The sequence below is a fragment of the Mesoplodon densirostris genome, chromosome 7 (assembly GCF_025265405.1).
Source record: "Mesoplodon densirostris isolate mMesDen1 chromosome 7, mMesDen1 primary haplotype, whole genome shotgun sequence".
Taxonomy (NCBI): domain Eukaryota; kingdom Metazoa; phylum Chordata; class Mammalia; order Artiodactyla; family Ziphiidae; genus Mesoplodon; species Mesoplodon densirostris.
In genome coordinates, this window is record NC_082667.1 from 87,057,239 (window position 1) to 87,186,806 (window position 129,568).

The 129,568-nt window shown below is 43.4% G+C and overlaps 3 protein-coding genes across 3 annotated transcripts; 1 reads left to right on the top strand and 2 right to left on the bottom strand.

Moving 5' to 3' along the window:
* Positions 1 to 33,292: 33,292 nt before the first annotated feature.
* Positions 33,293 to 38,580, bottom strand: LOC132494213 (speedy protein E4A-like). Its single transcript, XM_060105224.1, has 6 exons — positions 38,511 to 38,580; positions 37,818 to 37,876; positions 37,248 to 37,333; positions 35,558 to 35,726; positions 35,293 to 35,397; positions 33,293 to 33,472 (listed from the first exon to the last, which is right to left on the bottom strand). Exons 1-6 carry the CDS (start codon positions 38,578 to 38,580, stop codon positions 33,293 to 33,295), a joined length of 669 nt encoding a protein of 222 aa, XP_059961207.1.
* Positions 38,581 to 51,262: 12,682 nt separating this feature from the next.
* On the top strand, positions 51,263 to 115,532 carry LOC132494214 (uncharacterized). The gene is made up of 5 exons (XM_060105225.1): positions 51,263 to 51,286; positions 52,419 to 52,906; positions 53,926 to 53,990; positions 114,988 to 115,113; positions 115,376 to 115,532. Exons 1-4 carry the CDS (start codon positions 51,263 to 51,265, stop codon positions 115,074 to 115,076), a joined length of 666 nt encoding a protein of 221 aa, XP_059961208.1. The 3' UTR covers positions 115,077 to 115,113; positions 115,376 to 115,532.
* A 155-nt stretch (positions 115,533 to 115,687) lies between these two features.
* On the bottom strand, positions 115,688 to 121,245 carry LOC132494215 (NUT family member 2G-like). Its single transcript, XM_060105226.1, has 8 exons — positions 120,560 to 121,245; positions 119,472 to 119,600; positions 118,259 to 118,431; positions 117,516 to 117,811; positions 116,999 to 117,115; positions 116,333 to 116,479; positions 116,021 to 116,176; positions 115,688 to 115,921 (listed from the first exon to the last, which is right to left on the bottom strand). Exons 1-8 carry the CDS (start codon positions 121,243 to 121,245, stop codon positions 115,688 to 115,690), a joined length of 1,938 nt encoding a protein of 645 aa, XP_059961209.1.
* Positions 121,246 to 129,568: the final 8,323 nt, after the last annotated feature.

Below are 129,568 nucleotides of genomic sequence, written 5' to 3' on the forward strand. Positions count from 1 at the left end.
CCCACACTGTACAATAAGGGCCCTTCCTCAAATGAATCTTCTATATGCACGGTGTCCCTCGTGCAGCGAACTGCCTCAACCAAGGCAGGCTCTAGTAAGTACTGTAAGCATTTCTTTGCCCAAAACACGCAGTTTTACCAGAAGAACTCTGCTTTAGTTGCAGGTGGAACACAAGCAGCATTTCTCCCACTGTGTACTCTTTGGTCTCTTCCACGAATGAACATCTATATGCAGTGATTCCCACGTGGAGTGAACTGCCTCAACCACGGCAGGCTGTAGCGAGGACTGTAAGCATTTCCTCTTCCAAATCACGGCAGTTTTACCCGAAGAACTCTGCTGTAGTAGCAGGTGGAACACAAGCAGCATTTCTCCCACTGTGTACTCTGTGGGCTCTTCCACGAATGAACTTCTATATGCAGGGTTTCCCATGTGGAGTGAACTGCCTCAACCACGGCAGGCTGTAGCGAGGACTGTAAGCATTTCCTCTACAAAACACGGCAGATTACCCAAAGAACTTTGCTTTTGTTGCAGGTGGAACACAAGCAGCATTTCTCCCACTGTGTACTCTCTGGGCGCTTCCAGGAATGAATTCCTATATGCAGGGTTTCCCACGTGGAGCGAACTGCCACAACCACGGCAGGCTGTAGCGAGGACTGTAAGCATTTCCTCTCGCAAAACACGCAGTTTTAACGGAAGAACCCTGCTGTAGTTGCAGGTGGAACACAAGCATCTTTTCTCCCACAGTTTACTCAATGGGCACTTCCACTAAAGAACTTCTTCTGTAAGATTGCTTTCCCGCGTGGAGCGAACTGCCTCAACCATGGCAGGCTCTACTGTGGTCTCTAAGGATTTCCTCTCGGAAAACACGGCACTTTTACCCGAAGAATTCTGCTTTAGTTGCAGGTGGAACAAAAGCTGCATTTCACCCAAACTGTACACCAAGGGCCCTTCCACAAATGAACCTTCTATATGCAGGGTGTCCTGCATGCAGCGAACTGCCACACAAAGGCAGGCACTAGTAAGGACTGTAAGCATTTCCTCTCCCAATACACGCAGTTTTACCCGAAGAACACTGCTTTAGTTGCAGGTGGAACACAAGCTTCATTTCACCCACACTGTACACAAAGGGGCTTTCCCCAAATGAATCGTGTATATGCAGGGTGTCCCGCCTGCAGCGAACTGCCACAACCAAGGCAGGCACTAGTAAGGACTGTAAGCATTTCCTCTCCCAAAACACGCAGTTTTACCTGAAGAACTCTGCTTTAGTTTCAGGTGGAACACAAGCAGCATTTCTCCCACTGTGTACACTCTGAGCTCCTCCACGAATGAGCTCCTATATGCAGGGTTTCCCACGTGGAGCGAACTGCCTCAAACAAGGCAGGCTGTAGCGAGGACAGTAAGCATTTCCTCTCCCTAAACACGCAGTTTTAACGGAAGAACTCTGCTTTAGTTTCAGGTGGAACACAAGCATCTTTTCTCCCACAGTGTACACAATGGGCACTTCCCCTAATGAACCTGTTCTATACGAATGGTTTCCCACGTGGAGCGAACTGCCTGAACCATGGCAGGCTCTACTGTGGTCTCTAAGGATTTCCTCTCTGAAAATACGGCACTTTTACCCAAAGAACTCTGTTTTAGTTGCAGGTGGAACACAAGCTGCATTTCACCCACACTGTACACTAAGGGCCCTTCCTCAAATGAATCTTCTATATGCAGGGTGTCCCTCGTGCAGCGAACTGCCTAAACCAAGGCAGGCTCTAGTAAGTACTGTAAGCATTTCTTCGCCCAAAACACGCAGTTTTACCCGAACAACTCTGCTTTAGTTGCAGGTGGAACACAAGCAGCATTTCTCCCACTGTGTACTCTTTGGTCTCTTCCACGAATGAACATCTATATGCAGTGAACTGCCTCAACCACGGCAGGCTGTAGCGAGGAATGTAAGCATTTCCTTTTCCATAACACGGCAGTTTTACCCGAAGAACTCTGCTGTAGTAGCAGGTGGAACACAAGCAGCATTTCTCCCACTGTGTACTCTGTGGGCTCTTCCACGAATGAACTTCTATATGCAGGGTTTCCCATGTGGAGCGAACTGCCTCAACCACGGCAGGCTGTAGCGAGGACTGTAAGCATTTCCTCTTCAAAACACGGCAGATTACCCAAAGAACTTTGCTTTTGTTGCAGGTGGAACACAAGCAGCCTTTCTCCCACTGTGTACTCTCTGGGCGCTTCCACCAATGAATTCCTATATGCAGGGTTTCCCACGTGGAGCGAACTGCCACAACCATGGCAGGCTGTAGCGAGGACTGTAAGAATTTCCTCTCGCAAAACACGCAGTTTTAACGGAAGAACCCTGCTGTAGTTGCAGGTGGAACACAAGCATCTTTTCTCCCACAGTTTACTCAATGGGCACTTCCACTAATGAACTCCTTCTATAAGAATGCTTTCCCGCATGGAGCAAACTGCCTCAACCATGGCAGGCTCTACTGTGGTCTCTAAGGATTTCCTCTCGGAAAACACGGCACTTTTACCCGAAGAATTCTGCTTTAGTTGCAGGTGGAACACAAGCTGCATTTCACCCACTCTGTACACTAAGGTTCCTTACCCAAATGAATCTTCTATATGCAGAGTGTCCGGCCTGCAGCGAACTGCCACAACCAAGGCAGGCACTAGTAAGGACTGTAAGCATTTCCTCTCCCAAAACACGCAGTTTTACCCGAAGAACTCTGCTTTAGTAGCAAGTGGAACACAAGCAGCATTTCTCCCACTGTGTACTCTTTGGTCTCTTCCACGAATGAACTTCTATATGCAGGGCTTCCCACGTGGTGCGAAATGCTTCAAACAAAGCAGGCTGTAGAGAGGACTGTAAGCATTTCCTCTTCCAAACCACGGCAGTTTCACCCAAAGAACTCTGCTGTAATAGCAGGTGGAACACAAGCAGCATTTCTCTCACTGTGTACTCTCTGAGCTCCTCCACGAATGAACTCCTATATGCAGGGTTTCCCACGTGGAGCGAACTGCCTCAAACAAGGCAGGCTTTTGCGAGGACTGTTAGCATTTCCTCTCCCTAAACACGCAGTTTTAATGGAAGAACTCTGCTTTAGTTGCATGTGGAACACAAGCATCTATTCTCCCACAGTGTACACAAAGGGCACGTCCCCTAATGAACTTGTTCTATAAGAATGGTTTCCCGCGTGGAGCGAACTGCCTCAACCATGGCAGGCTCTACTGTGGTCTCTAAGGATTTCCTCTGTGAAAACACGACACTTTTACCAGAAGAACACTGCTTTATTTAGAGGTGGAACACAAGCTGCATTTCACACACACTGTACATCATGGGTCTTTCCCCAAATGAATCTTCTATATGCAGGGTGTCCCGCCTGCAGCGAAGTGCCACACAAAGGCAGGCACTAGTAAGGACTGTAAGCATTTCTTCTCCCTAAACACGCAGTTTTACCCGAAGAACTCTGCTTTAGTTACAGGTAGAACACAAGCTGCATTTCACCCACACTGTACACAAAGTGCCCATCCCCAAATGATTCATCTGTATGCAGTGTGTCCTGCCTGCAGCAAAATGCCACAACCAAGGCATGCACTAGTAAGGACTTTAAGCATTTCCTCTTCCAAAACACGGCCGTTTTACCTGAAGAACTCTGCTTTAGTTGCAGGTGGAACACAAGCAGCATTTCTCCCACTGTGTACACTCTGAGCTCCTCCACGAATGAGCTCCTATATGCAGGGTTTCCCACGTGGAGCGAACTGCCTCAAACAAGGCAGGCTGTAGCGAGGACTGTAAGCATTTCCTCTCCCTAAACACGCAGTTTTAACGGAAGAACCCTGCTGTAGTTGCAGGTGGAACAAAAGCATCTTTTCTCCCACAGTGAACACAATGGGCACTTCCCCTAATGAACTTGTTCTATAAGAATGGTTTCCCACGTGGAGCGAACTGCCTCAACCATGGCAGGCTCTACTGTGGTCTCTAAGGATTTCCTCTCTGAAAACACGGCACTTTTACCCAAAGAACTCTGTTTTATTTGCAGGTGGAACACAAGCTGCATTTCACCCACACTGTACAATAAGGGCCCTTCCTCAAATGAATCTTCTATATGCACGGTGTCCCTCGTGCAGCGAACTGCCTCAACCAAGGCAGGCTCTAGTAAGTACTGTAAGCATTTCTTTGCCCAAAACACGCAGTTTTACCAGAAGAACTCTGCTTTAGTTGCAGGTGGAACACAAGCAGCATTTCTCCCACTGTGTACTCTTTGGTCTCTTCCACGAATGAACATCTATATGCAGGGTTTCCCACGTGGAGTGAACTGCCTCAACCACGGCAGGCTGTAGCGAGGACTGTAAGCATTTCCTCTTCCAAATCACGGCAGTTTTACCCGAAGAACTCTGCTGTAGTAGCAGGTGGAACACAAGCAACATTTCTCCCACTGTGTACTCTCTGGGCGCTTCCACGAATGAATTCCTATATGCAGGGTTTCCTACGTGGAGCGAACTGCCACAACCACGGCAGGCTGTAGCGAGGACTGTAAGCATTTCCTCTCGCAAAACACGCAGTTTTAACGGAAGAACCCTGCTGTAGTTGCAGGTGGAACACAAGCATCTTTTCTCCCACAGTTTACTCAATGGGCACTTCCACTAAAGAACTTCTTCCGTAAGAATGCTTTCCCACGTGGAGCGAACTGCCTCAACCATGGCAGGCTCTACTGTGGTCTCTAAGGATTTCCTCTCGGAAAACACGGCACTTTTACCTGAAGAACGCTGCTTTAGTTGCAGGTGGAACACAAGCTGCATTTCACCCAAACTGTACACCAATGTCCCTTCCCCAAATGAACCTTCTATATGCAGGGTGTCCTGCATGCAGCGAACTGCCACACAAAGGCAGGCACTAGTAAGGACTGTAAGCATTTCCTCTCCCAATACACGCAGTTTTACCCGAAGAACACTGCTTTAGTTGCAGGTGGAACACAAGCTTCATTTCACCCACACTGTACACAAAGGGGCTTTCCCCAAATGAATCGTGTATATGCAGGGTGTCCCGCCTGCAGCGAACTGCCACAACCAAGGCAGGCACTAGTAAGGACTGTAAGCATTTCCTCTCCCAAAACACGCAGTTTTACCTGAAGAACTCTGCTTTAGTTTCAGGTGGAACACAAGCAGCATTTCTCCCACTGTGTACACTCTGAGCTCCTCCACGAATGAGCTCCTATATGCAGGGTTTCCCACGTGGAGCGAACTGCCTCAAACAAGGCAGGCTGTAGCGAGGACAGTAAGCATTTCCTCTCCCTAAACACGCAGTTTTAACGGAAGAACTCTGCTTTAGTTTCAGGTGGAACACAAGCATCTTTTCTCCCACAGTGTACACAATGGGCACTTCCCCTAATGGACCTGTTCTATACGAATGGTTTCCCACGTGGAGCGAACTGCCTGAACCATGGCAGGCTCTACTGTGGTCTCTAAGGATTTCCTCTCTGAAAATACGGCACTTTTACCCAAAGAACTCTGTTTTAGTTGCAGGTGGAACACAAGCTGCATTTCACCCACACTGTACACTAAGGGCCCTTCCTCAAATGAATCTTCTATATGCAGGGTGTCCCTCGTGCAACGAACTGCCTAAACCAAGGCAGGCTCTAGTAAGTACTGTAAGCATTTCTTCGCCCAAAACACGCAGTTTTACCCGAAGAACTCTGCTTTAGTTGCAGGTGGAACACAAGCAGCATTTCTCCCACTGTGTACTCTTTGGTCTCTTCCACGAATGAACATCTAGATGCAGTGAACTGCCTCAACCGCAGCAGGCTGTAGCGAGGAATGTAAGCATTTCCTTTTCCAAAACACGGCAGTTTTACCCGAAGAACTCTGCTGTAGTAGCTGGTGGAACACAAGCAGCATTTCTCCCACTGTGTACTCTGTGGGCTCTTCCACGAATGAACTTCTATATGCAGGGTTTCCCATGTGGAGCGAACTGCCTCAACCACGGCAGGCTGTAGCGAGGACTGTAAGCATTTCCTCTTCAAAACACGGCAGATTACCCAAAGAACTTTGCTTTTGTTGCAGGTGGAACACAAGCAGCCTTTCTCCCACTGTGTACTCTCTGGGCGCTTCCACGAATGAATTCCTATATGCAGGGTTTCCCACGTGGAGCGAACTGCCACAACCATGGCAGGCTGTAGCGAGGACTGTAAGCATTTCCTCTCGCAAAACACGCAGTTTTAACGGAAGAACCCTGCTGTAGTTGCAGGTGGAACACAAGCATCTTTTCTCCCACAGTTTACTCAATGGGCACTTCCACTAATGAACTCCTTCTATAAGAATGCTTTCCCGCGTGGAGCGAACTGCCTCAACCATGGCAGGCTCTACTGTGGTCTCTAAGGATTTCCTCTCTGAAAACACGGCACTTTTACCCGAAGAATTCTGCTTTAGTTGCAGGTGGAACACAAGGTGCATTTCACCCACTCTGTACACTAAGGGTCCTTACCCAAATGAATCTTCTATATGCAGGGTGTCCGGCCTGCAGCGAACTGCCACAACCAAGGCAGGCACTAGTAAGGACTGTAAGCATTTCCTCTCCCAAAACACGCAGTTTTACCCGAAGAACTCTGCTTTAGTAGCAAGTGGAACACAAGCAGCATTTCTCCCACTGTGTACTCTTTGGTCTCTTCCACGAAAGAAATTCTATATGCAGGGTTTTCCACCTGGTGCGAAATGCTTCAACCAAAGCAGGCTGTAGAGAGGACTGTAAGCATTTCCTCTTCCAAACCACGGCAGTTTCACCCAAAGAACTCTGCTGTAATAGCAAGTGGAACACAAGCAGCATTTCTCCCACTGTGTACTCTCTGAGCTCCTCCACGAATGAACTCCTATAAGCAGTTTTTCCCACGTGGAGCGAACTGCCTCAAACAAGGCAGGCTTTTGCGAGGACTGTTAGCATTTCCTCTCCCTAAACACGCAGTTTTAATGGAAGAAATCTGCTTTAGTTGCAGGTGGAACACAAGCAGCATTTCTCCCACTGTGTACACAAAGGGCACGTCCCCTAAAGAACTTGTTCTATAAGAATGCTTTCCCCCGTGGAACGAACTGCCAAAACCATGGCAGGCTCTACTGTGGTCTCTAAGGATTTCCTCTCTTAAAACACGGCACTTTTACCCGAAGAACTCTGCTTTAGTTGCAGGTGGAACACAAGCTGCATTTCACCCTCATTGTACACCAAGGGCCCTTCCCCAAATGAATCTTCTATATGCAGGGTGTCCCGCCTGCAGCGAAGTGCCACACAAAGGCAGGCACTAGTAACGACTGTAAGCATTTCCTCTCCCAATACACGCAGTTTTACCCGAAGAATTCTGCTTTAGTTGCAGGTGGAACACAAGCTTCATTTCACCCACACTGTACACAAAGGGGCTTTGCCCAAATGAATCGTCTATATGCAGGGTGTCCCACCTGCAGCGAACTGCCACCACCAAGGCAGGCACTAGTAAGGACTGTAAGCATTTCCTCTCCCAAAACACGCAGTTTTACCTGAAGAACTCTGCTTTAGTTTCAGGTGGAACACAAGCAGCATTTCTCCCACTGTGTACACTCTGAGCTCCTCCACGAATGAGCTCCTATATGCAGGGTTTCCCACGTGGAGCGAACTGCCTCAAACAAGGCAGGCTGTAGCGCGGACAGTAAGCATTTCCTCTCCCTAAACACGCAGTTTTAACGGAAGAACTCTGCTTTAGTTTCAGGTGGAACACAAGCATCTTTTCTCCCACAGTGTACACAATGGGCACTTCCCCTAATGGACCTGTTCTATACGAATGGTTTCCCACGTGGAGCGAACTGCCTGAACCATGGCAGGCTCTACTGTGGTCTCTAAGGATTTCCTCTCTGAAAATACGGCACTTTTACCCAAAGAACTCTGTTTTAGTTGCAGGTGGAACACAAGCTGCATTTCACCCACACTGTACACTAAGGGCCCTTCCTCAAATGAATCTTCTATATGCAGGGTGTCCCTCGTGCAACGAACTGCCTAAACCAAGGCAGGCTCTAGTAAGTACTGTAAGCATTTCTTCGCCCAAAACACGCAGTTTTACCCGAAGAACTCTGCTTTAGTTGCAGGTGGAACACAAGCAGCATTTCTCCCACTGTGTACTCTTTGGTCCCTTCCACGAATGAACATCTAGATGCAGTGAACTGCCTCAACCGCGGCAGGCTGTAGCGAGGAATGTAAGCATTTCCTTTTCCAAAACACGGCAGTTTTACCCGAAGAACTCTGCTATAGTAGCAGGTGGAACACAAGCAGCATTTCTCCCACTGTGTACTCTGTGGGCTCTTCCACGAATGAACTTCTATATGCAGGGTTTCCCATGTGGAGCGAACTGCCTCAACCACGGCAGGCTGTAGCGAGGACTGTAAGCATTTCCTCTTCAAAACACGGCAGATTACCCAAAGAACTTTGCTTTTGTTGCAGGTGGAACACAAGCAGCCTTTCTCCCACTGTGTACTCTCTGGGCGCTTCCACCAATGAATTCCTATATGCAGGGTTTCCCACGTGGAGCGAACTGCCACAACCATGGCAGGCTGTAGCGAGGACTGTAAGCATTTCCTCTCGCAAAACACGCAGTTTTAACGGAAGAACCCTGCTGTAGTTGCAGGTGGAACACAAGCATCTTTTCTCCCACAGTTTACTCAATGGGCACTTCCACTAATGAACTCCTTCTATAAGAATGCTTTCCCGCGTGGAGCGAACTGCCTCAACCATGGCAGGCTCTACTGTGGTCTCTAAGGATTTCCTCTCTGAAAACACGGCACTTTTACCCAAAGAATTCTGCTTTAGTTGCAGGTGGAACACAAGGTGCATTTCACCCACTCTGTACACTAAGGGTCCTTACCCAAATGAATCTTCTATATGCAGGGTGTCCGGCCTGCAGCGAACTGCCACAACCAAGGCAGGCACTAGTAAGGACTGTAAGCATTTCCTCTCCCAAAACACGCAGTTTTACCCGAAGAACTCTGCTTTAATAGCAAGTGGAACACAAGCAGCATTTCTCCCACTGTGTACTCTTTGGTCTCTTCCACGAATGAAATTCTATATGCAGGGTTTCCCACCTGGTGCGAAATGCTTCAACCAAAGCAGGCTGTAGAGAGGACTGTAAGCATTTCCTCTTCCAAACCACGGCAGTTTCACCCAAAGAACTCTGCTGTAATAGCAAGTGGAACACAAGCAGCATTTTTCCCACTGTGTACTCTCTGAGCTCCTCCACGAATGAACTCCTATATGCAGTTTTTCCCACGTGGAGCGAACTGCCTCAAACAAGGCAGGCTTTTGCGAGGACTGTTAGCATTTCCTCTCCCTAAACACGCAGTTTTAATGGAAGAAATCTGCTTTAGTTGCAGGTGGAACACAAGCAGCATTTCTCCCACTGTTTACACAAAGGGCACGTCCCCTAAAGAACTTGTTCTATAAGAATGCTTTCCCCCGTGGAGCGAACTGCCAAAACCATGGCAGGCTCTACTGTGGTCTCTTAGGATTTCCTCTCTTAAAACACGGCACTTTTACCCGAAGAACTCTGCTTTAGTTGCAGGTGGAACACAAGCTGCATTTCACCCACATTGTACACCAAGGGCCCTTCCCCAAATGAATCTTCTATATGCAGGGTGTCCCTCCTGCAGCGAAGTGCCACACAAAGGCAGGCACTAGTAACGACTGTAAGCATTTCCTCTCCCAATACACGCAGTTTTACCCGAAGAATTCTGCTTTAGTTGCAGGTGGAACACAAGCTTCATTTCACCCACACTGTACACAAAGGGGCTTTGCCCAAATGAATCGTCTATATGCAGGGTGTCCCACCTGCAGCGAACTGCCACCACCAAGGCAGGCACTAGTAAGGACTGTAAGCATTTCCTCTCCCAAAACACGCAGTTTTACCTGAAGAACTCTGCTTTAGTTTCAGGTGGAACACAAGCAGCATTTCTCCCACTGTGTACACTCTGAGCTCCTCCACGAATGAGCTCCTATATGCAGGGTTTCCCACGTGGAGCGAACTGCCTCAAACAAGGCAGGCTGTAGCGAGGACAGTAAGCATTTCCTCTCCCTAAACACGCAGTTTTAACGGAAGAACTCTGCTTTAGTTTCAGGTGGAACACAAGCATCTTTTCTCCCACAGTGTACACAATGGGCACTTCCCCTAATGGACCTGTTCTATACGAATGGTTTCCCACGTGGAGCGAACTGCCTGAACCATGGCAGGCTCTACTGTGGTCTCTAAGGATTTCCTCTCTGAAAATACGGCACTTTTACCCAAAGAACTCTGTTTTATTTGCAGGTGGAACACAAGCTGCATTTCACCCACACTGTACACTAAGGGCCCTTCCTCAAATGAATCTTCTATATGCAGGGTGTCCCTCGTGCAACGAACTGCCTAAACCAAGGCAGGCTCTAGTAAGTACTGTAAGCATTTCCTTTTCCAAAACACGGCAGTTTTACCCGAAGAACTCTGCTATAGTAGCAGGTGGAACACAAGCAGCATTTCTCCCACTGTGTACTCTGTGGGCTCTTCCACGAATGAACTTCTATATGCAGGGTTTCCCATGTGGAGCGAACTGCCTCAACCACGGCAGGCTGTAGCGAGGACTGTAAGCATTTCCTCTTCAAAACACGGCAGATTACCCAAAGAACTTTGCTTTTGTTGCAGGTGGAACACAAGCAGCCTTTCTCCCACTGTGTACTCTCTGGGCGCTTCCACGAATGAATTCCTATATGCAGGGTTTCCCACGTGGAGCGAACTGCCACAACCATGGCAGGCTGTAGCGAGGACTGTAAGCATTTCCTCTCGCAAAACACGCAGTTTTAACGGAAGAACCCTGCTGTAGTTGCAGGTGGAACACAAGCATCTTTTCTCCCACAGTTTACTCAGTGGGCACTTCCACTAATGAACTCCTTCTATAAGAATGCTTTCCCACGTGGAGCGAACTGCCTCAACCATGGCAGGCTCTACTGTGGTCTCTAAGGATTTCCTCTCTGAAAACACGGCACTTTTACCCGAAGAATTCTGCTTTAGTTGCAGGTGGAACACAAGGTGCATTTCACCCACTCTGTACACTAAGGGTCCTTACCCAAATGAATCTTCTATATGCAGGGTGTCCGGCCTGCAGCGAACTGCCACAACCAAGGCAGGCACTAGTAAGGACTGTAAGCATTTCCTCTCCCAAAACACGCAGTTTTACCCGAAGAACTCTGCTTTAATAGCAAGTGGAACACAAGCAGCATTTCTCCCACTGTGTACTCTTTGGTCTCTTCCACGAATGAAATTCTATATGCAGGGTTTCCCACCTGGTGCGAAATGCTTCAATCAAAGCAGGCTGTAGAGAGGACTGTAAGCATTTCCTCTTCCAAACCACGGCAGTTTCACCCAAAGAACTCTGCTGTAATAGCAAGTGGAACACAAGCAGCATTTCTCCCACTGTGTACTCTCTGAGCTCCTCCACGAATGAACTCCTATATGCAGTTTTTCCCACGTGGAGCGAACTGCCTCAAACAAGGCAGGCTTTTGCGAGGACTGTTAGCATTTCCTCTCCCTAAACACGCAGTTTTAATGGAAGAAATCTGCTTTAGTTGCAGGTGGAACACAAGCAGCATTTCTCCCACTGTGTACACAAAGGGCACGTCCCCTAAAGAACTTGTTCTATAAGAATGCTTTCCCCCGTGGAGCGAACTGCCAAAACCATGGCAGGCTCTACTGTGGTCTCTAAGGATTTCCTCTCTTAAAACACGGCACTTTTACCCGAAGAACTATGCTTTAGTTGCAGGTGGAACACAAGCTGCATTTCACCCACATTGTACACCAAGGGCCCTTCCCCAAATGAATCTTCTATATGCAGGGTGTCCCGCCTGCAGCGAAGTGCCACACAAAGGCAGGCACTAGTAACGACTGTAAGCATTTCCTCTCCCAATACACGCAGTTTTACCCGAAGAATTCTGCTTTAGTTGCAGGTGGAACACAAGCTTCATTTCACCCACACTGTACACAAAGGGGCTTTGCCCAAATGAATCGTCTATATGCAGGGTGTCCCACCTGCAGCGAACTGCCACCACCAAGGCAGGCACTAGTAAGGACTGTAAGCATTTCCTCTCCCAAAACACGCAGTTTTACCTGAAGAACTCTGCTTTAGTTTCAGGTGGAACACAAGCAGCATTTCTCCCACTGTGTACACTCTGAGCTCCTCCACGAATGAGCTCCTATATGCAGGGTTTCCCACGTGGAGCGAACTGCCTCAAACAAGGCAGGCTGTAGCGAGGACAGTAAGCATTTCCTCTCCCTAAACACGCAGTTTTAACGGAAGAACTCTGCTTTAGTTTCAGGTGGAACACAAGCATCTTTTCTCCCACAGTGTACACAATGGGCACTTCCCCTAATGGACCTGTTCTATACGAATGGTTTCCCACGTGGAGCGAACTGCCTGAACCATGGCAGGCTCTACTGTGGTCTCTAAGGATTTCCTCTCTGAAAATACGGCACTTTTACCCAAAGAACTCTGTTTTAGTTGCAGGTGGAACACAAGCTGCATTTCACCCACACTGTACACTAAGGGCCCTTCCTCAAATGAATCTTCTATATGCAGGGTGTCCCTCGTGCAACGAACTGCCTAAACCAAGGCAGGCTCTAGTAAGTACTGTAAGCATTTCTTCGCCCAAAACACGCAGTTTTACCCGAAGAACTCTGCTTTAGTTGCAGGTGGAACACAAGCAGCATTTCTCCCACTGTGTACTCTTTGGTCTCTTCCACGAATGAACATCTATATGCAGTGAACTGCCTCAACCGCGGCAGGCTGTAGCGAGGAATGTAAGCATTTCCTTTTCCAAAACACGGCAGTTTTACCCGAAGAACTCTGCTATAGTAGCAGGTGGAACACAAGCAGCATTTCTCCCACTGTGTACTCTGTGGGCTCTTCCACGAATGAACTTCTATATGCAGGGTTTCCCATGTGGAGCGAACTGCCTCAACCACGGCAGGCTGTAGCGAGGACTGTAAGCATTTCCTCTTCAAAACACGGCAGATTACCCAAAGAACTTTGCTTTTGTTGCAGGTGGAACACAAGCAGCCTTTCTCCCACTGTGTACTCTCTGGGCGCTTCCACGAACGAATTCCTATATGCAGGGTTTCCCACGTGGAGCGAACTGCCACAACCATGGCAGGCTGTAGCGAGGACTGTAAGCATTTCCTCTCGCAAAACACGCAGTTTTAACGGAAGAAATCTGCTTTAGTTGCAGGTGGAACACAAGCTGCATTTCACCCAAACTGTACACCAAGGGCCCTTACACAAATGAATCTTCTATATGCAGGGTGTTCCGCCTGCAGCGAACTGCCTCACAAAGGCAGGCACTCTTAAGGACTGTAAGCATTTCCTCTCCCAAAACACGAAGTTTTACCGGAAGAACTGTGCTTTAGTTGCAGGTGGAACACAAGCTGCATTTCACCCACACTGTACACAAAGGGCCCTTCCCCAAATGAATCTTCTATATGCAGGGTGTCCCGCCTGCAGCGAACTGCCACACCCAAGGCAGGCACTAGTAAGGACTGTAAGCATTTCATCTCCCAAAACACGCAGTTTTACCCGAAGAACTCTGCTTTAGTTGCAGGTGGAACACAAGCAGCATTTCTCTAACTGTGTACTCTTTGGTCTCTTCCACGAATGAAATTCTATATGCAGGGTTTCCCACGTGGTGTGAAATGCTTCAACCAAAGCAGGCTGTAGAGAGGACTGTAAGCATTTCCTCTTCCAATCCACGGCAGTTTAACCAAAGAACTCTGCTGTAGTTGCAGTGGGAACACAAGCAGCATTTCTCCCACTGTGTACACTCTGAGCTCCTCCACGAATGAGCTCTATATGCAGGATTTCCCACGTGGAGCGAACTGCCTCAAACAAGGCAGGCTTTTGCGAGGACTGTTAGCATTTCCTCTCCCTAAACACGCAGTTTTAATGGAAGAAATCTGCTTTAGTTGCAGGTGGAACACAAGCAGCATTTCTCCCACTGTGTACTCTCTGAGCTCCTCCACGAATGAACTACTATATGCAGGGTTACTCACGTGGAGCGAACTGCCTCAAACAAGGTAGGCTTTTGCGAGGACTTTTAGCATTTTCTCTCCGTAAACACGCAGTTTTAATGGAAGAACTCTGCTTTAGTTGCAGGTGGAACACAAGCATCTATTCTCTCACAGTGTACACAAAGTGCCTGTCCCCTAATGAACTTGTTCTATAAAAATGGTTTCCCGCGTGGATCGAACTGTCTCAACCATGGCAGGCTCTACTGTGGTCTCTAAGGTTTTCCTCTGTGAAAACACGGCACTTTTACCCGAAAAACTCTGCTTTAATGGCAGGTGGAACACAAGCTGCATTTCACCCACACTGTAAACAAAGGGCCCTTCCCCAAATGAATCTTCTTTATGCAAGGTGTCCTGCCTGCAGCAAACTGCCACAACCAAGGCAGGCACTAGTAAGGACTGTAAGCATTTCCTCTCCCAACACACGCAGTTTTACCCGAAGAACTCTGCTGTAGTAGCAGGTGGAACCGAAGCAGCATTTCTCCCACTGTGTACTCTGAGGTCTCTTCCACGAATGAAATTCTATATGCAGGGTTTCCAATGTGGAGCGAACTGCCTCAACCACGGCAGGCTGTAGCGAGGACTGTAAGCATTTCGTCTTCAAAACACGGCAGATTACCCAAAGAACTTTGCTTTTGTTGCAGGTGGAACACAAGCAGCATTTCTCCCACTGTGTACTCTCTGGGCGCTTCCACGAATGAATTCCTATATGCAGGGTTTCCCACGTGGAGCGAACTGCCACAACCACGGCAGGCTGTAGCGAGGACTGTAAGCATTTCCCCTCACAAAACACGCAGTTTTAACGGAAGAACCCTGCTGTAGTTGCAGGTGGAACACAAGCATCTTTTCTCCCACAGTTTACTCAATGGGCACTTCCACTAAAGAACTTCTTCTATAAGAATGCTTTCCCGCGTGGAGCGAACTGCCTTAACCATGGCAGGCTCTACTGTGGTCTCTAAGGATTTCCTCTCGGAAAACACGGCACTTTTACCCGAAGAATTCTGCTTTAGTTGCAGGTGGAACACAAGCTGCATTTCACCCACACTGTACACCAAGGGCCCTTCCCCAAATGAAAGTTCTATATGCAGGGTGTCCCGCCTGCAGCGAACTGTCACACAAAGGCAGGCACTAGTAACGACTGTAAGCATTTCCTCTCCCAATACACGCAGTTTTACCCGAAGAACTCTGCTTTAGTTGCAGGTGGAACACAAGCAGAATTTCTCCCACTGTGTACTCTTTGGGCTCTTCCACGAATGAACTTCTATATGCAATGTTGTACATGTGGTTCGAACTGCCTCAACCACGGCAGGCTAGACCGAGGACTGTAAGCATTTCCTCTTCCAATACACGGCAGATGACCCAAAGAACTCTGCTTTAGTTGCAAGTGGAACAGAAGCAGCATTTCTCCCACTGTGTACTCTCTGGGCTCTTCCACGAATGAACTCCTATATGCAGGGTTTCAAATGTGGAGCGAACTGTCTCGACAACGGCAGGCTGTCACAAGGACTGTAAGCATTTCCTCTTCCAAAACACGGCAGTTTTACCCAAAGAACTCAGCTTTAGTTGCAGGTGGAAAACAAGCAGCATTTCTCCCACTGTGTACACTCTGAGCTCCTCCACGAATGAACTCCTATATGCAAGGTTTCCCACGTGGAGGGAACTGCCACAACCACGGCAGGCTGTAGCGAGGACTGTAAGCATTTCCTCTCGCAAAACACGCAATTTTAACAGAAGAACCCTGCTGTAGTTGCAGGTGGAACACAAGCATCTTTTCACCCACCGTTTACTCAATGGGCAATTCCACTAATGAACTTCTTCTATAAGAATGCTTTCCCGCGTGGAGCGAACTGCCTCAACCATGGCAGGCTCTACGGTGGTCTCTAAGGATTTCCTCTCTTAAAACACGACACTTTTTCCCGAAGAACTCTGCTTTAGTTGCACGTGGAACACAAGCTGCATTTCACCACAGTATACACCAAGGATCCTTCCCCAAAGGAATCTTCTATATGCAGTGTGTCCCGCCTGCAGCGAACTGCCACACAAAGGCAGGCACTAGTAAGGACTGTAAGCATTTTCTCTCCCAAAACACGCAGTTTTACCCGAAGAACTCTGCTTTAGTTGCATGTGGAACACAAGGTTCATTTCACCCACACTGTATACAAAGGGGCTTTCCCCAAATGAAACTTCTATATGCAGGGTGTCCCGCCTGCAGCGCACTGCCACAACCAAGGCAGGCACTAGTAAGGACTCTAAGCATTTCCTCTCCCAAAACACGCAGTTTTACCCGAAGAACTCTGCTTTAGTGGAAGGTGGAACACAAGAAGCATTTCTCCCACTGTGTACTCTTTGGTCTCTTCCACGAATGAAATTCTATATGCAGGGTTTCCCACGTGGTGCGAAATGCTTCAACCAAAGCAGGCTGTAGAGAGGACTGTAAGCATTTCCTCTTCCAATCCAGGGCCGTTTTACCCAAAGAACTCTGCTGTAGTAGCAGGGGGAACACAAGCAGCATTTCTCCCACTGTGTACTCTCTGAGCTCCTCCACGAATGAACTCCTATATGCAGGGTTTCCCACGTGGAGCGAACTGCCTCAAACAAGGCAGGCTTTTGCGAGAACTGTTAGCATTTCCTCTCCCTAAACACGCAGTTTTAATGGAAGAACTCTTCTTTAGTTGCAGGTGGAACACAAGCATCTATTCTCCCACAGTGTACACAAAGGGCACGTCCGCTAATGAACTTGTTCTATAAGAATTGTTTCCCGCGTGGAGCGAACTGCCTCAACCATGGCAGGCTCTTCTGTGGTCTCTAAGGATTTCCTCTATGAAAACACGACACTTTTACCAGAAGAACTCTGCTTTATTTAGAGGTGGAACACAAGCTGCATTCCACCCACACTGTACACCAAGGGTCTTTCCCCAAATGAATCTTCTATATGCAGGGTGTCCCGCCTGCAACGAACTGCCACACAAAGGCAGGCACTAGTATGGACTGTAAGCATGTCTTCTCCCAAAACATGCAGTTTTACCCGAAGAACTCTGCTTTAGTTGCAGGTGGAACACAAGCTGCATTTCACCCACACTGTACACAAAAGGCCCTACCCTAAATGAATCCTCTATATGCAGAGTGTCGCGCCTGCAGCGAACTGCCAAAACGAAGGCAGGCACTAGTAAGGACTTTAGCATTTCCTCTCACAAAACACGCAGTTTTACCCAAAGAACTCTGATTTAGTTGCAGGTGGAACACAAGCAGCATTTCTCCCATTGTGTACTCTTTGGTCTCTTCCACGAATGAACTTCTATATGCAGTGTTTACCACGTGGTGCGAACTGCTTCAATCACAGCAGGCTGTAGAGAGGACAGTAAGCATTTCCTCTTCCAAAACACTGCAGATTTACCCAAAAAACTCTGCTTTAGTTGCAGGTTCAACACAAGCTGGATTTCTCCCACTGTGGACATTCTGAGCTCCTCCACGAATGAACTCCGATATGCAGGGTTTCCCTCGTGGAGCTACTTGCCTCAAACAAGGCAGGCTCTAGCGAGGACTGTAAGCATTTCCTCTCCCTAAACACGCAGTTTTAACGGAAGAACCCTGCTGTAGTTGCAGGTGGAACACAAGCATCTTTTCTCCCACAGTGAACACAATGGGCACTTCCCCTAATGAACCTGTTCTATAAGAATGTTTTCCCATGTGGAGCGAACTGCCTGAACCATGGCAGGCTCTACTGTGGTCTCTAAGGATTTCCTCTCTGAAAATACGGCACTTTTACCCAAAGAACTCTGTTTTAGTTGCAGGTGGATCACAAGCTGCATTTCACCCACACTGTACACTAAGTGCCCTTCCTCAAATGAATCTTCTATATGCAGGGTGTCCCTCGTGCAGCGAACTGCCTAAACAAAGGCAGGCACTAGTAACGATTGTAAGCATTTCCTCTCCCAATACACGCAGTTTTACCTGAAGACCTCTGCTTTAGTTGCAGGTGGAACACAAGCAGCATTTCTCCCACTGTGTACACTCTGAGCTCCTCCACGGATGAACTCCTATATGCAGGGTTTCCCACGTGGAGCGAACTGCCTCAAACAAGGCAGGCTGCAGCGAGGACTGTAAGCTTTTCCTCTCCCTAAACATGCAGTTTTAACGGAAGAACTCTGCTTTAGTTTCAGGTCGAACACAAGCATCTTTTCTCCCACAGTGAACACAATGGGCACTTCCCCTAATGAACCTGTTCTATAAGAATGTTTTCCCATGTGGAGCAAACTGCCTCAACCATGGAAGGCTCTACTGTGGTCTCTAAGGATTTCCTCTCTGAAAATATGGCACTTTTACCCAAAGAACTCTGCTTTAGTTGCAGGTGGAACACAAGCTGCATTTCACCCACACTGTACACTAAGGGCCCTTCCTCAAATGAATCTTCTATATGCAGGTTGTCCCTCGTGCAGCGAACTGCCTCAACCAAGGCAGGCTCTAGTAAGTACTGTAAGCATTTCTTCGCCCAAAACACGCCGTTTTACCCGAAGAACTCTGCTTTAGTTGCAGGTGGAACACTAGCAGCATTTCTCCCACTGTGTACTCTTTGGTCTCTTCCACGAATGAACATCTAGATGCAGTGTTTCCCACGTGGAGTGAACTGCCTCAACCACGGCTGGCTGTAGCGAGGACTGTAAGCATTTTCTCTTCCAAAACACGGCACTTTTACCCGAAGAACTCTGCTGTAGTAGCAGGTGGAACACAAGCAGCATTTCTCCCACTGTGTACTCTGTGGGCTCTTCCACGAATGAACTTCTATATGCAGGGTTTCCCATGTGGAGCGAACTGCCTCAACCACGGCAGGCTGTAGCGAGGACTGTAAGCATTTCCTCTTCAAAACACGGCAGATTACCCAAAGAACTTTGCTTTTGTTGCAGGTGGAACACAAGCAGCATTTCTCCCACTGTGTACTCTCTGGGCGCTTCCACGAATGAATTCCTATATGCAGGGTTTCCCACGTGGAGCGAACTGCCACAACCATGGCAGGCTGTAGCGAGGACTGTAAGCATTTCCTCTCGCAAAACACGCATTTTTAATGGAGGAACACTGCTGTAGTTGCAGGTGGAACACAAGCATCTTTTCTCTCACTGTTTACTCAATGGGCACTTCCATTAATGAACTTCTTCTATAAGAATGCTTTCCCGCGTGGACCGAACTGACTCAACGATGGCAGGCTGTACTGTGGTCTCTAAGGATTTCCTCTCGGAAAACACGGCACTTATACCCCAAGCATTCTGCTTCAGTTGGAGGTGGAACACAAGCTGCATTTCAACCACACTGTACACAAAGGGCCCTTCCCTAAATGAATCCTCTATATGCAGAGTGTCACGCCTGCAGCGAACTGCCACAACGAAGGCAGGCACTAGTAAGGACTGTAGCATTTCCTCTCACAAAACACGCAGTTTTACCCAAAGAACTCTGATTTAGTTGCAGGTGGAACACAAGCAGCATTTCTCCCATTGTGTACTCTTTGGTCTCTTCCACGAATGAACGTCTATATGCAGTGTTTACCACGTGGTGCGAACTGCTTCAATCACAGCAGGCTGTAGAGAGGACAGTAAGCATTTCCTCTTCCAAAACACTGCAGATTTACCCAAAAAACTCTGCTTTAGTTGCAGGTTCAACACAAGCTGGATTTCTCCCACTGTGGACATTCTGAGCTCCTCCACGAATGAACTCCTATATGCAGGGTTTCCCTCGTGGAGCTACTTGCCTCAAACAAGGCAGGCTCTAGCGAGGACTGTAAGCATTTCCTCTCCCTAAACACGCAGTTTTAACGGAAGAACCCTGCTATAGTTGCAGGTGGAACACAAGCATCTTTTCTCCCACAGTGAACACAATGGGCACTTCCCCTAATGAACCTGTTCTATAAGAATGTTTTCCCATGTGGAGCGAACTGCCTGAACCATGGCAGGCTCTACTGTGGTCTCTAAGGATTTCCTCTCTGAAAACACGGCACTTTTACCCAAAGAACTCTGTTTTATTTGCAGGTGGAACACAAGCTGCATTTCACCCACACTGTACAATAAGGGCCCTTCCTCAAATGAATCTTCTATATGCACGATGTCCCTCGTGCAGCGAACTGCCTCAACCATGGCAGGCTCTAGTAAGTACTGTAAGCATTTCTTTGCCCAAAACACGCAGTTTTACCAGAAGAACTCTGCTTTAGTTGCAGGTGGAACACAAGCAGCATTTCTCCCACTGTGTACTCTGTGGGCTCTTCCACGAATGAACTTCTATATGCAGGGTTTCCCATGTGGAGCGAACTGCCTCAACCACGGCAGGCTGTAGCGAGGACTGTAAGCATTTCCTCTACAAAACACGGCAGATTACCCAAAGAACTTTGCTTTTGTTGCAGGTGGAACACAAGCAGCATTTCTCCCACTGTGTACTCTCTGGGCGCTTCCAGGAATGAATTCCTATATGCAGGGTTTCCCACGTGGAGCGAACTGCCAGAACCACGGCAGGCTGTAGCGGGGACTGTAAGCATTTCCTATCTCAAAACACGCAGTTTTAACGGAAGAACCCTGCTGTAGTTGCAGGTGGAACACAAGCATCTTTTCTCCCACAGTTTACTCAATGGGCACTTCCACTAAAGAACTTCTTCTATAAGAATGCTTTCCCGCGTGGAGCGAACTGCCTCAACCATGGCAGGCTCTACTGTGGACTCTAAGGATTTCCTCTCGGAAAACATGGCACTTTTACCCGCAGAACTCTGCTTTAGTTGCAGGTGGAACACAAGCTACATTTCACCCAAACTGTACACCAAGGGCCATTCCCCAAATGAACCTTCTATATGCAGGGTGTCCTGCATGCAGCGAATTGCCACACAAAGGCAGGCACTAGTAAGGACTGTAAGCATTTCCTCTCCCAATACACGCAGTTTTACCCGAAGAACTCTGCTTTAGTTGCAGGTGGAACACAAGCTTCATTTCACCCACACTGTACACAAAGGGGCTTTCCCCAAATGAATCTTCTATATGCAGGGTTTCCCACGTGGAGCGAACTGCCTCAAACAAGGCAGGCTGTAGCGAGGACTGTAAGCATTTCCTCTCCCTAAACACGCAGTTTTAACGGAAGAACTGTGCTTTCGTTTCAGGTGGAACACAAGCATCTTTTCTCCCACAGTGAACACAATGGGCACTTCCCCTAATGAACCTGTTCTATACGAATGGTTTCCCACGTGGAGCGAACTGCCTGAACCATGGCAGGCTCTACTGTGGTCTCTAAGGATTTCCTCTCTGAAAATACGGCACTTTTACCCAAAGAACTCTGTTTAAGTTGCAGGTGGAACACAAGCTGCATTTCACCCACACTGTACACTAAGGGCCCTTCCTCAAATGAATCTTCTATATGCAGGGTGTCCCTCGTGCAGCGAACTGCCTAAACCAAGGCAGGCTCTAGTAAGTACTGTAAGCATTTCTTCGCCCAAAACACGCAGTTTTACCCGAAGAACTCTGCTTTAGTTGCAGGTGGAACACAAGCAGCATTTCTCCCACTGTGTACTCTTTGGTCTCTTCCACGAATGAACATCTATATGCAGTGATTCCCACGTGGAGTGAACTGCCTCAACCACGGCAGGCTGTAGCGAGGAATGTAAGCATTTCCTTTTCCAAAACACGGCAGTTTTACCCGAAGAACTCTGCTGTAGTAGCAGGTGGAACACAAGCAGCATTTCTCCCACTGTGTACTCTGTGGGCTCTTCCACGAATGAACTTCTATATGCAGGGTTTCCCATGTGGAGCGAACTGCCTCAACCACGGCAGGCTGTAGCAAGGACTGTAAGCATTTCCTCTTCAAAACACGGCAGATTACCCAAAGAACTTTGCTTTTGTTGCAGGTGGAACACAAGCAGCATTTCTCCCACTGTGTACTCTCTGGGCGCTTCCACGAATAAATTCCTATATGCAGGGTTTCCCACGTGGAGCGAACTGCCACAACCATGGCAGGCTGTAGCGAGGACTGTAAGCATTTCCTCTCGCAAAACACGCAGTTTTAAAGGAAGAACCCTGCTGTAGTTGCAGGTGGAACACAAGCATCTTTTCTCCCACAGTTTACTCAATGGGCAATTCCACTAATGAACTTCTTCTATAAGAATGCTTTACCGCATGGAATGAACTGCCTCAACCATGGCAGGCTCTACTGTGGTCTCTAAGGATTTCCTCTTGGAAAACACGGCACTTTTACCCGAAGAACTCTGCTTTAGTTGCAGGTGGAACACAAGCTGCATTTCACCCAAACTGTACACCAAGGGCCCTTACACAAATGAATCTTCTATATGCAGGGTGTTCCGCCTGCAGCGAACTGCCTCACAAAGGCAGGCACTCTTAAGGACTGTAAGCATTTCCTCTCCCAAAACACGAAGTTTTACCGGAAGAACTGTGCTTTAGTTGCAGGTGGAACACAAGCTGCATTTCACCCACACTGTACAAAAAGGGCCCTTCCCCAAATGAATCTTCTATATGCAGGGTGTCCCGCCTGCAGCGAATTGCCACAATCAAGGCAGGCACTAGTAAGGACTGTAAGCGTTTCCTCTCCCAAAACATGCAGTTTTACCCGAAGAACTCTGCATTAGTTGCAGGTGGAACACAAGCAGCATTTCTCCCACTGTGTACTCTCTGAGCTCCTCCACGAATGAACTACTATATGCAGGGTTACTCACGTGGAGCGAACTGCCTCAAACAAGGCAGGCTTTTGCGAGGACTGTTAGCATTTTCTCTCCCTAAACACGCAGTTTTAATGGAAGAACTCTGCTTTAGTTGCAGGTGGAACACAAGCATCTATTCTCTCACAGTGTACACAAAGTGCCTGTCCCCTAATGAACTTGTTCTATAAAAATGGTTTCCCGCGTGGATCGAACTGTCTCAACCATGGCAGGCTCTACTGTGGTCTCTAAGGATTTCCTCTGTGAAAACACGGCACTTTTACCCGAAAAACTCTGCTTTAATGGCAGGTGGAACACAAGCTGCATTTCACCCACACTGTAAACAAAGGGCCCTTCCCCAAATGAATCTTCTTTATGCAAGGTGTCCTGCCTGCAGCAAACTGCCACAACCAAGGCAAGCACTGGTAAGGACTGTAAGCATTTCCTCTCCCAACACACGCAGTTTTACCCGAAGAACTCTGATTTAGTTACAGGTGGAACACAAGCAGCATTTCTCCCACTGTGTACTCTTTGGTCTCTTCCACGAATGAACATGTATATGCAGGGTTTCCCACGTGGAGTGAACTGCCTCAACCACGGCAGGCTGTAGCGAGGACTGTAAGCATTTCCTCTTCCAAAACACGGCCGTTTTACCAAAACAACTCTGCTTTAGTTGCAGGTGGAACACAAGCAGCATTTCTCCCACTGTAAACTCTTTGGGCCCTTCCACGAATGAACTTCTATATGCAGGGTTTCCTATGTGGAGTGAACTGCCTCAATCAAGGCAGGTTGTAGCGAGGAGTGTGAGCATTTCCTCTCGCAAAAAACGCAGTTTTTTTTTTTTTTGATGAAATCAATCAATATTCTTGATCCTTTTCTTTTTTTTTTGTTTTAGATCTTTTCTTTTCTTTTTTTTTATTTTACAAATGTAATCAGTTATACATATACATATGTTCCCATATCCCCTCCCTTTTGCGTCTCCCTCCCACCCTCCCTATCCCACCCCTCCAGGCGGTCACAAAGAACCGAGCTGATCTCCCTGTGCTATGCGGCTGCTTCCCACTAGCCATCTACTTTACGTTTGGTAGTGTATATATGTCCATGCCGCTCTTTCACTTTGTCACAGCTTACCCTTCCCCCTCCCCACATCCTCAAGTCCATGCTTTAGTAGGTCTGTGTCTTTATTCCTGTCTTACCCCTATGTTCTTCATGACATTTTTTTCTTAAATTCCATATATATGTGTCAGCATACAGTATTTGTCTTTCTCTTTCTGACTTACTTCACTCTGTATGACAGACTCTAGGTCCATCCACCTCATTACAAATAGCTCAATTTCATTTCTTTTTATGGCTGAGTAATATTCCATTGTATATATGTGCCACATCTTCTTTATCCATTCATCCGATGATGGACACTTAGGTTGTTTCCATCTCCGGGCTATTGTAAATAGGGCTGATATGAACATTTTGGTACATGTCTCTTTTTGAATTATGGTTTTCTCAGGGTATATGCCCAGTAGTGGGATTGCTGGGTCATATGGTAGTTCTATTTGTAGTTTTTTAAGGAACCTCCATACCATTCTCCATAGTGGCTGTACCAATTCACATTCCCACCAGCAGTGCAAGAGTGTTCCCTTTTTTCCACACCCTCTCCAGCATTTATTGTTTCTAGATTTTTTGATGATGTCCATTCTGACTGGTGTGAGATGATATCTCATTGTAGTTTTGATTTGCATTTCTCTAATGAGTAAAGATGTTGAGCATCCTTTCATGTGTTTGTTGGCTGTCTGTATATCTTCTGTGGAGAAATGTCTATTTAGGTCTTCTGCCCATTTTTGGATTGGGTTGTTTGTTTTTTTGCTATTGAGCTGCATGAGCTGCTTATAAATTTTGGAGATTAATCCTTTGTCAGTTGCTTCATTTGCAAATATTTTCTCCCATTCTGAGGGTTGTCTTTTGGTCTTGTTTATGGTTTCCTTTGCTGTGCAAAAGCTTTGAAGTTTCATTAGGTCCCATGTGTTTATTTTTGTCTTTATTTCCATTTCTCTAGGAGGTGGGTCCAAAAGGATCTTGCTGTGATTTATGTCATAGAGTGTTCTGCCTATGTTTTCCTCTAGGAGTTTGATAGTGTCTGGCCTTACATTTAGGTCTTTAATCCATTTTGAGCTAATTTTTGTGTATGGTGTTAGGGAGTGATCTAATCTCATACTTTTACATGTCCCTGTCCAGTTTTCCCAGCACCACTTATTGAAGAGACTGTCCTTTCTCCACTGTACATTCCTGCCTCCTTTATCAAATATAAGGTGACCATATGTCCGTGGGTTTATCTCTGGGCTTTCTATCCTGTTCCATTGATCTATCTTGCTGTTTTGGTGCCAGTACCATACTGTCTTGATTACTGTAGCTTTGTAGTATACTCTGAAGTCAGGGAGCCTGATTCCTCCAGCTCCGTTTTTCGTTCTCAAGATTGCTTTGGCTATTCGGGGTCTTTTGTGTTTCCATACAAATTGTGAAATTTTTTGTTCTAGTTCTGTGAAAAATGCCATTGGTAGTTTGATAGGTATTGCATTGAATCTGTAGATTGCTTTGGGTAGTAGAGTCATTTTCACAATGTTGATTCTTCCAATCCAAGAACATGGTACATCTCTCCATCTATTTGTATCATCTGTAATTTCTTTCATCAGTGTCTTATAATTTTCTGCATACAGGTCTTTTGTCTCCTTAGGTAGGTTTATTCCTAGATATTTTATTCTTTTTGTTGCAATGGTAAATGGGAGTGTTTCCTTGATTTCACTTTCAGATTTTTCATCATTAGTATATAGGAATGCCAGAGATTTCTGTGCATTAATTTTGTATCCTGCACCTCTACCAAATTCATTGATTAGCTCTAGTAGTTTTCTGGTAGCATCTTTAGGATTCTCTATGTATAGTATCATGTCATCTGCAAACAGTGACAGCTTTACTTCTTCTTTTCCCATTTGGATTCCTTTTATTTCCTTTTCTTCTCTGATTGCTGTGGCTAAAACTTCCAAAACTATGTTGAATAAGAGTGATGAGAGTGGGCAACCTTGTCTTGTTCCTGATCTTAGTGGAAATGGTTTCAGTTTTTCACCATTGAGGACGATGCTGGCTGTGGGTTTGTCATATATGGCCTTTATTATGTTGAGGAAAGTTCCCTCTATGCCTACTTTCTGCAGGGTTTTTATCATAAATGGGTGTTGAATTTTGTCAAAAGCTTTCTCTGCATCTATTGAGATGATCATATGGTTTTTCTCCTTCAGTTTGTTAATATGGTGTATCACATTGATTGATTTGCGTATATTGAAGAATCCTTGCATTCCTGGAATAAACCCCACTTGATCATGGTGTATGATCCTTTTAATGTGCTGTTGGATTCTGTTTGCTAGTATTTTGTTGAGGATTTTTGCATCTATGTTCATCAGTGATATTGGCCTGTAGTTTTCTTTCTTTGTGACATCCTTGCCTGGTTTTGGTATCAAGGTGATGGTGGCCTCGTAGAATGAGTTTGGGAGTGTTCCTCCCTCTGCTATATTTTGGAAGAGTTTGAGAAGGATAGGTGTTAGCTCTTCTCTAAATGCTTGATAGAATTCGCCTGTGAAGCCATCTGGTCCTGGGCTTTTGTTTGTTGGAAGATTTTTAATCACAGTTTCAATTTCAGTGCTTGTGATTGGTCTGTTCATATTTTCTATTTCTTCCTGATTCAGTCTTGGCAGGTTGTGCATTTCTAAGAATTTGTCCATTTCTTCCAGGTTGTCCATTTTATTGGCATAGAGTTGCTTATAGTAATCTCTCATGATCTTTTGTATTTCTGCAGTGTCAGTTGTTACCTCTCCTTTTTCATTTCTAATTCTATTGATTTGAGTCTTCTCCCTTTTTTTCTTGATGAGTCTGGCTACTGGTTTATCAATTTTGTTTATCTTCTCAAAGAACCAGCTTTTGGTTTTATTGATCTTTGCTATCGTTTCCTTCATTTCTTTTTCATTTATTTCTGATCTGATTTTTATGATTTCTTTCCTTCTGCTAACTTTGGGATGTTTTTGTTCTTCTTTCTCTAATTGCTTTAGGTGCAAGGTTAGGTTGTTTATTCGAGATATTTCCTGTTTCTTAAGGTGGGATTGTATTGCCATAAACTTCCCTCTTAGAACTGCTTTTGCTGCATCCCATAGGTTTTGGGTCGTCGTGTCTCCATTGTCATTTGTTTCTAGGTATTTTTTAATTTCCTCTTTGATTTCTTCAGTGATCACTTCGTTATTAAGTAGTGTATTGTTTAGCCTCCATGTGTTTGTATGTTTTACAGCTCTTTTCCTGTAATTGATATCTAGTCTCATAGCATTGTGGTCGGAAAAGATACTTGATACAATTTCAATTTTCTTAAATTTACCAAGGCTTGATTTGTGACCCAAGATATGATCTATCCTGGAGAATGTTCCATGAGCACTTGAGAAAAATGTGTATTCTGTTGTTTTTGGATGGAATGTCCTATAAATATCAATTAAGTCCATCTTGTTTAATGTATCATTTAAAGCTTGTGTTTCCTTATTTATTTTCATTTTGGATGAACTGTCCATTGGTGAAAGTGGGGTGTTAAAGTCCCCTACTATGATTGTGTTACTGTAGATTTCTCCTTTTATGGCTGTTAATATTTCCCTTATGTATTGAGGTGCTCCTATGTTTGGTGCATAAATATTTACAATTGTTATATCTTCTTTTTGGATTGATCCCTTGATCATTATGTAGTGTCCTTCTTTGTCTCTTCTAGTAGTCTTTATTTTAAAGTCTATTTTGTCTGATATGAGAATTGCTACTCCAGCTTTCTTTTGGTTTCCATTTGCATGGAATATCTTTTTCCATCCCCTTACTTTCAGTCTGTATGTGTCTCTAGGTCTGAAGTGGGTCTCTTGTAGACAGCATATATATGGGTCTTGTTTTTGTATCCATTCAGCCAGTCTGTGTCTTTTGGTGGGAGCATTTAGTCCATTTACATTTAAGGTAATTATTGATATGTATGTTCCTATTCCCATTTTCTTAATTGTTTTGGGTTCGTTATTGTAGTTCTTTTCCTTCTGTTGTGTTTCTTGCCTAGAGAAGTTCCTTTAGCATTTGTTGTAAAGCTGGTTTGGTGGTGCTGAACTCTCTCAGCTTTTGCTTGTCTGTAAAGGTTTTAATTTCTCCATCAAATCTGAATGAGATCCTTGCTGGGTAGAGTAATCTTGGTTGCAGGTTTTTCTCCTTCATCACTTTAAGTATGTCCTGCCACTCCCTTATGGCTTGTAGAGTTTCTGCTGAGAGATCAGCTGTTATCCTGATGGGGATTCCCTTGTGTGTTATTTGTTGTTTTTGCCTTGCTGCTTTTAATATGATTTCTTTGTGTTTAATTTTTGACAGTTTGATTAATATGTGTCTTGGTGTATTTCTCCTTGGATTTATTCTGTATGGGACTCTCTGTGCCTCCTGGACTTGATGAACTATTTCCTTTCCCATATTAGGGAAGTTTTCAACTATAATCTCTTCAAATATTTTCTCAGTCCCTTTCTTTTTCTCTTCTTCTTCTGGAACCCCTATAATTCGAATGTTGGTGCGTTTAATGTTGTCCCAGAGGTCTCTGAGACTGTCCTCTGTTCTTTTCATTCTTTTTTCTTTATTTTGCTGTGCAGCAGTTATTTCCACTATTTTATCTTCCACCTCACTTATCCGTTCTTCTGCCTCAGTTATTCTGCTATTGATCCCATCTAGAGTATTTTTTATTTCATTTATTGTGTTTTTAATCGATGCTTGATTCGTCTTTAGTTCTTCTAGGTCCTTGTTAACTGTTTCTTGCATTTTGTCTATTCTATTTCCAAGATTTTGGATCATCTTTACCATCATTATTCTGAATTCTTTTTCAGATAGACTGCCTATTACCTCTTCATTTGTTAGGTCTGGTGGGTTTTTATCTTGCTCCTTCTCCTGCTGTGTGTTTTTCTGTCTTCTCATTTTGCTTATGTTACTGTGTTTGGGGTCTCCTTTTTGCAGGCTGCAGGTTCGTAGTTCCCGTTGTTTTTGGTGTCTGTCCCCAGTGGCTAAGGTTGGTTTACTGGGTTGTGTAGGCTTCTTGGTGGAGGGGACTACTGCCTGTGTTCTGGTGGATGAGGCTGGATCTTGTCTTTCTGGTGGGCAGGTCCACGTCTGGTGGTGTGTTTTGGGGTGTTTGCGGACTTTTTATGATTTGAGGCAGCCTCTCTGCTAATGGGTGGCGTTGTGTTCCTGTCTTGCTAGTTGTTTGGCATAGGGTGTCCAGCACTGTAGCTTGCTGGTCGTTGAGTGAAGCTGGGTGCTGTTGTTGAGATGGAGATCTCTGGAAGATTTTCGCCGTTTGATATTATGTGGAGCTGGGAGGTCTCTTGTGGACCAGTGTCCTGAAGTTCGCTCTCCCACCTCAGAGGCACAGCACTGACTCCTGGCTCCTCAATTTGGGATGATTTGTTGTCTATTCATGTATTCCACAGATGCAGGGTACATGAAGTTGATTGTGGAGCTTTAATCCGCTGCTTCTGAGGCTGCTGGGAGAGGTTTCCTTTTCTCTTCTTTGTTCTCACAGCTCCTGGGTCTCAGCTTTGGATTTGGCCCCGCCTCTGCGTGTAGGTCACCGGAGGGCGTCTGTTCTTCACTCAGACAGGACAGGGTTAAAGGAGCAGCCTCTTCGGGGACTAATATTTTTGGTTTAATAAAAAGTTATTCGTATCTTATTTATCAGTATTAGGCATACATTTAAAACAATTCTACTTGGGTGTGTTCTTCCTAAATTTATATATGTGTGCCCATCAACTAAGCTCATATTACTTCTACTTAATGTTTAAGGTTATGAAAAATGTAAGTTTGTGTTTAACCACATTTAGTTTTTATTCTGACAAACTTTCTTTCAACAGTAACTATGTTTTCTACTGTGTTAGCTTGTCGATAAATTCCCAGATCTTCAGTTTACGTAAACCCTTGAACTGATACTAAATTGTGTTACTTACTGGATAATCATTGGATACCGAGGTCATTTCTAAGCAAGACAGAAACCTGAGGCATTGATTACTAAGCATAATCTCAAGTTATATGCTCTTGCTGCATATGTTTACTTCTTACCTAGAGGCTCTGTCTGTGGGTGTGTTAATAAATGTGTTTGTCTCTGCCACTTGAATAAGTTGTGTAAGGGATGTTTGTGACTGTGTAAAGTTGTGTTATGTGTGTTCATGGGCTCTGCTAGCCTGAAATGCTGATGTGTGATGGGCAGTTGTCAATCATTCACTCCTAGTTTTCTTTGTGAAATGGAAGTAACTTTGGTTCAAAGTTAGTATTAATATACTATGAATGAGACTTGACCCATAGTGATGTTATCGGCTGCAACAGAACTCAGGTTCAGCTGCTCATCGCTCAGAAGTCAGTGTTCCAGAGACAAGGGTTGGTGGAAGAAGAAAGATGCTTTATTCAGGAAGCTGGCAACCTGGGAAGATGGTGGGCTAGTGTCCCCAGTACCATCTCCCAGTTGCCAATGAGAGTGAAAAGGGGTTGATAGGGAAAAGATGGGAAGTCTCTGGGCTGTGCCGGTGGGGGCTCCATGCAGAGTAGCACAGTCAGCTCTGACCATCCTCTTGAAATTGGTCATGCAGCGGTGTGGTCAGTGTCATGTTGATTGTTTCAGGCACAGTTAATCTTCAATTCCAGTGTTGGTTTGTTCCCATTTCCTTGAGGCCAGTTCCTGGAATTGTGTAAGCCATTGGTTCAGGTCTGCTCAAGATGGAGCAGCTTGTGTCATAGCTCCAGTCTGGTCATCATACAGTTAGCTTTCTCCTCTTGTAGTGGTTTTAGTATCTGCAAAACAAGTTAGGAGTGTGTGTCTGACACTGTTACTTATGTCCTTCGGGAGGAACTAAAGATTCTGTGACTGCTGTTGTCCTAATCAGTAACTGCTTGAACCTGTTCTTTGGTGACTCAGGGGAGGCCTGGGAGACTGCAGCTATTTTACAAACAAGAGGCAGGGGACATGGAAGGGCCCTGCATGGTCCTGCTTGGTTCCAGCAACCGAGAGGTACAACTTTGTATGCAAGATAATGCGATGTCGTTTTGTTTATTAGCAGGAACAAAAATAGTTTGGTCCTAAAGTAAAATGACTGATTGTTCCAGCACCAGAAAGAGGATAGTGAAGGACACAACCTGAATGAGTATAGAAAGTTGTAGGAGACGGGTAGAAAGGGAATTTTATTTGTCTGAGCCGAAGGCAGCTCAGTTTTGATGTTTATTCCAGAGATTTTCAAAAAAGAGCTTATGGTTCTCTTAGTAGCAAATATTATATTGATGCAAAGCTGGAGTTTGGTTTTCTCTCTGTACAAACGATAAATTTTTTTCATGGAGTATTGGTCTCTTTAATAAGTGGTTGGAAAAGTTGTTCTCTAAATCTGCCTAAACAGCAGAGATTCTGTATCTCACTGGAAGAGGTTTCTGCACCTAGTTCTGAATTCATCCGGCCTTATTATTTTTTTGAAAATAAATGCACAGGGACTTCCCTGGTGGCTCCTTGGTTAAGAATCCGCCCGCCAGTGCAGGGCACACTGGTTCAAGCCCTGGTCTGGGAAGATCCCACGTGCTTTTAGAAACTAGAGCACGGAAAGACTAAGGTCATGTGAAATTTGAAACGCTAAATATTGTCATAGTGTTAAGCAGTTTGAAGATTGTTGGAAGAAATTATTTGTCATTCATTCAAGCAATAAACATTTGATGAATACTTGCAAAACATAAAAAACCTCTAGAGCCCGTGAGCCACAACTACTGGAATCGACGTGCCTAGATCCCATGCTCCGGAACAAGAGAAGCCACCGCATGGAGACACCGACACACTGCAATGAAGAGTCGCCCCCGCTCCACTGCAACTAGAGAAAGCCCACGTGCAACAACGAAGACCCAACGCAGACAAAAATAAATAAATATATAAATAAATGTATTGGGGGGAAAAAAGAAAGAAAATAAATGCACAACAAAATTTCTGCATTTCTGAGAAAGTTAAGCTTCCTTAAAACTGTGTTCCTTTTGGTCTGGTTTTTTTTTTTTTAAAGTCTACTGTCAGGAACTCCCTGGCACTTCAGCGGTTAGGATTCTGCGCTTCCACTGCTAGAGGCCTGTTTTCGATCCTTGATCAGGGAACTAAGATCCTGCAAGCTGCGTGGTGAGGCCGAAAAAACAGCCAAGACAAAATAATCATCTCTTGGCTGTTAAACAAAGTCAAGGACCTTTAGTTCCTCCTCAAGGGCTATTGGGTAATATTCTGAGCCATGTCCTTGGAGCTGTTTGGCAGAGGCTGAAACTCCCAGAAGGTGGAAGAAGTTAATGCATGTTGCCCACAAGCATGTAGACCCCAGACCAGTTGGAACCAGAAGGCTGATGATGTTGAGTCCCCGTTACCTCACCACTGACCAATCAGAAGAATGACCGTGAGCTGATGACGCACCCTGTAACCCTCTCTTCAACATGTAGCCCCTTTCTCTTTTCCCTGTATAGTCCTCAAGCAAAACTTCAGGAGGGGAGAGTTGGTTCTTCGGGACACGAGTCCACCTCTCTTCTGGACTGCCGGCTTCCTCAATAAAGCTATCTTTCCTTTTACCCCAGAGTTGTCTCTCAGTATTGGAGTCCTGAATGATGCAAGACCTGCCTCATCTTCTGTAGTTTTCTCTACATGAAAAATAATTGAGGACTATTTTTCAGAGTTAAGAAATGTGGTTGGATAATCACAACGCCATTAAGCAACACCTCGTTGGACAGCAAAGAGGCGAAGCCGACTGGTAATGACCACACACATCCTGACTGTGAGAAGACTTTCATCTTTATTGTAGTTCCCCAAAAGCTGCATCGCACGGTACTCTTGAACAATCTAAAATAACATACAAACATGCTGAGGCAAGTTAAAAAATTAGGACTGAATTCCCACAATTCAATAATGAGAACTAAAAAAATACAAATTTATGCTTACAAGAATTGGGAGGAAATACCCACTATGCTATAAGTAGAATGGAAATATTATGTAATAGATAAAATCAACAATCTCTCTTGAAAATGTGAGTAAAATTGTATATATGTGTAAATATACAACAGCTACAGTTCTCATCACAAAAGTTTGTAGTAATAAGATGTTTCAAAATGAAGACTATTTCAAAACTATTTAAAATAAATATATAAATATAAAATATAAAAATACAATAATTTTATAGGTGACATTTTCAAAATAAGCCAGTGAAACTTAAGTCATGAGTCATGACCCTGTGGCTGTAATTATATATATATATATTTTTTCTAATTATATATTTTCATGTTATTCCCTCCTATTCTGAGCCACTACACTCCACCTTCAAATGCTTCTAGACTGGGGCAAACAAGTGTATAAAAAATGGGACCTCCAATGTTCGTCTCAGGGGAGATGGAAATGAAATTATCTGAAAATTGAGGTGGTGCCTTCCAAAAGGGTGGAATCTGAATAAACCCTGTTTTCTTATTGTCCTGCCACAGACTCCTAGAAGCACACCCCGCTCCTAGGAGTATAACACGAAAACTGGCCTCCGCTCATTCTAGAAGATGCTGGCTTCTTCTCGATGATCTGCACAAGAGGCTTCTCCCTTCCTTCTTCACGGCTGTCGTCAGTGTCTGGATTGACCTCTTGTTGAACATCCTCATCTCTCCTGGGCTCTGTGATCTGGAAGTAAGAGAAGGAGCAAGGATGTCAGATTTCAAAGTGGCAACTGTCCAGATATAAAGGTTTTCACATTCTTAGTCAATTCTAACCAGAATTGAGACTCATTTATGATTGGAGTTTTATCTCAAATTCTCCATTCTGAACCCCAGTCCTGAACCATTCATTGTTTTCAAGTGCGATTCTTGGACTTTGGTGACCCTGACTCCAAAAACTACTGAATACACCCAAGGTCAGGCCCAGTAATCTGCTTTATAGCCCAGACTCCAGGTGATTCTGCTCAGGGAGCTGGCATTTGGAGAATGCTGCTTTAGTCTTAACTCACCTTGGTCCTTTGGCACCACTTAAATTCTGAACTTGGAAGCACACTACAGACATCACTGACAAGTCAACATCGTGGACCAGGAGACCTGAGGCCGGATCCCTAACCCTAACCCTGCATCCTAATGTCTATGTTATTATTAATTTTTCATTTATTTACTTATTTTCTTTCTTTTATTTTTGGCTGCATTGGGTCTCTGTTGCTGTGTGTGGGCTTTCTCTAGTTGTGGTGAGCGAGGACTACTCTCCGTTGCTTCTCCTGACGGCTTCTCTCGTTGCGGAGCACGGGCTCTAGGCGCACAGGCTAAGTAGTTGCGACTTGCGGGCTCTAGAACGCAGGCTCAGTAGTTGTGGCTCGTGGGCTCTAGAGCGCAGGCGCAGTAGTTGTGGCGCACGGGCTTAGTTGCTCCGTGGCATGTGGGGTCTTCCCGGACCAGTGCTCAAACCTGTGTGCCCTGCATTGGCAGGCGGTTTCTTAACCACTGTGCCAACAGGGAAGTCCCTGGGTCCTAATGTTTAAATAATACTCAGCCCTAAACTTGGTTAGTGTTATGTGCTGAATGTTTGTGTCCCCCAAAATTCTTATGTTGAAATCTTAAAATCTTAACCCCTAAGGTGCTGGTATTAGGAGGTGGGGTCTTTGGGAGGTTATTAGGTCATGGGGTAAAGCCCTCATGAATGAGATTATTGCCCTTGTAAAAGAGACCGTGCTGTGTTGTTTCTAAGCAACGCAGTCTGTAGTAGGGCAGGTTGAATGGATGAAGACAGCTAGTTTGCAAGATTTAAACCAAATGTTTGCTCAATCCTCTGCCCACATGTAGAACTCTAATGTGTCAATTGTAATAAGCCATGCTGAAGATGGCATTCGTTAACCTTCAGTCGTTGTGATAAACCCCCTTGACCATAAACGTGAGGGGGAAAAGGTGAATTGTACTAGAGGAATCATTGGTCCAGAAGTGGTGAGTCAGGGGGAATAAAGAGTCACAGGTGATCTGGCCATAGGCAATTTGAAAGTAAATTTGGATGAATATAAAGCTAGTCATAATTCATCTTTTCTTATTGAACGTGTGGGCTGTTCTATCTAATATCCTGTTTGTAGACATTTACTTTGTTGTAGATAAATGCTAGAACCCATAACCCTGAGGGATGTAAGGCCAAAAATGAATGAAAAAGAGAAACTGGAAACACAGTATATGGAAAAGAATCACCATCTCGTCAAAGCTGTTATTTGGACCCAATTGCATTGGGTGAAATAACTTCAGTGAGACCCATGCATCTGGGACAAACTGGTTTCCCCGAGGTCTGGTGCCCACGGGCCTCGCGGTGCTGGTGTCTGTGTGTGGCTGTCAGTCCGTGGCTGGCGCAGAGTCGGCACGTGGCTGTGTGCCTGGCTGGCCCCCTTCACAGCGTGAGAGGTGATGTGGGTCCAGCAGTGGGATTCCTCCGATTTCCTCAGTAGACAACACGTCATTCCACCCGCACCTTTGCGCACCCAGACCTACCTTTGCGCAGGCCGATGACCTCAGGCCTGCGTGGTCCTGGGGCCTCTGGGGCAAGAGGGCGCGATCTCTTCCCCACACCCAGAGCTCTGGATCAAAAGCCTGGATCTGGAAAGACAAACAGCCCCTGGCAATGAGGATGCCGCTGCCTCCCATTGCCAAGCCTCCGGTTCTTTCTCGTCTGTCCCCAAGTCCCAAACCGAGTCCCCCATGATCCCCACCTCCTCCCTGTCCCTCCCCCTCCCCAAGACCGCCACAGCCCACCCACCTGCTCGCACTCTTCCCGAGTGACCCATGTCTTCCAGCCCATGGAACGGATGAACTGGGAACGCAGTTTGTGGAACAAGGCATGCTGCGAGCTGTTCTTTCCATAGAGGAACGAAACGATGGCCTGCTTGGGGGCCTGGTTGTTCTCTTCCATGTCGCTGGCCACATAGCTGGGGAAAGACATCAGGTCGCTGTCATCAGGACAGGAAGGGCCTCCACTTGAGATCAGCTTCCCAGAAAAGAGGCAGGCTGAGCATCCTCACACGACCCACCCAGCCCTGCCCAGCGTCACCGGGAGCCGCCCAGTCATCAAGGAGCCACTGCCAGGCAGGACCTTCAGAAGGGTGCCTCTCACACCTTGATGCTGAGGACACGATCCAAACCCCCCGTTCCCTTCAACTTGTTTTATGTGCACACACCTCTCTTCCTATGTTGTAGGTACATGTACAGTTCCTGAGGGCAGGAGCTGATCTGATCTGTTTCTGCATTCATCTCTCTCCTAGCAAATGACACATTTAGGGCTTGGTTCATATTGATGCATGGATTCAACAGCCTTTTGTGAATCTCTGTTCCCACCACCTCATATTCCCCAGCATGTAGGGTGTACTTTATAAGGTTTGTTAGATGAATGAATGAATGAATGAATGAATGAACATTTTATCTCATGGCCAAATGCAATACTGATTACCTACAAGTCTCACAATAACAAACATTTGCCCAATGAAAGGAATTGTGCTGAGTGTTTTGGGAATGCATTGACATTTTGACGAGACCTGCCTTCCACATGGTGTGTAGTCTAGTGGGACCGGGGAAGGGGAAGGGGGGAGATAAGAAATGACTATAATGCAAAGCATCACATTATAATACAATTTGAACTAAAGTGCCTCTGGGATGCAGAAGTTAGGGAGATGGGGCATCGTGAAGGTTTTGGTGTTTGAACCCACTTTAAGGATAAGGTCGTTTTCTTCAGATAAATGTATGGCAAAGATACCTGGATAGAAAGCTCAATAGAAACTTAGAGGGCAGGGTATTTGGAAGGAGCAGTGAAACACAGGAATAAAGTATCAGGACGGTGTGCTGGAGATTGCAGAGAGAGTTAAATCCCAACGCAGAACTCTGGCCTTGATTTGGCATGTCATTAGCCAATGAAATTGTGTGAAGCGGTCAGACCTGTGTTTTGGAAGGATGTTCAGGCAAATAGAGCCAACTGGCTTGGGAGACTTGGAAGAAACATCAGTGGGGAGCATTTGACACCAAATCCGCGCTATGTGATACGGGCCCCGATTGTGGCATTTGTCGTGGGAATGCAGAAACGGAAGATAATCACACTTGGTGCTGATGTCGGAAGACCTGAGACCGGAGAATTCGAACCGGAAACGTCTCAAGTCTGTTACTCGGGGGCAGGATGGTGTCAGTTCTTTCTTCCTCTCCTCTTAGGAAAGTTTTGCGTTTTGCTTTGTTTCTTTCAGTGTTTTAATTGACATTAGGGTAGTTTGTTTTGACCATGAATGCTATAAAAAACAGAACATGGTTTGAAAAAGAAACCACGGTACCGTAATCCTGTCATTTTCACACCTAGAGTCAGTACAAAGGGGTTTAAAAAAATAGATGAAAGGTCAGAGCCCCACGTCTCTCCCTCTGCCCTCCCAGGGTGTTGAATATTGATGGCGGGGATGGAGCAAGGTACTCACAGAGCTATGAAGAAATGGATTCTCTGGAATTGCCAGGAGAGGAGCCCGGCCCGGCTGACATACGCTATCACCATCAACAGGAGATACTGATGGAAAGAGGGGGAAAAACGTAGGAGAGAGGTCACATCCTGGAAGAGGAGAAAGAGTGGGAGGGAGAAGGGAGCAGGGGACGAGGAATGGGTGGTGCCACTTGGAGGAGAGACCCCCGTGTGGGGTGAGCCTGATTATTTGGGGAAGGGGAGAGGACAGAAGGTCAGAGTTGGCGGCGCTCCAAGGATGGGAGGCTGTGGGATTGAGGGCGTGGACTTAGGGCCGCGGGCACAGGACGGTGTTCGATGAACCGGAGCCAAGGCGAGTCCCCAGGAGCTGAGAGGAGAGGGGACTTAGGCAGCAACCACCAAAGGGGCACTCCTGGGGCTCAGATCCCAGAGGGGACCTCGAGGCCCCTGGAGGGAAGTGTTGACAAGGCATGAGGTTAGGAGGGGAGTGGAAACGTGGGTGTAGAAAGCACCCAGCGCGCCCACCTAGAACAGGCGCTGGAGCAGGAATCCATCTCAGTGGGTGACTGACCTTGTCAGATACTTCCAGGTTTTTGTCCCAGGCGAGGAATTTCTTAACGACGGGATCCTCTGTGAAAAGAGGGCAGATGTTGCCAGTGGGAACAGGGCTGTCGTGGGAGCATTCCAGAGCCAAGAGGGTGAACAGCGCCCCCCTGGGGAAATGCCAAGATGTGGCCCAGGGTGAAGCTGACGGAAAGAGGGGAGGGAAGACCGTTCACTGTGGGAGGAAAGGGGGTGACTCCCCTTCTTGGGGGGCCGAGTGACAGGGAGTGATGCCCCTTCATCATGCATTCACGTACCTGCAGAGGGCATCAAGATACTCTCAGCCAATGTCTCAATTGACAGTCATGTCATGGGGTGAAGATGGCTTGTCAGCCCCTCCTCCCCCCACCCCGAACATGCCAGTAAGATTCAAAAGGCCAGTAAGAGCTAGAGTCTCGGGTACAGTTGAAACCAAGCGAACCTAATCCTGTATCATTTCTAAATCTAACCTAGTCTTGTATCATTTCTAAGTCTAACCTCATCCTGTATCTTTTATGTGTCCCCCGTATCCTTTATCCGTAGACAGTCCGCCAGGGACGGAGAGCACACCAAGTAGCAGGGAATTCTTTTCCACTGGGAAAGTGTAGTCATGGGAAGTTTTGGTTTGTTTGTTTTTCAAGTATAGGATTGGAGGTTGCTGGGCAGGGCGGTGGGTCCTTACCAAGCATCCACTTGAAGACCTTGTGGTGCTCAGGCAGCACTGAAGACACCCGCTGTCGCTTCAGCTTCATCTTGAGCTCACTGAACGACTCCACGACCCAGGTGTCGGCCTCGTGGTGCTCAGGCAGCACTGAAGACACCCGCTGTCGCTTCAGCTTCATCTTGAGCCCACTGAACGACTCCACGACCCAGGTGTCGGCCTCGTGGTGCTCAGGCAGCACTGAAGACACCCGCTGTCGCTTCAGCTTCATCTTGAGCTCACTGAACGACTCCACGACCCAGGTGTCGGCCTCGTGGTGCTCAGGCAGCACTGAAGACACCCGCTGTCGCTTCAGCTTCATCTTGAGCCCACTCAGCGACTCCACGACCCAGGTGTCCTGGGCCTCAGCGGCCGTGTTGCCCTCCACCTCCGCTCTGAACGCCACTGAGCTCCCCCTCTTACAGCCGGGGCGCTGAGGCGGGGGGCTGCAACCAGCCCAGGGAGCTGACGAAGAAGAGACTACAGTATGATGCTCTCGTCTTGGGAATTCAGCCACTGGTGACCACCCAACCCCACCCCGACTCCGCCTCCCCCCCCGAAGCACCCCCGTGCTTTCCAGTCTCACAGACCGCTGACCTTGCCCCAAGTCATCTTTCCATCTTTCTCTGTCCATATCTACCTATCCCTCCCCTGACTCTTTTTGTCATTTGTCCAGCTTCCCGTTCTCGAAACTTTCTCATGGTAGATAATTTCTCCCACCAGGAATTAAAAAAAAAAAGAACCCTCCCCTTGTTTCCTCTCTCCTCTTCTCTCATCCTTGGATCTCATCTCCTAACCCTGTTTCTTGCTCCCCAGGTGTTCCGTGTCCCCAGCTCCTGTGCTCTCCTCCCTCAATCCCTGGCTTTCTGAATGTCTCCTTTCTTTCATAGGCACCTTATGCAGGTGCTCCTTCCCGACCTCTGTACCCTTTCCTCCTTACTGGTCAAATCTCTGAAATTCCTTCTCATGCCAGCCCCCTCACCTGACGGTCCTGGGCTTTCTTCATAGACAGTCAACTCCAGGGGGTACCCTGAAGAGCTGGACTGGGAGTTCAGCTCCTCAGCCTGGGAAGTTGGGTGACGATTGTCCATGATGTCTCCCAGACTCTTCCCTTCCTCGAAGCCTAGACTCTGCTTTGTCCCAACTCTTCTTCTGGACTTGGGCTAAACACAAGTGGTCGTCCCTTCTGCAAGCTGCGGGGCAACTGTCAGTGGAGAGAAGCTCTGGCGAGATTCTGTTGTCTACTACTGCTGCCAAGCACCAAGGAGTCTGGTCCATCCAATCGGGAAGGTCGGAAGCCTCTAATGTCATCATCGGAGTTTGAAGGAAACCAGTTTGAAGGAAAACACAACTGTCAGACCTATGCGTGCACTTGTCCCAGAGATCAGGGGTAAATGGTATCTCCTGCCACTGACCCAACCTCTGCCCGTCCTCCAAAATCCCCCTCAAGGTATCCAGACCCCTCTCTTTTTTTTGTCATAAATGGCAAAATTTTATTCTTTTTTTTCTTCATCTTTATTTTTAATTTCTTTTTGCTTTATAACAAATTTAATCAGTTATACATATACATATGTTCCCATATCCCCTCCCTTTTGCGTCTCCCTCCCACCCTCCCTATCCCACCCCTCCAGGCGGACACAAAGCACCGAGCTGATCTCCCTGTGCTATGCGGCTGCTTCCCACTAGCTATCTACCTTACGTTTGGTAGTGTATATATGTCCATGCTGCTCTTTCACTTTGTCACAGCTTACCCTTCCCCCTCCCCACATCCTCAAGTCCATTCTCTAGTAGGTTTGTGTCTTTATTCCTGTCTTACCCCTATGTTCTTCATGACATTTTTTTTTCTTAAATTCCATATATATGTGTCAGCATACAGTATTTGTCTTTCTCTTTCTGACTTACTTCACTCTGTATGACAGACTCTAGGTCCATCCACCTCATTACAAATAGCTCAATTTCGTTTCTTTTTATGGCTGAGTAATATTCCATTGTATATATGTGCCACATCTTCTTTACCCATTCATCCGATGATGGACACTTAGGTTGTTTCCATCTCTGGGCTATTGTAAATAGGGCTGCTATGAACATTTTGGTACATGTCTCTTTTTGAATTATGGTTTTCTCAGGGTATATGCCCAGTAGTGGGATTGCTGGGTCATATGGTAGTTCTATTTGTAGTTTTATAAGGAACCTCCATACCGTTCTCCATAGTGGCTGTACCAATTCACATTCCCACCAGCAGTGCAAGAGTGTTCCCTTTTCTCCACACCCTCTCCAGCATTTATTGTTTCTAGATTTTTTGATGATGTCCATTCTGACTGGTGTGAGATGATATCTCATTGTAGTTTTGATTTGCATTTCTCTAATGAGTAAAGATGTTGAGCATCCTTTCATGTGTTTGTTGGCAGTCTGTATATCTTCTGTGGAGAAATGTCTATTTAGGTCTTCTGCCCATTTTTGGATTGGTTTGTTTGTTTTTTTTGTTATTGAGCTGCATGAGCTGCTTATAAATTTTGGAGATTAAGCCTTTGTCAGTTGCTTCATTTGCAAATATTTTCTCCCATTCTGAGGGTTGTCTTTTGGTCTTGTTTATGGTTTCCTTTGCTGTGCAAAAGCTTTGAAGTTTCATTAGGTCCCATGTGTTTATTTTTGTCTTTATTTCCATTTCTCTAGGAGGTGGGTCCAAAAGGATCTTGCTGTGATTTATGTCATAGAGTGTTCTGCCTATGTTTTCCTCTAAGAGTTTGATAGTGTCTGGCCTTACATTTAGGTCTTTAATCCATTTTGAGCTAATTTTTGTGTATGGTGTTAGGGAGTGATCTAATCTCATACTTTTACATGTCCCTATCCAGTTTTCCCAGCACCACTTATTGAAGAGACTGTCCTTTCTCCACTGTACATTCCTGCCTCCTTTATCAAAGATAAGGTGACCATATGTCCGTGGGTTTATCTCTGGGCTTTCTATCCTGTTCCATTGATCTATCTTTCTGTTTTGGTGCCAGTACCATACTGTCTTGATTACTGTAGCTTTGCAGTATAGTCTGAAGTCAGGGAGCCTGATTCCTCCAGCTCCATTTTTCGTTCTCAAGATTGCTTTGGCTATTCGCGGTCTTTTGTGTTTCCATACACATGGTGAAACTTTTTTGCTCTAGTTCTGTGAAAAATGCCATTGGTAGTTTGATAGGGATTGCATTGAATCTGTAGATTGCTTTGGGTAGTAGAGTCATTTTCACAATGTTGATTCTTCCAATCCAAGAACATGGTACATCTCTCCATCTATTTGTATCATCTGTAATTTCTTTCATCAGTGTCTTATAATTTTCTGCATACAGGTCTTTTGTCTCCTTAGGTAGGTTTATTCCTAGATATTTTATTCTTTTTGTTGCAATGGTAAATGGGAGTGTTTCCTTGATTTCACTTTCAGATTTTTCATCATTAGTATATAGGAATGCCAGAGATTTCTGTGCATTAATTTTGTATCCTGCACCTCTACCAAATTCATTGATTAGCTCTAGTAGTTTTCTGGTAGCATCTTTAGGATTCTCTATGTATAGTATCATGTCATCTGCAAACAGTGACAGCTTTACTTCTTCTTTTCCCATTTGGATTCCTTTTATTTCCTTTTCTTCTCTGATTGCTGTGTCTAAAACTTCCAAAACTATGTTGAATAAGAGTGGTGAGAGTGGGCAACCTTGTCTTGTTCCTGATCTTAGTGGAAATGGTTTCAGTTTTTCACCATTGAGGACGATGCTGGCTGTGGGTTTGTCATATATGGCCTTTATTATGTTGAGGAAAGTTCCCTCTATGCCTACTTTCTGCAGGGTTTTTATCATAAATGGGTGTTGAATTTTGTCGAAAGCTTTCTCTGCATCTATTGAGATGATCATATGGTTTTTCTCCTTCAGTTTGTTAATATGGTGTATCACATTGATTGATTTGCATATATTGAAGAATCCTTGCATTCCTGGAATAAACCCCACTTGATCATGGTGTATGATCCTTTTAATGTGCTGTTGGATTCTGTTTGCTAGTATTTTGTTGAGGATTTTTGCATCTATGTTCATCAGTGATATTGGCCTGTAGTTTTCTTTCTTTGTGACATCCTTGCCTGGTTTTGGTATCAAGGTGATGGTGGCCTCGTAGAATGAGTTTGGGAGTGTTCCTCCCTCTGCTATATTTTGGAAGAGTTTGAGAAGGATAGGTGTTAGCTCTTCTCTAAATGCTTGATAGAATTCGCCTGTGAAGCCATCTGGTCCTGGGCTTTTGTTTCTTGGAAGATTTTTATCACAGTTTCAATTTCAGTGCTTGTGATTGGTCTGTTCATATTTTCTATTTCTTCCTGACTCAGTCTTGGCAGGTTGTGCATTTCTAAGAATTTGTCCATTTCTTCCAGGTTGTCCATTTTATTGGCATAGAGTTGCTTGTAGTAATCTCTCCTGATCTTTTGTATTTCTGCAATGTCAGTTGTTACTTCTCCTTTTTCATTTCTAATTCTATTGATTTGAGTCTTCTCCCTTTTTTTTCTTGATGAGTCTGGCTAATGGTTTATCAATTTTGTTTATCTTCTCAAAGAACCAGCTTTTATTTTTATTGATCTTTGCTATCGTTTCCTTCATTTCTTTTTCATTTATTTCTGATCTGATTTTTATGATTTCTTTCCTTCTGCTAACTTTGGGATGTTTTTGTTCTTCTTTCTCTAATTGCTTTAGGTGCAAGATTAGGTTATTTATTCGAGATGTTTCCTGTTTCTTAAGGTGGGATTGTATTGCTATAAACTTCCCTCTTAGAACTGCTTTTGCTGCATCCCATAGGTTTTGGGTCGTCGTGTCTCCATTGTCCTTTGTTTCTAGGTATTTTTTAATTTCCTCTTTGATTTCTTCAGTGATCACTTCGTTATTAAGTAGTGTATTGTTTAGCCTCCATGTGTTTGTATGTTTTACAGCTCTTTTCCTGTAATTGATGTCTAGTCTCATAGCATTGTGTTCGGAAAAGATACTTGATACAATTTCAATTCAAACAAATTTTTTTTTAGCTAAGTAGTATTCCATTATATATATATATATCACATCTTCTTTACCCATTCATCTCTTAATAAACACTTAGCTTGCTTCCATATGTTGTCAATTGTAAATAATGCTGCCATGAACATTAGGGTGCATATATCTTTTCAAATTAATATTTTTTGGTTTTATTTTTTTCGATATATATCCAGGAATGAAAATGCTGTGTCATATGGTAGTTCTAATTTTTTTTTACAAGTTTATTGGAGTACAATTGATTCACAATGGCGTATTAGTTTCTGCTTTATAACAAAGCGAATCAGTTATACATATACACCTGTTCCCATATCCCCTCCCTCTTGTGTCTCCCTCCCTCCCACCCTGGACCCCTCTTTACCGCTTCCCAGCAGGTGCACTGTCCTTTCCCTGCTGGACTCTCCCTCTCCCTCCCATTCCTCTTCCACGGCCTGGTGTGAGAGTGGGGAGAGGGACAAGGAAACTTAGGGGAAGCAGCAACGTTTCAGCCTTATAAGAGTGAGATAATGGCTTCCGTGGTGGTGCAGTGGTTGAGAGTCCACCTGCCGATGCAGGGGACACGGGTTGGTACCCCGGTTCGGGAAGATCCCACATGCCGCAGAGTGGCTGGGCCCATGAGCCATGGCCGCTGAGCCTGCGCGTCTGGAGCCTGTGCTCCGCAACGGGAGAGGCCACAACCGTGAGAGGCCCGCGTACCCCCCCCAAAAAAAGTAAATAAAGAGTGAGATAAGTATGTAAAAAAAGATCCCAGGTACATCGACTCAGTGGATTAAAAAGTTACGTTAAAACACGCACTTTGGCAAAGCTCTTTGGCTGAATGTTTACTGACACTGCGTTCAGAATTCTGTACTGGGGGAGTACACGTCCGCTCCCCTCAGGCACCTTTGAGTCCAAGAGCCATTTGGAGAAGCTAAAATCATAGAAAACTACAGGTGCTCACGCACCCTTCAAAGGGTGTCTACAAACACACACACACACACACACACACACACACACACACAAAGGGCACCTTTGGATGTCACAAAGTCCATGGATTGTCCAAAGCCTGCCCCTTGATTCCAGTTAAGAAGTTCTAGTCTGCTTATCAAAATCTTGAGAATGTGGTATCACTGTTGACCCAGAGATTTCACTACCTGAATAAAAATGTCACATGTACAAAATACTAAATGGAAAAAACTCCAGTTCAACACAGATTATTTTTCTGAATAAAAATGTCACATGTGCAAAAAGATTAAATGGAAAAATTTCCAATTCCAGACAGGTTATTTTTCTATGAGGGTAGGAAGTATATGGTAGCCGAGATGCAGAGAAGAAAATAGCCAACTCAGGGTCATGCAGTGTCACTGGAAGCTTCTTCTGAACCTCCCAACTCGTACTTCCACTCCTCCCCTTGGGGTCTGAGTCTTGCTTTTTTTCTTGGGTTTCCCTGGTGGCACAGTGGTCAAGAATCCGCCTGCCGATGCAGGGGACACAGGTTCGAGCCCTGGTCCGGGAAGATCCCACATACCGCGGAGCACCTAACGCCCGTGCGCCACAACTACTGAGCCTGCAAGCCATAACTCCTCAGCCCGCGAGCCACAACTACTGAGCCCACGCGCCTAGGGCCCATGCTCTGCCGCAAAGAGAAGCCACCTCGATGAGAAGCCTGCACACCGCACCGAAGAGTAGCCCCCGCTCGCCGCGACTAGAGAAAGCCTGTGCCCAGCAACGAAGACCCAATGCAGCCGAAAATAAGTAAAACAAAAATCTTAAGAAAAAAAAGAATTCTCATTGTTGTGCAACCATCCCGACCATCCATCTCCAGAATGTTTTCATCCTGTCAAAGTGAAACTCTGTCCCCATTAAACACTGACTCCCCATCCCCCTCCCAGCCCCTGACACCCGCCACTCCACTTTCTGCCTCTATGAATTTGACCCGTCTGGGGACCTCACAGAAGTGGAATCATGTAACATTTGTCCATTTGTATCTGATGTATCCACTTAGCTTAATGTCTTCACGTGTCATCTGTGTGGTAGCCTGTGTCAAAATTTTCTTCCTAGACCCCAAAGCCAGTGTGGACAGTACACAGTGAGTGAGAAGGAAATAAAACCGTGGGTCTGAAGAAGTTCAGGTGTTTGCCAAGTGCAGTGGGAAAGCAGTGAATGAGAGGTGTCCTGATCCAGTTTGCACTGAAAGGGGAACAATTGATTTTGGCTGCTGCATAAATGGATGGGGTGGGGATTCAGTAAGAGTGGAAGTCGGGAGACCCAGATAAGGTTAGGAATTTGGCGTGGTAGTCCAGGAAGACGATGTCTGAGAAGATGGAGAGAAGTAAACAGGTTCTCTCTATTTGGAGGGAGAATCAGCAGGGCTCATCGGGGGATCAGATTGCGGGGAGGTAGCGGGGCGCTGTTCTGTTTACTCTGTGTGCACGTGTGTGCTTATGCCTCTACTGCTGAGACTTAATTGTTTCTACCGAGAAACACTAACCTTTCCTCTTAAAAGTGGAATTGTTAAATTTTCACTGTTAATACAAAGAAATGTCAATCTTTAAAAAATACATAAATGGTCTTTGTATCAATTAGAAACTTTCCTTCCTGTTTGTGGGTGAATAATATCTGTTGTGTGAATATACACACCACATTTTCTTGATCCATTCATCTGTCAGTGAACACTTGGTTTGTTTCCACATTTTGGCTCTGAATCTTGCTTTTGAATTATTGTTTGGACTTTGATGAGAAGTATCTCTGTTGTTCAGGATATGCCCAGAGGTTTATTCCATCTTCTGATCACTTCCATATTTCTAATTAGCCCAAGCAATGCATACGTAGAGTCAAATCAGTTCATCCAAGGTGCAGGGACTGAGTGTCTCTTTGGTTTGCACTCGTGGACTTTCTGAGATGTTCTAGGTCTCAGAGGCCGTGCAAAGAGTGTCTGAGGTCCTCCAGAGCTGCCACAGCCTGGCTCTCCGCAGGGTCTGCACTGCTGGGAAAAGCACTGCTGCTTGAGGACCTGTGTCCCTCTGCTGTAGACGTTGCATTGTTAGCAGGCAAATGAATTCAGATTTGCGTTCATCATGCTCTCAACCATCACAGCTGATTGGGTCCTTGTATAACAAAACAGAAGTTCACTCTCCCTCTTGGCTAACAGGCTTTCAAATATTAGAAGGTTGGTATTCTGTCCCCATGAAAATTTCTCTTGTATACTGTGAAATACCCTGATTGCTTTATCTAGTCTTCAGATCTGGATTTGCATAATCCCACCCCACCGCACCTTGTCCAAATGTGCTACAGTCGGGTGGGACCCATCTTAAGATGTGTTGGTATGTTGTCCAAAAATGGCGTAAACAGCCCAGATTGAATGTGATGTTGTAAGTGAGCAGGACCTTGTGGGGCCTTCCTGGGACAGATTCTCCCCATGTCTTCTGCCTGCTTCTTGTCTTTAGAAAATTTTAGCCTCCTAGCCTCCCGTGAGTTGGAAACAAACAATTTAATCAGAGAAGGGAGAAAGTGCCAAAAGAAAGGAAAAGAGTCCCAAAAGACCAAATAATACTAGTGTAGCCGTTAAACAAAGTCAAGGACCTTTAGTTCCTCCTCAAGGGCTGTAGATACTGTTCTGAGCCACGTCCTTGGAGCTGTTTTGCAGAGACTGAAGCCCCCAGCAGGGGGGAGGAAGGTAACTGCATGCTGCCCACAAGCACGTAGACCCCAGACCAGCTGGAACCAGCCGGTTGATGATGTTGACCTCAGATTACCTCACCACCAACCAATCGGAAGAATGTCCACAAGCTGACCACACACCCCTCAGCCTCCTCTCCCTCACCCCACTCGTTTGTAATTCACTTTAAACATTTTTTAAATTTTATATTGGGAGTATAGTTGATTTACAGTGTTGTGTTAGTTTCCGGTGTACAGCAAAGTGATTCAGTTATATGGACACAGATATCTATTCTTTTTCAGATTGTTTTCCCATTTAGGTTATTACCGAATTTTGCTTTTTTTTCGTGGTGCTGTGTGGCTTGTAGGATCTCAGTTCCCTGACCAGGGATTGACCCCGGGCCACGGCCGTGAAAGACCAGAATCCTAACCTCTGGGCCACCAGGGAACTCCCTAGGTTAATACAGAATATTGAGTAGAGATCCCTGTGCTCTACAGGAGGTCCTTGTTGATTTCCTGTTTTATATATAGTTGTGTGCATATGTTAGCCCCAACCTCCTGATCTATCCCTCTCCCCCACCTTTTCCCTTTGGTAAACCTCAGTTTTTTTCCTATGTCTGTGAGTCTGTTTCTGTTTTGTTAAGAAGTTCATTCGTATCACTGTTTTAGATTCCACATAGGAGTGATAGCATATGGTATTTGTCTTTGTCTGACATCCTTCACTTAGTATGATAATCTCTAGGTCCATCCATGTTGCTGCACATGGCATAATCTCATATTTTTTTATGGCTGAGTAGTATTCCATCACACGTATGTACCACATCTTCCCTATCCATTCCTCTGTCGATGGACATTTACGTTGCTTCCATGTCTTGGCTATTGTAAATCGTACTGCTATACATATTGGGGTGCATGTGTCTTCTTGAATTATGGTTTTCTCTGGGTATATGCCCAGGAGTGGGATTGCTGGGTCCTACGGTAGCTCTAGCTTTAGTGTTTTGAGGAACCTCCACACTGTTCTGCATAGCGGCAGCACCAGTGTACATTCCCACCGACAGCCTCACCCCATCTGTAAACACCTTTCCCTGAAAGCCACTGGGGAGTGGGGGCCTTTTGAGCCCTAGAGACCTGGACCCCTTGCTTGTTGCCCTGCCATAAACGTGGCACTTTCCTTCACCGTGACCCGTGTCAGTAGACTGGCTTTAGTGCGTGCGGGCGAGTGGACCCAAGTTTGGTTCAGTAACAGCGTGTTTGGAGATAAGCAAAACTATCACCTCTCCTCCTCTCTTTTCCTCCTGTGGATGCAGTTTAATATAACAACGGCTGTAGCTCTAGTGCAGAAATATCAGTAGGGTGAAGCAGAAGGGCTTTGCCAATACAATCCTTTGGGCATGAGAGTCATGTGGAGAAAATATTCCAACACAGATGCCTGGACCCAGCCTCACAGATTCTAATTCCACAGCACTGAGCCAGGGCCTAATTTTAACCTTCTCAATTGACATGCTTGTGATTTGGAAATGACTGGGTGGGATGTGCCACCCAGGCTGGTGCAGTAGGGGGTCTTCAAGGTGTCGTTGAATGCAATAAGCAGGAGGGAGGTGAACCGTGACCTGGATTTCAACCAGGCAGCCTCTGGCAGGGCTGTGGCCGGGCCATGGGTCCACAGCTGAGCGGACGTCTGCGTCAGCCTGCAGTCCTCCTGCCAACGGGTCCGTGACAAGCCCTCCAGCGGCCTGGTGCTGCTGCGGATGAGCAGCCCTGGGATCGGAGTTCAGCCCAGGCACCTACGTGGTACATACATAGTGCATGTGCTTGTGAGGAAACCGCCCTCTCCACCAGGAAGCCTGGAGCACATCCTCCCGTACAGCCCTCAGAGGGGACCAACCCTGCTGACACCTTGATCTCAGACTTGCAGCCTGCGTAAATGTCGGACAGTGCATTTGTGTTGCTTAAGCCCGCCAGTGTGTCGTATTTTGTGACGCAGCCCAAGTAAACTGCTACGACCTGTATTTTGAATAAGAAGGAATTCACATGAGACGGTCACTTTCCTGCTTCCCCTGCCTTTATTTTTTTTTATTTTTATTTGTAAAAAATTACTGATCTCTCTTAGGCTGCATCGTGTCTAATTGCAGCACGTGGGCTTAATTGCCCCGTGGCGTGTGGGATCTTAGCTCCCGGACCAGTGTTCCCAGGCTTTGAACCCACGTACCCTGTATTAGAAGGCGGATTCTTTACCACTGGAACACCAGGGAAGTCCCTCCCCTGCCTTTAAATTAAGACGTGTCGCTGAGCTTCAAAGAAGAGCCTGTCCTTTTCTGTTAGATTACAAACTTGAGTTTTCTTCTTAAACATTGCATTTCCTGGTTGTGGTAGATGTGTTAGTGTTGAAAAAAATGGTTGAGAGACTTTAAGAGGAAAATGATTTTACAAATCCTGAAGATGGGTGCCAGTTATCTTGATAAAATTGGTATGTTAAGAGACCCAAAATAAACAGGAGAAAACACAGGCAACTACTTAGGAAATGCAGGATGGGAAAGGCTTCTTCAAGTACAGTGTCCAAGCTGATGAAAAGTATGAAGTGAAAGTGAAAGATTTGAACACAAAATATCTTTTTAAGTGTCTGTATAACAGAATGTGAGAGTAAAAAATTAAGTTAAAAAGATAAAGAACAGGGATTGACAGATACACACTTTGATATGTAAAATAGATAAACAGTAAGGACCTACTGTATAGCCCAGGGAACTATGTTCAATATCTTGTAATAACCCATAATGGAAAAAAGAACCTGAAAAAGAATACATATATTCTTACATAAATACATGTAACTGAGTCACTTTGCTGTACACCTGAAATATTGTAAGCGAAGTATACTTCAATAAAAATAGATAAGTGACAAAGTAGGGAAAATATCTGTATTTAATAGAAATGCAGATACAAAAAGAGAAAGCTTTATATTGTAAATCTCCATATATATGAAGAGATCTTAATGAAAGCAAACTAAAAGGTGGCCATTGCTGCTTCTGGTCAAGGTGAAATCGCAGGGTCCAGGTTTACCCTCCTAGCTTCAACAACTTTAAAAAGGGGGAAATGTATGAAATGACAGTTTTTCGCCTTTTGGGGAGAGGGGTGAGTCGTGAGAGACATCAGCTCACTGCTGGACATCCTGTTCATTGGGATGACTCCGTACTTATTATTCCCTTTTTTAGAGCATTTCCTCAAGACAACTTGTAATAGAAAGACTTGCAGAGAGTGTCCAGGGCAGGGGGCTGGGGAGCCCAGCATGTCTTTGGGCTGAAGGGATAGAGTGAGGTGTTGAGGTGGGCACAGCAGCTGGGCTTCACAGGCCACCCCAGTCTTCTGCTGAGACACGGTCAGTGCACGTGGGTGAGGTGAGAACTGGAGGCCTGGTGGCGTGCTCATGGGCGCACTGCCCTTCCAAGGCGCTTCCCAGCAAGGTACTCCATGTAGCTGATGTCCTTACGTGGTGAACTTGGAAAATGCGAGAAATGCACCCTGGAGGTTTGCCAGGCTCAGGCTCAGAGGAAGTGTGGTCGCTGTCATTCCCACACGAGCAGCATTTCATCGGTGAGAATTCAGGCAGAGGCCACAGTCAGCAGCAGCAAGAACTGGAAAAGACCATTCGTGGCTCTAAGCAGCCACTTCCAAGAGCAGTTTTGGGGAAGCACACATTTTGTGCAGGATTCATTTAATGTGGCAGTTCAGCTGGGGAAATCAGGAATGGGTTAGGTGCTTATTCATTTGCATGAATCATCACTTCTTATTTCCGTTTTTAGAGGATTTCCTCAAGACGCTTGTAATGGAAATACTTCCTCTGTCCCTTTCGTAAGTATCTAAATCTTTTAAAAAGCTAAATCAGTCTCTTGCCAGCATTACAACCCAGGAATGTTTATGTTAAGGACCTGAGAGCTATCTTCTTTATCTCTCTGTCCCCAGGGGAGTTTAGGCTAGGTGTTAGGCACTTTCCTCTGAGCTATAAGTACGTGTTTGTCCTAGAGATAGGAGAAGTTGTCTTTCTCCTTTGGATAAAGGGTATTAACTAGCATGGACAACCACCGAGATGACCAGGTGAATTTAGGATGTACTCTGAAAGAATGTATGCCATTTTTATGGTGGTGTCAAGTCTATTCCCATGAGGCAAGTTCCCGTTTATCTTGAGAACCTGTATGCAACAGATTTTATCTGCTGAGCTATAAAAAAAAAAGGTGAGGTTGATTTCATTTGCACAAACATTAGTGGTTCACCTGTGGGTGCACAGCGCAGTCTGGTTTAATGGTTATTCAACAGTAAAACCGTTTTCTTTATCTCTACATTTGTGGAGAGGATTTTCTCGGTTGGCGAGAGATTTTATTTTTATTTTGTGTGTTCGTTAATTAATTAATTAATGAGACTGTGCTGCGCAGCATGTGGGATCTTAGTTCCCCAACCAGGAATCAAACACGTGCCCCCTGCAGTGGAAACTAGGAGTCTTCACCACTGGACCACCAGGGAAGTCCCTGGAGATTTTATTTTTAACTTTTCCCCTAGCAGCTTTTAAGGAACAGTTGGCCAAGAACACAGTTATATTATTTCACCCCCAGTGATAAATAGTGATAAATCATTACCCTTCTGATTCCATTTTTGAAAAATGATATTTTTACCTAACATAAACAGTATCCCCTTTAAGAGGTAAGATCCCAGGTATCTGTTTTCTGTTTTCGGTTTGTGTGTACGTTCTGATTTTCGTACAGTTTTTAATGCGTTGGTTGTGTAATCTAAACAGCTACAGTTTCTACTTTCTTTTCCTTCCGTGGGCAATATTAGTTTGTGTCATGGCTGGGCATTTATTGTATTCTAGGATTTGAATGAAAGTTGTAGTGTTTCAGTTAAGCGAACATGATACCCTCCTTCCCCTCTCCTGGTGGTGGGGGAATCTCAGATGTAACCCGAAATGTCCCAGGGCCGGGAAAGGACCAGGGACCCTGGAGACCATCACACAGCCCCCACTTGAGGCCACACCTTTCCTTGATCCCTAACAGGAGTGAAGACAAATGGGCAACGGAGTCCCTGGTCCAGGCGGCACACCCTCGCAGCACAGCAGCACTTGAGCGCCAGATGAGATGGAGACATTTCATACGCTCACTATCTTGATGGCACGGAGACTTCTGGGAGGCTTCTGGAGTCCGGGTACTTGTCCCGCGCTCCTGGCGGGCTTTGGCAGGCGGACTTCGGGCATCCGCCTGCACAGGTGCGCCTCCTGATTTGTGCGTGTTGGCGCACGCGCACCGTCGCCGCCCCGCCCTCGCTTCCTGTGCGTGCCCAGGTCGTCGCTGGCCGTCGTTCCCCCGTCTTGGCCTCTTGCGGGCGAGCATTTCGGGGCCTGCGGGGCGGTACGCTGTCCTGGCCGGCCGGCCGCCCGCGGGAGCGGGCTGTGCGGGCGAGGGTTCGCGTGGGCCGGGCGGAGGCTGGAACTGTGACCTCCGAGCTCGAGCCGCGGAGCCCGCGTTTGGGCCGGAGTGGCCGGGCGGCCGGCGGCGGTGCAGTGCCCGACCATGTGCAGCGCGGGGCCAAGCGAGGTCCCGGGAGGGACGTGGGCCCAGAGCCGGCTCCTCTGGCCCAGTGGTCTCGGGAGGCGGAGCGGAGGGACGCCGAGAGAGGAGCGCGCCCGAGGAGCAGCCCCCGGACCGGAGCCTCGGGAGCCCGGGGCTGGTGAGCGAGTCCCGACGGGGTAGGTGTTGCGTCTGCAGGCCTGTAGTTGGTTGTGGAGCCTGCGGCCCTTGAAGAGCAGGGCTTGGGGTAGCCCGCCCCGGGCCCCGCGGTAGAGCCACCTGGAGGGTTTGACCGCTTCCCGGAGGTGGAGGGGCCGGGCTGGAGGACAGGGCTGGCTGCTCCGGATGGGGCTCCCCTGGGACTTGTGAGCTCTGGGTGTCCTGGGGGAGCAGGGTCCACAGGCTCGGCCGGGACGTGCCGCGTCTTCCCCTCCGTCCAACCCCGATCCTCCACCTCCTCCTCGTCCTCCCCCTCCTGTCGCCGTCTCGGCATCTCGCACGTGTGTCTCAAGGCGCGTCAGCACCTTGGTTGTCTAATGTAAGCGTCCGCCGCCCCCCTGGGTTGTGCCCTGTGGAGTCGCCCAGTGTAATCGGTGCAGGATGAGTCTGCAGGGCTTCTGTCCTGCTGCCTCGGGTGAGGAAGGAAGCGATGGGGCCTGAGGAGGGAGATGACTTGTCCTAGACCCTCACCGGGTGTGCACGTGGGGTCGCTCACAGGACTCCAAACTCCTAGGGCAGGTGTTCTGTCCACTTAAAGTCAGTTTTAATAAAAGATGTTTTTGAGCGTCGCACTTAAGTTTGTAAAGTTTGTACAAATCATTGCAAGACTGAAACGCACCTGAGTGTGTCCCTTTATTCTGGGTGTCCTGTGGATTTTCTGATCTAAGTTGTTAACAGACTTGGAAGAGATAAACTATAAGCATTTTTAAATTTCATATTTAATGACGGAGGTTTATTTTAATAGGATTCAATGTACACTCGCTACGGAAAAATAAAGTATCCCCTCAGGTACCAGAGTCACGTGGGAGTTACAGACCTGAGGGCGGTTGCTCCCTCCTTCCCTTCTGAAGGTGAAAGGACGGGTCTCCCACAGGTGTCTCTTGTGGAGCGCGTAGCGGGTGCTCGTGCACCCCGAGCCGCTTCAGTCGTAGCTTCACTGCCTGCGTTTTCCTTCTCCAGGCCCGCCTCCACTGTCACAGTCCTGCACGTTGTTCCAAGAGCAGCGGAAAATGAATCAGCCTCTGGTGAGTTTTGCTGTTTATGTGTTTACCTGCTGCTGTTCTTTTGTGATAACACCTTGGGAGGCGAATAGTTCAAAAGTTAAAATGGGAAAGTAGGAGTAGGTAAAAGATGTGGTTAGACAAAGCGTAGAGGAGCAGGTCAGTACCAAGTGTTTCTGGCAAGTTCTACGTGTAGATCCCAGGATCCTCTTAGAGCCACAGTACAAGCCTCGTGTTCTTGACATTTGTGGCAAAACACCATCCCTTGCTTGACTTACATTGTCCTGCCGAAGCACTTTTGTTCTCGAGCGTTAAAAGGTTTCCTTGAGGATCCCGCTGTAGGCCGCGAGCCTTCCTGAGTGACAGCCCCTAACGTGTTGACATTGGTGCCTTCCTTGTACTTCCTGTAAGCCGAGAGCGTGCTGTCCAGGGAGCACTCGGTGCATATAACTTGTCTGTTCAGTAGAACACCGTTGTCACATAGGTACATTGTTTTCAGTGCTCAGTCGAGGGATGCAATGAGGATCATCTGGAAGAACAGCCTTGTCACCCTTCCAGTAAATTTCCCTCTTTGTCTCTTACAATCTCAGAGGGTCGCGTTACACACCATGCAGTGAGGTCTGTGGCAAAGATTCTTGTTTCCCAGCTCAATTGTATCGTGCAGTCTGCGGTCTTGGTTCTGCCCCTCCACGGAACCTGATCCGGTTGAGGTGACCTGGCATCCAGCATACAAAGCAGTGGAGATTTGCCAGTCGTCACCTCAGACCACTGTCGCCTTGCCATCTGCAGAGTCTACTCTGTTGGTTTCTGTGACAGATCTCTCCTTGCTGTCTTCCTGACTGATTCTTTCTTCCGCCCTCTTTGTGTGTTGTCTTTTCCCCCTTGGTTCATGACTCTTCAACCCGTCTGATCTCACCCTCTGGTGCTTTTCACCTCCAACTCTGTCAGTTCTCCCACCTGGACCAGATAGATGCCTCTGTCCAGCCACTTGCCAGCATCTCTATGGAGTTTGTCCAAAGGGCACCTCGAATTACTAGATCCAGTAGATCCAGAAATGATTATTTACAGCTCCCCTGCCCCTTGCCTTGTCCTGTTGTCTCTGGTGGCTCATCGTTGCATCATCCAGCCTGTCACCTGCCCAGAAAAAATGAGTTCATTCTAAAGTCCTTCTCCATCCTCTGTTACCACGTTGTAGTGTGAGGCTTGTTAATGTCGTCTTCTAAACGGTTTTTACTCGTTCTCTTTCATCCCGTACTTGCTACCATTAAAACAGCTCATCTGTTCATTCCTGTAGTTACAGAAACTTTTCTTCTGTGCCGCTACCTCTTTCCTCCAGCAGCTCAAGTGTATTCTCCACGCTGAGTATTTCTCCTAAAATATTAATCACAGCATTTTGTCTGCATGTGGGAAGCACTTTAGAGGTTCCCTGGGTGACTGGACAAACGAGCTTGCCGTTCCGCGGAGCCATTAACCATCGAGCCCAGCACTGGGGGGAGGTCGTACCTCGCTGATGATGCGTTTGGATGGATCTGTGGGGTAAAATCCTGATCGGAGAGGCTTAGGAGAGAGGAGTGGGAGAACTGGGTTTGTTCTGGTCCCAACTTTTTCAAGACATTTTGCTGTGACGGGGAAAATAGAAACTGGACAGTAGCTGGGGTAGGAGCTGAGGTCCGGGGAGGATGTTGTGTTGTGTTGTGTTGTGATGGGAGAAATAACAGTGGGAATGATCCAGTAGATGCGTGTGGGGGAGGGGAGAGCTGCTGCCCGTGGTCCTGGAGTGGGGCGTGGATAGCAGAGCTGGGTTGCAGGTGGGGAAGCCCTCCGATGGCTTCTCTGTTCTCAGGGAAGCAGCTCCTCAGCTGAGGGTGAGGGTGAGGTTGGGGGTTTGAGGGGAGAGCAGAGCTCTGGGGCCCAGCTCCATCGTGACCATCAGCACACACAGTGCATCCAGCTGGGAAGACTGTACTTGCCTTCCCTGACTGAAAAGCCATCTCCTTTCTTAAATGTGGGAGTAATTACTCTTTGGGGAGCCTATGTAATTACATGGGTGCTTCTCAGCTCAAGGCGAATTGAGTGCCAGTTCTGGCCACGGACATTTTCTTCTCTGCTGATGGAAGGGGGTCCCCAGAGGAAGTGTCCTGCTTGCCTGGCTCTTGGCCTCGAGGACCCTTCACACCATCTAGTGTTGTGTCTTTTATCTTTGACATAAGCATCAAATGTCTTCAGTTTCTGCATGTGATCTTAAGAAGCAATTCTCTGCTTCCAGGAGCTTCTGTGCTCCTCGGGAAAGGCACTTCACAGACCTAATTAGGGGAGAGGACGGGAATCCTGCCCGTCGATACGTAGGGAACTCCAGACTGCTGACAAAGCAGACCCTGCTTTTACTTATTTATTAATTCATTCATTTTAATTTTTTATTTGTTTACTATTTAACTTATTCAGTTTCAGCTGCGTTGGGTCTCTGTTGCCGCGTGCGGGCTTTGTTCTCTAGTTGCGGCGAGCGGGGGCTACTCTTCGTGGCAGTGCGTGGGCTTCTCATTGCGGTGGCTTCTCTTATTGCGGAGCATGGCTTCTAGGCATGCGGGCTTCAGTAGTTGCGGGTCCCGGGCTCAGTAGTTGTGGCGCGCAGGCTCTAGAGCGCAGGCTCAGTAGTTGTGGTGCACGGGCTTAGTTGCTCCGCAGCACGTGGGATCTTTCCGGACCAGGGTTCCAACCCATGTGCCCACCATTGGCAGGCGGGTTCTTAACCAGTGTGCCACCAGGGAAGTCCGAGAGCCTGGTTTTAAATGCATTGTCAGAGCACGTGGCTCAGTGACTCGGGGAAGGGGGATGGCCCTGAAGTGCCCAGGACTTGGGTAGCTGCAGAGGTTGGCGAGGCTCTCAGAGCAGCGTGAGGTGGACTGGATGAGGCTCCTGAGGTGCTGGTAAGGACCTCCCTCCTTAGGATGTGGGCCTCCCGTCAGGAAGAGCGGGACGTGAAGGCAGGCAGACCCTGAGGTTGACTGAAGAGCCTCCCCTCTGTGCTGGTTTTGGTTTCTTCCTGTGGAGAAACTGAAACCTTGTAATTGGGACAGTGAGTCATCTGATGAAAAGATGTCATGCGTAGAGACTGTGGACGGCGTGAAACGCGGGGTGGGGTGCGGTGGGTCAAGTCAGGGGGACTCTGGGCTCCAGCGCGATGCCCGACAGGAAGGGGCGAGGCTGCGGCGTGTTCCCGCTCATCCTAGGCCCCGGTAAGCAGTATGGACGTTCCCTTGGGGTTTTTCTGAATCGTGAATGAGGTTGAGAGTATTTTCACGTGCTTAGAAGCCGTTTCTTCTTTTTAATTGGTAGACAGTCTTTAGAGCAGTTTTAGGGTTAGAGGAGAATCAGAATCGAGCAGACAGCGCTTTCCTACACCCGTCCCTCTGGGTTCCCTCCCTTGGTAACATCTCTGGCCTGTGTGGCGCGTCATCTCAGTGACGGATCGGCATTGACACCTAATTCTCCCCTGGAGTCTGTAGTTTATATCAAGGCTCACTCTCTGTGTCCTACTGTTCAGGTTTGGACAGGTGTGATGACCTGCAGCCACCACTGCAGTGCCACCCAGAACCATTTCACTGCCCGAAACATCCCTGGGGGCCACCTCTTCACCCGCCCAGTGCCCCCAAGCCCCCGACAGCTGCTGGTCTTGTTACTGTCTGTGTATTTTTGCCCTTTCGAGAATGTCACGTAGTTGGAGTCCTTCATTCTGTGGTCTTTTCAGACTGGTGTCTTTCTGTTTTTATATGAAGGGCCTGTTCATGTCCACTGCCCGTCTTACTGCCCCAATTCTTTCCTGTGTTTTTTTTTTTTTTTTTTTTTTTTTTTTTTTTTGCTGTGCGCACGCCTCTCACTGTTGTCTCCTCTCCTGCTTCGGAGCTCAGGCTCCGGACGTGCAGGCTCTGCAGCCATGGCTCAAGGGCCCAGCCGATCCGCGGCCTGTGGGATCCTCCCGGTCCGGGGCATGAACCCGTGTCCCCTGCATCATTTGGCACTGGAAGGCTTCCAGAAGCCTCCCCCGTCCATTGCAGCTGAGGAAGCAGCTCCTCAGCTGAAGGTGTGGGTGAGGTTGGGGGTTTGAGAATAGGCAGTTGGAAGAACTCCTCAGTCTGGAAGACACGATGTGGGAGGGATTCTGAGTAGCTCATGTAACGTGTGTATAGATTATTCACTAAATCTTGAGTTAGCTCTTAAGATTGAGAAGAAGCAGCATTAGGGAATAATAAGCAAGCTGTCCTCCACATCCTAAGACACGGTACCAACTGAGACTATAAATCTTCAGGTCCAGATTCATTCACAGATGGTAGGCTGATGGGAAGCTGTTAGCCAGAGTTAGGGGGTTAGGGAGCAAATCCCCAACTTAGATTCTGTAGAGGGTAACAACCTGCCTCTCTCATGCAGGGGGAGATGGAATTCTCAGCTCAGTGCCTCAGGATTCCGGTCCATTATCATGGCTGTTGTAATCTGTTTCTGAAGTGGTCTTTTCTACAACATTGAAAAAAGTGACTGCATTATCCTGAACATTTTTATCAAGTAACAAATCAGCTGATATAAATGCATAAAGTTGGCTGAAAGTGGGCCAGGATTTCAAAGCCCCTTCGGCTTGTCTAGGTTGGGCACACGTCATGGAGCCTAAGAGTTTATTTAGATGGGGAATCTTAAAAAGCTGCGACTAAAAGTGACCATGAAATCATCAAACTTTTAAGTTTGAAAAAGGCTCATTCTTTTTCATATGTAAAAAAAGCATTAACTGAGTCATTAAATGAGCTTTTAAAAAAGCCTCCTGTCAAGAGAGTGACAGATACAGAACTTTAAACCCATGCCTCTGGGGCCAGTGCTCTTTGTGTCATAAAATGTTTCTCCCTAACATTTGATGAATCAAAACATACACACACACACACACACACACACACACACACACACACACACAATGTTAAGACCCAGTGTTCACTCTTCAACTTGCTTTCAACCATATGGAAACTTTATGGATTGAGTCTTTCAGATATTATTTCAGAGCAGATAAGCCAAACGCTATTTCTCTCACCTGGCTCCAAGCCCTGTTTAGTCTTCTCCAACTGGGTGTAATTATTCACTAGGGATCTCACCTATCGTTCAACACTCAAACTTGTGATGGCCATGCTGTGGACTCCATTGTCTTGAGAGGAAAGTTTACACACCAAAACATTTGGGTGGGTGAAAGGAACACAGGAGAGGAGACTAGAGGAAAGGTATCGGTAAATATGTAGTGAGTTGTTGCTTTTCTACCTTGATTATGCCTGAATGGCTATTTTTATTAACATGAGCTTGTGCTACATGCTTGATGCATGACACATGCAGACTCCCTTAACTTAGAACATAATTGTGGCACATGTATCTCCAGCTACAAATATAGATACCAAAGAGCCTAAGGAGCTCTGAGAGTCACATTACCTTCATTTATTTTTTTGACTTTTTCTTTTTTTGTGAGAATTGAAGAGAAATAAAAGATAAAAAATATCCCTTATTCACCTAGCAATTTCTTCTCATCTTCCTTTTCTCAGGTAACATCTCTAGGAATCCTCCCATACCCAGGAAAAGATAGTTTCTCCTGCTCTTTACAATCAAAACCCCCTGGGCAACCCTTTCTCATACCTTTTATAGTAGAGTGTTGAATTGTGGATTTACTTGTCTGAATCTTCTTTAACCTGTGAGAAAATTGAGTGCAGGGGCTGAATCTTGCAACAGTGTATCTTCCAGTTCCAAGCACAAAAGAGTCAACTAACATGTAGCTTTAAAAAAAAAAGTATCCTGGGGCTTCCCTGGTGGCGCAGTGGTTGAGAGTCCGCCTGCCGATGCAGGGGACACGGGTTCGTGCCCTGGTCTGGGAAGATCCCACATGCCGCGGAGCGGCTGGGCCCGTGAGCCATGGCCGTTGAGCCTGCGCGTCCGGAGCCTGTGCTCCGCAATGGGAGAGGCCACAACAGTGAGAGGCCCGCATACCGGAGAAAAAAAAATTATCTTGTACATATTGTAAGTGTTCAATACATTTGTACATCAAATACATGAAATATTCAAGGCTGAGAAATATGATAGGAAAAAATTAATATTAAGGAGGATTTATAAATGAGTAGAAAGGGGATTTTAGGGAAGAAATCATGATTTAAGATTATTGGGTTTTTTTTTAACCTGGTATATGTTAAGGATTGCTATAGAAGAAAAGGCAGTTCAATACTTTGAAAATGTGTGAAGTCTATATTCATTAGTTCATCAGCTAAAATAAGGTGGTATGCCCATAGCTGCTCATCTTTCAAAATTTTTCATAAATGTCAACTTGTTGAAAATATTTTTGAAACTAATTTTTCTTTACCTTTTAAATTCTCTTGGAATTAAACATGGTGATTTACCACTAAGACCTTCAAGATGTATTAATTTATTTAGGCCACCATAATAAATTTGAGAGAGTCTTTGTACAGAGATGCATTTTAAAAAACACAGTTAATCACCCAAAAGTAATTTATAAAGGAATTCAAATTTTAACCATTACTCATAAAAAAAAGGTGAAAAAAGGAATTAAATTCATAAAAAGTTGAACATTCCTAAATCTTCATCCCCCTACTCAATTTTCTTGTAGTTCACAGTGCTGCAGAATTCCTAATGCAGAAATCCTCAATTATATCCAGCACTTTTTGGCTTTTCCCTTTTCTTTACAAACCCTCCATTATTTTCTTTTTCTTTTTTTTAAATATCTTTTTTGGAGTATAATTGCTTTACAATGGTGTGTTAGTTTCTGCTGTATAACAGAGTGAATCAGCTATATGTATACATATATCCCCATATCCCCTCCCTCTTGCGTCTCCCTCCCACCCTCCCTATCCCACCCCTCCAGGCTGTCACCAAGCACCGAGCTTATCTCCCTGTGCTATGCGGCTGCTTCCCACTAGCTCTCTATTATTCTGTATTTGGTCGTGTATATATGTCCATGCTACTGTCTCACATCGTCCCAGCCTAACCTTCCCCCTTCCTTGTGTCCTCAAGTCCATTCTCTACATCTGTGTGTTTATTCCTGTCCTGCTCCTTGGTTTATCGGAACCTTTCTTTTTTTTTTTTAGATTCCATATATATGTGTTAGCATACAGTATTTGTCTTTCTCTTTCTGACTTACTTCACTCTGTATGACAGACTCTAGGTCCATCCACCTCACTACAAATAACTCAATTTCGTTTCTTTCTATGGCTGAGTAATATTCCATTGTATATGTGCCACATCTTCTTTATCCATTCATCTGTTGATGGACATTTAGGTTGCTTCCATGTCCTGGCTATTGTAAATACAGCTGCAATGAACATTGTGGTCCATGACTCTTTTTGAATTATGGCTTTCTCAGTGTATATGCCCAGTAGTGAGATTGCTGGGTCGTATGGTGTTCTCTTTTTCAGTTTTTTAAGGAACCTCCATACTGTTCTCCATAGTGGCTATACCAATTTACAGTCCCACCAACAGTGTAGGAGGGTTCCCTTTTCTCCACACCCTCTCCAGCATTTATTGTCTGTAGATTTTTTGATGATGGCCATTCTGACCGGTGTGAGGTGATACCTCATTGTAGCTTTGATTTGCATTTCTCTAATGATTAGTGATGCTGAGCATCGTTTCATGTGTTTGTTGGCAATCTGTATGTCTTCTTTGGAGAAATGTCTATTTAGGCCTTACACCCATTTTTGGATTGGTTTGTTTGTTTTTTTGATATTGAGCTGTGTGAGCTGCTTGCAAATTTTAGAGATTAATCCTTTGTCAGTTGCTTCATTTGCACATTTTTTCTCCCATTCTGAGGGTTGTCTTTTCGTCTTGTTTATGGTTTCCATTGCTGTGCAAAAGCCCCATAGCAGTATTGTGAGTGTCACTGAAGCAGACTTGGGTCCACTTATCCACGTGCAATAAACCCAATCTACTGACACTGGGTTGTGGTGAAAGAAAGTGCCGTGTTTTATTGTAAGGCACCATACAAAGAGTCCGGGACAGCTAGTACTCAAAAAGCCTCATTTTCCTGATGGGTTTCAGCAAAGTGTTTTTAAAGGCAAGGTGAGGGAGGGGAGTCCCAGGGTATGTGATCAGCTTGTGCACAGTTCTCTGTTTGGTTGATGGTGAGGTTTCAGGACAGTGTCACAGGGGTTAATGTCATCAATTCTTCAGCTCCAGTAGGCCTGGGGGCTATGTGCTCATGGTCATTAAGTAGTTAACCTTCCATTTGGTGGGAGTTTTAGCATCTGTAAAGCAGGAAATGTACATCAAATACTGTTATCTATGTACTTCAGAGAGGAGCTAAAGTAGAGGATATGGGGGAGGGGTCTATCCTAGGAAGACCCCATAGGGTCCTCCTCTGTTACATGAGCCCTGATGTTCTTTCCAAAATCCTCTTAAAGTTGAAGACAGACAGATTTGGTTTCCATTTTTTTGCTACCAAAAGCATCCTAACTTATACACTTGGCATAAAAATACTCTACTAATTTGGTACCTGCTCAGAGGTCTTGCTCAGGGCTGTACACAACTCCAGCTTGTGTCATTCACATTGACATTATTATGAATGGTACCCACTGGAGTTGTGCAGTCCCCAACTTTCATAGTTGTAAAAGGCTGTGCTGCTTTGTATCTGCTCATCTTTCCAGCTCCCCTTCAGTTGTCTTACATATGTGAGCTACAGTTGAGTCAGTTCCAACTACTTTTGCTCTCCAGAGGAACCATGGTATTACTTGGGGTTTTTGTGATCACTTTGTTCCCAATGCCAAATACAGATTCTTCACAGTTTGTTCATCTGACAGAGTCGTGTTTATTCTTCGATGGTCTTCTCAGATATCACCTTTACTCTAAAACTTTTCTGGTCACATCATTTTACTGCCATAGACCCTAGGCACTCATAGTAAATGACTTTATCAAATGTAAACATAGCACTTTGTGCACATTTCTATCAATGCATCTCATGATGGTTTTATGTTAGTCTTCTGTACTGACCTATGTGCTTTTTGAGCAAACAGATTTTTCTAATTGTGGCCTAGTAGAGGAAACCCTAGCACACAGCAGATGCTTAAAGGACTCTCTCGTTGTGGACTGTTTAATGTATTCATTAACACTCATAATTCACTGAATGAACCAAATCATTTAATATTTACAGTTTTCCACAGCAAGATCTTTTTCAACCCACCGCCTAGAGTAATGAAAATAAAAACAAAAATAAATAAATGGGACCTAATGAAACTTAGAAGCTTTTGCACAGCAAAGGAAACCATAAACAAAATGAAAAGACAACCCTCAGAATGGGAGAAAATATTTGCAAACAAAGCAACTGACAAGGGATTAATCTCCAAAATATACAAACAGCTCATTCAGCTCAATATCAAAAAGACAAACAACCCAATCAAAAAATGGGTGGAAGACCTAAATAGACATTTCTCCAAAGAAGACATACAGGTGGCCAACAAACACATGAAAAGATGCTCAACATCACTAATCATTAGAGAAATGCAAATCAAAATGACAGTGAAGTATCACCTCATACCAGTCAGAATGGCCATCATCAAAAAATCTACAGACAATAAATGCTGGAGAGGGTGTGGAGAAAAGGGTACCCTCCAACACTGTTGGTGGAACTGTAAATTGGTACAGCCACTATGGAGAACAGTATGGAGGTTCCTTAAAAAACTAAAGATAGAGCTACCATATGACCTAGCAATCCCACTCCTAGGCATATATCCAGAGAAAACCATAATTCGAAAGGATGAATGCACCCCAGTGTTCACTGCAGCACTATTGATAATAGCCAGCACGTGGAAGGAACCTAAATGTCCATCAACAGAAGAATGGATAAAGAAGATGTGGTACACATATACAATGGAATATTACTCAGCCATAAAAAGGAATGAAATAGTGCCATTTGCAGAGATGTGGTTGGAGCTAGAGATTGTCATACAGAGTGAAGTAAGTCAGGCAGAGAAAAGCAAATATTGTATAGTACCATTTATGTGTGGAATCTAGAAAAATGGTAGAGATGAACTTATTTGCAAAGCAGAAATAGAGTCACAGATGTAGAGAACAACCTTACTGTTACCAAGGGGGGAAGGGGTGGGTGGGATGAATTGGGAGATTGGGACTGACATATATAACTACTATGTATAAAATAGGTAACTAATGAGAACCTACTGTATATCACAGGGAACTCTACTCAGTGCTCTGTGGTGACCTAAATGGGAAGGAAATCTAAAAAAGAGCAGATATATGTATATGTATGACTGATTCACTTTGCTATACAGCAAGAAACTAACACAACATTGTAAAAGAACTATACTCCAATAAAAATCAAATAAAAATTTTAGAGTTTTCAATCCCCCATTATCACATATATCCAGATGCAGCAATATTTACTTCTTCTATCAGTTGCCAATGTCAACTAAAAAAACCCAAACAATAGCAGCATAGTAAGGAGAAACTTTACTCAAAAGGGTAAGTGCGAGGAGGGGCCTATTGCAATTGGGGGAGGAGAACTATTGCATTAGGGAGAATGCTGTGACCCTAAGATCTGCAAGCCTCTCAGTGGTTAATCAAAAGGGGATTTTCTTCTCTTGAGAGGAAGTAACAAGGGTATTAAGGGTAGGGTGTGGGCAAATGGGATAAAAGAGTAGCTTGAGTGGATGGTAGATCAGAGAATATTTTACCCTGAGGTCAGCCTGTTCTTAGGAGAGATTATCTGTTGACTCAGTCTGACAGTGAGTCCGAGTTCTGGAGCCTGGAGGAAGGAGTGAAACTTTACAGTTTGATTAATAAGCAGTTTGTTCCAATTGATCAGTAGGAATAAACACTTCAGATGATAATTTATGAGACAAAAAAATGGCAATTTGGAATATCTTTGTCTGGCATTGCCACAGGTAAACAAGAGGAGGCATCTGTGGTGGTTCTTAGGATTAAGCTGTTTTCCACAACACAAAGGGCAGAGGGATATCTTAACTTTTGCTGTTTTCCAGGATTCGAGGGCTCAGGTAAAATTCCACATTGTCACTAATAATAGTTTTCAATATCGAAGGACACAATTAGACTATATAAAACTTTATTTTCTTTTGCAGTGGTCATCACACAGCCAAGCAAATGTATCCACTTGTTAAATTTAATTACCTTTTATCTTAGAGAGTTCCCCCAAATTAAATAGGTCAGAAATTTTTATAAATAATCAAATATTGCTTTCCTGTCTGAAAAGTGTGGACTGAGTATCAGAGACTTATCAGATTCATTTCAAGCTAAAGTCACCTTCATTCACTTGATAATACTGTAGAGGGCACAGTTGGACTGAAACAAAGCTTGAGTGAAAGAGTGTGAGAACTTTATTACACCTAGCTAATATCCAAATGTGTGCTGTCAGTGATTCATATCTGCCTTTCAGAGCAAAGGTTTTTTAAAAAATCTTTTTGAAAGAGGGTTTTCTTATTTGTCACTTTACTTTCTTTTTAATTAATCCTAACAACATTTCATGTGAGAAAGTGTGTTTGAAGAGATAGAATTATAAATGAGTCCAGCATTATTGTTATAGTCCCTGTATTAAAGTGTTACTGTAAGCTAAGGCAAGGAAGTCAAAGATAGTAGATTAAGAGAAAACTGCTGGGGAAATGAGCAAGCATTATTAAAAACAAGTGACAGGTTTGTATTACTCTATTGGAAGTAGCATATAGTAGTGGAAAGACTAAGGAATTAGTTGGGCTATCCGTAAGCTATTTGAAGCACAGCTTTTCCAAAGCTAAGTAAAGTTTTCTCTAATCATCAGCTAATTTGTGGTTTCAAAATCCTGTAGTGTTCTTGATGCAGTTACCACCAAAATGAAGCATGCCCTTCTTCCTAATGGTCTAGTCCTCCCCTTCCTTGTACTATATGTGCAAAACAAATGACATATACGAACTCTTTATGTTCTCTTTTCACCCTGCTTTCATTCCGCATTGCACCAAGATTTCATTTTCCACATCAGTAATGGCTTTATAATTTCCAAATTCAGAGGTTTTTCTTCTGTCTCATTTACCTTAAAATCTCAATTGCTTTTGATGTTTTGCTCCTCACAGATGACTCTTATCTTTTTGCTGTAATTGTGTTGACTATGTACTACCTGTTACTCTTTTCACATATTTAGCAAATCAGTTTGTTACTTTGAGTGCTTCTTTTTGATTTTTCCCATTCCACTCTTTTGGGAATTCACCATACTTCTGTATTTTGTGTGCTGGTTCTCCTCTATCAGACTATTGATTCAATTTTATGTTTCCAGCTAAAACCTGCCATTGGATTGGCTATTACCTCAGTGGGAAATGGCTATGGTATCCATGTAATGTACTCTCACTAAAGCCCCAACTTTGTATTGCTAATTGCCTTCTAAATATTCATAAATGGATGTCTTGCTATTCCTTGAAAGATAGCTATTCAAAATCATTTTTCTCTCCAAACCTAGTCCCTCTTTCTGATTTTCTCATTCTTCTATCTCTGCCATAGCCTTTAGATAGAAAAAAATGTTGACTGTTTTTTCAACTAACACTCTGTAGGCTCCTTGCTATCCTCCTAGGCCAGGTCTTTGGGCCAAGGTAACTAGTCTCTGGATCCATTAGAAAGTCCAAGGGGGCAGAATTTTCTTTATGCTTTGTTCATTAATGTAGCCTAATCACAAAGGATGATAACTAGCTCAATTAATATTCATTAATAAATGAATGAGCCCAAATACCCAAAGTTAGGTTCTCCTATTTTATTTGACATTAATTACCAGATGACTATTTTTAATACCACTTTTGTATTGCTGCTTTTCTGATCAGAAACTTCATTTAGTCTATTTTGTCTCTTTTTTTCTGACTTTTAAGATTGTCCATTTTTCTATTCTAAGGAGGTCCTAAGAAAGTGAATTAATGTTGTGGGTAAGAGTGAACGTACTGGAGTTAAACGGCCTGAGTTTGATTATTGTTCTTTCATTTACTAACTGGGACAGATATTTAATTTTTCTGTGCCTTGATTTCTACGTCTTTAAAATTGAGATAATGATCACTGGATTGATGTTAGGATGAAATAAGTTAGTGCCTCTTAAGCACTCAAACAGTGCCTGGTATTTAATGAATGCTCAATATGCATTATTGTTATTATTATTATTAACCTCTACATTTGAAAAGCGTCTGTACAGTCAGTGACATCCAGATGTTTAATAGAACATATCCCATCTTTCAAACAAAATTTTACATGTAATCCCAATAACTTTATGAAATACAAAATAAGTGTGGCTTTGATTATTTGTACCCTCCGCTCTTTCATGAACTCATAAATGTCCTTGACAAAATCCCCAAACTCCAAGAACTACAATTTAAAAACCACTGGTCTCAGTAACTTTTTTTCTTTTTTTTGAATATTTATTTTTTTGGCTGCACTGGGTCTTAGTTGTGGCATGCAGACTTCTTAGTTGTGGCATGCGGAATCTTAGTTGCAGAATGTGGACTCTTAGTTGCAGCATGCATGCGGGATCTAGTTCCCTGACCAGGGATCAAACTCGGGCCCCCTGCATTGGGAGCACAGGGTCTTACCCACTGGACCACCAGAGAAGTCCCTGGTCTCAGTAACTTTTGCTGTAAGTATTTACTGATTGACTAAGTCATGTTGAAAACCATTAGATTGTAGAAAGAGCAGGCATTTTAATAATACATCTATTATATTGCCTGTCTCAAGTGAGGGTATTGTAAGACAAGGAAGTTACATTTGAAAATATTATGTAACACAGACAATTTATATCTATTTTAGTAAATTTAGATCAAAGGAATAAACTTTTTTTTATAATAAATGAGGGGTAAGTTTGAATTACAAATCATACTTAAGGAATCAAAGTGTTGTGTTATTATAATTGTCATATATAGAATAAATTATTTGCCCTTTGAGCATTTGGAGATGACTTAAAACATTATTTGTTTCTGAACTAAGCCTATAAGATGTAAAAAGCATTTTCTAAATGATAATATTGATATTAACAATACTTATCCTTTTACTTTCAACTCTGTAAGCTTAGTAAAACTTCAGCCTTTATTGATATCCCCATATCTAAAAGATATTTATCTCTACTGCTATACTCCCATGGTTTATTACATATGTGTGTACTCTAACACCATCACAGTTTCCCCCACAAGCATATGCACTAACAGAGTTTGTATCCTATCTATCTAGTTTCCTTTAGGGTCTGATAAGGCCAGTTGAAGATGCTTACTAAATGCTAATTGGGTGTATCGGCAGAACTCTTGGTTTTAAGCAACATGATATGACTTAGATAACTTTAAGAAAATGAATTTATTACAATGATACAGAGTAGCTCACAGAATGGTTTGGAGAGTCAGAGAACCGTGGGTCTAAACTATCAGCCAGGAGAAATGTCTAAACTTATTTCATGGTCTGATGTGGTGAAGATGAGATTGCCACTACTGCTGGATTACTTGATTACTCTGCAGATTGTAATGCTGAGCTCACAAACACAGAATTTAGATGCTGCTGGAAAGAGGATATTGCTTCCACTAGGGTTCTTTTGTGTGACCAGAATCGATTCTACAATTGCTGTTTTCCACTCACTCACTGGCAGCTTTTAATTGCAAATCTGGGGCATATGCATCCAACTGATAGAATTCCGTTTTTGTGCTAATGCCCTAGTTTCAAAGGAGGCTGAGAAAACAAGTACTTGAGATGTTTAGCTTCTATGGTGAAAGGTGGATTTGCCTCATAAAGTGGGAGATTCCTAAAACATAGGGAATGGACAAGGTTCATGCAATTTATCTATGACTTTCAGGCAGACATGGGTCTTGCCAAGACACTTTGGATAGTCTATTTACTGATCTGTAGGATCTCTGAGCATGATGTCATTAAAATAGAGGATAAGTGTGATGTCAGAAGGTCAAGGTCCCTATGAACTAAGCTGTGATGTAGAATGAAAAAGTTGAGACAATACAGTGAAATTAATACTGCTGCCTTGTGATTTGCAAGCAAATTGTTCTGATGTTCTCAGCTTTTTAGAGTAAAGGAATAAAAGCATGTGCCTAATCAATAACTATTGATTACTTAGAAAGCAAAGCAGGTTCCTTAGAACCTTACTGATTTGTTCTAGTGAAGAGACCACATACAGAACAACGGTCTCAATTTGCTGTCTCTAGCTGATCAAATTTATAACAATCTTCTGTTTTACTCCTGAATACTCTGACTTCTACACTAGACAAATTGAAATTTTAAAAGGGAATATGATAGAAATCACCAACCCTGAATTTGTAAAATCTTCCGTAGTGAAACTAATCACTGTGATTCTCTTAGGGATTTAATCATGCTTTTGACATATTATTATAATAAATAGAGGAAGCTCTTGGGGCTTTTATTGAGCTCTTCCTAATAAAAATATTATTCCCTGAGACATGCAGCCAAGATGGTGATTCTGCTTGTGGCTGAGTGTACTACTTTAATGATATACTAAGAAACTAATGAAATATTTATGGACATTTGGGGCATCCTACTAGTCCTACTGGGAGGCAGACTTAAGTCAAACTGCCATTTATCATTTCATCTTCATGTCTCCACCCTGACTAGTGGAGAATAGTGGTATCGAAGGTACCAAGAATCAATACAGGGAAGGGTAAAGAGGTTGGGATGGGAAAAATTGACTTCCATTTTCTAGGTAACTCTTCTTGGCTAAGTCATTACATGTCTCCAATCATGGCGAAAAAAATGTTACTATATATCGTAAAATTGACTTCTCTTTAGAAAGATGGCAAGTGAGGGTTGGAGAGTCCTTTCTTTATTGGAATCTACCATTATATCCTCATCCCACTACAAAGAAGTCCAGTTCTTTTTCAGTCAATGCCCCATTCCAAGATGCCAATTAAACTCTCATAATAAAGCGGTCATCAGAATTAAATGTTTAGTGTTATTCTATCTCAACCTGTGGATGCAAGAAGTAAGACTTTTATCACATTCACAGAAAGTTAATGATATTTTGGCATTATCTTGAGCTGGGAATTTAAGACTGGAATATTACATTCTTATTACATTGGTTTATCCTGTTGTCTTTATTTTTAATTTATTTTATTAATGTATGAAAAGAAATTTTATTGTGGTAAGAAAACAATATGTGATCTACTCTCACATTTTTAAGTGTATAATACAGCCCCTGGCAACTATCATTCTATTCTTTGTTTCTATGAGTTTGACTGTTTTAGATATCTCATATAAGTGGAATCATGCAGTATTTGTTCTTCTGTGACTGGCATATTTCACTTAGCATAACATCTTCAGATATATCTATGTTACTGCACATGGCAGATTTTCCTTCTTTTTTAAGGCTGGACAATATTCTATTGTATGTATATATCACATTTTAAAAATGTATTCATACGTTTTGTCCATATCTTGGCTATCATGAATAATGCTACAGTGAGCATGGTAGTGCAGAAATATCTTTTAGATCTTGATTTCAAATCTTTAGACTATCTACACAGAAGTGGCATTGCTGGGTCACGTGATAATTCTATTTTTAAGGTTTTCAAGACCCTCCATACTATTTCATAGCAACTGTACCATTTTACATTCTTACCAACAGTACACTGTAGTTCCAATTTCTCCACATCCTTACCAATACTTTATTTATTTTTATAATAGCCATCCTAACAGGTTCAGGATGATATCTCATTGTGTGTTTTCTTTTGTTGTTTTTTGGGGGTTGTTTTGGTCTGTGCTGTGTGGCATGTGGGATCTTAGTTCCCTGACCAGGGATTGAACCTGCACCCTCAGCAGTGAAAGCACAGAGTCTTAACCACTGGACCACCAGGGAATTCCCTCATTGTGGTTTTGATTTACATTTTCCTGATGGTTAGTGATGTCGAGCACCTTTTCATATATCTGTTGACCATTTATATATCTTCTTTGGAAAAATGTCTGTTCAAGCCCATTGCCCATTTTTAAATTGGGTTATTTGGGGGGTTTTTTTGCTATTAAGTCATAGGAGTTTCTTCTAAATTTTGAATATTAACCCCTTATCTGATACAGGGTTTGCAAGTATTTTCTTCTATTCCATAGGCTGCCTTTTCATTTTGTTGATTGTTTCCTTTGCTGTTGAGAGGGTTTTTAGTTTGATGTAGTCCTACTTGCCCATTTTTGCTTTGTTGCCTGTGCTTTTGGTGTCATATAGATAGGACATCATTGCCAAAATTAGTGTCGAGGATCTTTTCCCCTATGTTTTCTTCTAGGAGTTTTACAGTTTCAGATCTTATGTTTAAGTCTTTAATCCATTTAGAGTTGATTTTTGTGTATGATACAAGAGTCCAGTTTCATTCTTTTGCATGTGGATATCCAATTTCACCAACACCATTTGTCAGTTCTGAGAAAGAACAAAGTTGGAGGCATAAGAGTTTCTGATTTCAAAAAAATATATTACAAACCTACAGTACTCAAAACAGCATGGTACTGGCAAAAAGACGAATGGAACAGAATAGAGAGACTAGAAATAAACATATGCATATACAGCCAACTGATCTTTGACAAAGGAGCTAAGAATACAATTGGGAAAGGATGCTCTCCCAGTGCCCTTAGATGTAACCATGACACCCTACAGATTTGGAATATTCAGGGCCTCCATACTTTTTTAAAAGATAAATTTATTTATTTATTTTTGGCTCCATGGGGTCTTCGTTGCTGTGCACGGGCTTTCTCTAGTTGTGGCGAGTGAGGGCTACTCTTCATTGCAGTGTGCGGGCTTCTCATTGCAGTGGCTTCTCTTGTTGCAGAGCACAGGCTCTAGGCTCATAGGCTTCAGTAGTTGTGGCACACAGGCTCAGTAGTTGTGGCTCGTGGGCTTAGTTGCTTCCCGGACCAGGGCTCGAACCCGTGTCCCTTGCACTGTCAGGTGGATTCCTAACCACTGCACCACCAGGGAAGTCCCAGGACCTTCATCCTTTTACATGTGAGTTACTACTTGATTTTCCCTAGTCAGGTCACTAGTAGGCTTTAAGTTCCAGGAGACTCTAAGGTTGGTTTTTCTCAATTTGTTTCTTATTGCCAACTAGGGATTTACTGTCTTCAGTGCCAAGCAGGCTAGATAAGTGATGGCAGTTTCCCCTATATCCTCAATGATCTGTTGTCTCTGATCTCTCCTGGTATCAATTTTTATGTTAGAGCAATAGATGACTTACGCTGGGTTAATGAAGTAGAAAATAAACGATTAAAAAGATATTGGACAGTTTATGGAATCTCTAAATAAAAGATTCAACAACCAGGATTGGTGTTTGGAAGTTTAAACTTATGCCTAGGAATCATGCTGTAGAATTGGTCCAGGGAACAACCTAGTGCAAGAGTCACTGGGCAGAGACACTTCAGCTAGAACTACAAATATCAAGGATAGGGGATGCTAAATACAGTAATATGAATCACTGATACATTTGTTCTGGATACTGAAAACAGTGTGTGCTTTCCACTTCCAGAATATATTCTAAGCAGTCTTTTCTTCTTGTCAGTAGCTTCTAGTCCAGTCTCCAGAATGAATATAACTGATTGTCAGAGCTAAGGTCATATGCTAGCCTATGGCTTTAAAGGTTACTCAGAGATTAAGTAGCTGGCATTTTCAATCTCAATAACGAGAGACAGATTCTTCCTCATAAGATGGGGATTTCCATAACTTATATATGGGTTCATACACTGGACAAAAACGAAGAGTAGAACTCTCCATTAGAGTTTATTCATGAATAAATACCACATAAGTCATAATTTTCTTTACAATAATATTTTGGAAACAAGAATAAGGAAGTTATATATATATATATATATACACACACACACATATATATATACACAGACACACACACACACACATACATACACATATATGTATATATGGGTGTGTGTGTTTATAAATTCTGACTTTATATAAAGTAGGCCTTTCTTTTTTACTGTTACTGTTCTGAATGCAGAATGGGGATTCTTTTAGTTACAAAGAGGAAAATGAAAACTTTTTTCTGAACTAAACTACATGAAATGTGAACATGAAGATTAACATCATCTCTGAGGCAGGAACCTCAAAATTATACTCCTTCTCAATCAATGTTATTGTCAGTTCTTAGTTTTATTAATTATTAAAGGAAAATATATATCCAAGACATTACTGCAAATAAATATTTTAGAATATGTCTGGCTTTTCCTGTACAGTGAAAACATTTTTATAATATGAAATGTAAGAACAGATATTTTTCCAACGTAAGTTCTCGTTGCACATTCTTACATATTATAACCATATGTAATTACTGTTAAGTGAAAAGCCTGAATTAGATGAGTAAATTGTTAGAGCCAGTGGTAAGAAAATTATTATATATATTTTTTAGCACAGTATTTAAATTTTATATTTAAGAAACTTTTGAGGGACTTTTCATCTAGCTAGTAGGTGAGTTAATTAAAAACAGAGGAACGTTGTGAAGAGTGACACCATGGTGTTTTTAGAATCAGAGGGGTATGAATTCAAATTATTCAATGATAATTTTTGAGATCCTACCACAGCCTACATGGCTTTTACATTTTCTCTAGGAATTTCATTTTCATCATCTAAACAATAGATATAAAACATTTAACTAATGAAGTTTTTGAGAGCAGAGCAAATCTTCAAGGCAAGACACAAAAAGGTGAAAACCTTTCCAAGTAACTTGACTATGTTCCAGAGCAAAACTCAATAATATTTATAGAAATACAAAAATATTCATCACTACTACAAGGCAAAATTAATAAGTTATGGCATCCAACCAAAGATTACCAAGCATACCAAGGGTCAGGGAAAGATGAACTATAATAAGAATAATCACTTGAGAGTGACCCAAAACTGGCACAGATGTTAGAATGAGAAGATAAGGAAGTCAAAATAGCTTTTATAATTGTACCACACATGTTAAAAAAAGTTATGTCGAAATATAGAAGATATATAAAAGAACCAAATTTAACTTCTAGAGATAAAAGCTACAGTTATTGAGATCAAAACAAAGCAAACAAACCATTTGATAGGTTTTGTGTGTTTGAAAGTTTGTTGTTTGAAAATTTGTTTCATTTGTTCTACCAGTCAGACCTGGTAGAAGAAACAGTGTTTCTGGGTAAGAGATGATAAAAATACCAGTCCTCCAGTTAGTTCACTGTCACTCTCAGAGAGCTTAAAAGAGAACTCAGTGTGGTTGAACAGTAGCCCAGAGAATAAGTTGGAGGGGGTTATTGCTGGAAGTGACAAAAGTAAGACATGGCTTCCACTTTGGGGTGTCTTCTGTTGTAAAAGAGGCAAGAATGAGGATGAACCATAAACTCTTCCCATGCTGAAGCCACAGAGTGAACCCATCCCATGTTATTAGAGGCCACTGATATCAGAGGCAGAAGACCAGGATCATAACTGCTAATGGGCAGTTAATTGTGCTTGTAGTCAGAGGAGGGTCTCCCTCTTTTCCCCTTTTTCTTTTTAATTCTAAACTCAGGGTTATAATTAAACAAAACAGGAATTTAGAGAAGAGCATGTGGGAAGCTTTTTGGCTATTTGGAGTTGTTGCTTTGAACAAATATCCCCCCAATAAAAATAATAACATAATAATAGTAGTACATGAAATGTCCATATATTTACTTAAATGAATTCTTTAAAATTAGATGTAGTTTTTGGTCTAGACTGCAAAAGCATTAAATTTCCCTTGTAGCAGTTACTGAAAAAAAATTAAACATTTAAATTTTTTTACTTCATCAAGATTGAATTTCTCAATCAAACCACATATGATTAACCTGGTTTTCCAATGTATCTTTTATAACAGACACATAATCTGATAATAAACATGGCATTGTTTTCTAAATTATTTTTAATGACATACATGATAGAACATGAGAGGATCTTGGCCCATTTAGCAACCCCCATACTTTTATTTTAATGGAACATATAGTTTAGGTAGAAAATATAGCCTAGTGGATTTAAAAAAAATTATCTTTGGAAATGAAAAATAATGGAACTGAAAGATTATGTAAATTAGAGACTATAAGGATTTGATTTATTTGAAGTACAGAGTCCTTAAATTGTGCTTCTGGTTAATAAACTGGCTTTAGACATTGGACAAAGGTCTGTAATTTCTTCTACTACAGTATGGTATTTCAAGAGCTACCAAGAAAACACTGCTGAATGGCTTTAGGTCTCAGAAGTTAAGACACAAGAGAAGTCAGATATCACCACTATGGTGGTAAATTCCCTCTATGCAAAACAATTTAAAAAAATTCCACTTCTCTCATCAGAATACCACAGTGCAGAACTTCCGTGGTGGCGCAGTGGTTAAGAATCCGCCTGCCAAGGCAGGGGACATGGGTGCGGGCCCTGGTCCAGGAAGATCCCACATGCCCAGAGCAACTAAGCCCGTGTGCCATAACTACTGAACCTGCATGGCACAACTACTGAAGCCCATGTGTCTAGAGCCCGTGCTCCACAACAAGCGAAGACACCGCAATGAAGAGTAACCCCCACTCGCCGTCACTAGAGAAAGCCCACACACAGCAATGAAGACCCAACGCAGCCAAAAATAAATAAAAATTAATTAATTAAAGAAGAAAAAAAGAATACCACAGTGTAATGTCATCATCTCCTCAAGAAAAAGTGCCATATAATTCTGTTCTCTGTCTTCAGTGTTATGCAGTAAGACAAGATTTGTTTTCTCCAAGTCCCCCCTCCCTTTTTTTGGTCATTTCCCCCTCCTAGAAGAGAGCCTTAGCTTAGATGAGAAAATAAAGTTTCTATTATCATAACACCAAATAAAGGCTATCAACATTTGCAAGGGAAATTTTGATTGTAGATGTTTAACTGAAAGATTAAAACATATTTCCGTAGGACCTTCAAGGTACCTGACCTCTCCCACTGCGTATCTTGCTGAGAAGATGAAAGGAGCCTATTGACTGCTGATCAAGCCTGGCAGAGTAAGAAGACAGCTGAAAAAACCAAGGTCATGGTGAAGAGGAGAAAAGTTAGGGAGAACCTACAGAGATGCAGCTTTAAGCTGAAACCTGTATAGACTTTAAATGGAAAAGAGGAAAACACTATCCGTGCTCTCCACTGTTCTCTATGTGTTTTGTATTGTAAAGTAGGCTTTTCTTCTAGTAACAGACCCACTTTCATGCTCTTCCAGATATTCAAGTCTACATAAATAAGGATTTATATACTTGTGGTCTTGTCTGAGATTACTGTACTGTGACATAACATATGGCTGTGCCTCCATCTAAGACTCCCATAGAAATTAGCCAAGAAATACTCCACCGTTTATCTAAACTACCAGATTGTTGCTGAGGAAGGGGAGTGCTCACAGCTTTTGTAAATTGATGTAATGAATACTCTTTCAGCAGGGGAGTAACTTGAGAAAAGTAGTAATCTTGGCCTGGAAGCACTGGCCGAGAGAATGCCTGGTTTAACATGAATGCCTAGGTTAATGCTTTCTTGTGAGTTTATTAGTTTCCCATAGGAATATTTCACAAGCTGTTATCAGGCTATGAAGAGAGGGAAGAAGTCTGGGGAAGGTCATATGTGTGTCTGCATCATCCAAAATGGATGATAGAAGGGAAATTAGATTGTTTATGAAGGCGGAGGAAAAGTCCCTGAATGATATGGCAATATTGATGGGGGCAATGCAGTTGATAGAGTATTTGGCTCCAGCTACATTTGAAACAGGGCTTGAAACTAGTGAAATGACAGCCAGTAGGTACGTGAGAAGAAGAATGCATTATTTAGGAATTCATGATTCTCTGCCATTCTCAAATAATTCATTGAATAATTAATTGAGAGGATGGGTAAGGGAAATTGATTAAGCTTTAGAGAAACTGATATAAATTATTTAGTGGACAGTGTATGTTATGATTGATTTAAGAGATTTTCAAGGGTAATTTTGACTTTACTCCCTTAAACAATATTTTCCACTGATTTTAGCACCTAATCAAATATCAGAGTAATATTTGACTCCAATTTATGGACAGATTTGAATATACAAAATCTTAAGTAACCTAAGAATGGAAGGCAAGTTTAAAGAGAAGTTATAAGGTATGAATACAAATTTTTCCTCTCAATAAGCAGTGCAAAAGGAGAACTACAGCTGTAGAACCCTAGAGTTTGTAGAGCTTTTCAGTGTGATTGAGCCATCAGAGATCAATGTTTTATGGTACCATAGTAGGAAATCCTATATTATGATATCATAGTATCGAAGTTAGTAATCTTATTCAATTGTGATGGTATTTTAAAAGACTAAGAAAATTAGGATGTGTGTGTGTTTGTACTAAAGGAAGTTGAAGAAGAAACTATTAATCATTAATTTACTGTATCCCAAATTCAGAATTCAGAAGTTGGCATGGTATAGATTCAGGAATTTTTTTGTCTGTGTTAGATTTAAGGAAGGAGTGAATATTATTTGATACCCATAGGAAGACTAAACCTAAAGAGAATATAAATACTTTTTTCTAGGGAGATTTTTTTTCCTTTGAAAAAATGCTTCAGGGTAACACTTGAGTCTAAACTCTTTGGGGACAGTGGCTATTGGTGAGAGTATTTGGAAGTGTAGGTATAGTTAAATAATAAACTTGATTCTTGGAGTTAAGGACTCTGAAAAAGCAAGAAAAGTTACTTCTCTAAGGGCAAGATCACCTTAAGGAAGTTAATTTGAAAATGTCATTTAACAGGTGTGAGTTTTGACACACTTCAGTGAATATGTGCACCATGTTGTTTATTGACAAGGGGAAAAAGAATTACTATGTCATTAACAAGACCACTTCTTACCAATCTGAAAGAACTAAAGATATTTGGAGAGTTCAGATGGTATTATAATTGATTCATCCAAGATTACTCCTAGAGTGAAATAAGTGGATTGGCATTCAGCATCTATTTGATCTATAGTCATTTCCCTTTATTCGAGGTTTCATTTTCTACTGTTTCAGTTACCCACGGTCAACCGAAGTCCAAAAATATTAAATAGAAACTTCCAGAAATAAACAATTCATAAATTTCTGAGTAGCGTGATGAAATCTTGTATCATCCATCCACCCACCGGGGTATGGACCATCCCTTTGTCTGGCGTATCTCACCCCTTAGTCACTTAGTAGCCATCTTGGTTATAGAACTGACTCTCAGTATCACAGTGCTTGTGTCCAAGTCACCCTTATTTTACTTAATAATGGCCCCAAAGCAAAAGAGGAGTGATGCTGGCAATTTGGATATGCCAAAGAGAAGCTGTAAAGTAGTTTCTTGAGGTGAAAAGGTGAAAGTTCTTGGTTTAATAAGGAAAGAAAAAATCATTTGCTGAGGTTGCTAAGATCTATGGTAAGAATGAATCTTCTGTATGTGAAATTGTGAAGAAGGAAAAATAAATTCATGCTAGTTTTGCGGTCACACCTCAAATTGCAAAAGTTATGGCCACAGTGCTTAGTTAAGATGGAAAAGGCATGAAATTTGTACAATAAGATATTTTGAGAGAGGAAGGGACCACATTCACATAACTTTTATTATAGTATATTGCTATAATTTTTACATTTTATTATTAGTTATTGTTAACCTTTTACTGTGCCTATCTTATAAATTTTATCATAGGTATGTAAGTATAGGAAAAAAACACAGTATATATAGGATTCGGTGCTATCTGCTGTTTCATGCAACCACTGGGGTCTTGGAATGTATACCCTGAGGATAAGGGGGCTACTGCATTTTCTAGTATACCTTCCTAAGGCAGAGGTTAGAAGTTAAGAAAAAAAAATCCCAAACCCTCTTTCAGCTTGGGATCTTTATGTAAAAGAAATTCCACAAACTCAGTGCATTTATGTGAGACTTGGAATTTGAAAATAAGGAAAGGCAGTTATCCTGGTGCTTTAGCTTTTGTGGCCAGCAAGCATCGCTGTGGAGACATAAGTATTCATCTGTAGCATCATTCCTGTGTACTTAACTCCCTAGGTAGTAAGCACAATAGCTGTTTCTCTTTGTGAGTTTAGATGGAAAATCTATAGACTCTATGTACATTTAATGAAAATTATGAAGCAGTAACAATTGTTACAATCACACGGGTCAAGAAATGGAACATTGGCAACAACCAAGAATCCCCTCCATGCCTTGCATCATCACAAAACCCTCCCATAGCACAAACAATAACCACTTACCTAACTTTTATGTTAACCCATTCATTGTTTTTCTTTGTAGATTTATTACTTATGTGCACATTCCTGTAATACTGTTGATAGATATTTGTGTTGTTTTCTATTTATGGCTGTCATGAACAATGCTGAACAAGATATATGTTTATATATGTATCCTAGTACACAGGAGAACACATTTCTCTAGGGAGTGAACTACTGGGTTACAGGGGAGTTTCAGGAATGAGATGCTGAGTCACAGAGAAAATATGTCCTTAAACCACAAGATAAAGACAAGTGGTCAAATCAACTTACACTTTCAACAGTGGTGGTGATTCATATTTAAATTCCTTGACATTAGTTGTTATCATTTATTTTAATATTTCCTATCTAATCTGTGTGTAGTGGTACCTCATTATGGTGTGAATTTTAGTTTTCATGATTACTAGTGAAAATATAAATATTTTACAATTTTAAATATAGTTATTGGCTTTTGGGATTTGCTGTTTTTTGAAGGGTCTATTGAATTTTTGGCCTACTTTTCTGTTGGGTTATTTGCCTTTTTATTCTTGCTTTTAAGAGTTTATTTCATTTTTTTTTTTTTTTTTTTGCGGTATGCGGGCCTCTCACTGTTGTGGCCTCCCCCGTTGCGGAGCACAGGCTCCGGACGCGCAGGCTCCGGACGCGCAGGCTCAGCGGCCATGGCTCACGGGCCCAGCCGCTCCGCGGCATATGGGATCCTCCCAGACCGGGGCACGAACCCGTATCCCCTGCATCGGCAGGCGGACTCTCAACCACTTGCGCCACCAGGGAGGCCCTATTTCATTTTTTAATTGAAGTATAGTTGATTTACAATATTATATTACTTTCAGATGTAGAACATAGTGATTCAATATTTTTATAGTTTATACTCCATTTAAAGTTATTATAAAATATTGGCCATATTTCCTGAACTGTAAATATATCTTTGTAGCTGGTTTATTTTACACATTTTATACCTCTTTATCCCCTACCCCTATCTTGCCCCTTCCTCCTTCTCTTTCCCCACTGGTAACCACTAGTCTGTTCTCTATAACTGTGAGTCTATTTCAGTTTTGTTATATTCATTCATTTTATTTTTTAGATTCCACATATAAATGATAACATACAGTATTTGTCTTTCTCTGTCTGACTTATTTCACTAATCATAATACCCTCCATGTCCATCCATGTTGTTGCAAATGGCAGGATTTCTTTCTTTTTTCATGGCTGAGTAATATTTCTCTGTGTGTGTGTGTGTGTGCGTGTGTGTGTATCATACCACATGTTATTTATTCATTTGGCTGTTAGCAGGCACTTAGGTTTCTTCCATATCTTGGCTATTGTAAATAATGTACATAATGCTGCTGTGAACATTGGGTGCATTCATCTTTTTGGATTAGTATTTTCGTTTTCTTTGGATATATACCCAGGAGTGGAATTGCTGGATCTTATGGTAGTTCTAATTTTAGTTTTTGAGAAACCTTCATACTGTTTTCCATAGTGGCTGCACCAATTCATATTCCTACCAACAGTGTACTAGGGTTCCCTTTTCTCCACATCCTTGCCAACATTTGTTATTTGTAGTCTTTTTGATGATAGCCATTCTGACAGGTATGAAGTGATATCTCATTGTGGTTTTGATTTGTATTTCTTTGTTGATTAGTGATGTGCATCTTTTCATGTGCCTATTGGCCACCTGTATGTATTCTTTGGAAACATGTCTATTCAGGTCTTCTGCCCATTTTTAATTGTTTTTTTAATATTGAGTTTTATGAGATGTTCATATATTTTAGATATTAACCCCTTATAGGTCATATCATTTGCAAATATTTTCTGCCATTTAGTAGGTTGTCTTTTCATGTTGTCAGTGGTTTCCTTTTCAGTGCAAAAGCTTTTAAGTTTATTTAGGTCCCATTTGTTTATTTTTGCTTTGGTTTCCTTTGTCTTAGGAGACAGATCCAAAATAATATTGCTATTATTTATGTCAGAGTGTTTTGCCTATGTTTTCTTCAAGGAGTTTTATGGTTTCTGATCTTGTATTTAGGTCTTTAATCCATTTTGAATTTATTTTTGTATATGATGTGAGAAAGTGTTCTAAATTAATTGTTTCACAAGTAGCTGTCCAGTTTTCCCAGCACCACTTACTGAAGAGACCTTTTTCCTATTGAACATTCTTGCCTCCTTTGTCTTAGATTAATTGACCATAAGTGTATATAGGTTTATTTCTGGTCTCTCTATTCTGTTCCATATGTCTGTTTTGGTGTCAGTACCATACTGTTTTGTTTACTGTAGGTCTGTACTATAGTCTGAAGTCAGGGCGTGAGATACCTCCAGCTTTATTCTTTTTAAGTTCTTTTCATATTTTGAATAGTAGTCTCTCTATTGGTTTAATATGTTGCAATGATCTTTTCAGACTCTGTGGCATGACCTCTCTTTTAACTATCTTTGTGTTTTCTTTTGTTGGAAAATATTTCTTAATTTAATGTGGGTAAATACATCAATCTTTTCCTTTAAAGCTTATACTTTTTTCCATCTTTCTACTTTGTGGCTTAAAGATAGCCTCCTATATTGTCTTTTAAAATATATTTGGTAGCATTTCACATATAGGTCATTAATCCATCTGGAAATAATTTTGTTTACAATATGATACAATTTTAATTATTTTTTCTTTATGGATACCCTAGTGCTCAGCATTTTTTAATCGAAAAGTTTGTTGTGTCTTTGTTGAGGTGCTGTGATACCTCTGTTATACAGAGGTGCCATATGTATGTGTGTGTGTGTGTGTGTACATATATATACATATGATTTTGTTTTAATAATATATGTTTTGGTTTGTTTTTCTGTGTCTCTATTAAGTCTTCTCTTGGTTCATTTGTTTGTCTCTATATCAAAACTGCACCCTCTTTGTTACTGTAGCTTTATAAGAACACTAAATATTCAGTAGAACAAGTTTTCCCACATTTATATTATTCTTCAAGTGTGTGGTGGGCTTTTGTAATCCGTATAAATTTTTAAAGAAGTTTTTCAGGTCCAAAACAAAATCTTTGGCATTTTCACTTAGATTTTTCTTACCCTATAACTTAATTTTTAGAGACTTAACATCTTTTCACTATTAAGATATCCAACTTATAAACACAAAATATATCTCTTCATTTCTGATTTCTTCAAGGTCTTCGAAAAACTATTATAATGTTGTCTATAAAGGCTTTGTATATCTTATTGGATTTATTGCTACTTCAGCTTTTTGGTGCTATCTAAAAGGATTTCTTTCTTTTTACTATCACTTTCTGTTTGATGCTATTATATAAAAACACAATTTATTTTTATTGATTTTTATCTAGAAATCTTAAGAAGCTCTCTTACAAATCCTAGCAATTTCCTGTACATTATTTTGTATTTTCTCTGTACACAACAATATCATATATAAATAGAACAAGTTGTGTGTTTTCTTTTCTAATCCTTAGACATTTTAGTTCTTTTTCTTGACTTTCTCCACTGGCTAAACTCTCAAGTACAATACTGAATAGAGTGGTGACAGGGGGCATCCTTGTCTTCTTCCTGATCTTTAAATCTTTAATCATCTCACCTGTATCTATAATGTTACTCTATGGTAGATAGCTAATTTTCATTTAAGAAAGTTTCTGTTTCTAGTTTGATAAGATTAGCTGCAGGTTTTTGTAAAATCATACATGACTGCTGAAATTATAAGAAACTTTGGATTTAATTTTTTGTATCTTTAATTTTATTAATTTTGTTATGTAAAATAATTTTGGTTGTCTGTCATGAAATTAGCTTTTTATGTTGGACTCAGTTTGCTTATATTATATTTATCATCTGTTTTCCTGGGTAAGGTCACCTCTAATTATGCTTTCTTAAACTGTCCTTTCCTGTCTTGAAATGAAGAAAATATTAAAAAGTAGTTGAAGAGTGTTCCCTCTTTCTATTCTCAAAGAGTTTGTGTACTACTGGAATTCTTCCTTTCTTTAGAACACACTAGTGAAAAATCTTGGATTTCAGCTTTCTTCATGGTGAGAGTAGTGAGTGCTGATTCAGTGTCTGTAATGTATAAATGTATGTATACATTTCCATTTCTGTTTGAATCTATTTTGATATTATATTTTTCTAGGGGACTGTGATTTTTATAAAATTTAAAATTTATTTGAAAACACTTTGTTCATTTTTTCCTTTGTAAAGTCTGTAACATGTATGTGATATATGACCCTTTTACCTTTCTGATATTGGCTTCTTGTCCTTTCTATCTTTTTTTTTCTTTTTTGGTCTTGAGAAGACTCTCAAGTAGATAGCCATTTTTATTAGTATTTTCAAAGAGCCAAATGTTAGCTTTTGAATTTGTATTGTTTATTTTCTATGTCATTAATTTCTGCTCTTGCATTTATTATTTACTTCTTCCACTTTCTTTGGGTATGTCTCTTGAAGATAGCACATAGTTACATGTAACTTTATACAATCTGACACTTCTTTTCTTTTCATTTGGAGCAGCCAATCCATTTGCATTAAATGTAGTTACTAATTTGGTTTAAATCTTCCTTTTTTTCCTACTTGTCTCAATTCTTTCATATTTTTCTTTTTCTTCTGGAATCGTGAAATATTTATAGCAGTCTACTTTTACTCTATTAAGTTTGAAACTGTAAGCTCTATTTTATTATTTAATGACAATTTCTGTCAGAATTTACTAAATATTTATAAAAATATTTTTATTTTTATAAATATTTTTATAACAAACCTTGCTGGGAACCTGTAAATCAATACTTGTAATCTGTGTCACACACACACACACACACACACACACACATATTTGAAAGGAAACTTATTAGAAATTAAGTTTGCAACATAAGAATTAAATAGATTGTGCCATAGAAGAAGAGATAATTAATAAAACAAGTAGGACAAACAGAAAACAAACTATAGAGGGTATCAATAATCTCCAATTTGTAGGAGGACTCACACTTCACACTATTTAAAACAATAGTGGTAGGACAGTAAAATGGCATCACTCAATTGAAAACCATCTAAGCAGTTCCTCCAACAATTAAACATGAAATTACCATATGACCCAGCAATTCTACTCCTAGATGTATACCCAAGAGAAATGAAAACATATGTTCACACCAATTAAACAAGAATGTTTATAGCAACATTTTTCATAGTAGCAAACAAGTGGAAACAGCCAAAATGTCCATCAACTGATAAATGGATGAACAGAATTGGTATGTCCATACAATGAAATATTACTTCGCTATAAAAAGGAATGAAATACTGATGCATGCTATCACCTAGATGAACCTTCAAAATATTATGCTAAGTAAAAAAGTCAGTCACAAAAGACCTTATATTGTATGATTCTCTTTCTATGAAATGTCCAGAATAGTGAAATCTACAGAGACAGAAGATAGATTACTGGTTGCTTAGAGCTTGTGGGAAGTAGGATGGGAATATAGGGAGGTGATGCCTAAAGAATATTAGATTTGTTTTTTGAAGTGATAAAAATGTTCAGGGCCTCCCTGGTGGCGCAAGTGGTTGAGAGTCCGCCTGCCGATGCAGGGGATACGGGTTCGTGCCCCGGTCTGGGAGGATCCCATATGCCGCGGAGCGGCTGGGCCCGTGAGCCATGGCCGCTGAGCCAGCGCGTCCGGAGCCTGCGCTCCGTGACGGGGGAGGCCACAACAGTGAGAGGCCCGCATACCGCAAAAAAAAAACAAACAAAAAAAAAAAAAAAAAAAAAAATGTTCAAAAATGACTGTAATGATGGTTGCACTTATATGTGAATATACTCAAAATCACTGAAATATATAAATAGGTGAATTCTATGGTATGTGAATTATATGTCAGTAAAAAATGGGATCTAAATAGACAATAGAGAGGATCAGTAAACTTCAATTTTGTTTCTTTGAAAATATAAAGAATGGTATTTTTATATGTTCATAGAAGAGGAAGGCACAAACAAAACTATGAAAGAATAGGAGTTTTACTTATATATATTTGGAGTTTTACTAATTATAGGAATAAAGTAAAGAGTATTATGCCATTAATATGAAAATTTATAAAAACTTGAATTAAAAAATAAAATTAGGGCCTCCCTGGTGGCGCAAGTGGTTGAGAGTCCGCCTGCCGATGCAGGGGATACGGGTTCGTGCCCCGGTCTGGGAGGATCCCATATGCCGCGGAGCGGCTGGGCCCGTGAGCCATGGCCGCTGAGCCTGCGCGTCCGGAGCCTGTGCTCCGCAATGGGGGAGGCCGCAACAGTGAGAGGCCCGCATACCGCAAAAAAAAAAAAATAAAATAAAATAAAATAAAATAAAATTAGTAAAATTGTCTTAAGAGGAAATAGAGAAACATAGTATACTAACAACTTTTACATGAATAGGATAGTCTGGTCAAATGTCTAGAAATCAGCAAACAAAAACACCAGGACCAGACATTTTAAAAGTGCTTTGCAAATCCTTCAGGGATCAAATTAACTTTTATCTTATATAAAATTTTTCAGAGAGTGAAACAAGAGGGTATACTCACTTTTTCAATATACAATAGCCAAACCAAAATAAATAAATAAATAAAATATACAACACATCCATTTATAGAGATCAATAAAACTATTCCAAATAAAATATTAACACAAGATTAATTTATATGTACAGAAGCAAAAGCCAGTGGAAAATATATTTGAAAACAAAAAAAGAGGTGGAAAATGTCTCCATACAAAATACAAGAAAATCTGTAATCTCTGAACTTGCTGGATACAAGACTGATGTACAAAAACCAATAAGAATTTAAAATATTAGCAACAACCAGTAAGAAAATGTACTACTATTAGTAAATACTCTTCCATTAATACTTTTACTATTAAGTAAAAATATCATTCACAATAAAACAATAAATATCAAGTATTTGAGAATAAATATAATGTGAGTCAAATATTCATAGAGAAAATGAAGCTTTCTTAAAGGACGTAAAAAATTAAATGGAACACTTTGTAATATTCTTTGAAAACATGAATCAATATCTTATAATTGACCATGCCACTAACTTGTGTATGCATTGCTATTACAATGAAAATTGCAAAAGATATTTTCATAAGCCATGACAAGCTAAATCTAAAGTTTATATGGGAGAGAAGTGTATTAGGCAGAGTTCTCCAGAGAAACAGAAGCAGAGCCAATAGGAGATGTGTATGTGCAAAAAATCTGCAGGGCAGGGAAACAGGCTGCAGACCCAGGGAAGAGCTGATATTGCAGTGTGAGTCCAAAGGCAGTCTGCTGGCAGAATTCCCTCTTTTTGAGGGGACGTCAGTCTTTTTTCTATTAAGACTTTCAACTGATTGGGTGAAATGTTAATCTCATCTAAAAAAATTCTTCACACAAATATCATGAATAATGTTTGACCAAATGTCTGGTTACCGTGTCTTAGCCAAGGTGACCATTACGTATAAGTAGGGAGTTGAAAGTAGCCAAAAAATTTTGAAGAAGATATGAAAACATTAAGAAACATGAAGAAAGGGCAACCTACTACCTGATTTAAACATTTAAAGTCATATTAATTAAAACAGTGTGGTACTGGCACAGCAAAGGTATAGACAAACAAAATTGAACAGAATATAGGGCCCAGGAACATAGATAGACTTTTAAAAAAAGACTATTGTGGTAACATTACAGATTTGTGGAGAAAGGATGAACCTTTTAATAAATGGTGTTGAGATTATTGGAAATTCATATGGACAAAGGATTAGACCCCTATCTTAAAGAAATGAGAAAATAAATTACAGTTGAAATCAAAAATTAAATATGAAAGAAAAAACATGAATACTTTAAGAGCAAAATATGGATATAGCTTTATGAAATCAGGTTAGGGAAAGGTTTCTTAAACACAACATTTAAAGAATCACAAAGTATGAAGAAAAGCTGAACAGATTATATGACATTCATATTGAAACATTTCCACAGCAGTATAGACAAATGGACAAATAAAAACACAAAAGAATAAATCTGGGTGGCCACGAAACTTATAAAAGAAAGGTCAGCCTCTCTATCATTAAGGAAATTCTTATTTATCTACATTAGAAGCTATGTGCATTGGAATCTTAATGTAGTGCTGTTTATAATAAGGTGGATGTTACCTAAATTCCCTTCTTAAAGGTAATAAATAAATTATGGTTTGTTCTCAAAAGTAATATTATACAATAGGTAAATTGAATGAAATGTTTTTGTGTGTATTAACATGGGTGGATCATAATAACATAATGTGAATTTAAAAAATAAATTGCAGTTACAAAAAGAGTATGTAGGTTTACAAATATATGAACTGACGGGATGGGTGTGTGTGTGTTTGTGTGTGTATGTGAGAGAGAGAGCGAGAGACAGTGTGTACATGAGTTTGTGTGTGTGTGAAATAAGAATATATATGTAGTCAGATATGGCAACATGAACATAGAAGATTCACATACCTTTTGGATAGAGATCTCTCTAATGATTGGGGATGATCTGAAGCGAAATGCAGGAATCAGATCTTTGGAAATACCCGTCAGGCTCCACGTGAAGTTTTGAAAAATTTACCACTTTAAGTAAACATTTTCTTCTCTGAGTCTGTTAAGATGTATTGCAAGTTCGATCTAATGAGCTGTATAGTAGAATGAACTTTTCAAAGTATGCTTGGTGAGGGATAGATTTCAGATCATTGATTGTTCCCCTAAAGACTAAGGCTATTTGGTGAGGAGGCTCCAAAACAAGGATTTTGTCGATATATAAATCTGTTTTCTTGAAGAGCTAATTATTTGTAGTTATGGCAGTATAATTTATTGAAGCTTTAATTTGTGTTTGTTTTCCCCAATAACTCTATTACCACCACTTCAAGATGGTAGTCAACATTTGCTGTTAATTACTTCAGGGGAGATTTGTGTTAGGGTGAAAAGCTGGTGTTTCCTGGAATTGACCGATTTTCCTTTGTTCTTTGAAAAGCACAAATACTTTGAAAGAATAATGTTAGGTGAGAGAGAGAGAGAGAGAGAGGAAACAGAGGAGAGCCATTGAGACTCCAAAGGAAGAGGGATAGATGTCCCCGAGGCTGGAGAGAGGGACATATCTTCATGTAGCAGAAAACTTAAACATTCACTATGGCAATGTGAAAATAGGGCATGTCTCCAGAGATACAGAAAGATTTCAGAAACAGTGGTTATGCACTTCATGCAAGTAATGTGGGTTCAGGCACCAACTTTCCTGTTATTCCAGTTTATCAGTGAAGCAGTAGAGTCAGCAGATTTAAAGCCACCATGAAAGTTCAACAAGATGTATCTTTTGTTTAAGGCCCAAATACAGAGCCTCTACCACACTTTCTAGGGTTATTTTAAGCCTCTAGAATGTTCATGTGACCTAACGAAAGAAATGGATTCTTGAATGATGACAAATGGTAGAGTTTCTTCTTTGCCTGATGGGATGAGGGCTTACATTATTATTAAATTTGAGATAAAAGAAGTAAATGAGCCTCTTCTTTTTTTTTTTTCTTTTTTTTAAGATGTTGGGGGTAGGAGTTTAGTAATTTATTTATTTATTTTTGCTGTGTTAGGTCTTCGTTTCTGTGCAAGGGCTTTCTCTAGTTGTGGCAAGCGGGGGCCACTCTTCATCGCGGTGTGCGGGCCTCTCACTATTGCGGCCTCTCGTTGCGGAGCACAGGCTCAAGATGCGCAGGCTCAGTAGTTGTGGCTCACGGGCCTAGTTGCTCCGCGGCATGTGGGATCCTCCCAGACCAGGGCTCAAACCCGTGTCCCCTGCATTAGTAGGCAGATTCTCAACCACTGCACCACCAGGGAAGCCCGAGCCTCTTCTTGACGAAACACTTGAAATTCACTTTAATGAGAATACCAATATGGTGTTGTAGAATAACAAAATCTCATGCAAGAAGGGAGCCTAGTGATCACTCCATCCAGCCTACCATTTTGTAAATAAGGAACCTGAAATTGATCAAATGTGGACAACTTGCCCGAACTTAATATTCTGGTAATTAATCAAGCTGCAATTCAAACTCAGGTCTTTTGATTCCAGGTCTAGTTTATTTTTCCCATTATATTAGGCTTTGTTTAAATAAATATAATTTTAAAAGTACATGATACCTTTACTCACTGTGGGACAGTATTCCAACATGAAGGTTTTATTTCTATTTGCCTTTCCTTGAACCTAGGACAGTTGAGGAACACACACACACACACACACACACACACACACACACACTCAGTAAATCTTCATTGCTTGGACTATCAATCCATTGGTATTTTAGCATTTCCTTCAGAGATATGATGCATCCTAAGAAGCTATATTTTCAAATAGCATATTTCAGATGAATTATCTAAATGTGTGGGGGTTAGTTCCTGAAAATCTATTTCTCAGTTAATTGCTAGTTAATGTTTTTCTATTTTTACCACCTTAATCTGCTGTCCGTTACCTGGACTCTTAAAAAGGGCCTTCTAAAGTTTCTTCTTGAATCCTTGTTTACTTGTCTATAGGAAACTCCCCATAGATAATCTGTTTTTTTTTTTTTTTTTTTTTTTTTTTGGTGGTACACGGGCCTCTCACTGCTGTGGCCTCTCCCGTTGCGGAGCACAGGCTCCGGACGCGCAGGCTCAGCAGCCATGGCTCGTGGGCCCAGCCTCTCCACGGCATGTGGGATCTTCCCGGACCGGGACACGAACCCGTGTCCCCTGCATCGGCAGGCGGACTCTCAACCACTGTGCCACCAGGGAAGCCCTCCCCCCATAGATAATCTTTAAAAATTAAATTAGATCATTTTTCTCCCATGTTTAAGCCTCCAAACCCAACTCTGCATTGCACTATCCTATTGTAATTGAATGAAATCAATATTTCTCACCACTGACTAAAAAGCTTACATGATATGGCATCTCCCAAATACTCCTTTGTTTGGTCTGCTATGACAAAAATACCATAGACTGTCTTTTTCTGTCTTATATCACTTATATATGGAATCTAAAAAAGCCAAAGTCATAAAAGCAAAGAGTAGAATGGTGGTTTCCAGGGGCTGGGGGTGGGGAAATTGGAAAAATGTTGGTCAAATGATATAAACTTGCAACTGGTATTGATAGATAAATAAGCCCTGGAGATTTAATGCACAACATAGTGATTATAGTCAACAATACTGTATTATAAACTTCAAAGTTGCTAAGAGACTAGATCATAATTATTCTCACCACAAAAAAAGAAATGATAATTGTGTGACATGATAGAGGTTTTAGCTAATGCTACTGGTGGTAATCATACTGCAATAAACAAATGTACCAAACCAACAAGTGTACACCTTGCACTTACATAATGTTATATTTCAACTATATCTCAATAAAAAATACTATAGGCTGGGTGGCTTAAACACAAATATTTGTTTCTTATAATTCTGAAGTAGTATTTCCCCCAAATACTACTTCACTATGGAGTTGTAAGATCATCTTACATATCCTGGATGCCAGTCTATGTTATGTATATATCTATATCTATATCTCATGAATATTTTCTCCAATCTGTGGCTTGCCCTTTCATTTTCTAATGGTGTCCTTAAAAGTGCAGAAATTTAAAATTTTACTGTAGTTATAATTTTTTTATAATTATCAAAATGCTATTTTTAAAATTCTGAGGTAACATGGTTTTAATTATAAATTGAAAAGCAGATAGTATAGGTATGTGATTTTGTATCTCATGCAGAATTTGGCAGTCTGGTAGCTTGTGAATATTTTCTATTTGTACTATTATTGCATGTATGAATTTATTTACAATAAATATACTTATGTGATACATAGAGAATATTTAAATTGTCAGGATTTGCTATTTCCCCATAACCTTTCTCCTCTCAATACTCTGAAGACTTGAAATGTTTACTTTCTTAATTGGTACAAGGCCTTTGTTGAGGTGGGGGGTGGACGGGAGAGAGATATAAAGAATGTAAAGAATACAAATAATAGCCCAGGTTATTCTCTATGAGGAAGAATGAAAGAGGGCAGAGGGGTAAGAAGGATAGGGAACAATAAAGGAAGGGTGAGGACAGGAGAGAAGAGGTCAAAGGAAAGAGCAGTCACTATCAGGAATGGGATTTAGGAAAGGGAGTGTGTAAAAAATCTTTCGGAATCCTAGCTGTGTGCTGCCTGCATCTTTAAAACAAATCAACATGACCTTCAGTGCTTTCTGGAGGTTGGTTTCTGTTTGTGTGCATTATCATACTTAGGCTGTGATATATTTGACATCCTAAATTTTCATGGAGTTTATTTCCCACTCTCTGACATCTATGTATCTTCCTGACACAACTTGAGTACTCCCTACTTTTTCTCATGTCCAATCACCATAAACTCATCAATACAGTGGACTATCATAATGCTTTTGTGATATCCAGATGACTAATCTCCCTATGGACTATAATATTATAGACATGGGGAGACTTGGCATAGCACTCAAGTAAGACAGAGTTTGAGTGTACTTCTGTCTCTGTCAGATAGAAGTGAACTGCTCCATTACCTTTGCTGTTTGATGTGGAGACAACTAGCTGTGTATCAGGAGTTAGAGATGTTTTGATTTGTTCCAGGAAAAAAAGGCCCATAAAATCCAGCAGCTTTGATTAGAATTAGTACCTCATTATCTTATGATAATCAACAATCATTGTCCATGACTTATTTGCCTTTTTTACAGGCCAAACAGATTATTTAAATGGGGCAGGTGATGGAGATTCCCATCTGCATGGTTATTTTAGTCTCTGCCAATTCCCCAGATATGTGCTATTGCTATTTTTTGGTATTGCTTTCATGTAGGGACAGTTCCAGGAGCTTCCACTTGGCCCTTCCTATGTATTTTTTTCCAGTTGTGGCAAAATATGCATGACATAAAAGTGACCATCTTAACCATGTTTAGGTGTACCATTTAGTGGCATTAAGTACATTCACGTTGTTGTGCAACCATCATTACCATTCATCTCCAGGACTTTTTTCATCTTCCCAAACTGAAACTCTGTACCCATTAAACAACACCTCTCCATTCATCACTGCACCCAGACCCTGGCAATCACCATTCTATTATCTGTCTATAAAATTTGACTACTCTAGTACCTCATATGACTGGAATCACAGTATTTGTGTTTTCGGTTTTGGCTTATTTCATTTAGCATAATGTCTTCAAAGTTCATCCGTATCGTAGTGTGTGTCAGAATTTTTTACCTTTTTAGGGTCATTAATATTCCATTGTATGTATATACTACATTTTGTTTATCCATTCCTCTGTTGATGGACATTTAGGTTGTTTCCATCTTTTGGCTATTGTGAATAATGCTGCTAAGAACGTGAAATTACAAACATCTGTTCAAGTCTCTGCTTTTAATTCCTTTGGATATATACTCTGAAGTAGAATAGCTAGATCGTATGGTAGTTCTGTTTAATTTTTTGAGGAACTGCAATGTAGAAGGGTTCAGATTTCTACACATCCATGCAAATACTTGTTACTTATTATTGTTTTTAATAATAGCTATCCTAATGGATGTCAGGCAGTAGCCGTTCTTAATAGCACTGACCTTGGTTGAGAGTTCTGTCATTTTCCAAGTATGTGTACTCCCAAAATACATTCAGATATGGGGAAATATAGTGTAGGTCACTGCACAAGATTTCTAGTGAGGTGAACTTGTGTCAAAATTCCAATTATCACATGGCTTCCATAAGCCCTATTATGACCTGAAGACCACAGTGATGTTTTGGAACCTCAGGTGTGTAAATTTATCTTAATAATCTCTGAAAAATTCTGAGTTTTCCACTTTTCTTTCTAAACATTCCCCCTGGAAAATTGTAAACCCCTTTGAGGTAGACCTGGAGGAAAAAAATAATCACACTCTATACTTTTGACAGTGTTGCAGCAAAGTTCCTGAAGCTATTGTAGCCACCTGATCTCTGGTTTAGGTCTGGGCGAGGCTGTAATTTTCATTCCTGGAAAATCAATGCAGGTTTCTGCTCATTGTGCTTGAATTTTATTTTCATTTATACAGTTCAAGCCTGCTCATCAATGTAATTCCCAGTGTAAATGTGATTAATCTGTTACTACTGGAAGTCACTTTGGGTCAAAATACTGCCACTCTGCCCTGCTGACCTTTATGATAATTGCACTCACCTTGTTTCTCATATTAAATGCTACCACTTAACCTCTGCTACTTTGTAACCCAATGTTCCTGTTAAAAAGCACGGGGGCCATTTCATTGGTGCTATCCCGCATTGTCATCTTTAGCCCACAGAAGACAGATGCCACAGAGGTTTTCAAGGATGCTTGTATTTCTCTCATCAAAGAATGTCTTAATGTCTTGAAGAAGAATGTTATCGGTGACCTCTGTGGGGGCATAACTATGGGATAGTTGAGTGGGTTTTCCATAATTAATCCACTCCAACATTCTCATTTTAAGTACATGGATTCCTTTGTCTACATTCTGTCAGATAAATTATGGCATCTTGCCCTCTTTGAATGTTGCTGACTATTGAATCTATGTTTCAGTCAGCCAAACAAGCCAACGATTAGAGCCAATTCCATCAGCTAGAGCTAATACTTTGAATCTCAGGTAACGTCTTTATAATAAATTCAACCCCTTGCAACTTTATATTCGATCTTTCTCAGTCTAACACTTATAAAATATATGCCAGGGCTTCCCTGGTGGCACAGTGGTTGAGAGTCCCCCTGCCAATGCAGGGGACACGGGTTCGTGCCCCGGTCCAGGAGGATCCCACATGCCGCGGAGCGGCTGGGCCCGTGAGCCATGGCCACTGAGCCTGCGCGTCCGGAGCCTGTGCTCCACAACGGGAGAGGCCACAACAGTGAGAGGCCCGCGTACCGCAAAAAAACAAACAAAAAACCCCCCAAAAAACATATGCCACACACACATTCTACAGGTTTCTGCTGATACACGTTAGCAGGATATAGCATTTCTTTTGATGTATATGCTAACTCCTACCAGGGTGGACATTATACTTGCCTCCTGGGGCCTGGTAGAATCTGACTGTAGTTATTAGGATGCAATAAGTGCTGATGTGGGTGGGTCTTGAGAAAAGTAGAAATTTCCTTGAAAACTAACCTATTTAGATGAGGTCTTTAGAGATATGTTAAGTAAGGGAAGGTTAGTTTCCTCAAATGGGGAGGAAGAAGGGTGGCTTCCTTTGGCGAGGAAACCACAGGAAGATTTGGGTTAAACATTTTCATATGAATCTGAGTCTGCCTACCTGCACTTATCCTAAATACTCAATATATCCTTATCTTAATACCCAACTCTTCCTGATCAACGTCCTGATATTAATCTGTGAGGCTTAGCACAGATGTACGTTGAACTTGCATTTTAATTCTGCAACCCACACTTTTAGATTTGAAACTTGATCCTTAGCCATGTCTGCTGTGTGGCTCTAAGACAAGAGAAAATTCTAAGGCCCTCAGTGTGGCTCTCTGTGTCTTCCCATGCCTCGATCTGAGAGTTTAAACACCTAACACCTTTTAACATTAAGTGTAAACATTTTCATTTTGTAAGCTCTCTGGTGCTATAAGAAGCAGCTAATGGTCCCCATGGTGCTTGTAGGTATTACTGCTGTAATAGACAAAATCAGCTGCCGCTTGAGATGTAAAAGTATTGTCTTCACCTGGCAATATGTTCAAAGCAAATATTGCTGGTAATTTCTTTATTGCTTCCACTACTCAGAAGAAGCACTTGTCTTTGCATTGGCAATGGAGTCACTATTACATTCAAGCTCAAAACCTTATTCCAGAGTCCCATCTTGAGCATCTTTTTCCTGGGATTACCCATGCAGGACAGGAAATCTGCTTCAGGAAGTTTAGAAAGTAGATTTTAATAAAAGGAGCTTGTTTCAAAAGTTATAAAAGCTGGAGTCAAATGAAATAGGAAGGCAACCTAGAGTTTGGAAAGACTGAATCCCCTAAGCAGAACTGGAATGAATGTAGAGACTGCTGGTGGGTGCTGGGAACATGGAGGGAGAAGCCCTTGAGCAGGAATTGGACGCATGAGGGAGACGAAGCCTCAGTTGTATGTACAACTCAAAGAAAGAGGGCATTCTGGGTTCTCCCCATCCCCTTCCTCCAAACTCTCACCAGTCCTTCCTTTACTCAAAATTAATTGGAAGCTAGTTGTCAGTGAATCCTGGGAAACCGAGTTTTCAGGAGTCAGTCCTCTAAAATAAAAATCAGAGCTGGAAAAAGAGAAATAGTCTTTAAAAATTATTCACACAAATATGCCATCCCTTTACAATAACTTCTCACATTCCAGTTCACTTGTTCAAATACCCCACCACTATGATAGTACTTTGACGCAAGTCTGTTTACTCCCTTGCTTTCTCCTGATACTGCCTTTGTATCTCCCCTTACTCTCTTACATTCCAATTTCCATTATCTAATAGTGTGTTTGTCCCTACCCCTGTTCCAGTGTCTTTTAATTATGCTGGATCAACCCAAACCATTGCTTTCTCTTTTCTTGATCTCCAGCTTTCAAAGTCTTCCCAAGTAAAGTGTATAATAGTTTAGATTGTTTCCTTTATAAATTCATGATCACTAACCTAAAAGGTCCTTTAATATTGCCCTTTAATTCTGCTACATTAATCTGGACCCATCATTTCCCACTCTTTACACTTTGTTCTCTCTTTCTGCACTATTCTTTTTTTTTTTAATCTTTATTGGAGTATAATTGCGTTACAATGTTGTGTTAGTTTCTGCTGTATAACAAAATGATTCGGCTATTGCACTGTTCTTAAATGGCATGTCCCCACCATTTGCTATAATATCAGGAGATAATCTCTTTTAATTCACAGAAAAGAAAAGAAAAAACATTAGAACTTTCCTGTTAATTAACATAATAGAGTTACTACATCTGCTGCCATCTTTATCTCCTTTGGTAATTTAACAGAACAGAAGCTCTATTCCTACTAAACCCAATTCCCTTACTCCTGATTTGGATTGCATCACCTTGCACTCTCTAAGGATCCTTATTTTGTTCAATACCTTCTCTAATCTGGATCTTTTCCACTATCTTTTTTTTTTTTTTTTTTTTTTAATTTTACAAATTTAATCAGTTATACATATACATATGTTCCCATATCCCCTCCCTTTTGCGTCTCCCTCCCACCCTCCCTATCCCACCCCTCCAGGCGGTCACAAAGAACCGAGCTGATCTCCCTGTGCTATGCGGCTGCTTCCCACTAGCTATCTACCTTACGTTTGGTAGTGTATCTATGTCCATGCCGCTCTTTCACTTTGTCACAGCTTACCCTTCCCCCTCCCCATATCCTCAAGTCCATGCTCTAGTAGGTCTGTGTCTTTATTCCTGTCTTACCCCTATGTTCTTGATGACATTTTTTTCTTAAATTCCATATATATGTGTCAGCATACAGTATTTGTCTTTCTCTTTCTGACTTACTTCACTCTGTATGACAGACTCTAGGTCCATCCACCTCATTACAAATAGCTCAATTTCATTTCTTTTTATGGCTGAGTAATATTCCATTGTATATATGTGCCACATCTTCTTTACCCATTCATCCGATGAAGGACACTTAGGTTGTTTCCATCTCCGGGCTATTGTAAATAGGGCTGCTATGAACATTTTGGTACATGTCTCTTTTTGAATTATGGTTTTCTCAGGGTATATGCCCAGTAGTGGGATTGCTGGGTCATATGGTAGTTCTATTTGTAGTTTATTAAGGAACCTCCATACTGTCCTCCATAGTGGCTGTACCAATTCACACTCCCACCAGCAGTGCAAGAGGGTTCCCTTTTTTCCACACCCTCTCCAGCATTTACAGTTTCTAGATTTTTTGATGATGGCCATTCTGACTGGTGTGAGATGATATCTCATTGTAGTTTTGATTTGCATTTCTCTAATGAGTAAAGATGTTGAGCATCCTTTCATGTGTTTGTTGGCTGTCTGTATATCTTCTGTGGAGAAATGTCTATTTAGGTCTTCTGCCCATTTTTGGATTGGTTTGTTTGTTTTTTTGCTATTGAGCTGGATGAGCTGCTTATAAATTTTGGAGATTAATCCTTTGTCAGTTGCTTCATTTGCAAATATTTTCTCCCATTCTGAGGGTTGTCTTTTCGTCTTGTTTATGGTTTCCTTTGCTGTGCAAAAGCTTTGAAGTTTCATTAGGTCCCATGTGTTTATTTTTGTCTTTATTTCCATTTCTCTAGGAGGTGGGTCAAAAAGGATCTTGCTGTGATTTATGTCATAGAGTGTTCTGCCTATGTTTTCCTCTAGGAGTTTGATAGTGTCTGGCCTTACATTTAGGTCTTTAATCCATTTTGAGCTAATTTTTGTGTATGGTGTTAGGGAGTGATCTAATCTCATACTTTTACATGTCCCTGTCCAGTTTTCCCAGCACCACTTATTGAAGAGACTGTCCTTTCTCCACTGTACATTCCTGCCTCCTTTATCAAAGATAAGGTGACCATATGTCCGTGGGTTTATCTCTGGGCTTTCTATCCTGTTCCATTGATCTATCTTTCTGTTTTTGTGCCAGTACCATACTGTCTTGATTACTGTAGCTTTGTAGTATAGTCTGAAGTCAGGGAGCCTGATTCCACCAGCTCCGTTTTTCGTTCTCAAGATTGCTTTGGCTATTCGGGGTCTTTTGTGTTTCCATACAAATTGTGAAATTTTTTGTTCTAGTTCTGTGAAAAATGCCATTGGTAGTTTGATAGGTATTGCATTGAATCTGTAGATTGCTTTGGGTAGTAGAGTCATTTTCACAATGTTGATTCTTCCAATCCAAGAACATGGTACATCTCTCCATCTATTTGTATCATCTTTAATTTCTTTCATCAGTGTCTTATAATTTTCTGCATACAGGTCTTTTGTCTCCTTAGGTAGGTTTATTCCTAGATATTTTATTCTTTTTGTTGCAGTGGTAAATGGGAGTGTTTCCTTGATTTCACTTTCAGATTTTTCATCATTAGTATATAGGAATGCCAGAGATTTCTGTGCATTAATTTTGTATCCTGCAACTTTACCAAATTCATTGATTAGCTCTAGTAGTTTTCTGGTAGCATCTTTAGGATTCTCTATGTATAGTATCATGTCATCTGCAAACAGTGACAGCTTTACTTCTTCTTTTCCCATTTGGATTCCTTTTATTTCCTTTTCTTCTCTGATTGCTGTGGCTAAAACTTCCAAAACTATGTTGAATAAGAGTGGTGAGAGTGGGCAACCTTGTCTTGTTCCTGATCTTAGTGGAAATGGTTTCAGTTTTTCACCATTGAGGACGATGCTGGCTGTGGGTTTGTCATATATGGCCTTTATTATGTTGAGGAAAGTTCCCTCTATGCCTACTTTCTGCAGGGTTTTGATCATAAATGGGTGTTGAATTTTGTCAAAAGCTTTCTCTGCATCTATTGAGATGATCATATGGTTTTTCTCCTTCAGTTTGTTAATATGGTGTATCACATTGATTGATTTGCGTATATTGAAGAATCCTTGCATTCCTGGAATAAACCCCACTTGATCATGGTGTATGATCCTTTTAATGTGCTGTTGGATTCTGTTTGCTAGTATTTTGTTGAGGATTTTTGCATCTATGTTCATCAGTGATATTGGCCTGTAGTTTTCTTTCTTTGTGACATCCTTGTCTGGTTTTGGTATCAAGGTGATGGTGGCCTCGTAGAATGAGTTTGGGAGTGTTCCTCCCTCTGCTATATTTTGGAAGAGTTTGAGAAGGATAGGTGTTAGCTCTTCTCTAAATGCTTGATAGAATTCGCCTGTGAAGCCATCTGGTCCTGGGCTTTTGTTTGTTGGAAGATTTTTAATCACAGTTTCAATTTCAGTGCTTGTGATTGGTCTGTTCATATTTTCTATTTCTTCCTGATTCAGTCTTGGCAGGTTGTGCATTTCTAAGAATTTGTCCATTTCTTCCAGGTTGTCCATTTTATTGGCATAGAGTTGCTTATAGTAATCTCTCATGATCTTTTGTATTTCAGCAGTGTCAGTTGTTACTTCTCCTTTTTCATTTCTAATTCTATTGATTTGAGTCTTCTCCCTTTTTTTCTTGATGAGTCTGGCTAATGGTTTATCAATTTTGTTTATCTTCTCAAAGAACCAGCTTTTAGTTTTATTGATCTTTGCTATCGTTTCCTTCATTTCTTTTTCATTTATTTCTGATCTGATTTTTATGATTTCTTTCCTTCTGCTAACTTTGGGATGTTTTTGTTCTTCTTTCTCTAATTGCTTTAGGTGCAAGGTTAGGTTGTTTATTCGAGATATTTCCTGTTTCTTAAGGTGGGATTGTATTGCCATAAACTTCCCTCTTAGAACTGCTTTTGCTGCATCCCATAGGTTTTGGGTCGTCGTGTCTCCATTGTCATTTGTTTCTAGGTATTTTTTAATTTCCTCTTTGATTTCTTCAGTGATCACTTCGTTATTAAGTAGTGTATTGTTTAGCCTCCATGTGTTTGTATGTTTTACAGCTCTTTTCCTGTAATTGATATCTAGTCTCATAGCATTGTGGTCAGAAAAGATACTTGATACAATTTCAATTTTCTTAAATTTACCAAGGCTTGATTTGTGACCCAAGATATGATCTATCCTGGAGAATGTTCCATGAGCACTTGAGAAAAATGTGTATTCTGTTGTTTTTGGATGGAATGTCCTATAAATATCAATTAAGTCCATCTTGTTTAATGTATCATTTAAAGCTTGTGTTTCCTTATTTATTTTCATTTTGGATGACCTGTCCATTGGTGAAAGTGGGGTGTTAAAGTCCCCTACTATGATTGTGTTACTGTCGATTTCTCCTTTTATGGCTGTTAATATTTCCCTTATGTATTGAGGTGCTCCTATGTTGGGTGCATAAATATTTACAATTGTTATATCTTCTTCTTGGATTGATCCCTTGATCATTATGTAGTGTCCTTCTTTGTCTCTTCTAGTAGTCTTTATTTTAAAGTCTATTTTGTCTGATATGAGAATTGCTACTCCAGCTTTCTTTTGGTTTCCATTTGCATGGAATATCTTTTTCCATCCCCTTACTTTCAGTCTGTATGTGTCTCTAGGTCTGAAGTGGGTCTCTTGTAGACAGCATATATATGGGTCTTGTTTTTGTATCCATTCAGCCAGTCTGTGTCTTTTGGTGGGAGCATTTAGTCCATTTACATTTAAGGTAATTATTGATATGTATGTTCCTATTCCCATTTTCTTAATTGTTTTGGGTTCGTTATTGTAGTTCTTTTCCTTCTCTTGTGTTTCTTGCCTAGAGAAGTTCCTTTAGCATTTGTTGTAAAGCTGGTTTGGTGGTGCTGAACTCTCTCAGCTTTTGCTTGTCTGTAAAGGTTTTAATTTCTCCATCAAATCTGAATGAGATCCTTGCTGGGTAGAGTAATCTTGGTTGCAGGTTTTTCTCCTTCATCACTTTAAGTATGTCCTGCCACTCCCTTATGGCTTGTAGAGTTTCTGCTGAGAGATCAGCTGTTATCCTGATGGGGATTCCCTTGTGTGTTATTTGTTGTTTTTGCCTTGCTGCTTTTAATATGATTTCTTTGTGTTTAATTTTTGACAGTTTGATTAATATGTGTCTTGGTGTATTTCTCCTTGGATTTATTCTGTATGGGACTCTCTGTGCCTCCTGGACTTGATGAACTATTTCCTTTCCCATATTAGGGAAGTTTTCAACTATAATCTCTTCAAATATTTTCTCAGTCCCTTTCTTTTTCTCTTCTTCTTCTGGAACCCCTATAATTCGAATGTTGGTGCGTTTAATGTTGTCCCAGAGGTCTCTGAGACTGTCCTCTGTTCTTTTCATTCTTTTTTCTTTATTTTGCTGTGCAGCAGTTATTTCCACTATTTTATCTTCCACCTCACTTATCCGTTCTTCTGCCTCAGTTATTCTGCTATTGATCCCTTCTAGAGTATTTTTATTTCATTTATTGTGTTTTTAATCGATGCTTGATTCGTCTTTAGTTCTTCTAGGTCCTTGTTAACTGTTTCTTGCATTTTGTCTATTCTATTTCCAAGATTTTGGATCATCTTTACCATCATTATTCTGAATTCTTTTTCAGATAGACTGCCTATTACCTCTTCATTTGTTAGGTCTGGTGGGTTTTTATCTTGCTCCTTCTCCTGCTGTGTGTTTTTCTGTCTTCTCATTTTGCTTATGTTACTGTGTTTGGGGTCTCCTTTTTGCAGGCTGCAGGTTCGTAGTTCCCGTTGTTTTTGGTGTCTGTCCCCTGTGGCTAAGGTTGGTTTAGTGGGTTGTGTAGGCTTCTTGGTGGAGGGGACTACTGCCTGTGTTCTGGTGGATGAGGCTGGATCTTGTCTTTCTGGTGGGCAGGTCCACGTCTGGTGGTGTGTTTTGGGGTGTTTGCGGACTTTTTATGAATTGAGGCAGCCTCTCTGCTAATGGGTGGCGTTGTGTTCCTGTCTTGCTAGTTGTTTGGCATAGGGTGTCCAGCACTGTAGCTTGCTGGTCGTTGAGTGAAGCTGGGTGCTGTTGTTGAGATGGAGATCTCTGGAAGATTTTCGCCGTTTGATATTATGTGGAGCTGGGAGGTCTCTTGTGGACCAGTGTCCTGAAGTTTGCTCTCCCACCTCAGAGGCACAGCACTGACTCCTGGCTACTCAATTTGGGATGATTTGTTGTCTATTCATGTATTCCACAGATGCAGGGTACATGGAGTTGATTGTGGAGCTTTAATCCGCTGCTTCTGAGGCTGCTGGGAGAGGTTTCCCTTTCTCTTCTTTGCTCTCACAGCTCCTGGGTCTCAGCTTTGGATTTGGCCCCGCCTCTGCGTGTAGGTCGCCGGAGGGCGTCTGTTCCTCGCTCAGACAGGACAGGGTTAAAGGAGCAGCCTCCTCGGGGACCCTGGCTCACCCAGGCCGGGCGGGAGGGAGGGTCACGGAGTGCGGGGCGAGCCCGCAGCGGCAGAGGTCGGCGCGACGCCGCACCAGCCCGAGGCGCGCCGCGCGCTCTCCCAGGGAAGCCGCCCCCGGATCCCGGGACCCCTGCAGTGGCAGGCTGCACAGGCTCCCGGAAGGGCGGTGTGGACAGTGACCTGCGCTCGCACACAGGCCTCTCGGCGGCGGCAGCAGCAGCCCCAGCGTCCCACGCCCGTCTCTGGGCTCCGCGATCTCAGCCGCGACTCGCGCCCATCTCTGGAGCTCCTTTACGCGGCGCTCTTAATCCCCTCTCCTCGCGCACCAGGAAACCAAGAGGGAAGAAAAAGTCTCCTGCCTCTTCGGCAGCTCCAGAGTTTTTCCGGACTCCCTCCCGGCTAGCTGTGGCACACTAGCCCCCTTCAGGCTGAGTTCTCGCCGCCAGCCCCAGTCCTCTCCCCGCGCTCTGACCGAAGCCCGAGCCTCAGCTCCAGCGCCGCCCGCCCCGGTGGGGGAGCAGACAAGCCTCTCGGGCTGGTGAGTGCCGCTCGGCACCGCTCCTCTGTGCGGGAATCCCTCCGCCCTGCCCCACCCAGGTATGTGGGGAGTTTCTTGCCTTTTGGGAGGTCTGGGGTCTTCTGCCAGCGTTCAGTAGGTGTTCTGTAGGAGTTGTTCCACGTGTAGCTGTATTTCTGGTGTATCTGTGGGGAGGAAGGTGATCTCCGCGTCTTACTCTTCCGCCATCTTACCCGGAAGTCCTCCACTATCTTTTTTAAACATTCTAAAATCTTCCAAATTGGGAAAAATAATAAAGAAGAGTAAAGCAAAAAAGAAAAGCAAAACCAAACTGACCTTTCTCCACCTGACTTCTGTTACTAATTACCACACTATCTCTTCTTCAAAGGCACAGTTTTTAAAATAATTCTTGAAAATGTTTTTCTATATCTTGGCAATTGTGAATAATGTTTCAGTGAACATGAGAGTGCAATCTTTTTGAGATCCTGATTTCAGTTCTCTTATACATATATATATACACACATACACACACATATATATACATATATATACATATATCCATTCAAAGTGGGATTGCTAAATCATATGATAGTTCTATTTTTAATTTTTCGAGAAGCCTCCATACTGTTTTCCATAGTGACTCTATACCATTTTGTATTCCCACCAACAGTGTACAAGAGATCCAATTTCTCCATATTCTCCCCAGTACTTGTTACCTTTATATTTTTGAAACTAAGCATCCTAACAGGTGTGAGGTGATATCTCTTCGTGATTTTGATTTGCATTGCCCTGATGATTAGCGATGCTGAGTACCTTTTCATATACATTTTGGTCATTCATATGTTTTCTTTGGAAAATGTATATTCAAGTTCTTTGCCCATTTCTTGATGGAGTTATTTGGTTTATTTGCTACTTAGTTGTTGTGGGAATTCCTTATAAATTTTGGATATTTACCCCTTACCAGTTATATGATTTGCAAATATTTTCTCCCATTCCATTGGTTGCCTTTCCATTCTGTTGGTTGTTTCCTTTGCTGTGCAGGAGCTTTTTATTTTGATGTAGTTCTACTTGTCTATTTTTGCTTCTGTGGTCTGTGCTTTTGGTGTCATAGCCAATAAATCATTGCCAAGATCAGTGTCAAGAAGCTTTTCCCAGAATGTTCATCAACAGATGAATGGTTCAAAGCATGTAGTATATATTTACAATGGAATATTTTCAACTTTAAAAGAAGAAGGGGGTTCTACCATTGTGGCAACAGGGATGAACCTGGAGGACAATACGCTAAGTAAATAAGCCAGTCACAGAAGGACAAATACTGCATAATTCCATTTATATGAGGTATCTAAAATAATCAGACTCATGGAAGCAGAGAATAGAATGTTGGTTGCCAGGGGCTGGGGAAAGGGAGAAATGGGGAGCTGTTGTTCAACAGGTATGAATTTTCAGTTATACAAGATGAATAAATTCGAGAAATCTGCTGTACAAATAGTGTCTGTAGTTAACAATAGTGTTAAGCACTTAAAATTAGTTAAGAGGGTCAATTTCATGTTAAGTGTTCTTACCACACACAGAAAAAATGGGACACAAGGAAGCTTTTGGAGGGGACAGATATGTCTATTACCTTGATTGTGTTAATTGTCTCATGGGTTTATGCATATGTCCAAACTCATCAAATAGTATACATTAAGCATGTGCCATTTTTTGTGCATCAGTTGTACCTCCATAAAGCTGTTTAAAAATGTTTATCTATATTTGATATCTTCACTTTATGACTTCCTTCTCATGCTTCAACCCACTCCCAATAGAATCCATCTTTTATTACTCCAATAAAAAGGTACTTCATAAGCTATTTCCAAATCCATGGATGCGATGTGAAAATTTTATCTCCTAGTTACTTGACCTGTAAGTAGGATTTGCTTCTGTCTTTGAGACTTGATTTTCCTTGACCCAAAAACTCCTCTGGTTTTCTTCTAATCTCTGCGGCAGTTCATTCTCTATCTTCTTTGCAGGTACGTATCCTTCTCCTCAGACATTAAATGTTGAAATTCTTCAAAATTCAGTTTTAGGCCATTATGTCCTCTCACTCTGGAACTCATAATATGATTTCACAGAAACACACAGCTTCAGTTACCAACTCCATAAAGTTTGGACATTTGTGTACCTGAGACCTCTAATCTGAATTCTGTAAACCCAGTTGCCTATTTAACATCTAAATCTGTTCATTTAAAATATACATAAAGCTAAATACTCATGGTCTCCCTAAACTGCCGAATCTCTCCTCCTTCATTTTCATTTGTCTTAGTGTGTAGTGACACCATTCACCCAGTTGTATAAACCAGGCACCTAACAATAGTCCTTGAGTTCAACCTCTCGCATCAGCCACTATATCCTATCCATTATCAATCTTATCCATTTTACCTCCTAGATACTTCCTTAATCTATCTAATGTCCTCTATCTACTCATCGTTGTAAGTGGTAAATTAATGCATGAATATACATTTCCCTGATTGCTTTGCTTGGTACCTATAGTTTTTATGGCAGAAAAATTTATATTAAAAAAAATCCGTTCATCTTCCGTATATCTTCCCTTCTGTTCCTCCATCCTCCTGTCCCCATTTCAAGCAAGTATACAGGAGTCCCTAGAAACCTCTTCCTCAGGAGATATGCCATTTCTAAGCCTCAAGGTGTGAAGGAGGAGATTACAAGGCAGTTGGAGGATTAAAAGCCAGTGAGTAGGGCTTCCCTGGTGGCGCAGTGGTTGAGAATCTGCCTGCTAATGCAGGGGACACGGGTTCGAGCCCTGGTCTTGGAGGATCCCACATGCCGCGGAGCAACTAGGCCCATGAGCCACAACTACTGAGCCTGCGCATCTGGAGCCTGTGCTCCGCAACAAGAGAGGCCGCGATAGTAGAGGCCCGCGCACTGTGATGAAGAGTGGCCCCCACTTGCCACAACTAGAGAAAGCCCTCGCACAGAAACTAAGACCCGACACAGCAAAAATAAATAAATAAATCAATAAAAAGCCAGTGAGTACAACAAGCACTGCCTGACACTACCTTGTTACTGGATAGAGCCTTGGAGCTGCACCAATTCATTAGAGGGATGTAGTTGAGAGAGATATAGGGAAGGCATGTAATAGGCATGAGGTATCTATCTTATCAAATATTTCAGCATCCCAAACATTATAGAGGAACATTTATAAATGGGACATAAAGGTACAGGTGTCCCGGTCTCAGAAGACCAGAAGGACCTCCACAACACTTTCATGTTACAGGGTTTTTATACCACTTTGGTTGTATAAGGTACCTCTAATAATGGCTGAGTCTAAATTCTCTACTTGCTCAGTTATTTAAAGAATTAAATTCATTTAAATCAAGTAAAGAAACAGTAGGTTTATAGCAGCTCATAACTGCTTACTTTTTAAAAAAATTTTATTTATTATTTTTGGCTCTGTGTTGGGTCTTTGTTGCTGCACGTGAGCTTTCTCTAGTTGCGGAGAGTGGGGGCTACTCTTTGTTGCAGTGTGTGGGCTTCTCATCACGGTGGCTTCTCGTTGTGGAGCATGGGCTCTAGGTGCGCGGGCTTCAGTAGTTGTGGTGCATGGGCTCTAGAGCGCAGGCTCAATAGTTGTGGCACACGGAGTCTAGAGTGCAGGCTCAGTAGTTGCAGCACGTGGGCTTAGTTGCTCCGCGGCATGTGGGATCTTCGGGAACCAGGGCTGGAACCCGTGTCCCCTGCATTGGCAGGTGGATTCTTAACCACTGCGCCACCAGGGAAGCCCCTTAACTGCTTACTTTATGTAGAAAAGCTGTCACCAATATATGGCAAGAACTTTGCTTGTATAATTTACACTAACTGGTATAATACACCTTCTACAAGAAAACTGAACAAGAATGAACTAGGGAGCAAAACATTTTTATCCTTTGAGCCATTCTGTTTTTAAGGGTTCTTGTAAGCTCTGATGTTTTATCTCTGAGAGAAAGAAAAAAAATTTTTTTAATTGGAAATTTAGAGATTTTTTTTTTAAACTTAAAATGAAAGATCTTGGTAGTAATTGAGTGTATAGTATTGTGTCATATGTTTTATTATTCATTTTATAGAACTAATTGCCCATGTGTTCCTATAATAGGGGAGGAAAAAATAACGGTTTTAGTCCCAGTATAGATATTGCATGATAAAAGGAGAATGATGACCATCTCCATTTCCAAAGGGAGAACAGGAATTCAAAACATGCTATGCCATAAATCGTTTAATTCAGCATTTTAAAATATTTTGAGCATTTTGAACTCAATGTTTTGCAACTTCTAAAAAAGTATAATGTATATACATAATTTCCACACATTTAAAATGAGTTGTTAAATTGTTAAGACCTGACTTCTTTCTCAAAATTAAGGTATGCTAGTCGGACCTGAGAATAGCCTCCAGAGGGCGACCAAGTTTCATCTCTGCAAACAACTGCATCAAAATTTAACATTGCTTCCAACAAAAGCAAGGACTTTCTAAAGTTAAAATTTGAAAAGCCAGTGATAATAGTTAATCCTTGAAAAAATACCATGACCCAAAGTCTGAATAGCTCTGCAAATATTGGTTGTTTCAGAAGGAGACCACTTCTAATTTGATGGTTTAGTAGAGCAAGGGCCTTTGAATCTAGACAAATCTCACAAAGCTACTAGATCAGCAAAACTTGTCATCAGTTCACGCATGCTCTGATTTTCCTGCTCACTGAAGTCTACCTCTTCTAAGCACCTTGTATTAGCAGGGTTTGGCTCTTGCATTTCCACAGACGTAAGGCCTTAAATTCAAGGGTCAGCTCTACAAATGGTTGATATATTACTTTGTAAATAGAGTTTCATCTATGGAATGGGATAAATATCTTCCTTATGTCTCATTGTTTTGTGAGTATTAAATTAGATAAATATATGAAAACACTTGACACAATGACTGGTTGGTAAACTTACTTTCTGCCCATTTCTTTTGCCCTCCCTTTTTTTCTCCTTAAATTGAGAAAGATAGGATCTTATTATGTCATTCACTTCAATGTTTTAGTGCTATATCACTCTTCCATTACTTTTCCCCAAAGTATATTTTCAAAAATCTCACAGAAATAAAGTAGTGATTAAGTTTAAATAATTGATATTTCTCAATCCCTAGACAGAAGTATATCTAATAAAAGTAGGTTTGTTAATCCTTGACTGATAATGACTAGAAAATAAAGAAGTATTTCTAATTGGGCAGTCCATCCAATTGGCTCTCACCGTGTACCAATGGATTATTTTTTTTTCTACTTATTTCATCTTTATTAAAGCTACAACACAGAGAACATTAGTTGAGTTTACTTTGTAACTGCCCGTTCTCATTATTCCTGACCTGTATCTAACTAGCAGACAGTTACTTTTGATTCTTCTGAGAAAGTTCCTAAAGCATTGCTTTTCTTTATAAAATAACCTTCCTGAAGGTAATGCTAATTTTAACTACTGATCAAGATGGCCTTAATGTTTCCCTCAGTTTGGCTAAACTTCAGACAGGATTTTTCTTTACCATAGGCCCCTAACCTCCCTTTTCTGAAAACATTTACTTTAAGAAACTTGAAATTATAAATTCTTTCTCTGCCCCTTTGAGATGTAAATTTTCTCCTAGTCACTTGATAATTTTCCAACCCAGAAATGTCTTTCTCAAGGACCTGGGAGTCAGCTCTTTGAAATATAACCTTCAAGAAAGGTATTGCCCCTACTTCCCAGTCTCTGTGGGGAGTATAGGAGCCTAACTTTGATAAGAGCCAAAGCAAACAGAGATGGTCTAATTATATTGACCAACCTCTTCCCCAGCATCCTCTACTGTTTTTCCTACAGCTCATCCTGGCATCTAAAAACTTCCATGCCTTTTGTTTCAGCAGAACAGAGTTCAGTCTCTCTCCCCTATTACAGAATCATCTTGAGTAAAGTACTCCTTGCCTGTTTAACCATCTGGTGCAATTTTTTTTTGACATCACTCCATCGCATACTCCAAACTGCCTACCACTTTCAGATTAATCTTATAAAACTTTGTATATGTGCTGCTGAAGTGAGCACAATCTTTATAGAACTTTGAATCACTCCCTATTTCCTGTGGCATGAAGCCCACCATTCAAACTTCTCCACAGTCTTATACCTTCCAAACTCATTAGTGTTATCTTCCAATTCCTGAATTCTCTCCTCCAATAATATTAGTACATTTTCTTCCTAAATGTGGCTAACATTTCCCCATTTTGAGATTTCATGTGTCTTCTAATTTTTTTAATATTTGGAAATTTTATTATACTGTATTTGCCCATAACAAATAAAATAGAAATTGTTTCAAGTCTTTGCAAATAAATTTAATACAGGGTATTAAGAACACCAGTGATGAAACTTCTGAGAAGTAAAGAAGGGCCACCTAGATAATGGAGTGATTAGTAGGAACAGGAATTTACTTGTACCCCTATGCTGGAAAGGCGAAGTTAAGGAGAGGGTTGTAAAGGCGTCCAGGGCCAGGTTAAATGATCATCAATGTCAGACCATACCAGTTCTGTATCACTGGAGTTGGAGCCGTGGAAGTTACACAGTTGCTGCTGGAGAATCTTCACAAAGTAGAGGAAGAAAGGGAGAAATCTCGTAGCTTATCCCTAAACTCCCATATACCATCAGTTGCTTCTCTTTGGCTGCGCCTGATCAGAAGTAAGCTGCCTCTATGAGTCTGCTATCATGTGATACAAAACAGATTCAAGAAGGAACAATGACTAAATTCAAGAAAAAGCAGTCCAAAACTAGTATTTTTGCTTGAATGTTGTGCAACAGTCTGTTTTCTGTATTTTTTCTAAATTTATTGAGATGTAATTGACATATAGCATTGTGTAAGTTTAAGATGTACAACCTGTTGGTATGTTACATGTTGTGAAATGATTACCACAGCGGAGCTAGTTAACACACCTCCGTTACCTCACATAAATACCATTTTTTTTGGTGAGAACATTTAAGATCTCTCTTAGCAACTTTAAAGTATATAATACAGTTCTGTTAACTGCAATCACCATGCTGTAGATTAGATTCCCAGAAATTCATGTGCTAACTGGATATTTTACCCTTTGGTCAACATCTCCCCATTTCCCCCAACCCCAACCCCTAGCAACAACCATTCTATTCTCTGTTTCTCTGGGTTTGGCTGTTTTAGAGTCTACAATTTAGTTACATCATACAGTATTTATTTTTCTCTCTCTGACTTATTTCACTCATCATAATGCCCCAAGGATCCATAAATGTTGTTGCAAGTGGCAGGATTTTCTTCTTTTTCATGGCTGAATAATATTCCATCTATGTACATACCCACATCTTCTATATCCATTTATCCATGTATGGACACTTTGGTTGTTTCCATCTCTCGGCAATTGTGAATAATGCTGCAATGAACGTGCGAGTGCAGATATCTCTTTGAAATAGTGATTTCATTTCCTTTGGATATATATATATATATCCAAAGCAGGATTGCTAATGTATGGTAGTTTTCTTTTTAATTTTTTGAGGAGACTCCATATTGTTTACCATAGCGGCTGTACCAATTTACATTCCCACCAACAGTGCACAAGGGTTTCCTTTTCTGCATGCTTGTCAACATTTGTTACCTCTTAGTCTCTTTGAGGTGATACCTCGTTGTAGTTTTGATTTGCATTTCCCTGGTGATTAGTGATGTAGAGCATCTTTTCATGAACCTGTTGGTGATCTGGATGTCTTCATTGGAAAATTTTTTATTCAGTTCTTCTGCCCAAGTTTTAATTGAATTGTTTGAAAATCTATATCTATCTCTATATCTATATATCTATATATAGATATAGATATAGATATAGCCACTGTATGAGTTCCTTATATATTTTGGATATTAACACCTTATCACGTACATGATTTGCAAATATTTTCTCCCATTCTGTAGCTTGCCCTTTCATTTTGTTGATTGTTTATTTTTCTGTGTAGAAGCTTTTCAGGTTGATGTAGTTATATAACAAGTTGTATAACCAGTTGTATATAACAATTTATATAACAAGTTGTATTTCTCTTGGTGATTTTAAGATTCCCTTGTTATCTTTAACGTTGACATTTTAATTTTAATATTTCTTGGTATGGATCTCTTTAGGTTGATCTGCTTTGGAGCTCTCTGGGCTTCCTGTATCTGGATGTCTGTTTCTTTCCCCAGATTAGGAAAAGTTTTCAGATATTATTTCTACAAATGTTTTCTGCCCCCTTTTCTCTTCTCCTTCTGCAGTTCCTATAAGGTGAATGTTATTCCATTTGATGTGCCATAAATCCCTTAAGCTTTATTCATTATTTTCATTCTTTTTTCTTCCTTATTCTCTGATTGGATGAGTTCCTCTGACCTGTCTTTGAGTTCACCTATTCTTTCTTGTGCTTCATCTACTGTATTTCTAAGTTCAGTTATTGCATTCTCCAGTTCTGTGACTTCTATTTCTAACTTTCTTATATCTTCTATTTCTTTGTTGAAGTTCTCACTGTTTTCATCCATTTTCCTTCTGAGTTCAGTGAGCATTTTTATGACCATAACTTTGAACTCTTTATCAAGTAAATTACTTATGTTCATTTCATTAAGATTTTTTCCTGAGGTTTTATTTTGTTCTTTTTTTGGAGTATAGTCCTCCCTTTCTTCATTTTGCTTGACTCTCTGTGTTGGTTTCTATGCATTAAGTGAAATAGCCACATCTCCCAGTCTTAAAGAGCTGTGTGACAGATGAACCTTGTCATTTAACCCTGTCTACTCTTGGTTGCCTCTCAAACCTTTGTGATTGTCTAAGCAGTTTATTTTTAATAGACCTGGCACACCATCCCAGCAGTTGAGGGTGTGCCAAGACAAATGAGCAACCCAAAGTGGAGGATCTCAGGCAGCACCTAGATTCAGGTTGATAGGAAGCCAGAAAACTTGGTAACAGCTTTTAAAGAATGCAAATGTATTTAGTCTTGTGAGATTGCAAGTGGAAGCCCTGCTGCGCCCCAGAAGCAAGCAATCTGAAGGTGTTCCCTGGGGAGCAGTCACAAGAAAACAGTGCTTCAGATAAGTGTACAAGCTCCATTCTGGGAGATACCAGTGAACTGTAGTAAGGCAGAGTGAGGGTGGAGAGATGGCACCCCCAGCCTACCTTCCCCGAGAGCACATCCGTAGCCTCTAGATGTGTGCTGAACCTGAAGCCTGCTCTTAAGTCTTGTCCCTACTAGCAAATAGGCCTTTTTCATGTAAAGGCTGGGGCTGTGTCTCAGTCTGATGGGTAGTGGTACATCCTGGGGGTGGTATCCTGCCAAGAACTGTCTCTCCAATTGTTACAGTCCCATGGGACCCAGAAAAGAAATCCCTCCTGGCCTCCAGAGCCAGGTGATCAAGGAGCATCCCCTGAGTGGAGGCCACAAAAATGGGATCTCCTGTCTTGGAGATTCTGGCTCTCTGGAGCACATCAGAAGGAAAGTGTGAAGATGATGCTCACTGGCTGAGTGAGGCGGTGGGAAGAGTGCAAAGATGACACCATTTGAATAAAGGGAAAGAGGGAAAAGAAAAGAAGAAAAAATATATATATATATAGCAAGACAGAGGAAGAGCAGGGAAGAAGGAGCCAGCTGGCTGGAGCACAAAGTTGTCACCTGCAGGAAAGGAAAAAGGGGAAAAAAGATGGCACCTTTCAGTTTTATCAGGGCAGAGAGAGAGCAGGAAGATGGCACCCACCAGCCTCTGTCCCTGGGGAGTATTCCAGCAGGCCCCTGTTCCTCAGATTAATGCTTTAAAATTGGGAAGTGAGTCTCTTTCACCAAAAGTCAGAGTGCTTTTCAAAGGGCTGCTTCTACACTTGGCCCTGGGATAGGTGAGTCTGTGCACAGGCCCTTTAAGAGCTGTTCCTCAGTTCACCACAGCCCTGTGGGTCTCATGGGATGTGCCTTGTTGGTCTTCAAAGTCAGATGTTTTGAGGGTCTATCTCTCAGGTGCCAGCCTTAAAATTTGGAGTGCCCAATGTGGGGTCCATACCCTTCACCTCTCAGGAAGAAGCTCCAGGTTTTGAGTTCCTTCCTAATTGTGTGTCTCCACACCAAGGATGGGGTTTATGGCAAAATTGTGTCTCAGCCTTTCCTACCTGTTTTGATGTGGTTTCCCTCTGGTTTTCCTGATGTGAAGGGGTTGCTCCACCATCTTTTAGTTTTCTTCAGAGGAAATTTTTCCATATGTAGCTGTAGCTTTGGTGTGTTTGTGGGAGGAGGTGGGTTCAGGATCTTCCTATGTTGCCATCTTGAACTGGAACCTATTTAATATGTTGTAAATTTTGGTTTTCAATCATTCAGTTTGTTACTAGTATATGGAAATATGATCAATGTTGTGTATTAATGTTTATGTATTGATTTTATATTCTGAGATCCTGCTAAAGCAAGTTATTATAATTTATTATGAGTCTACTTATACATTCCTTGGAATTTTCTATGTAGACAATTATGTCATCTGTAAAGAGTGACAGTTATATTTCTTCTTTTCTAATATGTATGCCTCTTTTTTCCTTTTCTTGCTGTACTACACTAACTAGAATCTAAAGTACTAAGTTGAAAACTAAGATAAGAGTGGACATTCTAACCTTGTTTTTGAACTCAGGGAAAAGCATTCATTCTTTCACCATTTCGTGTGATGTTAGAAGTAGGTTTTTTGTAGATGTTCTTTATTAGGTTGAGGTAGTGACCTTGTATTCATAGTTTTCTGAGCATTTTTAATATGAATGGGTGTTGAATCTCGTTAAATGCCTGTTCTGTATTAATTGGTGTGACAGTATGTGTTTCTTCTTTAGACTCAATATGGTAGATTACATTGATGATTTTTTACCATTGAACAAGGCTTGCATCCCTGGAATAAATTCCACTTGGTCATAGTCTGTTATTCATGTGGATTCTGATGGTAGGTATTCTTGTGGATTTCTTCTGGTAGGGTAAATTATGGTTCCCCAAAAACATCCGTGTTTAACCCCTCCTATGACAATATGTGAACGTCACCTTGTATGGAAAAATGGACTTTGCAGCTGTGACTAAGTAAAAAATCTTGAGATGAAGAGATTATCCTAAATTTTCTGGGTGGGCTATATATAAACACAAAGAGCTGTATAGGAGGGACACAGGGAGAGTCAGAGTTGGAGAGACCATGTGATGAGGGAAGCAGAGATTAAAGTGATGCACTTTGAAGATGGAAGAAGGGACTAATTCCAAGGAATGCAGGCAGCCTCTAGAAGACAGAAAGGGAAAGGAAACAGATTCTCCTGTAGGGCTTCCAAAGGAACAAGCCCTGAGACACCTTGACTAATATCAGACTACTAAGCTGCAAAAACTTTCTTTCACAAAGGGTCAAGGAGGGCTGGGAGCACATATGTGCTGCCCACCTGGACAGAGGGGGACCTGTGAGGCTGACCTATGGATTCTGTGGAGGTGGAGAGACATGAGCCCCTTTCTTCTCCAAGCTCTTTGCAGGGTCCAGCAGAGAGTCATGCCACCTGTGGAAGCCTGCAGCCCCAGTTTTGCATGCTGGTGGTGTAGGGGTCATGTTCAGGGAATCTCTGTTGTCCTAACACCTGCCTGGGTCCTGGGGAAGGAATCAGAAGTCAGAAGCAGGAGAAGAGCCTTTGGCCAGCAGGGAAGGGGGGGTGAGGCCCAGGGCAGGTCCATAAAAGATCAGAGCATCTCAGTGCTTTAGGAGGAAGGGGCTTCAGAGGTGGGCCAGCACAGGCTGTGACGGAGGCTAAGCAGACTGGGAGGGGAGGCACTTCCGGGAGACAGCAGGGGTCTACTCCCTGCCCCTCATTGTTTGCTCGTCTCACTCTAATGAGGGGGTCAGTTCCCCTGCTCTGATGATTCGAAGCCTCTGCCGGCACCCACAGGACGGTGACTGAGGCCTCCACACTCCTCAGCATGGATCCCAGCTCCCACTCAGATCTGGGGCCACAGACACCTCTCCCACCCCCTGCTGCCCCTGTGAGCAAGCTGTTCTTGTGAAACGTGGTCATAGTTTGTTAGGAGGATCTGTTTTCTATGGGGACACAAACCAGTGTTGATACCAGTACACACACATGTCCAGCCATGGGTGCAAAGGGAAGGGACAGTAGTTCTGGGGTGTCTTTGCAGACCCTTAGGCCCTTAACGCCAGTCCCCACAGCCACAGCCAGATGGGTCCTCCTCCCTCAGTTGAACGAGATGCTGCTGCACAGAAATCCCACAAGTTCCACAAAGGGGCCCAACTGTCCTTTCCCTTATACACACCTTTAACGGGTGCCCCATGAATTTCCCCACACCCATTCCCCTTGTTGCATCCTCATTGGGATGAAGAGGTCACTGCCTCCATCACTCTCCACATTGCAATAATCCCAGTGGGACTAGAGGATGCTCCCGCTACGATGAGGCAGACAGTCCTGTCCCCATGGCCAAGACTTTTCGTCTCTGGTCAGGCCACCCAAACAGGAAACCCTGGATGAGCGGAGGGTCATCCCAGTGCCGTCGTCTGGCCACATCAGGAAAACAGAGAGAAGCTCCATAATGACAAGGGCCGTCTCCAGGCTCCATCCTAGAAACTGGTGAGTGTCCAGAGGGCTAAAAGGCACAAGAGCAGCTCTGCCTCCCCAGAAGGTTCAGGGATGCAGAAGACGGTACAGATGCCCCAGAAGGGCCCTAGCCAAGCAGGCGTTAGAGAAGGGGCTGATGAGGGGGTCCCTGGGGAAAGTGAGAGCTGTGCATTCCCAGGGGCAGCCTGAGGAGTCCTTGTCTATGTGGAGGAAAGGTGTGGCCACCTGTAGACCCAGAGCTCCTGTGACCTCCCTCATCCTTCCTTCCTCTCAGGATCGCTCTCTGTGGAGCAGCTCAACACCAACAAGATGACAGTGGCCTGAGAGCATTTCCCACGAAAACGATCTTTGTTCACAATTTACATACATCACTCCAAAGGTCCTGCTCCCACCCACACCTGGCCACACCCACCTCCCCCACCTCCCTAACCCCCCACAATCCCGCTCCCCCTCCCCGCCCTGGTGGTCCTGCCCCCCTCCCTTCCCCCCACATCATCCAGGATCAGCACTGGGAGGAGGAGGAGCCCCTAGGCTCCCCAGGGGGCTGCCCTGGGGCCTCGCCCTGGAGGGCCGGCCCAGCTGTTCCCTACTGGCTGCAGTGCTTCTTCCTCCTCTTCCCACGCTTCTTTGTGTCAAACGGGTCACGCTTTCTCTTTCTCAGCTGTGAGGGGCGAGCCAGCCCCAGAGCCAAGGCTGGCCTCCCAGAGACGCCGAGGCCAGCTCCGGGGATGGGCAGCTTCTCAGCAGCGGCTGGGCGTCCACACAGAGCCCGCTTCCTCGACTTGGGAGCAGCTGGTGGAGCTGGGCTGAGGCCTCTTCTCTGAGAGGAGGGGGACTGGGGAGCACTCTGGGCTCCCCAACCTCCAGAGGAAGCCAGGGCTGAGACATGCGCAGGACTGAGGGACATCCCGAAAGGCACCAGTATATGCTGAGAGTCTATGATGAAGACGCTTTGGAGCACCTCCTCGTTCTCACTGGACCCGTCCCTGGGCACTCGGGCCTCCCGAAGAGGAGAGGCCTTTCTGAGAACAGACGCATCCCTGGATCTCAGTAGAGGGCCAGTGCGCCTTTGACCCTGGGGAGGGGAGAGCCGTACAGGCCGGAATATAGAGAACTCCTGACGTCCTCCAGAGGGAACAAAGACTTTGGGCCTGCACAGGGCAGTGTCTGTTTGGATGAGCCTACGAAGAGCCTCAGAATCAATCTCTGGTGGGCAGGCTTCATCACTGACCCCTAGATGGGGGTCTTGGTCGTGCCTCTGGGCACCTTGGCCGGTGTTGGACTCAGAAGGACTTGAGGCCATTCCGGGTGCACTGTGACTCGGGGCTGCCCGCACACCGTCGTCCTCTTTCAAGGCCAGGAGTCGTTTCTGCACCAGCTGGTAGGAGGGAGGAGGACAGTGACGCCTCCACACACACGTGTGAGAGAGGAGCACTGGGCAGTGGGACAATGGCCCTGGGGGGGAGGAGGGGACGGGCGACCCCAGGACTCAAATCCAAATACAGACACTGTGGCAGTCCTGCCATCCTCCTGCAACTGATTCCCAGCTTTGTGACCTTCCCTCCCCTCCCGGCTCCCCATCCTCTCCTTCCTTTCACCCTGCACTGCACCCACCCCAGAACGGGCCCTTCCCCATGCCAGGCGTCCCAGGCAGGGGAGGGATGGACAGCGCTGTGTGGCCCTCCTGTTCTGGGGCCCTACCTCTCCCCTGTTCACTGGGGTCCCTCCGTGCCCTGGTCTTCCTGGGTGTCCCTTGTGTCCCCTGTTCTACCGGGGATCCCTCTCTCCTCTGGCTCCCCTGGGTCATCTGGGTTCCCCTGTCCCCTGGATCACCTGGGGTCCCCCTCCCGTGGGGTCCCCTGGCTCCCTGAGTGTCCCTCTCCCTCCCCTGACTCACTTCTTCGGGGGTGAGCCCTTCCTCCTGCTCCAGCTCCTTCTCTAGGGCCAAGAGATCCAGCTGTGGGTCTGGGGAAAGCAAATCTGCCAGGAATCCAGGGTGAATGACTGCCTCCACCTAGAACAGAAAGAAGAGGCTGTGAGCATCCTTGGCCAGGATTGGCCTGTGAGACAAGAAGGCCAGGAGGGAAAGTGAAAAGCAGAGACCCACCCCACTCTCCTCCACAAGGCGGGGATGGTCAGCGCGCGCACACACACACACACACACGCAAACATGCACATACACAGTCACACACAAAAGAGCACATATACAGAAGCACAAACACAGACACAAAGGCATACACACAGATAGACACAAACATATACACACAAACATCTGCGTAAACCTCCCCTAACACCAGGCTCAGGAACAAGGAGCTGAGCTTAAGTCCCAACGGCCTGAGCAGAACCCAGATCTTGGGTGCTGAGAGTTCCATGCCCTGGCATCTTGCAGACCCCAGTCTCCAGGCCTAGCCTACTTTGGTGACAAAGTCCTCCTGGGAACACAGCTGGTCAGTGTAGCTTAAGAGATCCGGGTCCGAGTAGGTGCCGTCCTCTTCCCGCTGCAGCTCATTTCCGTCCTCTCCCCATTCTGCATCTGAGTCGCCTGTGGCTGAGTGGACGGGCCCCACCAGCGCCTCCATGATGTCCACATACTCCCTCACAGCCTCAGGTGGAATCTCCTCGGGTGCCTTGGGCTCCGGGGGTCGCTGGGACCTGTGTGGCTTCGGGCGGGAGGGCTGGGCCCTGGGGCTGGACATCCTGGGAGCACAGGCTGAGGCAGAGCAGGAGGAAGGGGAGGAAGGTGAGGGGCTCCCGGTCCACCTCCTGACCACCGAGCGCACGCTGGTGAGGGCATTGTTGGGGGACATTGATGTGGTTGGGGGGGTCAGGACCACCTGAAGCTTCATGCACAGTTGGAGGGGGGAGGTAAGGGGGCATCTAAGAGAGTCACATGTAAGGAAGTGGGGAACCTCCAATTTTCCAGGGGTGTCCCCATCAAGCCCACTTCTCAGGCAGACTTTGTGTGCAGTCCTTTGACAGGGAGGCGTGAGAGAAGTTACAAAATTGACCAAGTCAATACCCCGTAGTGACAAAGGGCATCTGAGACCCCACCCCCCACCCCCCGCCTCGGTGGCTGTTTTGCTTGAAAGACCAATGCCCCTGTCTTGAAGGAAGATGATCCACATGGGAACAGTGGCCAACCCTGGGCCCCTGTTACCTGTGCGTTCAACTCCAGTGGGAACCTGGGTGGCTGGCTGAAGGCCCACTTTCGGGGCTGGGGGCCCCCGAGGATCCAGCTTCGGTGGGGCTGGAGGAGGCAGGCCCTGCGCGCACTGCATCCACTGCAACTGCTGAACCTGCATCTCCTCCTCGGCCTCAAATTCCGTGAACCTGGGGGGTGACGGAGGCACAGGCCAGCCTGAGAAAATGGCCTGGGTTCTGGAGCCCAACAAAGGCAGCCAAGAATGAGGGATTGGGAGAGGATGTGCCTTGGGGCTGTCAAGGCCCTGTGAGGTGCTGTCCACAGCAGAGAGCTGCTCCTGGAACTGATACAAGATCTGGGACCCTTCCTGCCTCACCAGCACTGGAGAGCAGTCAACAGCATAGAGCCAGGTCGCTGCACTGAACCAGGTCAACGGGACATGTGGCTGACCCAGGGGGCACCCTCCTCATGCCCCCCATCCAGAGCCACATGAAGGGCTGACAGCCAGAGGCTGGAAGAGGCATGTGTTCCCCACAGGGGTCGTTGCCCAAATCCAGGACCCTGGGTTGGGACTGAGAGTTCTGGAACGTAGACCTGGAGACAGGGCTCAGGAGAGGCTGGACGATGTGGATGCTGAGCTTAGAGGACAGGCCTTCCTTTCCTCTGAGAGGTGCTTGTTTGTTTGGTTTTGTTTCTTAAACCAAGGGGATTACCGTGGAGCAAACACTGGAAGGGCCAGAGACCCTTGGGCTGATGACAGCTGGCTTCCCCAGCCTCTTGAGGGATGCCAGGGTACCCACTCAGGCCACTTTTCGTGAGGAGAGGGGGTCCCAAATCTATGTCAGTGGCCGCCAGCCAGCCACCACTAAGGAAGCAGCAGGCTGGCGGGTGGAGCTCTTTCCCCGGCCCAGCCCATATGGCCGGAGTTGGACCCCTACTGGACTCACAGCTTCACCCTGCCCCGTCCTGAGACCTTCATGTGAGGGCAAGGGTAGGTCAAACTCAGGGGAGGGCAGAGCTCGTAGTGGAGGAAGGACAGAAGACCCAAACTCTCAAGGTGAGGGAGGGGTTTCTGGAGGACTGTAGGGCCTCTGGGCTGCGGGCCCCCTGTTCCGAGCGACAGCCCTTCTCCTTTGTCCTGTCTGATGAGCACCCCCACGGCCAGACCCTGCCCTCACCCACTCGCCTCACCCTCCACGCAGCCCCTGGGCCCAGGACGCTGACTCACTTTTGCGCCATCTCGTAGTAGATCATCCGGTCAGAGTTGCTAATGTGCTGCCATTCCTGCACGGCCCTGCACAGTCCCTCCTCCAGTGTCATGGTGGGCTTCAGGCGGGCCAGGGATCGAAGCGCTGGGCTGTAAGCACTCGGGGTCAGTCTCTGTGCCCAGCCCAGCCCCCACCTGCCTGACCCCACCCACCAATGTGGACCACACATCACTCAATACAGCATGACTGAGCAACAGGAGGGTGAGAGGCAGGTGTCTGGGACGTGGCAGAGACAAGCCTTCCCGGCTACGGCTGTCACCACCTCACACTCCCTGGAGGATGACCATCCACTCCCAGGCTAGAGCTGGGACACTGTGCCTTGGGGAGCCCTTTTCCTCTTCAAGGCTGCCTTTTCATAATAAAAATCACCATCATCAATGAGGTGTGGAATGTGCCAGGCAATCTGCTGACACTTCATAGATTAGCCCAAGGAGTCCTCTGCACGGTCCTCTGAATGAAGTGTGATTGTCCCCTTTTTACGAGGGACCGGAGGTTTAGGATGGAAATGCCTGCCAGGCTCACAACTCTAGTGGGAGAGAGCCCATGCCCTTAGGAGAGCTCTCCCATCACCCTGTTCCTAGTGGAATTCTCCACATCAACAAAGTCGAGGCGTGCATGAAGCGCTCTCCTGGGCCCCGCGCTCCTCCCCCTTCTCCGAAGTGACCTCCCCCGGCCACGTACACTCAAGTGCTGTATGAAAGGAGACGTCAGCACAGGAGAGTGTGGCATCCACTCCTTGGCTCCTCAACTTACACCACGACCCTCTCTGACTGCAAGTCTTCAGGCCATCTTACCAGGAGAATCATGGAAGAGCAAGCTGGCTAGACTCACAGGGGGGTGGGGTCCGTTGAGATAAGGCACATTTCAGTCATGATGTCATGGACTGGCAGGCTCGCCCGTATGACGGACAGTGTGCCTTCTCGTGGCGTGGACATCGCCCTCACACCTTGCTTCCAGTATCCCTAGAAACCTAACCTGCGAGTCCATCCCCAGTTCCTCTTTATCTAAGAGCTCCGATTAGCTCATGACCCCCTGAGCGTTCACTCACATGAGAAAGCAGGAAAGAGCTTCCGCATCAGGACTCTGGGGAAGGTGTCTCCGGGCCAGTGGCTTGAGGCGCTGCCACCGTCGGAAGTGACTGCCCACGCTCTGGTGGTCAGAGCAGTCCTCCTGCGAGGCGTAGGGCTGCTTGGTGTCCAGGCTGCCCTCCCTGGAAGTGCCGTGTGGCCATGGCCCAGAGTTCACCAGGCGAATGTTAGGGGCCATCTGGGCAGCTGGTGGTGGAGCTTGAGGAGGAAAGCCTGGGGTCCAGCCTCCCTCGCCAGCCTGAGTAACCCCAACAGCTGGAGCAGTCACAATGGTCTCCATCGCAGGGGTGGCTAAGAATATGGGTGCAGGACATGCAGCACTCCCGCTGAGGGCCCCTGGAGCGCTCCAGTTGAGGGGGCCCTGAGGAACGATAAAGGTCGGAGTCTGGGGGGCCTGCCCTGGCCTCCCTTGTGACCTGACTCGGACAGTGAAGTTGCAAGCCCCGGGGGCACAGGGGCCACGGCCACCAGTAGCCACCAAAGGCATCCTGGGGAACGCCGGCAGCAGCAGGCCGCTGCCGGGAGGGAATGCGGGGGCGATGAGAGGTGGCAGGTGCTGCTCCCAGGGGGGCCAGTGCTGGGCGCCAGGAATGGGTGGAGGAAAGGACGCTGCCATGAAAGTAGACAAGGAGGCACCGGGGTTCATGGGGACATCCGTTCCCAGCACTGCAGATGCTGTTGAGGCAAAGGAAAGGAGTGAATGCAGGAGGAGAATGGGCAAGTGGGACTGAGGCTTTCTGCGGCATCAGAGTGTAAATCTCCACAGATGAGAGACTCTTGGACAAGGGAAACTGCAGCGTGCAAATGTCTTCAAGTGATTTTCATGCCCTGACCTCCAGTTGAGAATTATTCCACTGGTGACCCCACGCCCATCCACCAAGCTCCCTGACCCCTGCCTGCCGAGAAGAAATTGCCTCAACAAGCACTCACTTGGAGAGCCTCCCTAAGGCACACCCTGGCACCTAAGCCTCACAGGCTGTCTCCCAAGACCTGGAGCTGTGTGGACATCTGCTCTGTGAGAAATGCCCCTCAGCCGGCGTACTAGCAGGTAAGGGCCTTCTGCAAGGTAAGTTCTAGGCCCCCAAAGGCCCTTTGTGGACAGGCACTGTGTAAAATATTAGGGCCCCACCTCCTCCTCAGTCCTCCTTTTCCTGATGCTCAGTATAAATCCCCTCTTTCTTTCCTAGCCTCACAAAACAAAACAAAATGCTGGAAAATACCTCTAATGGAATCCTGATACAAACCCATGACACTGGCCCAGAAAGCACCTGCATCTCCGAACAACCCACAGCAGATACGTAACATGGGCCAGGTCCTGCCACCCCTTCCCCAGTGCCCACAGTCACTGTCATCAGTCAGGAGTTCTGTTCCTAGGGGCTTGGGGTGGTCTGAGAAGTAGGCGCGTGTCCCTTAGATTCTGTCATTTCACAGCCAGTGATGGCTGCAGAGGATTAAACAAGGGCCAGGGAATTGTCATGTTACATTGGTCGCGGGAGTATAGACTGCCTGTGGTCCTTCCCCTTCCAGCTCCCAATAACGGAGAGACAATCTGAGATGCAGGCATAAGCCAGATGCCATGGCGATCAAGTTGTCTGAAACACATCCCCGTTCAGGAGAACAAGGTACACACCACGGTGCACCTAACTCACCAGAACAGATGTCATAGGACGTTTAATAGTAACACAGAAGATCATCTTCCTGATCCTGGGCTACACTCCTTCCCCCTTTAAAAGAGGAAACAGCCTTCATAGACATTCCACCCGAAGCAACCCCATTCCACATCTGTTCCCTGTCCATGAAGGAGTGACCTGAATAGGAACAACCTCTTCCTCTCAAGGCAGCCTGAGGGTCCACCATGAGATACTGGACAAGATGAAGTAGGTCTGAAGTACTGCCATTCCACAAAAGGAAGAACAATTCAGAGCAACTCAGGAACCTGAGCCCTCTCTTGGCTGCAGTTACACGTAACGGTTGCCCATCCCCTGTTGAATCCAAGGCAACAGTTACCCGAACTGACAAGTGAGCTCTGGGCTGGGAGGAGTGGACGAGGTGTGGGCTGCGGCAGTTAGAGTAACCCCCTGCCTAGCTCTCGGAGAGGACACTTCACTGCAGGTGTGGCCACACACAGCCCCATTGAATAGTTTTCTCACCAAGACCATCTCTCCCCACGGCCCCCTGAGATACAGTATGCTCCTGTTCAAATCCCTTTGAAAGATATGGTGAGGCAAGCTTCAGGTGCCTCAGGAACACAATACAGCTCTAGGCTTTCCTCATGACCCTCCCTGTGTCACCACCAGGACATCACACACATCCTTACACACACGTTTCAAAGTGGCTTGTCTCCCTTCTAGAAAGAATCAGACTGTCTGCTGTCATCCTTTCTCCATAGCCAGGGCAATTCCTCTTGATCCACCTGCAACGACCCCTCCTCCCCAGGGCAGTCTCAGGTTTCTTCAGCCTCCCCAGTCTCCCCAGGTGAAATGTCCTTGTGCGTCCAGTGCTCTCTTCTCCCTCTACTTCAGTCCAACTAGGTGCCCACAGTTAAGTGTAACGTGTGAACCTGAAGGATGTGAGGATGGCAGGGTCTCTGAGAACACACCCCCAGCCTATAGGCTTACCTCCTATTGAAGCCATCCTGCAGGCTTGGGCACGGACTACTGCTGCCTGGTAGCCTCAATGAGAAAAGTCAAGACCAGGAGCCAGAGAGCGACCTGCTTCAGCAAACGCTCGGGATCCAAGTCAACGAGGGACACGTTTGAAAGTAAACCGGAAAATGCGGGCTGAACCGTTCTGCGGTGGGGGAGGGGCAGAGGGCACGTGGGTCGGGGTGGCGTGCGCTGGGGGGACATTCCACGAGGGCTCTGGCAGGTAGGCAAGAACCGGAAGTTCCTTCCACCTCCCACAGTGGCAACACAATTGGCGTGTGCCTCTTTAGGCAGTTTATAAACTGTTGTTTTGATTCACGGCACCGAAGTTGAGCATGACAGTCCCTTCCTTTCACGTCTTTATCCATCAACCTAGGTGTTTTTTTTTGTTTTTTTTTTTTTGCGGTACGCGGGCCTCTCACTGTTGTGGCCTCTCCCGTTGCGGAGCACAGGCTCCGGGCGTGCAGGCTCAGCGGCCATGGCTCACGATCCCAGCTGCTCCGCGGCATGGGGGATCTTCCCAGACCGGGGCACGAACCCGTGTCCCCTGCATAGGCAGGTGGACTCTCAACCACTGCGCCACCAGGGAAGCCCTGGAGCTTTTATAATGAAGGAAAGCTTAAATGATTTGCAACCAATAACTTCATACTAGAGGAATGGTGAGGCAAAATATTGTACCCAGGCACTCGAGAAAGGCAGGCTTCCTTGTTGCTTCCTCCCTTTGTTCAGTCATTCAACCAATTATTTACAAGATTCTCACTCGTAATTCTGATACAGTATTTGAAGGACTCTTCTCAAGGCCACTGATACAAAAATTGCACTGTGCAAAAATTAGCCAGTCCCAATTCTGCAATCACTTTTGTAATACTTCAAAATCCTACACCCCACAGACAGAGATAATCAAATTAGCCCAAATGTAACTTGGGAAGACCAGTCACAGAAGGGAGTATCTAAAAGTCCTTTGGATCATGATCTCTGACTATTCCTGCACAGAAGGTGGGGGCGGGCATTGACTACTGAGAAAAAACATCTCTGGACATGCATCACAAGCCTCAGAAGACAGTTCATCTTGCACTCAATCAGGAAACATTAAAGAAATGAAAAGATACCATGTTTGTGTCTTGCAGAGTTTTCAAGTCTGCACTTGGAGGCGCTTAGTGCTGTTACATGTGAGGGGTCTTCAGAGGCATCCTGTTGAGTGAGAAATGCTCTAATCTTGGATTTGACCAGAAAGCGGATCTGATGATTGAAGTTTCTTAGGGAAGTATTACAAAGTCAGGTCAGTAAGTTGATCCCGCTACTATTTTTGTTGTTGTTGTTGTTGTTTTATTGTCAACTGAAATTCTGCAAGATATTATAAAAAAGGAGGGAGGGAAAATAAAATTGTTCCCATACTACCTGTTGAAATTGGCCCAGATTGTCAACTCTTTCTCAAAATTATTTTTAAAAAAACCCCAAAACCGTACAAAGGAAACACCTGTGAACACTGAGAAAAAATATTCTAGTAGAGTAAATGCGTTGGAAAAACTCTAGGAACGGAGTCAGGAGACCGTATCTTAAGAGTGTTTCCCAGGTCTGAAATTCTTTGCTAGCATTGTTCTTTAACGGAAACTTCAGGTGTGCTAGGAAAAAGGACCTACTGTTTTTTGAAAGGCATTAACAAGAACCAAGGAACGGCAGTCCAAAGGGCATGAAAGTACTTGCCCCAATTTGAGGCCACTGTGCTTACAGCGGAGCTCTCCAGAACTCTTCGTAGCTAAGTGCATGGGTTTCACGAGTGCAATATAAAACTCACGAGTGCACATTTCCCAAGAGCTGGTTTTAAGAAGAGACCGTCACGAAGGTTCCCAGCGAGGAGCGTCGCCAGAGAAGTTCCGCAGCTTGCCCGACCCTCCATTTCTGTCCTCTCCTGCAGAGACCTCCTAGGCCCGCGCACCGCGCGCCTGCACGCCCGCGCACGCCTGTGCACGCCCACTGGGGCGGGGCTCTCGGGCACGCGGACCGCCGTCCTCCAACAGCTCCCGGCGTCTGCTGGGGCAGTTTGCTCCGGAAGACAGGAGCGCATGCGCGAGCGCGGAGGGTGGGGCCCCAATGGCTGTCCGGCGGGGGAGGGGCCTGTCATGGCGGCCTGTAGAGTCAATTCTAGGAATCCTGAGATAAGGGGTACGGGGACTTTTCACCCCTCAGGTGTCACCGCTCTGCACTGTTGTTCACCCTGTGGGTTATTTGTGCCCTTGTCCATGTAAGGAGACTCCCCACAATGTGGATTCACGCCCCCATAGAGCTCGATTCCCTTGAGATGTTTACCCCAGGATTATTGGCACCACTGGGGAGCCGGCTGCATGAAGGGTTCAGTGATTGCGGGGCCTACAGTGGGGGCTAAATAGTGTGTGCGAGCTAGTAAACAGGTGCCGTTCTAGTCTGTGCGTTGTGAAGAGTACAAAAGCTAGAGGGAAGTTCTTGCGAGTTGAAAACCCTCATCTGGTTCCGAAGGTGTAGCTCAGGTGATTGGAAAATGAGTGAAGATGGAAGGAACACACTCATCGTTTCACTAGTGTCTTCCTTCTTATAAAAACATCAGTCAACACTTATGTTCAAACTGCATTCTTTTGTCAGTGATGCGAGCAACTTTGCTGAATGTGGTAATAAACATGTATTTGTAGTCTGGTGTCAAATCATGATTGATTTGCAAGCATAGATGGGGTCTGTACATACTTAATTGGTTGGTGGGAATCTGATATGTAGTCAAATGTGTGGGTTGGTTTTGTCCGTGGATATTTGTGTTTGAAGGGAGGTCATGCCTGTGTTTTTGTGAGAGTGTGTAAGAGTGAGTGTTGTATTTGGAGGGTGTTGAGATGTGACGCAGGCATACTCAAGGAGTTGGTGGTTAGGTGTTTGTAATTTGGTGTTTGGGGAATATGTTTACATGTGTTTTTTTCACCCATGAATTTGGGGATTTGTGTGTGTGTAATGGTGGATTTGGAAGGATTATCTGCATATACATAAGGGCAATGTCAGGAAAAGTAGTGGTGTATATTACTTTGGGTGTCCAGTCTGTTGATTTTGTATATTTGGGGAATGTAGGCTGATCATTTGTGTATTCAGGGCATGTTGTATGGTTATGGGGTGTTTGTGGGTGTGCATTTTCAGGAGCTGTCTATGTATATTTGGATGTGTAGAGGGCAAGTCTGTGACTATTTTATGGGGCTGGTGGATGTTGAATGTGTAGGTATGTTGTGTTTGTATGATCGTGTATTCTGCAAGATGGCAGAGTTCATTCTGTGTGAGAGGTTGGGAATATGGGGTTATGTATACGCCAGTAGTGTGGTACTGTATGTGTATTTGGAACAAAGGGCGTATAGGGTGACATTATTGCCTATTTGTAGTGTACTGGGTAATTGTGGTTCTATTTGGGACTTGTGGAGAGTTGTGTGTTAAATGAGTTTGTGTGTGTATTCAAGGGGCATGGCCACTTGGAGGAGTATTTGCTGAGGCTGTGCATTTGTAATTTTCAGTAGGAGCCTCTTAGGCTTATGTATTTGGGGAAGTGAGTATATGTGTATCTGATAGAGAGGTGGGGTTCTATGTTTCTACAGGGACGATGGACAATTGCATTTGTATGTATTAGAAATATGTGATACGGGTATTTGTTAGTACTTGCATATGTGTGAGCTGGCTCCTGATAGCTAGGGATAATTTGATATATGGAAGTTGTTTCATAAATGGTTTGCTGGAGATATTTACATGTATCTTACTTGTGTATTCTAATCCGTGTGCGTGTCCATCATCAGGTGCATGTATTATCAGAGTTTGTTCATAAGGTATGGAGTTGTTAGGAGTATTCAAAGTGTATTTCTTTGGAGAACGCTAGGGTGTTTATACATGTGTTTGGAAGGAGTAAGAGGTGGTCTGTCTATATATTCAGGGTGAGGGTAGAAATGTATATATATACACACACACACATATACAGTTTGTATGTTGGAGTAGTGGTGGGGAGCTTGTATTCTGGAGAGGTAGCATAATGTGTAGTGTTTGGGAGGGGATCCATATGTTCAGGGGTTAGGAATATTTGCATGTGTGTGTCCATAGGTGTGTGAGAATTGTGTATGTATCTTAGTAAGACTGCAGAGGTTGTCTGTGTTTCTCTGTTTTGAGTGTGTCTGAGCATTTGGGGTGTATACTCATGAGTAATTTGTGGATGTGTGTATTTGTGATTTGTGAGTGTAGCAGGAGGCTTAGAGTCCTCTGTGTGTCTATTTCAAAATGTAATGCCTGAAGAATTTAGTGGTGTTGCTTGTATGTGTGTTCTCAGTATTAGTGAGGTGGACTTATATGTACAGTTGACCCTTGAACAACATGGGTTTGAACCACACGGGTCCACTTATAGTGGATTTCTTTTTCAGTAACTACTACAGGACTACTACAGGATCCATGGATGCAGAGCCACTGCATGGAGGGTTGGCGCCCTAACCCCCAAGTTGTTCAAGGGTCGGCTGTATTTGATAAGTATAGATTATTTGTGTCTGTGTGTGTTTTTGAGTTCCTGGGGCTTCTGAGGTATGTATTCTGTGGGATGTGAAAGTTTAGTTTGTGTGTTTGGAAACCAGTAGACTGTATAGGTTATGTGTGTGTGCAGGAATCCTGCAGTATATGTATTTTAGGGCTGTGGGATTGCATATGGGTCTTTTTTTGGGTTGCACATGAGACAGTTGTGTACTTGGTGACCCTGTGTGTTTAGGTACACAGTGTGTACATCTGGATGGCATATTGGTTGCACATGTTTGTTTTCAGGCCCATGTTGTGTGTGTATATATAGTTGTGAGAGTGGAATGTGAATATTCAGGGTGAGTAAGGTTTCATCTGTAAAAATTTAGGTAGTAAGAGGTGGTCTGTTTGTGTATTTATTCAGGGTGAGGGTGTGTGTTCAGGATATATATATATATATATATATATATATATGTATATATATATATATATATATATACACATATATATATATATATACAAACACAAATGTATATGTGGTATCCTTTTGGTTATATATCTGTGGTGGGAGTTGAGAGTTCTACTTGGGGTGTAAGTGGATTCTGTGCACATATTCACAGGAAAAGTTATGGGATGTGTCTTGGGAGAGTCAATGGTGCATATCTCTTCCCAGCTGTGTGTTTAGTGATGTCAGGTGGGTAGCTTGAAATTGGTCATGCTGGGAATATTTATACCATATAGATACCATAAGTGAAGTCTTTCCCGCCTTTCTCGGAGAGCTTTTTATCAAGCACTTACCAGTGTACAACTGATGTGCGTGTTTGGATTGTGTATGTATGAAGCAAGAATATTTGGGCATCGGTGGGTACGTATGGGACACTCATGTGAATTGTGAGTGGGGCATCTGGGGCTATGGGCCCTTGTATATGTGCATTGACCCTGGTAATTGTGAATCATTGCATTGCTCCTATCAGGTTGGTCTGTTCTTTAGGGCCAGAGAATCCCCATAAATGTTGTTGATTCCCAGTAGAAATCATGCAGATGGATACAGGGGTGTCTGTACCTTAGGCAGGTGGACACTCCTTCAGCATTTGTGTGGTCCTAGCACCTGGGTCCCTAGAAGGGGGCGCCTGGTGGACAGATGGCCATGCAGAGCAGAACCTTCACAGGTGTGTTGTTGGCATGACAGGCAGCAATCAGAAAGTCATGGGGCTTCCTGGATAGGAGGTCAAATGACCAAGGGCTCTCCCAGGAAAACCCCCTGAGAATCAGTTGGACAGCTACAGGCGTTCCTGGCTCTTCTGTGGCACAGCGGACGTGCAAGGACACCCTCCACATGGGGTCCAGAGCCATGTGTCCCTGAGCCCAACTGCCCCAGGGTGGTGGGAACTGTTGCATATCAGGCTGGTCAACTGTATCACTAGGTCTCAACCAACCTGTCTCATGGAAACCTAAGTCCTCACGGATAGGCAGGACCTCTAGGGATCACTGAGCTGACAAGGACAGAGGTAGGGAGGCTTTGTCACTGAGGGAGAGTTGAGGACTGAGACCTGGAGAGCCTGGGGAGTCCCACTCTGAGGAGATACGGCTCTGATGTTCCCAAACCCTTTAGACATGTTCTCTGTTCTTTTCTGAAGGCTCAAGATGCTTCTAGCAGTGGGAAGCTTATCTCAGTTTCATGTTTCTCTGATAGGATGAACTGACCCTTTTATTCACTCTTCCACATCGAGCTGCAAACCCATCAGAGGGAACCATGTGATCGTTGTAGCCACCAGCTGACCCCACAGCCACCTTGTGCCTCCCTTGGACCCACCCAAGCATTTCTGAGCCTTCTTTATG

Bases quoted from the DNA above. Each gene is read 5' to 3' on its own strand.
- LOC132494213 (XM_060105224.1), bottom strand. From the start codon at position 38,580: ATGAAGCTGAAGCGACAGCGGGTGTCTTCAGTGCTGCCTGAGCACCAC. The intron at 35,727-37,247 runs GTGAGTACCTTG...GTCTTTCCCCAG, and splicing joins ATCCATTTCTTCATAGCTCT to CTATGTGGCCAGCGACATGG. The intron at 33,473-35,292 runs GTAGGTCTGGGT...TCTTACTTCCAG, and splicing joins GGTCATCGGCCTGCGCAAAG to ATCACAGAGCCCAGGAGAGA.
- LOC132494214 (XM_060105225.1), top strand. From the start codon at position 51,263: ATGGACAACCACCGAGATGACCAG. The intron at 52,907-53,925 runs GTGAGCGAGTCC...TTCCTTCTCCAG, and splicing joins GCCTCGGGAGCCCGGGGCTG to GCCCGCCTCCACTGTCACAG. The intron at 53,991-114,987 runs GTGAGTTTTGCT...GTCTCTGGTCAG, and splicing joins GGAAAATGAATCAGCCTCTG to GCCACCCAAACAGGAAACCC.
- LOC132494215 (XM_060105226.1), bottom strand. From the start codon at position 121,245: ATGAACCCCGGTGCCTCCTTGTCTACTTTCATGGCAGCGTCCTTTCCT. The intron at 117,812-118,258 runs GTAACAGGGGCC...GCTCTGCCTCAG, and splicing joins CACTGGAGTTGAACGCACAG to CCTGTGCTCCCAGGATGTCC. The intron at 116,480-116,998 runs GTGAGTCAGGGG...CCCTCCTACCAG, and splicing joins AAGGGCTCACCCCCGAAGAA to CTGGTGCAGAAACGACTCCT.